This window comes from Homo sapiens, chromosome 4, assembly GCF_000001405.40.
Source record: "Homo sapiens chromosome 4, GRCh38.p14 Primary Assembly".
Lineage (NCBI taxonomy): Eukaryota > Metazoa > Chordata > Mammalia > Primates > Hominidae > Homo > Homo sapiens.
The window spans coordinates 103,100,175-103,244,353 of record NC_000004.12 but is presented as its reverse complement, the minus strand read 5'-3'; the positions used below and the strand labels follow the sequence as shown (position 1 = coordinate 103,244,353).

General features: G+C 36.5%; 1 protein-coding gene across 17 annotated transcripts, besides 1 other annotated feature; it reads left to right on the top strand.

Annotated features, from left to right (window-relative positions):
* Positions 45,595–46,149: an enhancer, noted in NCBI's record as "H3K27ac hESC enhancer chr4:104119362-104119916 (GRCh37/hg19 assembly coordinates)". NCBI's record gives its function as "activates a minimal SCP1, AML or CMV promoter by ChIP-STARR-seq in primed H9 embryonic stem cells {active_cell/tissue: H9 hESC(primed)}" and the evidence as "EXISTENCE:reporter gene assay evidence [ECO:0000049][PMID:30033119]".
* On the top strand, positions 46,011–138,543 carry CENPE (centromere protein E). Of its 17 annotated transcripts, NM_001813.3 has the most exons (49): positions 46,011–46,090; positions 47,504–47,595; positions 48,102–48,191; positions 48,316–48,434; positions 49,121–49,240; positions 49,670–49,751; positions 49,913–49,980; positions 50,060–50,125; positions 58,493–58,544; positions 61,066–61,153; positions 61,463–61,592; positions 62,898–63,017; positions 63,885–64,043; positions 67,308–67,455; positions 68,306–68,394; positions 69,451–69,618; positions 80,801–80,875; positions 81,098–81,217; positions 82,897–83,019; positions 83,103–83,268; positions 83,575–83,729; positions 85,030–85,344; positions 85,468–85,740; positions 85,896–86,054; positions 91,104–91,307; positions 92,977–93,135; positions 94,946–95,236; positions 95,355–95,510; positions 96,708–96,998; positions 98,247–98,525; positions 98,673–98,831; positions 99,020–99,304; positions 99,736–100,023; positions 100,948–101,106; positions 102,446–102,604; positions 103,250–103,540; positions 103,940–104,098; positions 104,275–104,565; positions 105,905–106,003; positions 107,995–108,213; positions 110,462–110,659; positions 111,458–111,661; positions 121,265–121,483; positions 124,021–124,206; positions 127,665–127,777; positions 129,802–129,899; positions 133,343–133,526; positions 135,265–135,551; positions 138,038–138,543. In NM_001813.3, the coding sequence occupies exons 1-49, from the start codon at positions 46,035–46,037 to the stop codon at positions 138,130–138,132; spliced, it is 8,106 nt and encodes a 2,701-aa protein (NP_001804.2). In that variant the 5' UTR covers positions 46,011–46,034; the 3' UTR covers positions 138,133–138,543. The 17 variants fall into 17 exon arrangements, with proteins under 17 accessions (NP_001804.2, XP_011529846.1, XP_011529848.1 ...); XM_011531544.3 differs by lacking the exon at positions 80,801–80,875; XM_011531546.4 differs by lacking the exon at positions 91,104–91,307.

Genomic DNA, 144,179 nt, shown 5'->3' with positions numbered 1-144,179 from the left:
ATGTGTTGAGTGTCAGAAATGATTACTGTATTTTGGTTGTTTCAGGCTATAGAAGCAAATAAAGACAACTAAGACACAGTATTACCTTGAAGTTCTACATAATTGGCAATCTATAAAAATTAAATAAATTGGGGGGTGGTTCCAAGATGGCCAAATAGGAACAGCTCCAGTCTACAGCTCCCAGCGTGAGCGACACAGAAGACGGGTGATTTCTGCATTTCCAACTGAGGTACCAGGTTCATCTCCCTGGGGCTTGTCAGACAGTGGGTGCAGGACAGTGTGTGCAGCCCACCAAGCATGAGCTGAAGCAGGGTGAGGCATCGCCTCACCTGGGAAGCACAGGGGGTCAGGGAATTCCCTTTCCTAGCCAAGGGAAGCTGTGAAAAATGGCACCTGGAAAATCAGGTCACTCCAACCCTAATACTGCGCTTTTCCAATGGTCTTAGCAAAGAGCACAACAGGAGATTATATCCTGCACCTGGCTCAGAGGGTCCCATGCCCACAGAGCCTCGCTCATTGCTAACACAGCAGTCTGAGATCAAACTGCAAGGCAGCAGTGAGGCTGGGGGAGAGGCGCCCACCATTGCTGAGGCTTGAGTAGGTAAACAAAGCTGCCAGGAAGCTCAGACTAGGTGGAGGCCACTGCAGCTCAAGGAGGCCTGCCTGCCTCTGTAGACTCCACCTCTGGGGGCAGGGCATAGCTGAAGAAAAGGCAGCAGAAACCTCTGCAGACTTAAATGTCCCTGTCTGACAGTTGTAAAGACAGTAGTGGTTCTCTCAGCACGGAGTCTAAGATGTGAGAACAGACAGACTGCCTCCTCAAGTGGGTCCCTGACCCCTGAGTAGCCTAACTGGGAGGCACCCCCCAGTAGGGGCAGACTGACACCTCACACAGCCTGGTACCCCTCTGAGATGAAGCCTCCAGAGGAACGATCAGGCAGCAACATATGCTGTTCAGCAATATTTGCTGTTCTGCAGCCTCTGCTGCTGATACCCAGGCAAACAGGGTCTGGAGTGGACCTCCAGCAAATGCCAACAGACCTGCAGCTGAGGGTCCTGAAAGTTAGAAGGAAAATTAACAAACAGAAAGGACATCCACACCAAAACCACATCTGTACATCGCCATCATCAAAGACCAAAGGTAGATAAAACCACAAAGATGGGGAAAAAACAGAGCAGAAAAGCTGAAAATTCTAAAAATTAGAGCGCCTCTCCCCCTCCAAAGGAATGCAGATCCTTGCCAGCAATGGAACAAAGCTGGTCAGAGAATGACTTTGACGAGTTGGGAGAAGGCTTCAGATGATCAAACTTGTCTGAGCTAAAGGAGGTAGTTCGAACCCAACACAAAGAAGCTAAAAACCTTGAGAAAAGATCAGACAAACGGCTAACTAGAATAATCAGTGTAGAGAAGTCCTTAAATGACCTGATGGAGCTGAAAACCATGGCACGAGAACTACATTACAAATGCACAAGTTTCCGTAACTGATTCGAACAATTGGAAGAAAGGGTATCAGTGATTGAAGATCAAAGGAATGAAATGAAGTGAGAAAAGAAGTTTAGAGAAAAAAGAATAAAAAGAAATGAACAAAGCCTCCAAGAAATATGGGACTATGTGAAAAGACCAAATCTATGTCTGATTGGTGTACCTGAAAGTGATGGGGAGAATGGAACCAACTTGGAAAACACTCTGCAGGATATTATCCAGGAGAACTTCCCCAACCTAGCAAGGCAGGCCAACATTCAAACTCAGGAAATACAGAGAACACCACAAAGATACTACTCAAGAAGAGCAACTCCAAGACACATAATTTTCAGATTCACCAAAGTCGAAATGAAGGAAAAAATGTTAAGGGCAGCCAGAGAGAAAGGTTGGGTTACCCACAAAGGAAGCACATCAGGCTAAGAGCAGATCTCTCGGCAGAAACTCTACAAGCCAGAAGAGAGAGGGGGCCAATATTCAACATTCTTAAAGAATTTTCAACCCAGAATTTCATATCCTGCCAAACTAAGCTTCATATGTGAAGGAGAAATAAAATCCTTTACAGACAAGCAAATGCTGAGAGATTTTGTCACCACCAGGCCTGCCCTACAAGAGCTCCTGAAGGACACACTAAACAGGGAAAGGGACAACTGGTACCACCCACTGCAAAAACATGCCAAATTGTAAATATCATCGATGCCAGGAAGAAACTGCATCAACTAATGAGCAAAATATCCAGCTAACATCATAATGACAGGATCATATTCACACATAACAATATTAACCTTAAATGTAAATGGGCTAAATGATCCAATTAAAAGACACAGACTGGCAAATTGGATAAAGAGTCAAGACCCATCAGTGTGCTGTATTCAGGAGACTCATCTCAAGTGCAGAGACACACATAGGCTCAAAATAAAAGGGTGGAGGAAAATCTACCAAGCAAATGGAAAACAAAAATGGCAGGGGTTGCAATCCTAGTCTCTGATAAAACAGACTTTATACCAACAAAGATCAAAAGAGACAAAAAAGGCCATTATATAATGGTAAAGGGATCAATTCAACAAGAAGAGCTAACTACCCTAAATATATATGCACCAAATACAGGAGCACCCAGATTCATAAAGCAAGTCCTTAGAGACCTACAAAGAGACTTAGACTCCCACATAATAATAATGGGAGACTTTAACAACCCACTGTCAACAATAGACAGATCAACGAGACTGAAAGTTAACAAGGATATCCAGGAACTGAACTCGGCTCTGCACCAAGCAGACCTAATAGACATCTATAGAACTCTCCACCACAAATCAACAGAGTATACATTCTTCTCAGCACCACATCACACTTATTCCAAAACTGACCACATAGTTGGAAGTAAAGCACTCCTCAGCAAATGTTAAAGAACAGAAATTGTAACAAACTGTCTCTCAGACCACAGTGCAATCAAACAAGAACTCAGGATTAAGAAACTCACACAAAACCGCTCAACTGCATGGAAACTGAACAACCTGCTCCTGAATGACTACTGGGTACATAACGAAATGAAGGCAGAAATAAAGATGTTCTTTGAAACCAATGAGAAAAAAGACACAACATACCAGAATCTCTGGGACACATTCAAAGCAGTGTGTAGAGGGAAACTTATAGCACTAAATGCCCACAAGAGAAAGCAGGAAAGATCTAAAATTGACACCCTAACATCACAATTAAAAGAACTAGAGAAACAAGAGCAAACATATTCAAAAGCTAGCAGAGGGCAAGAAATAACTAAGATCAGAGCAGAACTGAAGGAGATAGAGGCACAAAAAACCCTTCAAAAAATCAATGAATCCAGGAGCTGGTTTTATGAAAAGATCAACAAAATTGATAGACCGCTAGCAAGACTAATAAAGAAGAAAAGAGAGAAGAATCAAATAGACGCAATAAAAAATGATAAAGGGGATATCATCATTGATCCCACAGAAATACAAACAACCATCAGAGAATACTATAAACACCTCTATGCAAATAAACTAGAAAATCCAGAAGAAATGGATAAATTCCTGGACACATACACCCTCCCAAGACTAAACCAGGAAGAAGTTGAATCTCTGAGTAGACCAATAACAGGCTCTGAAATTGTGGCAATAATCAATAGCTTACCAACCAAAAAAAGCCCAGGACCACATGGATTCACAGCCGAATTCTACCAGAGGTGAAAGGACGAGCTGGTACCATTCCTTCTGAAACTATTCCAATCAATAGAAAAAGAGGGAATCCTCCCTCACTCATTTTATGAGGCCAGCATCATCCTGATACCAAAGCCTGGCAGAGACACAGCAAAAAAAGAGAATTTTAGACCAATATCCCTGATGAACATCAATGCAAAAATCCTGAATAAAATACTGGCAAACCAAATACAGCAGCACATCAAAAATCTTGTCCACCATGATCAAGTGGGCTTCATCCCTTGGATGCAAGGCTGGTTCAACATACACAAATCAATACACATAATCCAGCATATAAACAGAACCAAAGACAAAAACCACATGACTATCTCAATAGATGCAGAAAAGGCCTTTGACAAAATTCAACAACCCTTCATGCTAAAAACTCTCAATACATTAGGTATCGATGGGATGTATCTCAAAATAATGAGAGCTATTTATGACAAACCCACAGCCAATATCATACTGAATGGGCAAAAACTGGAAGCATTCCCTTTGGAAACTGACACAAGACAGGGATGCCCTCCTTCACTACTCCTATTCAACATAGTGTTGGAAGTTCTGGCCAGGGCAATTAAGCAGGAGAAAGAAATAAAGGGTATTCAATTAGGAAAAGAGGAAGTCAAATTGTCCCTGTTTGCAGATGACATGATTGTATATTTAGAAATCCCCATCGTCTCAGTCCAAAATCTCCTTCAGCTGATAAGCAACTTCAGCAAAGTCTCAGGATACAAAATCAATGTGCAAAAATCACAAGCATTCTTATAAACCAAAAACAGACAAACAGACAGCCAAATCATGAGTGAACTCCCATTCACAATTGCTTCAAAGAGAATAAAATACCTAGGAATTCAACTTACAAGGGATGTGACGGACTTCTTCAAGGAGAACGACAAACCACTGCTCAATGAAATAAAAAAGGACACAAACAAATGGAAAAACATTCCATGCTCATGGATAAGAAGAATCAATATCATGAAAATGGCCATACTGCCCAAGGTAATTTATAGATTCAATGCCATCCCCATCAAGCTACCAATAACTTTCTTCACAGAATTGGAAAAAACTACTGTCAACTTCATATGGAACCAAAAAAGAGCCCACATTGCCAAGACAATCCTAAGCCAAAAGAACAAAGCTGGAGGCATCATGCTACCTGACTTCAAACTATACTACAAGGCTACAGTAACCAAAACAGCATGGTACTGCTACCAAAACAGAGATATAGACCAATGGAACAGAACAGAGCCCTCAGAAATAATACCACACATCTACAACCATGTGATCTTTGACAAACCTGACAAAAACAAGAAATGGGGAAAGGATTCCCTATTTAATAAATGATGCTGGGAAAACCGGTTAGCCATATGTAGAAAGCTGAAACTGGATCCTTTCCTTACACCTTATACAGAAATTAATTCAAGATGGATTAAAGCCCTAAATCTTAGACCTAAAACCATAAAAACCCTAGAAGAAAACCTAGGCAATACCATTCAGGACATAGAGGACATAGGCATGGCCAAGGACTTCGTGACTAAAACACCAATAGCAATGGCAACAAAAGCCAAAATTGACAAACGGGATCTAGTTAAACTAAAGAGCTTCTGCACAGCAAAAGAAACTACCATCAGAGTGAACAGGCAACTTACAGAATGGGAGAAAATTTTTGCAATCTACTCATCTGACAAAGGGCTAATATCCAGAATCTACAAAGAACTCAAACAAACTTATAAGAAAAAAACAAACCCCATCAACAAGTGGGTGAAGGATATGAACAGACACTTCTCAAAAGAAGACATTTATGCAGCCAACAGACACACGAAAAAATGCTCATCATCACTGGCCATCAGAGAAATGCAAATCAAAACCACAATGAGATACCATCTCACACCAGTTAGAATGGTGATCATTAAAAAGTCGGGAAACAATAGGTGCTGGAGAGGATGTGGAGAAATGGGAACACTTTTCCACTGTTGGTGGGACTGTAAACTATTTCAACCATTGTGGAAGTCAATGTGGTGATTCCTCAGGGATCTAGAACTAGAAATACCATTTGACCCAGCCATCCCATTACTGGGTATATACCCAAAGGATTATAAATCATGCTGCTATAAAGACACATGCACACATATGTTTATTGTGGCACTATTCACAATAGCAAAGACTTGGAACCAACCCAAATGTCCATCAATGATAGACTGGATTAAGAAAATGTGGCACATATACACCATGGAATACTATGCAGCCATAAAAAAGGATGAGTTCATGTCCTTTGTAGGGACACGGATGAAGCTAGAAACCATCATTCTCAGCAAACTATCACAAGGACAAAAAACCAAACACCACATGTTCTTGCTCATAGGTGGGAATTGAAGAATGAGAACACTTGGACACAGGAAGGAGAACATCACACACCAGGGCCTGTTGTGGGGTGTGGGGAGAGGGAAGGGATAGCATTAGGAGATATACCTAATGTAAATGATGAGTTAATGGGTGCAGCACACCAACATGGCACATGTATACATATGTAAGAAACCAGCACGCTGTGCACATGTACCCTTGAACTTAAAGTATAATAATAAAAAAAAGATATAACTGGAACAACAAAAATAAAATAAAATAAAATAAAATAAATAAATTACTTTTTTCTAAAAACATGTGGGTTTGTCTAAACAAACAAACCAAAAACCTCTTCCTTTGTCAAGAAAAGGAAAAACATTTATAACTATGTTCCCTGGAATGTAAAGAGCCTACCATCCACATTCACAGAAACTTATCTTATTAAATATTGATTCAGGGCTTTCACAATTTTTAACACAAAAATTATGATAATCAACTGTAAAAGACAAATATTGAATAGATCACTTTTTTAACTTTTAGTTTTTAAATAATTGTAGATTCACAGGAAATTCAAAAAAAAAAAAACCATGTACAGGGAGGTGCCTTTTACCCTTCATCCAGTTTCTCCCAATGATAACATTTTTGCATAACTAATGTACAATATCAAAACCAAGAAAATTACATCGGTACAATCCACAGAGTTTATCAGATTTCACTAGTTTTGTAAGTACGTGTGTGTGTGTGTGTGTGTGTGCGTGTGTGTATGTGTGTGATCTGCTGTAGATCTGTGTAACCATCACCCTGAAGATACAGAACTGATTTATCACTGCAAGGCTCCCATAACCACTACCTCTTTATGGCAACACCCACTCAACTCCAACCTCCCATCCCTAACACCTGGCAACTACTAATTTGTGTTCCATCGATCTCTACAATTTTATTTCAAGAACACAATATAAACAGAATCTGATAGTATGTAACTTTTTTTCTTTTTTTAGATAGAGTCTTGGACTGTCACCTGGGCTGGAGTGCAATGGCGTGATCTCGGCTCACTGCAACCTCCGACTCCTGGGTTCAAGTGATTCTCCTGCCTCAGCCTCCCGAGTAGCTGGGATTAAGGCGCTCTCCACCACGCCCAGCTAATTTTTTGTAGTTTTAGTAGAGATAGGGTTTCACTATTTTGGCCAGGCTGGTCTCGAACTCCTGACCTTGTGATCTGCCCACCTCGGCCTCCTAAAGTGCTGGGTTTACAGGCATGAGCCACCATGCCTGGCCAATAGTATGTAACATTTTAAGATTGGCTTTTCTCGTTCGGCCTAATTACCTTAAGATACATCCAAATTGTTGCTTGTATCAATAGTTCATTCCTTCATATTGCTAAGTAGTATTGAATGGTATGGATGGAACACAGTTTGTTTAACCATTCACCCGTTGAAGGACATTTGAGTTGCTTCCAGTTTTTGATATTACGAATAAGCTGCTAAGAATATTCATGAACAGGATTTTGCATGAACATAAGTTCTCATTTCCCTATGATAAATGCCCAATAATGCATATTTACTGCATATTTAGTTTTCTTTTAAAGAGACTGCCAAGCTGTTTTCCAGAATGGCTGTGCCATTTTACATTCCCACCAGCATTGTATAATTGATCCAGTTTCTCTGCCATTCTGATAGTAGTGATATGTTTTCTATAGTGATGCTTTCATGGCAGGTAGGTTTTTAAAAGATTCTTCTCATTACGTCTGATAGGTTATCCATTAACAGTGATGGAATATGCTTCTTAAATTTTTTTTTACATCAACAGATAAAATTGTATGTATTTACCATTGTATAATATGATGTTATGAAGTATATATACACTGTGAAATGACTAAATCTAGCTAATAAGCATATGCATTACCTCACATACAATACTCTTAACCTAAATAACAGAAAATGTTTTGTCACTACTGATATTCTTTGCACTTTGAATGAGAAAGCATGTATATTCAAAATATTGTTCTGGTTTTTAAATGAGAAAATGCATATTAGGCATGTTTCATGTACATTTAAATGCTAAATTAGTGTAGGCTATTAGTAATAAACTAGTAACAGTAATAATAGTGGTAATAATTTTAGTAGGAAGAGTGGTAGTAGCGGTACAGCACTGCTAAACCCTCCATGGTACAGAGTTTCTGTAGGATAAAAATAAGTAATTAATTCTATGTACCTGAAAAATAAACGCATATTTATTTTGCAGGATAAATTTCTATAATAAACCAAGTTTGTTAACACTTGTTAAGACCAAGCTTATTAATCAAGTTGTTTAACACTTGCATAACCTTATTAATATTTTTTATTTGAATGTGCATTTGTCAATTTCTCCCTAAAATTCTATCCATGTTTACTTTCCATATTTCAAAGCTTTATTGCTAGCACATACAAATTCATGATTATTATGTTACTTTTGTACTGTTTCTTTTAGGACAACAGATATCTGGTGCATCTCTTTTCATCACTCTATTGTCAATATTCCTGTGTTATTTTGTTTTAAATCAGTCTCTTGTAAAAGCAACATTAATGTGTTTTTTCTTTGTGTCCAAAGTGATAATCTCTTTTTTATGAGTGACTTTTTAGAGAAATTTTCTATGTATCAGGGCTCATTTCTACTCTGATTTGGTATTTTCTATCTCATACTTTGTCCATCCTTATTCCTGCTTTCTGTTGAATTGATAACATTTTCTATACTTCTTCCCGCAAGCACACCCACACGCATACATGCACATGCACACATACACATGTACATTGTTTTTCTCTTCATGTTTGAGGGTTATAAATTTCCTCTACTAGTTGGAACCTATAGTATAATAATTTGTAAGATCATATTGGAAGAAATGACAGACCAAATATCATTTGGGTAGATCAAACAGGGTTTACTGCTCTAAAGGATAGGGAAGAAAGCCATCAAAAATAGAATTTACAGAAAAAATATTAGTAACATTCTCTAGAAGAGATAGCAGTTCAAACTTTAAGAGCTTCACCTGTATGGATAATAATGTCTACATAATTAAGGGACATATCAGAAATTCAGTCAGCATAAATGTCCTTCTCCTTGTCCATATGCTCATATGCCAGTCAGGATCTGTGGATGCGGGTTGACAAGGTACAGGTGGATGACAATCTGGAGTCATGAACTGTGTAATATGGCAGGGTATAGAATAGCACAGCACACTCAGACACAACCACAGCCCGGACTTGTCACCTTCAACCTCACCAATGAAAGCCTCATCCAAGTATATTTCTGAATTCAGGAAGTGGAATTTACGCACAGATATATAGGTATCATGGTAAAGGAGATTCTAGCTAATCTATAGAACCTAACTGGTGCATAGTTAACCGTAAGTTTTTCTAACAAAATCTGAGGGCGTTATTGGAGACATTTTGTTTCCTCCAAAGCAAACAAAATCTTTAACATGCTTCAACTACACTTTGAATATTACTACTACCCTGTATTCCTTATTGTTTTTTGCTAGGGTTTTGTTATCTCTTACAAACAAACACATTCTAAAAGCTGAGTTATTTTTATAATCTTTTGTTTTAACTTTTATTTTAGGTTCTGGGGTACATATGCAGATTTGTCACATAGGTAAACTGTGTCACAGGGGTTTGTTGTACAGATTATTCCATCACCCAGTTACTAAGCCTTGGACCCAATATATTATTTTTTTCTGATCCTCTCCTGTCTCCTACCCTCCACCCTTAAGTAGAACCTGCTGTCAGTTGCTCCCCTCTTTGTGTCCATGTGTTCCTATCATTTAGCACCCACTTATAAGAAAGAACATGCAGTATTTGGTTTTCTGTTCCTGTGTTAGTTTGCTATGGATGATGGCCTCTAGCTCCATTCATGTTCCTGCAAAGAATATGATCTCATTCTTTTTCAATGGCTGTATCATATTCCATGGTGTATATGTACCATATTTTCTTTATCCAGTATACCACTGATGGTTATTTAGATTGATTTCATGTCTTTGCTACTGTGGATAGTGCTGCAATGAACATTCACATGCATGTGTCTTTATGGTAGAATGCTTTATATTCCTCTGGGTATATACCCAGTGTATTAGTCAGTTTTCATGCTGCTGATAAAGACATACCTGAGACAGGGCAATTTAGAAAAGAAAGAGGTGTAATAGACTTACAGTTCCATGTGGCTGGCAACACCTCACAATAATGGTGGAAGGCAGAAGGCATGTCTCACATGGTGGCGGACAAGAGGAGAGAGAGCTTGTGTGGGGCAACTCCCCTTTTCACAACCATCAGATCTCATGAGACTTATTTGCTATCATGAGAACAGCATGGGAAAGGCCTGCCCCTATGATTCAGTTACTTCCTACCAGGTCCCTCTCACAACATGTGGAAATTCAAGACTAGATTTGGGTGGGGACACAGCCAAACCATATCATTTCACCCCTGGCCCCCTCCCAAATCTCATGTCTTCACATTTCAAAACCAGTCATGCCTTCCCAACAGTCACCCAAAGTCTTAACTCATTTCAGAATTCACTCAAAAGTCCACAGTCCAAAGTCTCATCTGAAACAAGGAAAGTCCCTTCCACCTATGAGCCTGTAAAATCAAAAACAAGTTAGTTACTTCCTAGATACAGTGGGGGGTACAGGAATTGTGTAAATACAGCTATTCCAAATGGGAAAAATTGGCCAAAACAACAGGGCTACAGGCCCCATGTAAGTCCAAAATCCAGCAGGGCCGTCAAATCTTAAAGCTCCAAAATGATCTCTTTTGACTTCATGTCTCTCATCCTGGGTCATGCTGATGCAAGAGATGGGTTCCCATGGTCTTGGGCAGCTCCACCCCTGTGGCTTTGCAGGGTACAGCCTCCCTCCCAGTTGCTTTCACAGGCTGGCATTGAGTGTCTGTAGCTTTTCCAGGTGCGCAGTGCAAGCTGTCAGTAGATCTACCATTCTAAGTTCTGGAGAATGGTAGCCCTCTTCTCACACCTCCACTAGGCACTGCCCCATTAGGGACACTGTATGAGGGCTCTGACATTTCCCTTCCAAATCACCTTCACAGAAGTTTTCCATGAGGGCCCTTCCCCTGCAGCAAACTTCTGCCTGGGCATCCAGGCATTTCCATACATCTTCTGAAATCTAGGAGGAGGTTCCCAAACCTCAATTCTTGACATCTGCACCCTCACAGTCTCAACACTACATGGAAGCTGCCAAAGCTTGGGCCTTACATCCTCTGAAGCCATGGACTGAGCTCTATGTTGGCCCCTTTCAGCCATGGCTGGAGCAGCTGGGACACAGGGCACCAAGTCCCTAGACTGCACACAGCATGTGGACCCTGGGCCCAGCCCATGAAACCACTTTTTCCTCCTAGGTCTCCAGGCTGTGATGGGAGTACTGCTGTGATGACTTCTGACATGCCCTGGAGACGTTTTTCCCATTGTCTTGGGGATTAACATTCAACTTCTCATTGCTTATGCAAATTCCTGCAACCGGCTTGAATTTCTCCTCAGAAAATGGGATTTTTCTTTTCTATCACATTGTCAGACTGCAAATGTTCTGAACTTTATGCTCTGTTTCCATTTTAAAACTGAATACCTTTAACAGCCCCAAGTCACCTCTTGAATGCTTTGCTGCTTAGAAATTACTTCGCCAGATACCCTAAATCATGTCTCTCAAGTTGAAAGTTCAAATCTTTAGGACAGGGGAAAAATGCCACCAGCTCTTTGCTAAAACATAACAAGAGTCACTTTTGCTCCAATTCTCAACATGTTCCTCATCTCCATCTGAGACCACCTCAGCCTGGATTTTATTGTCCATATCATTATCAGCATTTTGGTCAGAGCCATTCAACAAGTCTCTAAGGAGTTTCAAACTTTCCCACATTTTCTTGTCTTCTTCTGAGCCCTCCAAACCGTTCTAACCTCTTCCTATAACAAATTGCTCCCAGCAACTTTCTGGGTATCTTTCCAGCAGTGCCCCACTCTACTGGTACCAATTTACTCTATTAGTCTGCTTTCCCACTGCTGATAAAGACATACCAGAAACTGGGCAATTTACAAAAGAAAGAGGTTTAATGGACTTACAGTTCCATGTGCCTGGGGAGGCTCATAATCATGGTAGAAGGTGGAAGGCATGTCTTACATGGTGGCAGACAAGAGAAGAGGGAGCTTGTGTGGGGAAACTTCCCTTTTTAAAACCATTGGATCTTATGAGACATATTTGCTATCATGAGAACAGCACAGGAAATGCCTGCCCCCATGATTCAATTACCTCCTACTGGGTCCCTCTCACAACACATGGAAATTCAAGATGAGATCTGGGTGAAGAAACAGCCAAACCATATCACCCAGTAATGGGATTGCTGGGTCAAATGGTAGTTCTGCTTTTAGCTCCTTGAAGACTCACCATACTGCTTTCCACAATGATTCGAGTAATTTGCACTCCCACCAACAGTGTATAAGTGTTTCCTTTTCTCCTCAAGCTTGCCAACATCTGTTATTTTTTGACTTTTTAATAATAGCCATTCTGACTGGTATGAGCTGGTACCTCACTGTGGTTTTGATTTGCATTTCTCTAATAATCAGTGATATTGAGATTTATTTCATATGACTCTTGGCCACATGTATGTCTTCTTTTGGAAAGTGTCTGTTCATGTCCTTTGCCCACTTTTTTATGGAGTGTTTTCCTTGTAAATTTGTTTAAGTTCCTTATAGATGTTGGATATTAGACCTTTGTCAGATGGATAGTTTGCGAAAATTTTTTTCCATTCTGTAGGTTGTCTGTTTACTCGGTTGATAGTTTCCTTTGTTGTGCTGAGCTCTTAAGTTTACTTAGATCTCATTTGTCAATTTTTGCTTTTGTTTCTAGCAGGACAAGCTGCAGACAAAACCCCTCAGATACCAAGTTAAAGAAAGAAGGGCTTTATGTGGCTCAGGAGCTTCAGCAAGACTCACATCTCCAAAAACCAAGCTCTCTGAGTGAACAATTCCTGTCCCTTTTAAGGGCTTACAACTCTAAGGAAGTCCACATGAGAGGGTTGTGGTCGATTGAGCAAGCAGGGGGTATGTGACTGGGGGCTGCATGCACCAGTAATCAGAATGGAACAGAACAGGACAGGGATTTTTCACAATGCTTTTCCATACAATGTCTGGAATCTATAGATAACATAACTGGTTAGGTCAGGGGTCGATCTTTAAACAGGCCCAGAGTGTGGCGCCAGGCTGTCTGCCTGTGGATTTCATTTCTGCCTTTTAGTTTTGACTTATTCTTTCTTTGGAGGCAGAAATTGGGTATAAGACAATATGAGGGGTGGTCTCCTCCCTTATTCCCCTGCTTTGAGAATTTCACTTATTAGTGTGAGTTCTCACTACCCATGTCTTCTTGCAAGACACATCAACAGTGATTAATATAGTATACCTGTGCTGAAGGATTTTGGTGAACTAAGGTAGCGATGAAGTTTTTTATCATTTGAAAAAGTACAGGTAGCAAACAAGGGAGCAGTAAGCAGGTTTCTATTACCATTATAACTCCTATTATAAGAGTTTTAAATCCTCCTAGCACTGGGAACCATTTTCCAAACATAGCCCCAGGATCAAATCCATGCCACATTTGCACGGGCACATGTGCCAGTTTTGTCATATCTCTAACTATGTCTTCAACTACTTGCCCTAGACCACCTATGTGTAGACAGCAATTAGTAAGGTTAAATTTCCCACAGACCCCTCCTTCAGCTGCTAGCAAGTAGTCAAGAGCCAATCTATTTTGATAGATAGCATTTCTCATCTGAGTTTCTTGCCGGGCCAGAATAGTCAAGGCTCTGCTATTCTTATTAGTGATTATTTCTAAGACAGCTTGTAACCGTATGATTTGGTTGAGCATGTAAATGGGATCCGGTATCCCCATAAGCCATCTTGTGCCTAAGTAGCAGGCCCATAATATTGTATGATTCTCTTAGGGGGCCATTCATCATCTTTCCAATTTCCTATAGCTATGCTTCTTTTTTCGCAGGAAGCATAGACAGGGAAGCCCAGGAGTTTGCCTGTCTTTATGGGCAGTAGGAAGAAAGATGGTTTAATAGTGCCAATAACACAACTACCTGCCCACTGGTTGGGTAATTTGGCATAAGCTCTATGTCCACATATCCTGTATAATCCAGTGGGGGCTGTCCAGTACTGGTGGGACTCCAGGTGGGTCCACACGGTTTGCAACTTTGGGAATTTACCAAATGAATTTTTCTTAATGTGCTTTGAACTCCACTCGGTGGCTGTTTTTGTAATACTATTATACAATTTTTGCCCAAGGCAGCTGAGTCTTCCCACAGGAAGGGTGAAGTCCTTCCCTAGTCTTGCTATACAGTATTGTCTAATGATTGAGACTTTTAGGACCTAGAAGTTATCAGGGTAATTCTTTTGAGTCAGGAATTCAGCAGAAACTGGGTCTGTAGGTACTAATTCTTGGGCTTCCCATGGCCATTGATCTCCTATACAGTTCCTCCACATATATAACATGAAGTGACATTGAGAGACTAGACTACATGCTTGGCTAATTGCAAAAACAAATTTCTTGTTTTTCCTGGAATTTTTGGTACTGGCACATTCAGTTTATCATACAAGGTTTGAAATATTGGCTCAGGAGAGCGTTTATAAACTTCTCCTTAAACCACAATATTTACTAGAGGATCTAGTCCAGCCCCATTGATTCCTAGGGTTACACACTCCCTTCTTTTCCAGCGAGGATTAAGGGGGTTGGTTATTACTAGTTCTAAGGGGTTACACTGACAACCGGTACAGGAACGGCCACTTTTCCTTTTCTGAAAGTGGATGGGATACTTTTCATTTTTTATCCAAGTAGCCTAAATGACACAAGACCAGTATCCACATTCATTTCCACACAGTCCTAATTCATGACAAATGTACTGATTTTCTGCCATATAGCCTCTTTTCTGATTAAGAGAACCACATCCTATTGCTAACTTATTACTATTAATGATAGCACAGGCATCAAATTTCAAGGTGACTTGTCTGGGCACCCCTTTTTCTTCTGTTTTGGCTAACTCACATCATTTATGAGCCCCCATCAGTTCTCAGTCCTTAATCTTACTTCAAAAAACCAAAAAACTGTGGTCATGGGAGGCTCAGATGGGTCATAACATGCATCGGGTTGGTCATTTCCTGGGCTACATACCTTGTATAGAACAGCATTATACAAACAAGTTATTTTTAGAGTCCTGGTACACTTATAATAACCATAAAATAATAGGACTGTAGCAACTTTTTGTCCTACCTCAGTGACTTGATGTATACACTGGGAACAGTCCTCAGTCTGAGGAAGGTCAGTTGAAGTCCTAACTCTGTAAGTCCAAATTTTAAGGAAAATGAGTCCCACAATGAGTTTTCTCATGCTTCGGCCATGTGTGGGCCAGTCAGCTTCAGGGTGTGAATGGAGCAGGGCTTTGTCGTTTCCTTCAGAGTCACTTTGCAGGGGTTGGCAAAGCTGTTCCTGTCCATGTACAGCTCACAGTCTACTGATGTTCTAGGATGGTCTTGGAGGTTGGGCCCACTAGAATAAACTGAGTCTAATACCTCTACACAGTCATGTTCAACTGAGCTCTCTGATACTGGGAACAAGGTGGCAGGGTTTAGGGTGTTGCCAACTTTGATGGTTATGTGGGGATTTTCACATAGCTAGCTTTGGTACTTGGTTAATCTAGCATTTGTTAGCCAATGATGTCCTTTGGTATTCATCAAAGTTACCACAGCATGGGGGGCCTTTATATTCAGGTTTTGCCCAAGGGTTAGTTTATCTGCTGCTTGTGCTAACAGGGCCATTGCTACCAGGGCCCTTAGATATGAGGGCCAGCCTTTGGAAACCCCATCTAGTTGTTTTAAGAGATAGGCCACTGGCCTTGGCCAGGGCCCCACAGTCTGGGTTAAAACTCCAACTGCCATTTTTTCTCTTTCTGATGCATAGAATGTAAAGGCTTTTGTCAGGTCAGGTAGCCCCAGGGCTGAGGCCAACATGAGTTTTTCTTTTAACTCATGAAAAGCTCGTTGCTGTTGGTTGTAACAGATGTAGTTTATCCAATCTACATTTTTATTAACTGTTACCCACCAAAATGTTGACTTAAAATCCTGCAGCTTTTTTATTTCAGCTTTAAATTGATCTGGTATTCCCTGTGAGACTCCAATTGCATCTAAATAGACGTGAGAGTCGAAAGACCCATAAAGGAGTTCTCTCACTTTACAATGTCTTATTTTTCCTCCCTCCGGTTGATGAAATGCCAGGGTGAAAGGGATAGCCAATTGAACTAAAGTACAAGTGCCACTCCAGTTATTCAGCAGAGTGCCCAGTAAAGGTCCACCACAATACCACCACACACCTGCTCGGGGATGAACAAGGACTGACTGATTGATAAGCTCTTGAAAATTCTTAAGGTTTCTGCATCCCTTCAGGTCTCCAAGGAACGCTAAATTTCCTCCCTGTTGTGAGAGACACAAAGTGACCTTAGTGTTGGGAGACGGAGGCTGGATGGGCCTCAGGGGCTGACCCACAGGGTGCCGGACTTTGGGATGTAGCAGAAAGAGCTTGGCATGACTTATTACTCCAGGCCGTAGAATCCTAGAAAAGAGCTACCATGCAGCCCACGCCTGGTCGACTGGAGTACCACCTTAGTGGAAAGGGGACAATCTGGGCCTCTGGCCTGCCATGTGCACAAGCATAACAATTGCTTTTGTTTAACATGTGGATGGAATAGTTGATCCATTTCAACCAGGCATTTGGACCTTGGTATCCTGTCTTAATTGCCAAAGTTTGTTTTAAGTCTTTAACTTCTATGATCCTCTAGTAAAATGAATGTATAATTTTAGGAAATTACAAAAATCTGTTGGGGCAGACCATCCTTGCTCTTTAGTGGTCCACAGAACGTTAGACCAACTACAGCATAAAAGCTCCACACTGGGGGGCTAGACTCCTGGTTGACACTGGAGTCTTTATCGAAATTTCCCCAGATTAAATGGTCCTAATTTACTAATGCCCAGTCTGAGGAGAGTCAGGAGGGACAGAGGTACTTTTCTGAAGTAGAGAGCTGTCTTTGACTTGGCAAGTCCCCACAGGGTATAACAAGGCAAGCATTAAATGCAACAGTTTGAGGTGAAATTGACTTGGTTATGTTAATAACTAGATGGTCAGCAACAGAACAAGGAAAAAAGAAAGAGTAATAGAATAGATGAAAGGGTTAAATTTTTCTTAGCTTTCGTTTGGTAGGGTTTTCCCCTGGGGCTATGGCCCACCACTCTGGAGGGGGTGGCGCTTTCTTGACTCGGGTGTGATGAGTCCATCCTTTTTTCACTGTACGAACAGCATTCTCGGTGGTTAGCAGCACAAGGTAGGGTCCTTCCTAGGCTGGCTCGAGTTTCCCTTCTTTTCAACTTTTGATGAGAATGTGATCTTCAGGCTGGTGCTGGTTTACTGGAAATTCTAGGGGTGGTACATGTGTTTAAAGACTTTTAGTTTTGAGGGAAAGGAAAGTGGAAGATAAACCAAGTATATAATTTTTAAGAAATTGACCTTTTGTTTTAAATGTGGGGACATCAGCAGTGGACTTTATTTTATAGTCCTTAGTGCCTTTCTACTGAGAAATTTCATTCAGCACCTATTTTTATTAGTTTTTAGATCAAAGAAGCCAAACACCATTTTATATTTGACAATGCTTCCTGTATAATTTTATACCAGATAAGCTAAATTTCACCTTTATATTAGTGTGTTACTAATGTTAAACTTAGTTTTAATAAAACGTTGTAGATATATTTATTTAATTTTTAATGTCAGACCATAAGGTAAGATTTTTATAGACTCTTTTTAACCTTTTATAATCTTTGTTAAAGAGCAGGTTAGTGCTTTAAGAAAAACCCTTTGTGTTTTTCCTTTAATGTCCAGTTCAAAGAAAAACTGGATGATACGCCTTTAACTTTAGCTAATATGTTTACACACAGAATTTTCTTTACAATTGACATTTTAAAACTTGCTTAAACCTTCAAAACAAAAATGTTTTTGATATTTTAGTGTATGTAAAAATTTGCTTTCTCATGCCTCCTTATAATCCTTTTACCAAAGGTATATTTTACTTTCCTTATACACCTTGCACATAAACTGTTTCTTCAATAGTACTCAGGAGGCCTTATTACTTTTAAATTATGCATTTCTGGCATAAATTCTTTTTTATAACATTTTTTCATGATTTTCACAGACAATTCTTTGACATGCCTCAATTTTCTGACTTATTACAAACATTTTTTTCTTTAAACAACCAGTTAAGTTATTTCAGGACAATAATTTACCATATAACATTCTTTTTACATAAATTCTGCCCTCCCCCCTTTATTTCACTTTTTTTTCTGGAAGATGATAACCATTCTTTTCCAAAGTGAACTTCCTTTATGTCTGTGGACTAGACTGTCTAAGGCCACAAGATTAGAAGTTACTATAATACATGTTACACTGTTAACTTTTAGCAAACTTTACTTTTGTTGAAAACCTTGTAAGTTTGGGATTTCAATTATCCTTTGCTATTAATAAGATCTTGTTTAGTCCAAATTAACTTAGAACCGGTATAGATGGCTTTTTTTTTTTTTTCTCCCTTCAATTACCCAGAAGGAAACATCTATCCTCCTTTCCTGAAGGGAGTTCCTCCTAGGTCTGGTCAGACCTTTGTATGGTAATTAAGATTTAGATCCCCTGTTAGGAAACCTTCTGAGTTAAGGGAATTTTCAGTGGTTAATGTTAAATCACCTTTTTTTTTTTTTTTTTTTTTTTTTACTTAGGATACTTCTGACCTGGTGAGATGTGCTCACAATGAGGTTTCCTCTAAAAGTTATTTTTCTACTTTCTTCTGTTAGCAAAGCAGTTGCCGCTACAGATTGAATGCATCTGGGCCATCCACAGGTTACTGGGTTAAGGATTTTTGATAGGGAGGCTACAGGTTGTCAGTGGCCTCAGTGCTTTCGGGCTATGCCCTTGTTTACACTTACAACAAGGTGGTATTGTCGTGTTGTAGTGTCATGGAGAAGACCTTCAATTATAGGTTTTAAATTTACCCTGGCTTTTAAAGGAATAGGGTACACTGTTTTATTTTTTCTTAACTACTTGTATATTACTCTCTTTCTCTGTTTCTTTCTGTCTTTGACTTTGTTTCTTTGACTTCCCTTTTGCCTCTGTCTCTTCCTCTCTCTCTCTGCCTGTCTCTTTCTCTCTCTCTCTCCTTGACTCCCTCTTTGTCTCTCTGTCTCTTCCTCTGTCTTTTCCTCTCTCTTTTTGCCTCTTTCTCTCTCTGTCTCTTTCCTCTCTCTCTCTCTCTCTCTGTCTCTCTCTGCTGGTCTTTCCTTTCCTCTGCCAGCAACTTATGCTGCTATTCTCTCAACCACTGTGGTGGGGGGTGTCTAAAACCAGCTGTAACCAAATCTCTATGTACAGGAACTGGTCTGGGTGCCCTGGCTTATGGGTTACCTTGTGCCATACCTTTGAAACAAGGGACCTGTCCAGGCTTCATTCCGATGGCCAACGCACCTCTAATCTTACACAAAGTTTTAAGTTTTCCTGGTGTCACAGTACTCCATAGTCTCCCTTAAATCCTTTCTTGAAATTTTTCAACATAGTTCCTGGTGGGGCGGGCTTACTTTGTGCCTGACCCATGCTTCCTTGAGACAAAACACCATGCTCAAACCACACGTACACCACAAAACAAAGAACGGGTAAAAAGGCACACACACACACTTTTACAGTTTACACCAAACCAGAATCAAAACCAAAATCAGAGTACCAAGAAATCCAAGCCAGGTCAAAACCAAAACCAAAGTATCAAGCAATCCAAGTCAAGTTAAAAACCAAAGTGCCAGTACAGGCATGTCGTGGGTGATCAGGCCACGCTTCCACTCAAATGGAGTGGGCTAGTTCCAAAGACTGGTCTTACCAAGTTTCAGATATCTGGACCCCAAGTACCAGTTCCTTCCCAGTGTTCAGCCACTGTGTTGATCCTCCACAGAGGCCTGCCATGCACCACTCTGACAAGGCATTCTACCAGGTCAAATGCCTACCCAGGAGTGCTCTCAGGATCCATGTTGCTCAAGCAGGCCAGAGTCCCCTGCAGGGATGCTCCACAGGGCAGGCCTAAGCTGCCTAAGGGGCTGCCTCAACCATCCATCCATTAATTACCTCACTTCCTGGTCAGGGAACCAAGAAATGTAGCAGGACAAGCCACAGACAAAACCCCTCAGACACCGAGTTAAAGAAGGAAGGGCTGTATTCAGCCGGGAGCTTTGGCAAGACTCACATCTCCAAAAACCAAGCACTCCAAGTGAGAAATTCCTGTTCCTTTTAAGGGCTTACAACTCTAAGGGGGTCCATGTGAGAGGGTTGTGATCAGTTGAGCAAGCAGGGGGTACGTGACTGGGGGCTGCATGCACAAGTAATCAGATCAGAACAGAACACGACAGGGATTTTCACAGTGCTTTTCCATACAATGTCTGGAATCTATAGATAACATAACCAGTTAGGTCAGGGGTTGATCTTTAACCAGGCCCAGGGTGGGGCGCTGGGCTGTCTGCCTGTGGATGTCATTTCTGCCTTTTAGTTTTTACTTCTTTCTTTGGAGGCAGAAATTGGGCATAAGACAATATGTGGGGTGGTCTCCTCCCTTATGTTGAGATTGCTTTTGGCATCTTTATCATGAAATATTTGCCAGTTCCTGTGTCCAGAATCGTATTGTCCAGGTTGTCTTCCAAGGTTTCTATATTTCTGGGTTTTACATTTAGGCCTTTGATCCATCTTGAGTTAATTTTTGTATATGGTGTAAGGAAGGGGTCCAGTTTCAATCTTCTGCATGTGGCTAGCCAGTTATCCCAGCACCATTTATTGAACAGAGATTCCTTTCCACACTGCTTGTTTCTGCTGACTTTGTCAAAGATCAGATGGTTGTAGGTGTTTGACCTTATTTTTGGATTCTCTATTCTGTTCTATAGCTCTATGTGTATGTTTTTGTACCAGTACCATGCTGTTTTGATTACTCTAGCCCTGTAGTATAGTTTGAAATCTGGTAGCATGAAGCATTCAGTTTTGCTCTTTTTGCTTAGGATTGTCTTGGCTATTTGGGCTCCTTTTTGGTTCCATATGAATTTTAAAATAATTTTTTCTAGTTCTATGAAGAATGTGTTTAAAAGTTTGGTACAATTAACATTGAATCTGTAAATTGGGTGGTATGGTCATTTTAATTATACTGATTCTTCTGATTTATGAACATGGAATGTTTTTTCATTTGTTTGTGTCATCTCTGATTTCTTTCAGAATTGTTTTGTACTTCTCATTGCAGACATCTTTCACCTTTCGGGATAGCTGTATTCCCAGGTTATTTATTCCTTTTGTGGCTATTGTGAATGGGATTGTGTTCCTGACTTGGCTCTTCACTTGGCTGCTGCTGATGTATAGGACTGTTAGTGATTTTGGTACATTGATTTTGTATCCTGAAACTTTGCTGAAGTTGTTTATTATCTTAATAAGCTTTTGGGCCAAGACTATTGGGTTTTCTAGGTATAAAATCATGTAGTCTGCAAACAATGGTAATTTGACTTCCTCTCTTCCTATATGGATGTCCTTTATTTCTTTCTCTTGCTGATTGTTCTGGCCAGGACTTCCAATACTATGTTAAATAGGAAAAGTAAGAGAGCATCCTTGTCTAGTGCAGGTTTTCAAAGGGAATGCTTCCAGCTTTTGCTCATTCACTATGATTTTGGCTGTGGGTTTGTCATAAATGGCTTTTATTATGTTGAGGTCTGTTCCTCCACTGCCTAATTTATTGAGGGTTTTTAACATGAAGAGATATTGAATTTTATAGAAAGCCTTTTCTGCATCTATTGAGATAATCATTTGATTTTTGTCTTTAGTTCTGTTTATGTGATGAACCACGTTTGGTGATTTGCATATGTTGAACCAACATTGCATCCCAGGGATAGAGCCTACTTGGACATGGTGAATTAGCTTTTTGATGTGCTTCTGCATTTGATTTGCCAGTATTTTTTTGACAAACAATATTTGTCAAGGATATTGGTCTGAAGTTTTATTTTTTGTTGTGTCTTTGACAGGTTTTGGTATCAGGATGATGCTGGCCTCATAGAATGAATTGAGGAGTCCCTCCCCTCAATTTTTTGGAATAATTTCAGTAGGAACGGTACCAGCTCTTCTTTGTACATCTGGTAGAATTTGGCTGTGAATTCATCTGGTCCTGGGTTTTTTATGGTTGGTAGCCTATTTATTACTGATTCAATTTGAATATCATCATTGGTCTGTTCAGGGTTTTAATTTCTTCTAGTTCAGTCTTGAGAGAGTGTATGTGCCCAGGAATTTATCCTTCTCCTCTGGGTTTTCTAGTTTGTGTGCATAAACGTGTTTGTAGCAGTCTCTGATGGTCATTTGTATTTATGTGGAGTCAGTGTTAATATTCCCTTTGTCATTTCCAATTGTGTTTATCTGGATCCTCTCTCTTTTCTTCTTTATTAGTCTTATTACAATAATAAGATAAATAGTGGCCTATTTATCTTTTTTCTTTTTTCCAAAAAACCAACTCCTGGATTTGTTGATCTTTTGAATGGTTTTCTGCTCAGTTTCCAATTTTGGTTATTTCTTGCCTTCAATTGGTTATTTCAGCTCCAATTTTGGTTATTTCTTGCCTTCTGCTAGCTTTGTAGTTGGTTTGCTCTTGCTTTGCTAGTTCTTTTCAATGTGATGTTAGGTTGTTAATTTGCTATCTTTCTTACTTTCTGTTGTGGGCATTTAGTGCAATAAATTTCCCTCTTAACATTACCTTAGCTGTGTCCTAGAGATTCTGGTATGTTGTATTGTGGGTCTTATTAGTTTCAAATAACTTTTTGATTTCTGTTTTAATTTCATGATTAACCCAAAAGTCATTCAGGAGCAGGTTATTCAATTTCCATGTAATTTTGTGGTTTTGAGTAATTTTCTTACTCTGGATTTCTAATCTTAATGTACTGCAGTCCAACTGAGTGGTTGTTATGATTTCAGTCCATTTGTATTTGCTGAGAATTCTTTTATGTCTGTTTATGTAGTTGATTTTAGTGTATGTGCCATGTAGCAATAAGAAGGTATATTCTGTTGTTTTGGGGTGGAGAGTTCTGTAGGTGTCTATCAGGTCCATTGATCCAGTGCTGAGTTTAGTTCTTGAAAATCTTCGTTAAATTTCTGCCTCAATGATTGGTCTAATACTGTCAGTGGAGTGCTGAAGTCTTCCGCTTTTATTGTGTGCAAGACTATGTCTTTTTGGAGGTCTCTAAGAACTTGCTGTATGAATCTTGGTGCTCCTGTGTTGGGAACACAGGATATATTTTTAGGATAGTTAGGTATTCTTGTTGAACTTAACTCTTTACCATTATATTAATATAATGCCCTTCTTTGTCAATGTTTATCTTTAATGGTTTAAAGTCTGTTTTGTCTAAAATCAGGATTGCAGCCCCTGCTTTTTTCAGACTTCCATTTGCTCAGTAGATTTTCCTTCATCCCTTTATTTTGAGCCTATGGGTGTAACTGCATGTGAGATGGATCTCTTGAAGATAGCATACTATCAGGTCTCGCTTTTTTATCCACATTGCTATTTTTTGCCTTTTAAATGGGGCATTTAGCCCATTTACATTCAAGGTTAGTATTAATATGTATAGATTTGATATTGTAATTGTGTTGTTAGCTGGTTATTATGCTGGTTTGTTTGTGTGGTTGCTTTATAGTGTCACTGGTCTGTGTACTTAAGTGTGTTTTTGTATTGGCTAGTAACAATACAAAACTCTATGGTAATGAACTCCCTCAGCACTTGCTCATCTGAAAAGGATCTTATTTCTCCTTCGCCGAGAAAGCTTAGTTTGGCTGAATATGACATTCTTGGTTGAACATTTTTTTCTTTAAGAATGTTGAATATAGGCCCCCAATCTCTTCTGTCTTGTAAGGTTTCCACTGAGAGGTCAACTGTTAGTCTGATGTGGTTTCCTTTGTAGGTGAACTGCCCTTTCTCTGTAGCTGCCTTTAACATTCTTTCACTTCAACTTTGAAAAATCTGATGATTATGTGTCTTGGGGATGACCTTCTGGTGTAGAATCCTGCAGGGGTTCTCTGTGTTTCCTGAATTTTATTTTTGGCCCCTTTAGTGAGGTTGGGGAAGTTTACATGGATGATATCCTGAAATATATTTTCCAAGTTGTTTGCTGTCTCATCATCCCTGTCAAGGATACCAGTGATTTGTAGATTTGGCCTCTTTATATAATCCCACATTTCTGAAAGTTTTTGTTCATTCCTCTTCATTCTTGTTTATTTTCATCTCACTATCTTACTTCAGAGAGCTAGTCTTCAAGTTCCAGGATCCTGTTCTCAGCTTCATCTATTCTGCTGTTAATACTTGTGATTGCATTATGAAATTATTGTAGTGTCTCTTTCAGCTCTATCAGACCAGTTAGATACTTTCTTATACTGGCTATTTCATCTGTCAGCACAGGTATCATTTTATGGTGATTCTTAGTTTCCTTGGATTGGCTTTTGCTGTTCTCCTGAATTTCAATGATCTTCATTCCTATCCATCTATGTCTGCCATTTCAGCCAATGAGTTGGTTAAGAACCCTTCTTTGAGAACTAGTGCAGTCATTTGGAGGACATAAGACACTGGCCTTTTGAGTTACCAGAGTTCTTGTGTTGGTTCCTTCTCATCTCTGCATGTGGGTGTTCCTTTAACTGCAGTGAAGATTGAGTAAAATCAATAGACTTCTTGACTTCTTTTCTGGATGTTTTCACAGGACCAAGGCTTTGTGCAGGGTAATTATTTGTAGCTTCTTGTCTTTGGTTTCACAAAGTTGGTGAGATACTTTAGGTGTTGAAGTTTTGGGATGTGATCCAGTGGGTGGCACTTAGGCATAATGGTCAGTAAGAGTCTCTTGCTCAGTCTTGTGGCTCTCCTATATTTCCTCACAGCTGTAGCCATGCTGCCTCTCTATGCTCTGAAAGTGTGAGCTCCTCTCCCACTTCAGTGCTGGCTGTAGATCACAGCTTGGCATTCCCAGGCTGCCCAACACAGTTCTGGGGTAATCTCAAGGTTAATGTTTCCTCCCCAACTTGGAGGCAGCAGAGGACAGGACCTTCACAGTGGTTGTGATGAGGGTCTTTTACTTGTCTCCTGGGGGCTTTGCTCTAGAGAGATACAGGTCAGCTATCTCTCAGTGTAATCAGCCCAAGTTAGGGGTCTGTGCTGTGGACCCAAGCTGGGGGTTCCCTGCTTAGTGATGAGCAGTGGGGTGGGTGGGACTCATGCAAGATGAACTGGCCTCCTCTCCTTGGGTCAACTGCTGCTTGTTGAAGTATGGATAAGGTACTTAGGGCTTTTGCTCCTTTGTTAGTCCAAGGGTAGAAGGGGTAGTACCACTGCAGAGGCCATGGCAGGGGGACTTTGGGTTGCCTCTGAGGGCCCCACCTCCAAGAAATGCAGAGCTGCTGTTACTGGGAGTGTTCAGCCAGTGGGGTGGGACAGCAGCACTAGTGGTATGAGCTTAGAACTCTGTTGTTGGGGAGTAGGGGGTCAAGGGCTCACTGGGAGGAGATACTGGTCTCCCCATATGGTGGATGTGGTGTTCTGTAACCTGAGGTATAGTCCTCAGGCTCTTTGTCTCTTCCCCAGACCAAGGGCAGCAGGGATAGAACTGCTGCTTTGGCAGTGGCAGAATGGCTGTGGGATGCCTCTGGAAGCCTCTTCACAAGAAAACTCCAAGCCACTACTAGTGGGTATACTCCACCATGGGTGGGATGTTTCTGCAGTTATGAGGTGGAGGCCCTGACTGGTGAAGAGTGTAGGGGGAAGATTCCTAGGGCAGAGGGGCTGGACTCCTCTCCATATGGTGGCTGTGGTGTGCTGGAGGTACCAGGGAGTGAGTGACTAGGCCTTTATTCTTTCCCCAGCCTGTAGGCTATTAGGGCAGTACCACTGCAACTGCAGTGGCAGAGGGGCTGTGGGTTGACTTTAGGATTTTCTCCTTACAGAAATGCTGGGCTGCCTCTGATTGAAGTGGTCAGGCAATGGCAGGGTGGCTGTGGTGGTGTCTCAGGTCAAGCAGCTCTGCCCAGTGAAGAGAAGTAAGCACCAGGACATGTACGGAAAACAGTCTGGCCATTTTCCCATATGGCTGCTGCAGTATGCTGGGGTTCCGCTCCAGTCCCTAGTCACCTTGGATTTTCTATTATTACCTGAAGGTATCAACAGTGAAGTCTGCAAAGCAGCAAAGATGTCAGCCTGCCCCTTTCTCTGGAAGCTCCATCCCAGGGAGGTATGGATGGGTTTCCAGCCCAAACACACTGGCAGAGATGGCAGGAGACCCTGGTCAGGAGGTCCCACCCAGTGAGGAAGAACAGGATCAGGGACCTACTGCATAAAAGCAGCCTGGCCACTTTTTCATAGGGCAGCTGTGCTGTACTAGGGGTCTGCTTCAGCCCCCAGTCACTTTGAGCTCTCCAAAGCCTGAAGGCAACAATGGCTAAGGCTGCAAAACAGCAAAGATTGTGGCCTGCCCCTCCCTCTGGAAGCTCCATTCCAGGGAGGTTTGGAACTGATGTCTCCTGGAAAACACTGGTGGGGGTGGTTGCAGACCTCAGTCAATAGATTCTGGCCAGTGAAGAGAAATAGGATCCAAGCCAGTGGGTCTTGTCCTGCCAAGTGCTGTAGAAGCAGGGCCTGCAAACTGTCACTTCTCAGGCCCCTGGATTCATCCCTTTTCTTATGGGTATGTATAGGGGTCTAACCTTCTGATTTGCTGGACTTGCAACCACTTTTGCTTGGATGCCCAGGTATCTAAGTCTCCCCAGGTTCCATATGTACCTGAGCAGCTGCTCTGCCAAGACTTCACGTAGCTCTGTGTGTCAGACTGAAGTCCCTGGTGGAGAGGTTCACAAGGAGCTCTCTTGACCCAAGGGTTGCAAAGATCCATGGGAGAAGCATGGGTCCCTGGGGTCACTCACTCACTCACCACTTCCCTGAAAGAGGGAGGCTGCCCTGGCTCCCTGTCACTCTCAGGTGGGCAGTAATCCTGCCTTGCTTCTCTCTGTTCCCAATGGGTTTAGCTGTTTTCCTGATGAGTCCCAATGTGTGTACCTGGATGTTTCAATTGAAGGTGCTGTATTTACTTGCCCCTTCTATTTCTCTTTCTGAGAGCAGAGCACACTAGCTGCTTCTAGTTGGCAATCCTGGCCAGCCTCCCTCAATCTTCTTTTTAAGTTAGTAAAATTCATCAACATATTTTGCCACTTCCTGTGTTTATCATTTTTTTTAATTTCGTTCCTCCTCTCTTTACGGAATATGCTTTAGTTAAGTTCTCTTATTTCTATGTCTGTGAACGTCTATATTTTACCCTCACTCTTGTGATAGGTTAGCTAGATATAAAATTCTAGTCGACAGTAATTTTACCGCAGCAATTTGAAGATAATTAACAAATATCTTCTGGCACATACTATTAGTAGTGAGAAGTCTGCTCACATTCTCATTGTCAGGCCTTTTAGGTAATCTTTTCTCTTTTTCTTTCTGGAAGATTTTAAGACTTTTCTCTTTATTCTTCATGTTCTCTAGTTTCACAAATTTGTGACTAGGTATGGAGTTACCTTTAACGGTCCTACATGCTTTTTGGGGTACACTTTCAATCTAAGAAGTCACATCTTTCTCAAACTTTGAAAATTCCTCAGAAATGATCTCTTTGAATATTGCTTCTTTATTTCCTTTATTTGCATCTCCTGGAACTTGTAGGGTTTCATAGAGTGTCTATAAGTATGTATGTTGCAGTCTTTGCAGCTATCCTTCATTTCTTTTAATGAATCCTTCATATTTTTAAATCACTTTTTGTTTATCTCAGCTACATTCTGAGCCCATTTCTAAATATTATCTTCCAATTTACTAATTTTCTATTTGATTTTGACCTGTCTAGAGTTTATTCTATGTGCTAATAATATCTTTTTTTCTTTCTTTCTACTGATTTTTCATATTCCCGTATAATTTTCCATACATGACATTACTGCAGGACAGTTCCATGGGTGGTGTTGAACCAACCCAGTTCTCCCCCATTTCTTACTTGTAGTTCTGCAGAATTAACTAGAATGTGCTGGACATGCAACATCCTGAGATAAGGAGGAGGTGGCCAGAAGAGCACAGACTCTGTCCCTGTTGCCCCTAGAAACAGTATATCCTTCATCGCTTCAGCCAGCGTGTCTTATTGTTCCCACGGTGAAAAATTGAGGGTGGGCTGGTTTCCAGGGTCCCTCAGCTGTGGTACAAGGGACCCTGGAAAGCAGCCCACCCTGGGTTTTTTACCCTGGGAGCAATAAGGCACTCTCAGAGGAGACTCCATCTGCTCTGAGCAGATTTCCTGAGCCCCCGGGGACTGGCTCATCATAACTCGTAGGCTTCTGTTGTCCCTTTCTGCCCATCTATAAGTAACAAAACTATGCAATTTGTGTGTGAGAGAGTTTTTTTATCTCACAAGACTCAGGTACATAGTAAAAGTGCAGCCCAGGATTCTGAAGTGGTAAGCAGTGCACAGTGAACCTGCTTCACAAGCACCAGTTCCTCATTCTACATCACCATCACCATTTTCACTACATTTCCAGTATGTAGGACATCCATCAGTAGACATTATAGTTTGTTTTCCCAATCTAAAGATTTTTTACATTTTTAATTATTGTAGTTACATAGTAGGTGTATATATTTATGGGATAAGTGAGATGTTCTGATACAGGCATGCAATGTAAAATAAGTACATCAAGGAGAATGGGGTATCCATCCCCTCAAGCATTTATTCTTTGAGTTACAAACAATCTAATTATACTGTTTAAGTAATTTTAAAATGTACAATTAAGTAATTATTGACTATAGTCACCCTGTTATACTATCAAATAGAGGTATTATTCATTCTATCATTTTTTGTACCTGTTAACCATCCCTACCTCTTCCCCAGCCCCCTACTACTTTTTCCAGCCTTTGGTAACCAGCCTTCTACTCTCTATGTCCATGAGTTCAATTGTTTTGATTTTTAGATCCCACAAATAAGTAAGAACTTGTGATGTTTGTCTTTCTCTGCCTGACTTGTTTCACATAACTTAATGATTTCTAGTTCCATTCATGTTGTTGCAAATGACTGGATTTCGTTCTATTTTATGGCTGACTAGTACTCCATTGTGTATATGTACCACATTTTCTTTACCCAGTCATCTGTTGATGGACTGTTAGGTTGCCTCCAAATCTTACCTATTATAAACAGTGCTGCAACAAACATAGGAGTACAGATACCTCTTTGATTTCTTTTGGGTATATGTCCAGAGTGGGATTGCTGGATTATATGGTAGCTCCATTTTTAGATTTTTGAGGAACCTCCAAACTATTCTCCATGGCAGTTGTACTAATTTACATTTACAGTGTACAAGGGTTCCCTTTTCTCCACATTTTCACTAGCATTTGTTATTGCCTGTCTTTAGGATATAAGCCATTTTAACAGGGGTGAGATAATATGTCAGTATAGTTTTCATTTGCATTTCTCTGATGACTCATGATGTTTAAGCATCTTTTCACATGCCTGTTTGCCATTTGTGTGTCCTCCTTTGAGAAATGACTATTCAAATCTTTTGCCCATTTTTTTCATCGGATTATTTTAGATTTTTTCCTATAGAGTTGTTTGAGCTCCTTATATACTCTGGTTATTAACCCTTGGTCAGATGGGTAGTTTACAAATATTTTCTCTCATTCTATGGGTTGTCTCTTCACTTTGTTGTTTGTTTCCTTTGCTGTGAAGAAGCTTTTTAACTTGATGTGATCCTTCTTGTCCATTTTGCTTTGATTGGCTGTGCTTGTGGGGTGTTGCTCAAAAAATTTTTCTCAGACCAATGTCCTGGAGATTTTCCCCAAGGTTTTCTTGTAATTCTTCCATAGTTTGCGGTCTTAGACTTCAGTCTTTAGTCCTTTTTGATTTGATGATTTACATGGAGAGAGATAGGGGATCTAGTTTCATTCTTCTGCATATGGATATCCAGTTTTTCCAGCACCATTTATTGAAGGGACTCCCTTTTCCCCAGTGTATGTTCTTGGCACCTTTGTTGAAAATGAGTTCATTGTAGGTGTGTAGGCTTGTTTCTGGGTTCTCAGTTCTCTTCCATTGGTCTATGTGTCTGTTTTTGTGCCAGTTACATGCTGTTGTGATTACTATAGCTCTGTAGTACAATTCGAAGTCAGATAACATTAAAGTTTTTTAATTCAATTATTATGCTTTCCATTTCCAAGATTTCATTTTTTATATGCATATGTTCTTCATTTTTGTTTTTGTTTTTTTTTCTTGTTGTGAATTATCCCTTCATTTGTATGTTTGAGGGGCCTCAACATGTTTTAAAAGACCCTTCAGATCATGCTTTTATTTTCATTCATCTAGGATACATTGACCTTTCACTTATTGATTTTATTGGATGTGTTTCCTAAATTTAATTTTCCACGTATTTTGAAATTTGGATTTTTTTTCTCTAGTTGAAGGTTCTTGCTGATGTTCTCTTGTCTCCGCTCACCTCTCTTTTTCCCAGTAGTTTTACAGTCCAGAACCAAATATCATATTGGTTGGTCTGAGCTCCTGCCTCTCAGTACTATTGAACATAAAATAAATTAATTTGCTGCACCAGAAGGAAGCTTGGCTCAACATCTGTTCAAAACACTATATCCAGAAACCTTCATAGACTCAGGCTTTATTAAACCACAGCTCTAGGCAGATACTGATAGTAAATTTTATCAGTCTCCTCTGCTGAATAGAAAAGTTCTATTGTAGTTCCTGAATTCAAACTCAAATCTGGCTTGGTTTTCTTGCCCGACCCTTTAATTCATAGGGACTAGACTCCCAGCAGATCCTGGGCTTTAGCCTTTTCACCACTTTATACTGCTATGTCATTTCTAGTTCATAAAAATTCTAACTTAATTTTAATTTTCTCTCCTATATATTATCTATCATTGATAATAGTTTGAATACAGGAAGTGGAGTAAGGAAACCATCTTTATTACTATATAAGACAAACTCTAACTTTATGAATTTAATTGTTACTTAAAGAAATAAAACAGTATACATAATGCTTCAAAAGCAAAAACATGTTTGAGAGAGATAAAATTAAAAACTTGTACATGATTATTTGACTCTTGCTATCCAGTGGTTAAAAATATCTTAGCAAAAAAAGAAGCAAATATAACTAAGATTCGGAAAGAATGTACTTTATGGCCATTAGCAGAAAAAAATAAGAGTGGTAGAAAACAATAAAGTTAAAAGCACATTTGTACTTCAACATTTACCATTAAACACCTCAAATGTTAAGATGTCTCTGTGTGTGTGTGTGTGTGTGTGTGTGTGTGTGTGTGTGTGTGTGTGTGTAGAGCACAAAGGTCTACAAGGAATGGAGATGTACTTGAAATTTTTAATCTCTTGGTCTAAGCTATCACTAAATGTGATTAAAACAAAAAATGCATAATTAGAGCAAAATATTGTTATCTGTTTTGTTCAAAGATGCATCCCAAGTGCCTAGTTCCTGACATAAAGAGATACTCAATAATCAATCAGCATTATGTAGTTGACATAATGTATCTTGCCTTCATTAATTCAGTTGAGAAGGCTCCTGTTTTGGGGGCAACAGTTAAAGAAATAAGACTGGTTAAGTGATACAATTAGGTAGGCTAATTGTTAGTTCATGATCTTTCTTATTGTGTGATTATTAGTGGACTGAAGTGATCCTGGAGGGAAATGAAAATAAAATAATAGCTTTAGACATCCTGATTCTGGGAGAGACAGAAAGAATGTCATTTGTAGCCATCTGCCTGGAAAAGCTGATATTATCTCTCTAGAGGCACTTGCTCTAACAGGGGATGTTTAGCTCCACTACTTGCCCTCTATCTTACCGACTCCTCCCTACAATCCAGGAGAGTCCACCAAAGCCCTACATTCCTTTTTCCTTTTACTCTACATGGAGACCTCCTCTGGTTTATCTGGATAACCAGATAAATACCACTGATGACAAACCAGAGCTCAATGCCTCCAAAGGGAATGGACCATAGCAAGTCATACCTATATAGTGGGCAGCAATCCTTGTCCCATCTTTCCTAGCTCCCATTATAAGCCATTAAGTCATTCTGGCCAACTTTGTTCCCAATATAGAACACTCTAATTCAAATGACAAAGTTTGGTCAAGGTACAAAGATTGGTAAGAATGACATTGTAGTCCAGTTTGAGATACTTTCATTTTATTTTACTATTTTTTCAATTGACAAGCAAAGAAGACCCAGAACATTTGATGATGCAAGTGGATTCTGCTCTCATCTTTCTCACAGAGATGATACCAGGATTTGGTGAAGAAGCCACATGTCAAAGAATCCCAAAACTGCTGGCTTTTTAGTCAGATTCCCTTTTAAACAGGGAACATCAGACTTTGGAAAGCAGGGTGGAGTAGACTGCATTGGGAAGCAACTGTATTGACTTTTTTTATTTGGGGATGTTGGAAGATTCTCTCATCTGTGGTTCTCTTGGTATAAGTAATCCTTTATCACCTTCACTGTTTGCTCATGGCCAACTCATGCCTCAACCACCTAACTCCTGTGTTTCACTCTCCTCTGGGGACCCTTCACTCCAGGAGGGTCTTTGGGGAAACCTCCACTAAAGGAGGGTCAATCCAGCCTCCTTTTTGTGGGTCTATTTCCAGCCTATAAGAAATAATACAAGAACTAAGCCCAGTTTGGGGGTTGATCATTTCTTTTTATGTTTTCTTTTTATAACTTGTTCTATTTTTATTGAAATACTATGTGCACATAAATTTCAAATAAGTTAGTGCTAGAAGGCTGAAAACAAAAACCATACTTTACACTCCCTACTCCGCATCTACTGCCCACACCCCCTCCTCAGAGGCAAACTCTTTCAAATCTCTTAGCTATATATTATGGGCATTTAACTCTATGTTTCCAAATAGTAGATGCATAAATTCCTACAAGGTTGAGTTAGGTTGCTTCATACAGCAGCAAAAGTTGGTGGTAGGATAAAGTGATGAGTTATGATATTTCTTTGGGGGTTCCTTGGAACTTGCTTTCACTTTCAGTTAACTCTCTAAAAGTTTCTTTTAAGATGACAGATTTTCTCAGAAATAGAAAAGTCAAATTACAAACCTGTTTAGAAGAAACTAAAAAATTAACAACAGAAAGTACACTCCAGCAAAGAGCTCCATGTTACGCTATGGCAAGCTCTACTATTAGGTTCCCAGATAAACCCATAGCATTATTATTCTGTGCACCAAGAAAACTCATGATGTTCTTGCACGTTCATTTGCCAAAATATTCAGAAAATAACTTTCAAAAACCAAACCAAATAGTTATGCTTAAAATACTTACAAAAATATAAGCAATAATAAAGTTAAACCAGGATGTTTTACTGGTGAGCAGATCTCATACTTCACCAAATTTAATAAATGTTTTATTATAAAAATTCAATGTGTCTTCTTGTACTAGGATGAAGACATTGAAGGCTGTGAAAGTCAAAGGAGGCTCGGCGCAGTGGCTCATGCCTATAATCCCAGCACTTTGGGAGGCCTAGGTGGGCAGATGACCTGAGGTTGGGAGTTCAAGACCAGCCTGACCAACATGAAGAAACCCCGTCTCTAGTAAAATACAAAATTAGTTGGGCGTGGTGACATTTGCCTGTAGTCCCAGCTACTCAGGACGCTGAGGCAGGAGAACCACTTGAACCTGGGAGGCAGAGGTTGTGGTGAGCCAACATCATGCCATTGCACTCCAGCCTGGGCAACAGGAGTGAAACTCTGTCCCCCCACCAAAAAAAAGTAAACAAAACACATGAAATTGTAATCAAAATAGTCATTCTTACCTACCATGGAAATGTAAACTATGTGCCCTGCTTGTCAATTTGTTCTGCTAATTATGCAATGCCCTTCTTGGATCCTGGAATAAAATGGCATTGTTCTCAATATTACTGGCATGCACGTATTTTAGAGACTTCGTATTACCCACAGCTATAAGCCTTTTAAAAATTATATGTTAAGGCCCCTTCTACTTATACTATAACAAGTACTATTTTCAGGAAAGCAGTTACTTCATAGGTATTTTCAGCTACTTCCTTCAGAACAGAAATAACTTCTTTGGGAAACGATCATCAAGAAAAATAGGGCCTTTTATTACAAGTATTCCATTTGTTCCATTTCTTGTGAAATCATCAAGATAGTGAAGGCATGGTAACTGTATCAACAGATGCTTCAAAAGGAAGTACATCAAATGTTTTAATAGTTTGACAAATTAGAGTATAAGGAAAATGAGTTAGAGCCTACTCTCGAAGAGCTCACTGCCTAATAAGGAAGATAAAATACTCAGTCATAATACTACATATGATGCTACAGGAACTCAGAAGATAAAATAACCAGAGGCTGCTTGGAAGATAATGTCTGACCTCATTCTGGAAAAAAAATCAGCCACAGAAAGAAGGGGAGGCTGAAATACATCAGTGGAACTACTATGTCACTTACCACTTATACTAATAGTGGTATTACTGTATCTCTTGTGCATCAGTGATTAAATTATACCTGTGTGTATAGGTGTTACCTGGCCCTCTTTGCATCACCTTATGGGAATTGGGGTTTAGAAAACCAACACAAAAATGCAAATACTTTGGCTATGGCTATTGGTTTGATTAGTAAATTTTTCTTCATCCTTGTCCCAGAAGTCTTGAGTCTTCCACCAGGATTCATGAAACTGTGGCAGACTAACTTGTTAGCTTTCAAGAGGAGTAAAATTTCAGCCCTTTCAAAGTTCTTCACAGTGACTGTGTCACATATTGTTACATTTTGCTGTATAACAAACAAATACAAAATTTAATGGCTTAAAACAGTAACAACTAAAGATAGACACATTCATCAATGAAATGGAATACAGAGTCCAGGAATATAACCAGATAAGTAAGATCAAATGACTTTTTTTACAATGGTACACAAGTGATTCAATGGAGTAAAGACAATTTTTTCAACAAATGAGCTGGAACAAATGACTATCCATATGCCCCAAAGTAAATATCAACCTATATCTCACACCTTATATAAAAATTAACACAAAATAGACCATAGATCTACTTTAAAATGTAAACCTATAAAACTTTAAAAGTAAGCGTAGAAGAAAATTTTTGTAACTCTGGGTCATGCCAAGAGTTCTTAGATATTATACCAAAAGTACAATTCATGAAAGAAAAAAATTACAATCTGGGCTTCAAAAAATTATAAACATTTGATGTGTGTAAGCCACTGTTAAGAGAAAAGCACTGTTAAGAAAAACCACAAACTGAGAGAATATGTTTGCAAACTCTATATTTAGTAAAGGACTTGAATCCAGAATATATTGAGAACTCTCAAGACTCAAAAGTAAGAAAACAATCAAATTTTTTGAAGTGAGCAAACTATCTAAACAGGTACTTCACCAAGAAGATATATATATATATATGGCAAGTAAGCACATGCAAATATGCTCAACATCGTTAATTACTAAGGAAATGCAAATTAATACCACAATGATATACTACTATATACCTATTAGAATGTCTAGGGGTTTTCTTTAATGACCATACCAAACTCAAATGAGGATGTGTGAAGCAATTGGAACTCATTCACTACTGGTGGGAATGTAAGGTATAGCCACTTTGGAAAACAGTTTGGCAATTTCTTATAAAATTAAATTTTAGATATTTTATCCAAGAGAAATAAAAAGTGATGTTCACACAAAATCCAGTGTATAAACGTTTCTAGCAGCTATATTCAAAATTTCTAAGCACTGAAAACAAATGTCCCAAATGTCCTTCAGCTGGTGATTGAATAAAACAAACTGTGATAAATCCAAAAAACAGAATCCTACTCACCAATTAAAAGGAACAAAGTACTGATACAATAACACAATGAATCTGAAATCCATTAACGTAAGTGAAAGAAATCAGGCTCAAAAAGCTATAAACTGTAAAATTCCATTTATGTCATTCTGGAGAAGGCAAAAGTAGCACACAAAACAGATCAGTGGTTTCCAAATCTTGGATGTAAGGGAGGGTTGACTACAAACAAGCAGCACAAAAGAATTTTGGAGGATGATGGAACTGTTCTGGTGAGTATCACACAATTCCGTGTATTTGTCAAACTTCATTAGAACTATTCACCAAAGAGACTGAATTTTATTATTTCTCACAATTTAGGGGATCAACTGGAGTTAGTTGGATGCTTCTTTGGCTCTATGCAGCATTAGCCAGGGAAATTTACAAAGCAGCATTGATCAGAAACTGGTCTAACCTGGAAGGTCAAAGAGGCTTCACTCGTGTCTGGCATGTTAGAGCTCCTCCATGTGGCCTCGTCACGTGGCTAGCTTGGGCTTGTGAAGTTAGCCCAAGAGATTACGGTGGGAATGACTCTGCCAGCTCTGGGCCTAAACTTTCAGAGGCCTAGCAGCTTCCATCTTATTCTGCAAAGCCAGCCATCATGTAAGAAATTTAGCTATCCTGAGACTACTGTGCTAGGAAGAAAGAGGACCAGATTAAAGACGAGGGTAAATCGAATCCATCTTTTGATGGTTAGAGTGGTGAATGCACAACAGCGAGGGGAGAAAATCAAAGCAGCCATCTTTGGAGACTACCTAATGCCCAAAGGCACTAAAAATGCCCCAAAGCACTGAAAAATGTCCATTTGGTTCAGAAATTTACTTACTGTGGTGCACATAGATTAATTGTATTAACATGACAGTAGGATTGTAAGCCAAATTATAAGTATATGAAGATTAAATGGAAAACAAAGAAGTGAGACAGTAAATATAATTACTTCATAGACTAAAAGAAAGAAATGAGAAAGGCTTTCAGATACATGCAGGGTAACACAAAGAAAAGCTTTCAAATTATATATATTAAAAAAAAGACCTAAAATATTTATACACTGAGTGGACAGACCCATCAAGAGAGTTAAAAACAAAAGCCACAAGAAAGAATTAAATTTGTAAATGAAAGAAATAAAATAACAAAAGTTAAAAGAAAAAGTAATAAAACATGTTTATAACCTCAAAGTAGGGAAGAATTTCCCAAATGGACAAAAACAAGGACGCTATAAAGAAACCTTACACAAAGACAATTTAGAAGATGATGACTGACCAAATGGAAATATTTGCTAGATAGGTAATCTGTAATACTTAAAGACTTATAACACGTCAATTAGAAGGACAATCCATATGAAAAAAAACTGGGCAAAGGAGCAAAGGACTACACAGTACAAATGTACAATGCAAAAAATAAGATATAAATATTACCAATAAACAGTGATGAGATGCTCAATCCTACTAGTAATCAGGGAATTGCACATGAAAATAAAATATCTTTTTCCTATAAAATTGACAAAAATTAGAAATATTGATTTGTACCCAGTGATGATGAAGAAATGGGGAAGTGGACACTCACAGACTCTTGGTTGTAATATAATTGGTACAAATTATTTGAGAAGTAATTTGGTAGTACTTGTTATAATTCAAAACAAGCACATCATTTGAGTCGGCATTTTAGCTTCTAGCAATCTAGTTTATGAAAATAAAAGCGTAAGTATGGAAAGACATATGCAGATGGATTTTTGTATTATAAGCAATATTGAAAATTAGAAACAATCTAAATATACATAAAGAAATGATTGAGGCCGGGTGCGGTAGCCTACACATGTAATCCCAGCACTTTGGGAGGCCGAGGCAGGTGGATTGCCTGAGGTCAAGGGTTCAAGACCAGCCTGGCCAACATGGCGAAATCCTGTTTCTATTAAAAATACAAAAATTAGCTGGGCATGGTGGCGGGTGCCTGTAATCCCCACTACTGGGGAGGCTGAGGCAGGAGAATCACTTGAACCCGGGAGGCAGAGGTTGCAGTGAGCCGATATCGCACCACTGCACTCCAGCCTGGGTGACAGAGGAAGGCTCCATCTCCAAAAAAAAACAAAACAAAACAAAAAACAGAAAAGAAAAGAAAGAAATGGTTGAATAAACTATAATGCTGCCATATAATTGAATATTATGCAGCCAATATAAAAGGCAGATCTATATATTGATTTGTTAGTGTAAAAAGCAAATTTTAGATCAATTACAGAATAATCTTATTCTTGAAAATATGAAAACATCTGGTTATCCACATAGATTTATTGCATATATTCAAGAAATATAAATTTAATTAACATAGATTACCTTAGGGAAGATGAAATTTGATGACTGGGTAATAGAAGGAACATTCACTAGGCAATTTAGATAATTTTTAAGGTGAAATTACAGATGATTCTTTTTGTTATTTTCTAGCATTTTTCTGAAATAAGAGAGAAAATAACTGCCTGAGCAAGGATGTAGAGGACACTGGAGAGAAAGGAGCCAAGGACATAAATGGAAGGGCTCATCTCAGACACCACAGACACTTCACTCTGGACGTGCATGAAAAGAGGGAAGAGTTGGTGAGGATATAAATCAGTAGAAGTGCAGGAGGTAGGGTGGGAAACCTGGAAGTTGAGACATCTTGCCTGATGGTCCTGATTTCTCAATAAAGATGAAGATGAAACCTGGGCTTGAAGAAAGTGGTCAGGATTTGGAAGAATCAATGAAGAAAAGGAGAAAGGATGCTCACCAAGGATGAGGCAGGAAAAGTGCACCCCTGGAATTCTATATAGGCCTAGAAGTGGCCCTTAACTGCAAGGCAGGCTGGGAATGTAATCTTGCTTTCTGGCCAGAAAGAAGAGAATAGATTTTGGTGGGCTGCCATCATCCTCTGCCACATTGTGACTATCTTAGATTTTCTTGGTAACACAGATCACTTTTCCTACTCCCTCACAAATCTGTATTCAATTTTACACTCATCCATACTCAATTTGAACAAGTTTCCTTTAAAAATTTTTTTATTTTTTTTAACTGACAAAAAGTACTTATATTTATGGGGTACAATATGAGTTTAATAGTATGTATATATTGTGGAATGGCTAAATCAAGCTAATTAATATATGCATTACCTCACATATTTTTGTGTGAGTAACTTAAAATCTATTCTCTTAGCGATTCAATTTTCTTTCCTTAATGAAGACATTATAGAATTATTGAAGCTGAAAAAAACCCTTAGAAATTTTCTCATCCAATTATCTCATTGTATGGATGAGAAAATGGTGACACACAGAGATAAATGATTTTCCAATGCAGCATAGCTTAGAAATAGTCTTTGGACTGACCCAGGCCAGAGCAGTTCCCATGATGCCATACAAATCCCCTGTTACTGTGATTAAAAGGTGAGAAATACTATGTCTGTGATCATTACAAATAGATGTCTCCAAATAGATGTCTTTCAAATAGATGCTTTGAAAATTAGGCATTCTCTCTGTTAAACAAAAATTACTCCTATTTAGGCCATAATCCTAAGCAACTTAATGCAGGAACAGAAAATAAAATACTGCATGTTCTTACTTATAAGCAGAGCTAAACATTTACCACACATGGACATAAATATGGGAACAATAGACACTGTGGTCTACTAGAAGGGAGAGAGAGGGAGGGAGGAGGGAGTTGAAAAACTACCTATCAGGCACTATGCTCACTATGGATGATATCCATACCCCAAACTTCAGCATCACACAATATTCCCATGTGACAAATCTGCACATGTACTTCCTGTACCTAAAATAAAATTTGAAATAAAAATTACCCCATTGAAGGTGATTATATGTAATAAGTATATTACTATTAATTTTCTATGAAATGCATTAAAATGAGAGAGAACAGGTGAGTAATTTGAATTGATGTATATTTTTAATATCAGTAGCTTCTCCGAATCCTACAGTTTGCACCATATTCACACTCTTCAAAATACCATTCAAGGCTATGCCATGTTTTGGGAAAGATTACAGTGCCCTCTGCAGCTTCAGCATAAATAACACAGTTGGGGAAAAAAACAGTAATTGAAACATCAACATAAAAGTGTGTGCAATTAATATGCCTCAGAAATTCACTTTTCTTCCTAAACTGAATGAAAACACTTACATAAAGATCATATTTAAGCACAGTTCACTACAGCATGTATGACAGGTACCTTTTTGTGTAAAAGATATGCAATATAGAAAAAGATGTATATGTGTGCCTATCTGTAAATTATTTTGATGAGAACACTTTAGGAAATGGCACAGTTGCCTCTGGGGAGGTGAAATGACACCTTAGGAGTCAATGTAGGAAGATTTGTTTTTCACTGTGAATCTTCTGTTCATTTGAATCTTTTGACCATATGCAGGTATTAATCTTTCAGGTAAAAAAAAAAATTAACAAAAAATTTCGATTGCCTATCAGAGAAATGGTAGGCATCCAAATGTTAAGCCTCTCTTGCCAGAAGTTCCATAACTTTAGATAGGTTATTTAATCTTTATGCTTTCCCTTACCACTCAATTTCTTTTTATTTTTATATTTTTTAACTTTTTTTTAGTCAGATTTACTTGATCCATCTCTTTTTTATTAGAACATGTTTATTTCTTTTTTCTCTTTTTGAAATATTTTCTAGATTTAGGGGGTACATCTGTGCATGTCATGCAGTTGTGTTACATGGATATATTGCGTAGTGATGAAATTTGGGTTTTTAGTGTTCCCATAACCCAAATAGTGAACATTGTACCAAATGGTTAGTATTGCATCCCTCAGTCCCCTCACACTCTCCCACCTTTTGGAGTTGCCAGTGTCTATTATTCACTCTATATGTCTGATATGGTTTGGCTGTGTCCCCACCACATCTCATCTTGAATTTTAATCCCCATAATCCCCATGTGTCATGGTAAGGACCTGAAGTGACTGGATCATGGGGATGGTTTCTCTCATGCTGTTCTCTGTTACTGAGTGAGTTCTCAAGAGATCTGATGGTTTTATAAGTGTCTGGCATTTCCCCTGCTCCCACTCACTCTCCTGCCTCCTTGTGGAAAAGGTGCCTGCTTCTGCTTCGCCTTCCACCATGATTGTGTTTTCTGAAGGCTCCCTAGCCATGCAGAACTGTGAATCAATTAAACCTCTCTATAAATCACCCAGTCTCGGGTATTTCTTTATAGCACCATGAGAACAGACTATTACAATGTTCATGTGTACTCATTGATTAACTCTCACTTATAAGTGACAACATGCAGTTTTTGACTTCCTGTTTCTGAGTCATTTCACTTGGGACAATGGCCTCCAGTTCCATGCATGTTGGTTATTATCCTTTTATTTTATTTATTGATTTTTAATTTATTTATTTCATGAATAAGTTCTTTAGTGGTTATTTCTGAGATTTTGGTGCAGCCATCAACCAAGCAGTGTACACTGTACCCAATGTGTAGACTTTCATCTCTCACCCCCTCCCACCCTTTCCCCCAAGTCCCCAAAGTTCATTGTATCATTCTTATGCCTTTGAGTCCTCATAGCTTAGCTCTCACTTATAAGTGAGAACATATGACGTTTGGTTTTCCATTTCTGAGTTACTTCACTTAGAATAATGGTCTCCAATTCCATCCAGGTTGCTGTGAATCCCATTATTTCATTCCTTTTCATGGCTGAGTAGTATTCCATAGTATGTATACACCACAATACTCTGGATTATCTTATTAGAAGCAGCCCTGCCTCTTCACAATTTAGTCATGAAAAAGGATAATCTCTATGAGCTCAGAGCTAGATAACCAAAACAAATCTGAATGAGTAGACTCCATTTTACACACTGATTTATGTCAACTAATTTCTTTAACTTGAGAGAAACTAATATTCATGTGGTTAAAATATTGTTATGAAATAATATAAAATGAAAGGTGAATCTGTTTTCCAACTCAGTCCTTTCCCTCCAAAGAAAGCTAGGTGTATTCTGTGTATCTTTCCAGAAATTATGCCAATAAGTATTTGAGTAATACTTAAGTAATAAGTAATTTTTAATTGAACGTTTACTCTATGCCAAGCATCTTTGTACACACAGGGGACAAGGAGTAAACAAAAACTATGTCACTCTAGTGGGAGGAGACATATATACATAAATTAATACTCATACACATATTATGTCTAAAAGTTACAAATAATCTTGTAACTAATTTAAGAAGAAGATTTAAGAAATAGAAGTAACATACAATGGAGTTGGTGTTTTATAGAGAGAGAGCTATGAGAGGGTGACATTTGAGTAAACACTGGAATCAATGGGAAGGAGGGAAACATGTATATCTGGAGTGAAAGCCTTCCATCCAGACACAGCAGCCAGTGCAAAGGTCTCAAGAGGGGGTTTGTCTGGGATTCAGGAAACTGCCCATGGCCCGTGTGGCTGGAGTGGGGAGAGCAAAGGGGAGGGACAGTGGTAGGAGGTAAGGCCAGAGCACAAACAAAGGGCAAGATCATGTGAGGCTTGGGAGACAACTGAAAGACGTTGGGTTTTGTTCTGAGAGAAATCAGAGGGTGGGGGTGAAGGTGTGGCACTGGGGGTCTTGAGAGAGGAGTGACATGATCTGACACATTTTCACAGAATCATTCAAATTGCTGTGTTGAGAACAGACTGGCAGTGGGGGTGGGCAAGGGTGGAAACACTGAGATTAGCTCAGTGCCAGATGATGATATTTCGGACCAGGTAGCTGAAGCGTAAGTTGTGACAAACTTTTCATAGTCTGAAATTTTCTCAAGGTGGCCCTGACAGAATTTTCAGGTGAGAAGCTGAGCAGCATGGCTCCAGAGTCTGCACCTGGATAACTGGAAGGATGGACTTGCCAACAACTGAGAAGCAGAAAACTGCTGATTGAGCAGATTTTGAGGGGAAGAGCATGAATTTGGTATTAGACATTTTAAGTTTGCCATATATATTAGACACTCAATATGGGAGGAATTAAGGCATATGTTTGCTGTTAAGACTGGTTTTCTAGAGCAGGAGAAAATGACAAGCAGGACAGAGAGTGAGAAGGAGAGGACTGTATCCAGTGCACACATGGAGAGTTTCCAGAGTGGAAAACACACAGATGTTTATAAAGTTACAGTCTGGAAGGCGAGTATGCAAGCACAAATGCACATAGTGAGTAGCCAGATTGACAGGAATTAGGGCAAAGTCTTTTCTGGAAGCTTCTATTTTCATAGTGAAATAAAGAGTGTCTTGTTTGAAGGAATTAATGAATCCCTTTTTACCCCCTTGCTTAAAACCCTCCATAGGCTTCCCCTCACCCTTGAGAATAAGATCCAAACATTTTATCACAGCCCACAAGGCCCCATGGGTCCTGGACCTGGACCTGCCTACCTCTCTCCATTGCCACAAATGCTTCAGTCACAGGGCCCTCCCCTTTGTGTCTCAGACAGATGACAAACTCGATCAAGCCTTGGCTTCTTTGACTTACTTGTTCCTCTGTCTGGTACGCCCTTTCTCTTGTCCTCCCAAGTCTGGCTCACTCTTCTCACATAGGTTTCACTTCAAAGGTCACCTCCTCAGGTCTTTCTTGAACATCTCATCTAAAATAAACCTTCCTCCCAACACATTATTTTACTATATATTTGTTATGTATTGTCTGCTGCTTCCCACAAGAATGTGTTTCATAAGAAACTAGCACTCTTAACCCACCTTATCACTCTCTCTCTGTCTCCTGATCCTATTAATCATTACATTATGTGTGTGTGTGTGTGTGTGTGTGTGTGTGTGTGTGTGTGTGTGTAGAGAGAGAGAGAGAGAGACTGAGATTTTTCTGTATTACCCATCTCCTCTAAGAGAATAGCAACTCTACAACAACAGGTACTGTGTCTATTCTATTTACTGTTGTGCTTCCTGACCTTAGAACCGTATCTGGCACATAACAGTTGTTCAATGAATATTTCTTGATGAACAATTTGGAAAGTCAGATGAAAAAATTGGATAGAGAGCATATAATAGAGAGCCTGGCATATAGTAAATCTTCAATAAATGTCACCTGCTGTGATGATAAAAAAAGACAGTCATAGCAACGATCATAAGCACAACTATGAAAGGCTGATGACTTCTCTTTACTCGTGAACCAATCTCCTCTTGTCTCATTAGAAATTTTGATTAATCACATCTCCCTTCTTCTTCATAGGTTCCTTGCCTTCAGCTGTCTCATATTTGCCCACAATTAAAACAAAAACAACAGTTAAAATATACCTTCCTTAACTCTGTATTTTCTTACTAGATACAACCAAGTATCTTTACAGTCTAGCAATAAAAAAGAGTTGTTTATACTACCTCACAGCTAGTTAACCAAAACAAATCTTGAATGAATAGACTCATTTTTCTTTACTGTTCTTATCTATAAACTAGTTTCTTTAAATTGAAAGAAACTACTTTCATCTAACTCAGTCTACCATCTAACTCAGTCCTCACTCTGCAAGGAAATTAGGCATATTCTGTGTATCTTTCCAAAAATTATGTATGTATATCCAGACATATTCTGTGTACATAACCGTGCACCTTGAATTTCTCTTAATAAATGAAACATCTTGGATAGCTTTCTAAAGTACACATAAAAAGCTAGGCCAGGCACGATGGCTCATGCTTGTAATCCCAGCACTTTGGGAGGCCAAGGCAAGGAGGATTGCTTGAGCCTAGGAGTTCAAGACCTGCCTAGGCAACACTGTGAGACCCCACTCCCTACCCTAATCCCCCCACCACCCCGTCTCTACAAAAAAATTTAAAAATTATCTGGGCTTGTGATGTGCCTGTAATCCAAGCTACTCAGGAGGTTAAGGTGGGAACCCCACTTGGGCTGAGGCCAGGAGTTGAGCCTGCAGTGAGCTGTGTTCAGCCTACTGCACTCTAGCCTAGGTGACAAAGCAAGAACTCATGTTTATTTAAAAAAAAAAAAAAAAAAAAAAGAGAGAGAGAGAAGAAAGGGAAAATAAGCATTATTTTTGGGAAAAAATCACTGTATTTAGAATAGCTTTCCCTCTTAGTTAATAAAAGTAACAAACCAGGCCAGGAGCGGTGGCTCACGCCTTTAATCCCAGCACTTTTGGAGACCGAGGCAAGTGGATCACCTGAGGTCAGGACTTTGAGACCAGCCTTGCCAACATGGCGAAGCCCCGTCTCTACTAAAAATACAAAAATTACCTGGGCGTGGTGGCGGGCACCTTGTAATCCCAGCTACTGGGGAGGCTGAGGCAGGAGAATCACTTGAATGCAGGAGGTGGAGGCTGCAATGAGCAGAGATAAGCACCACTGCACTCCAGCCTGGGGTGACAGAGCGAGACTCCGTTTCCAAAAAAAAGAAGAAAAAAAAAGTATCAACCCATTACTCAATGAGTTTTTCAGTCCTCGGTATTTATTTTCCCTAATTCAACCTCTGAGGAAGCCACAGCTAATGGAAACGAGTTACAGAGAGAGAGAAACAGGAGAAAAGCCTAAACTCAGATTTTCTAAGGCGCACAACAGGCTTGTCACGTTTCTGGACTGGACAGCGAATTTCAACTCTTGCTGTTGAAAGTTTATTTTAAACTGTTGGTGCAGTTTCTTTAAAAGACGGCAATTCTGTTTGGGTAGTGAAAAATACATGTATCTCTACCTAGTTTCGTCTACAGGTTCCAAACTTTTTAAGGATGGGGTGGAGGATGACGTTCGCTAGCTTTTGGCAGATAATAGTATTCTGGTATTCCAGGACCACCACTCTCTGCCCACTCCTGGGAGCCCCTCCCTTCGGCCCTCTCCTCCGACTCTCTGCTGGGCCCTTTAAATCCCCTCTCCTGTTTAGCAGTGGTCACGCCGCCCGCCTTGCGTCCCCCGCGCTGCTCCGCACGTGGAATGGCCCATGACGTCACGAGGCCACGGCTCAATCAGATGCGGCGTTTGGGAAATTTTAAATTTAAAGGCGGGGCGGCCTGTGAGCCCTGAAGTGCCGGCCGCGGAGGGTCCTGGCCATTTTCCTGGGACCAGTTCAGCCTGATAGGATGGCGGAGGAAGGAGCCGTGGCCGTCTGCGTGCGAGTGCGGCCGCTGAACAGCAGGTAGGGGGGCCACACCACGGCCCGGTGCCCGCTGGGCCTGCGGCGCCGCCCTGAGCCGGAGGGGCGAGGCCTACGATGTTTCCAGGAGCCGCTGCTTCCCGGCTCTGCTGTCTAGTGACTCGGCTGCTGGCCATCGTTTCAGGGTCTGTAAAGTGACAGGGGAGGATCGGAGATCTAGAAGATACTTTCCAGCTGCGAGATTCACTTAAATTTAACTCAGTCTCGCTGACATACAGACCTTCCCTTCTGTGCTGCTCTGCCTTGCGGCATCTGCTCCTCCCTGCCCCATTCCCCGCCTAGAGAAGTCGTATGGGACCGTGCCTTCCTGGCCCTCATCACAGTTAGTCATTTTACACCTAACTGCTGTCTCCAGACCCTCTGAAGACAAGGGCTAGTCTGTCTTGTCACATTACATTCAATCGTCACTCAAGATCATTCTACAAATATTTATCAATTTTTTTTTAGTGACTTTGTACAACACAGACACTCCCGTCATTGCCCAGTGGCTCTTCCATTCTAATGGGACGAGACAGAAAGTAAAGTTGAAAATGTAGGATGTTAAGTGGTGATATGTAGGTAATAAGTGCTAGGGAGAAAAAGCAGGAAGAGGAATAAATGAAATCGGTTTGCTTCACTAGCTTCTGGCCCTCGACCCGAAATGCTAACACTTTGTGTGTGTGAGAAATTTTTATTGAACACGGGGTTTAATAAATGCAAATACCAAGATCAGGAATTTCCTATTTTTGAGGAGCTCATTATCTAATGCCTTAAACGGCTACATAAAGAAACCATTAGGATACCTTTTGACAAGTGTTATGATGGGCAGGTAGAGAATGTTTGCTAGAGGAGTTATTAGCCCATCAGAGACGAAAGCTTCCCGTGGGGTGAACTGGTGTCAGAAAAGTCTTGACGCTTTTCATGAGTGAAATAATCCCTATGTTACTTAATGGAAAGGGAAGTCAGAGTATTCCAGGCACAGAGAGGTTACATCTGTCATTTGGGGAAGACCTTCAGGTAGAGCTTAGGATGTATCTAGGAATTCAGAGGAAAATGGAAGAGAGAAATGACATGATCTAGGACTCGTGCCCTGCTGAGGATTTCATAAGTTTCCAAAAGGTTTTAAGAATTTTAAGCAAGACAGACATAATCAGAGTTGCATTTTGAATCCATCCCTTTGTTTACCAGTACTGGGGGAGAGGGTGAGAATGAAAGCCTTCACAAGAAAACACTTTTGAGGCGGCAGAAGGTCACTGAAGCTCCATTTAAGAGTTGAATCCTCAAAGATGGACTTTCTGTCATTCTCTTATGTTACTATCTTTCAAAATATTCTTTAGCAGGTGAAATCTTTTCAATTATTCCTCCTATGACATGACTTTTATGACTGGTTAAAATGCGGTGTTTTTATTCTTTTAGAGAAGAATCACTTGGAGAAACTGCCCAAGTTTACTGGAAAACTGACAATAATGTCATTTATCAAGTTGATGGAAGTAAATCCTTCAATTTTGGTAAGCTTATAATAGCATCAAAAGTTACCTTGTTATCCTTTTGCTATTAAAAGTACAAAAGGCTTATCAATAATATTAGATTTGTCACTAAAGATTAGACTAAGCCTTCTATAAACTGCTTCACTGGAAACAAAATTGTTTATCCATCATGTATTTAAGTAAGGTAACCAATTGGCATTTAAAACAGTTATAATCACAGTTATCTAATTTGCATCTAGGTAGATTCCAGACCCCCATGTGCAAACACTATACCTTATTGCCTCTTGAAAGAACATAGAAAAGTTGACTTGTAGTGTATTTTTTGTGTGTGAAAATGAACTCATTTTACCTTAGGGAAGGGTATTTTCAGAGAACCAAAAAGTTGAAAAAAATACTGTGTCTTAAATAGTTGATCATCCTACATTCTGACAGTTTTACTTTTGGGAATAATTACTAATTTGGAATGAAAACACAGTGGACTCATTTGATTTAACTTCTGTGTTGTTGTTGTTGTTGTTGTTGTTTAGATCGTGTCTTTCATGGTAATGAAACTACCAAAAATGTGTATGAAGAAATAGCAGCACCAATCATCGATTCTGCCATACAAGGCTACAATGGTTTGTATTCACTCAATGCTGCAGAAACATTTTAGTCTTGGGCGTCTGTGCAACAAGCATGCATAGTTTTACCCATTATAGGTTTGTTTTTAATCTTTGCGTATGTGTGTTTTGTTTTTTGCAGGTACTATATTTGCCTATGGACAGACTGCTTCAGGAAAAACATATACCATGATGGGTTCAGAAGATCATTTGGGAGTTATACCCAGGGCAATTCATGACATTTTCCAAAAAATTAAGAAGGTAAGTAACTTAACTGGATTTCTAGTACGTACAGGTAAAACTAGTAAAAACTGGGTACCAGTCTTAGTGTATTTCTCTTGTAAAGATGAAAGGAAGTAGATTTACAGTTATTGTTTGATTATCCATGGGGAAAGAAGAAAGGCATAGCATAGATTCACTTTTATCTCCACAACTTACTTTATAAAGCTTAAAGTTCTTTTATTCTTTCTCTTGAATTCTGCAACAATAATACTCTCAACAAAAAGTAGGCATTAAGGAACAAGAAAATGTTATCAGAATGGTTAGCTCCACCTAACCATTTAACTATCAGTGATTATAAAGGAACAGTAGAAAGTGGATGTAGGTAAAAAAAGAAGGGAAGCAGAAAGCCAGAATAGGCAACCGAGTTAGTTGGTTTCAAATTAGCATTTTTATTAAAATAAGAACATCTTTTGAGAGGGTTTTATTTTGAGCCTAGAGTTTGAGCCTAGAGTTGGTGTTCTCCCAGCTTTATGGTACTTCACTTTTCATTATTTCTGTAACGATGCTTTTATATTTTTGTGTTCATTATTTTGTCAACAGTAGAACCAAGGGGTTTCTTAGTTTGTTTTACATACATTTTACCTCTTTAAGCACATGAGCATTTAGCATTAGGTTTTCACAATTGGATGCTTCCTGGTGTTTTTATATAATTTTTTTTCTTCTAGTTTCCTGATAGGGAATTTCTCTTACGTGTATCTTACATGGAAATATACAATGAAACCATTACAGATTTACTCTGTGGCACTCAAAAAATGAAACCTTTAATTATTCGAGAAGATGTCAATGTGAGTAGCAGACTTAAGGGAGCTTTAAAATTGACTGACTTATTGAGATTATTGTTCTTGAATGTTTACCTTTAATTTCTATAGTTTTTAAAGTGTCTCCTATTTCTATAGTATGTGAGGGTTTTTTTGAAGTATTTATATTCATCTTTTAAACAATATGAATAGTTTTAAAATACTGACAGCTCTAATATTTTGGTTTAAGTGTAAAAATAGCAAGTTGGAAGTATCAGGTTAGAATTTGTTGTGCTTTGGTATGTGAAATAAATTGTGGGTATTCATAGAATTATTTGTTACATTCCTACAGAATTATGGTTCCATTTGCCACTTTTAACTTTCACAAATGAATTCTATAATAGTTTGCACCTTCTTTTGAAAAGCAAACTTGTGACTTCTATTTCTCTAATCTTTCCATAATTAAACTTGTTTCAGAGGAATGTGTATGTTGCTGATCTCACAGAAGAAGTTGTATATACATCAGAAATGGCTTTGAAATGGATTACAAAGGGAGAAAGTAAGACTTTATGCTGTATTTCTTTAGAACACTTGTAAAAACTATCTTTTCAATCAAGCACGTTTGGACCTCAAATCATACTTTTTTAAGTTAAAATAAAAATTATTGTGTTTCTATGGATTTTATTATATATGCAGCTGAAATATAACTCATTTTTACAGAGAGCAGGCATTATGGAGAAACAAAAATGAATCAAAGAAGCAGTCGTTCTCATACCATCTTTAGGATGGTAGGTAATTCTATCTATCTGTTAGATCTTTCCAAGTAAGAATGCACTAATTTTTCTACAGCTTGCCTTTTCTATCTAGATTTTGGAAAGCAGAGAGAAGGGTGAACCTTCTAATTGTGAAGGATCTGTTAAGGTATCCCATTTGGTGAGTATTAATGAACCATAATAATGTACTGTATGGGCCAAAACAAAATTTAATTTAGTTGCTGGATGTTTGGTTTAATAAGAACTGTTAACTAAACTAAATGTGGGAGGAAATCTACAAATTGTCTGCTTAGTCTTGTCAGTATCATCAAATTCCTAGCTAAAATGTCGTAGGAAAAATTCAGAGGATCTTTCTTCCTGTTATGTCATGGTTGCCATCTCCTAAAATTTAAATGTCAGGGCTATAGGGTTATAGGAATTGATGTTTTTTCTAACCACTAATGCAGTAGAATTTTTTTCTATACACATTTAACACTTTAGATCATCTTAGAATTTGAGGGTCTTTTTGTAAAATCTCAGCCAATGTAATTTAGACTTATGTGATCAACAAAAATCTAGGTTGGATGGTTAAAAAGTAATCACATTACTTTAGGTTTTACTTAAGTACAACAATAAAATATATTTTGTATTGTAAACGTAGTACTTTAGACTGTAAATCCATTGAGGAGTGATACTGCATTCATCCTGGTAGCCCCAACACATTATACCTATTTTATGTCTAATATAGATTTGCTGAATAAGCGAATATATGCATTATGCAAACATTCCTATATTCCACATTAGTAAACCTTCACTTCCTTCTTTCCACACTAAATTATTGCTGTTTCTTTCTTGCTCCTTTTCTATCTTTTACCATATTGCTTTATTCTGCATTTTTAGGGCCTAAATTCTTTAGCTTGATGTGGGATATGATTTAAGATTATTTGATTAGAAAACTTCAGGGAAAAAAGCAATCTATAATATGTTTATTCATTTTCAGATTTTATAAAATTAGATTATTAATTACTTAATATTCAATCCTAATTTCACCTTAGCTATTTTGCTATAAAATTGTATAACTTATTTTAGTAGACTTTAATCTTGTTTTAATTTAACAATAAAAAACCAAACCCTAACCTCTTTAGTTTTCTCATCCAAGACTGTGATATTTCATATAATTTTAACTTTTAATAATTTAGCTTTAATACTCTTGGCATATTCAGTGATCTACTTGATGATTTTCCTCATGTTACGTGATGCTCTGTCATTTGTGTTCCATCTGTTCCAACCCTCCAGCCTACCCACTTACTCTAAGAATCTTCTTGGAAAGAAGTCTCTAAAGAGTCATCTCTGTCTCTTTAGAGGTGGCTCTTTTCTGATTATCTCCTGGCCTTGGTGGGATGATAATATCCAGTTTCTCTTAGCTGTACTCCTCTGTTTTCTACCCTGGCTTCTTTTTCCCTACCCTCCTAAAAAAATAATTAAAAAAAAAAAAACTTGGAGGTATTCTGTGACGTTTCTTACTCAAGTTCTTGCTCTCAAATGTTCTGTCATCATTTCCATGTTGATGACTGCCAAATATTTTACCTATAGTCTCTGAATTCTAATTCATGTCTTCCTAAAGATGGTTATAATTGTGTCCCATCATTATCTCAAACTTTAATATGTCTAAAACGAAACTATTTTCTTCCTACCATAGTGAATATTCCTTATTTCCAGTAAAACCAGCATTATCCTAGCTGCCTAAGCTGGAAACCTAAGTCAATTTTGACTCATCTTTTTCTGCCTTTCTCTTTGTCCACTTGTCCCATTTCTTACTGATCCTACCTTTAAACATTTCCATGGGTGCTACACTCATTTACTTTCTCATCTCTCTTGAATTACTATGTCAGTCTCCTGGAACCTTGTCTCCATGACCCTTGTCTTTGTTTCTTGAAGTCATCATAAGGATTTCGAATATACTAACCATTGCTTTTGTATATCACTTCCTGGGGCAAGATTTGGCCACTCTTAACCAATCTAACTTTATTTCCTTCTGCTCTACATGAACTCCTCCCTCATAGATTGGGCCTCTGAGTATCTTTGAATATGAATGCTTGTTCTCATCTTTAACCTTCACTCATGCTGCCTTCATTACCACTTTGCCCTTTTATTATGTATCTGTGTCATCTGTAGTGGACACTGTGCAAGAAAAATTAGCCTCCTTAACTGGTAATACATATTTACCTGCCTAGTCTCAAAAATCTCCACAGAGAGAAATAACGTAAAGCTTTGACTTTCTTTCAAATCACTCACAATATTTACTAAGTTGTTATTGTCTTCTGAGCATGGTGTTGGGCTCTGAGATTAAAAAAACAATAAACAAGACACCCCTTCACTGCTTCTCTTACAAGCAGTCTCCTCTGCCACCTCCCTAACCCAAGCTGGTATTATCTCTCACCGAGATTCCTGCCCCAGCTGCCTGATGGGGCTGCCTGCAGCTGCTCTTGCCCCTTCCCAATCCATCCTCCACCCAGTAGTCATAGTGGATCCATTGTGAGAGTCATTGCTGAGCTTTATGCAAGGTTCTCTTTTTTTTTCCAGTTTTACGTTTTTTTATTTTTATTTATTTTTTTATTATACTTTAAGTTTTAGGGTACATGTGCACAACATGCACGTTTGTTACATATGTATACATGTGCCATGTTGGTATACTGCACCCATTAACTCGTCATTTACATTAGGTATATCTCCTAATGCTATCCCCCCCTCCCCCCACCCCACAACAGGCCCCGGTGTGTGATGTTCCCCTTCCTGTGTCCACGTGTTCTCATTGTTCAGTTCCAACCTATGAGTGAGAACATGCGGTGTTTGGTTTTTTGTCCTTGCGATAGTTTGCTGAGAATGATGGTTTCCAGCTTCATCCATGTCCCTACAAAGGACATGAACTCATCATTTTTTATGGCTGCATAGAATTTCATGGTGTATATGTGCCACATTTTCTTAATCCAGTCTACCATTGTTGGACATTTGGGTTGGTTCCAAGTCTTTGCTATTGTGAATAGTGCTACAATAAATATACGTGTGCATGTGTCTTTATAGCAGCATGATTTTATAATCCTTTGGGTATATACCCAGTAATGGGATGGCTGGGTCAAATGGTATTTCTAGTTCTAGATCCCTGAGGAATCACCACACTGTCTTCCACAATGGCTGAAGTAGTTTACAGTCCCACCAACAGTGTAAAAGTGTTCCTATTTCTCCACATCCTCTCCAGCACCTGTTGTTCCCTGACTTTTTAACGATTGCCATTCTAACTGGTGTGAGATGGTATCTCATTGTGGTTTTGATTTGCATTTCTCTGATGGCCAGTGATGATGAGCATTTTTTCGTGTGTCTTTTGGCTGCATAAATGTCTTCTTTTGAGAAGTGTCTGTTCATATCCTTCGCCCACTTGTCGATGTGGTTGTTTGTTTTTTTTTTTTCTAAATTTGTTTGAGTTCTTTATATATTCTGGATATTAGCCCTTTGTCAGATGAGTAGATTGCAAAAATTTTCTCCCTTTCTATAGGTTGCCTGTTCACTCTGATGGTAGTTTCTTTTGCTGTACAGAAGCTCTTTAGTTTACTTAGATCCCATTTTGTCAATTTTGGCTTTTGTTGTCATTGCTTTTGGTGTTTTAGACATGAAGTCCTTGCCCATGCCTATGTCCTGAATGGTATTGCCTAGGTTTTCTTCTAGGGTTTTTATGGTTTTAGGTCTCACATTTAAGTCTTTAATCCATCTTGAATTAATTTTTGTATAAGGTGTAAGGAAGGGATCTGGTTTCAGCTTTCTACATATGGCTAGCCAGTTTTCCCAGCACCATTTATTAAATAGGCAATCCTTTCTCCATTTCTTGTTTTTATCAGGTTTGTCAAAGATCAGATAGTTGTAGATATGTGGCATTATTTCTGAGGGCTCTGTTCCTTTCCATTGGTCTATATCTCTGTTTTGGTACTAGTACCATGCTGTTTTGGTTACTGTAGCCTTGTAGTATAGTTTGAAGTCAGGTAGCATGATGCCTCCAGCTTTGCTCTTTTGGCTTAGGATTGACTTGGCAATGCGGGCTCTTTTTTGGTTCCATATGAACCTTAAAGTAGTTTTTTCCAGTTCTGTGAAGAAAAGTCATTGGTAGCTGATGGGGATGGCAATGAATCTATAAATTACCTTGGGCAGTATGGCCATTTTCACGATATTGATTCTTCCTACCCATGAGCATGGAATGTTCTTCCATTTGTTTGTATCCTCTTTTATTTCCTTGAGCAGTGGTTTGTAGTTCTCCTTGAAGAGGTCCTTCACATCCCTTATAAGTTGGATTCCTAGGTATTTTATTCTCTTTGAAGCAATTGTGAATGGGAATTCACTCATGATTTGTCTCTCTGTTTGTCTGTTATTGGTGTATAAGAATGCTTGTGATTTTTGCACATTGATTTTGTATCCTGAGACTTTGCTGAAGTTGCTTATCAGCCTAAGGAGATTTTGGGCTGAGACGATGGGGTTTTCTAGATACACAATCATGTCATCTGCAAACAGGGACAATTTGACTTCCTCTTTTCCTAATTGAATACCCTTTATTTCCTCCTCCTGCCTGATTGCTCTGGCCAGAACTTCCAACACTATGTTGAATAGGAGTGGTGAGAGAGGGCATCCTTGTCTTGTGCCAGTTTTTAAAGGGAATGCTTCGAGTTTTTGCCCATTCAGTATGATATTGCCTGTGGGTTTGTCATAGATAGCTGTTATTATTTTGAGATACGTCCCATCAATACCTAACTTATTGAGAGTTTTTAGCATGAAGTGTTGTTGAATTTTGTTAAAGGCCTTTTCTGCATCTATTGAGATAATCATGTGGTTTTTGTCTTTGGTTCTGTTTATAGGCTGGATTACGTTTATTGATTTTTGTATGTTAAACCAGCCTTGCATCCCAGAGATGAAGCCCACTTGATCATGGTGGATAAGCTTTTTGATGTGCTGCTGGATTCTGTTTGCCAGTATTTTATTGAGGATTTTTGTATCGATGTTCATCAGGGGTATTGGTCTGAAATTCTCTTTTGTTGTTGTGTCTCTGCCAGGCTTTGGTTTCAGGATGATGCTGGCCTCATAAAATGAGTTAGGGAGGATTCCCTTGTTTTGTATTGATTAGAATAGTTTCAGAAGGAATGGTACCAGCTCCTCCTAGTACCTCTGGTAGAATTCGGCTGTGAATCCATCTGGTCCTGGGCTTCTTTTGGTTGGTAGGCTGTTAATTATTGCCTCAATTTCAGAGCCTGTTTTGGTCTATTCAGAGATTCACTTCTTCCTGATTTAGTCTTGGGAGGGTGTATGTGTCCAGCAATTTATCCATTTCTTCTAGATTTTCTAGTTTATTTGCATAGAGGTGTTTATAGTATTCTCTGATGGTAGTTTGTATTTCTGTGGGATCGGTGATGATATCCCCTTTATCATTTTTTATTGGGTCTATTTGATTCTTCTCTCTTTTCTTCTTTATTAGTCTTGCTAGCGGTCTATCAATTTTGTTGGTCTTTTCAAAAAACCAGCTCCTGGATTCATTGATTTTTTGAAGGGTTTTTTGTGTCTCTGTCTCCTTCAGTTCTGCTCTGATCTTAGTTATTGCTTGCCGTCTGCTAGCTTTTGAATGTGTTTGATCTTGCTTTTCTAGTTCTTTTAATTGTGATGTTAGGGTGTCAATTTTAGATCTTTCCTGCTTTCTCTTGTGGGCGTTTAGTGCTATAAGTTTCCCTCTACACACTGCTTTAAATGTGTCCCAGAGATTCTGGTATGTTGTGTCTTTGTTCTCATTGGTTTCAAAGAACATCTTTATTTCTGCCTTCATTTTGTTATGTACCCAGTAGTCATTCAGGAGCAGGTTGTTCAGTTTCCATGCAGTTGAGCGGTTTTGAGTGAGTTTCTTAATCCTGAGTTCTAGTTTGATTGCACTGTGGTCTGAGAGACAGTTTGTTATCATTTCTGTTCTTTTACATTTGCTGAGGAGTGCTTTACTTCCAACTATGTGGTCAATTTTGGAATAAGTGTGATGTGCTGAGAAGAATGTATATTCTGTTGATTTGGGGTGGAGAGTTCTATAGATGTCTATTAGGTCTGCTTGGTGCAGAGCTGAGTTCAATTCCTGGATATCTTTGTTAACTTTCTGTCTCGTTGATCTGTCTAACGTTGACAGTGGGGTGTTAAAGTCTCCCATTATTATTGTGTGGGAGTCTAAGTCTCTTTGTAGGTCTCTGAGGACTTGCTTTATGAATCTGGGTGCTCCTGTATTGGGTGCATATATATTTAGGATAGTTAGCTCTTCTTGTTGAATTGATCCCTTTACCATTATGTAATGGCCTTCTTTGTCTCTTTTGATCTTTGTTGGTTTAAAGTCTGTTTTATCAGAGACTAGGATTGCAACCCCTGCCTTTTTTTGTTTTCCATTTGCTTGGTAGATCTTCCTCCATCCCTTTATTTTGAGCCTATGTGTGTCTCTGCACATGAGATGGGTTTCCTGAATACAGCACACTGATGGGTCTTGACTATCCAATTTGCCAGTCTGTGTCTTTTCATTGGAGCATTTAGCCTATTTACATTTAAAGTTAATATTGTTATGTGTGAATTTGATCCTGTCATTATGATGTTAGCTGATTATTTTGCTTGTTAGTTGATGCAGTTTCTTCCTAGCCTCAATGGTCTTTACAATTTGGCATGTTTTTGCAGTGGCTATTACCGGTTGTTCCTTTCCATGTTTAGTGCTTCCTTCAGGAGCTCTTGTAAGGCAGGCCTGGTGGTGACAAAATCTCTCAGCATTTGCTTGTCTGTAAAGTATTTTATTTCTCCTTCACTTATGAAGCTTAGTTTGGCTGGATATGAAATTCTGGGTTGAATATTCTTTTCTTTAAGAATGTTGAATATTGGCCCCCACTCTCTTCTGGCTTGTAGAGTTTCTGCTGAGAGATCAGCTGTTAGTCTGATGGGCTTCCCTTTGTGGGTAGCCTGACCTTTCTCTCTGGCTGCCCTTAACATTTTTTCCTTCATTTCAACTTTGGTGAATCTGACAATTATGTGTCTTGGAGTTGCTCTTCTTGAGGAGTATCTTTGTGGCATTCTCTGTATTTCCTGAATTTGATAAAACGTAATGAACAAACCTCCAAGAAATATGGGACTATGTGAAAAGACCAAATCTACGTCTGATTGGTGTGCCTGAAAGTGACAGGGAGAATGGAACAAAGTAGGAAAACACTCTGCAGGATATTATCCAGGAGAACTTCCCCAATCTAGCAAGGCAGGGTTCTATTACTCCCTTGCATAAAGCCCTGCAATGGCTTCTCATTGAATATAAACATTTCAGAGTTTTAGATCTCACTTAAAAAGTCCTGCATAATCTGGCCCCTGTCTACTTCTCTTATTCTGTCTTTTCCTGTCTTCACTTCACCAACTGTGCCACACTGCCTTTTCTATTTTTTTGAACACACTGAGCACATTCTGCTTTGTGACTAAGTGTTTTGGCTATTCTTTTTGTCTAGACTACTGTTTCCCTTGATCTTTTTGGGACCAGCTTCCTCTTCTCAGGTCATTCAGATCGCAGCTTAATGACAAGCCTTCCACTGCTATCCAGTCCTATGAACCTAAAGCTACTGGCCCCTTTTCCAGCTCTATTTAAATAATCTCTGTTACACTTATCACAACATGTTTCTTATTTGTCTTTTTATCTCTTCTTACCAGCCTCCTCCTCTATGTAGAATGTAAGCTCCATGAGAGCAGAGACCTTATTTATTTGTAGCCCTAGCACCTGATGTACTTCCTGGAGCATAATAAGCAGCCACTTCTTTTCAGTAATATTTGTGAAATGAAAGAGAGGTCCAGCTCTTAAAGATGCCACAGTAAAGTCATGGTATTGCTACAGCATAGTACAGCTAGCATGCATGACTAGCCCAACAAAATAAGTGCTATAAATGTAAGTCGTATCTATAAGTCATGTTTATAAAGATTTCTGGTTATGCAGTTCAAGGAGCAGTTCATCTGAAATCTGGCGGGGAGGAAGGATAAAGTAGGCAAAGCTATGCTGAGGAGATAATCTTTGTGCCTGGTTCTTGAATAAAGAATAAGGACAGAATAGAACATTAGAACTAACTGAATAAAGGAAATAGCAAAAAGCTGGTGCTTGGAGGTGTAGAAGTACATGGGGTGTTTGGGGAATAGTGAGTAGTTCAGCTAGAGGTAAGAATAAGGGATGGATAAATACAAAGTTGGAGCAGTGCAAGTGCCAGCTTATAAAGAATTATATTTGCCATAGTAAGTTTTTGGACCTTGTATAGGAAACAGAACCTATACTGGTGGCATTATGGAAGATATAAAGAAAGGAACAGATAGAGAACAGTTTGACTCAGAGAAAAAAGGGAATGCCTAAACAGTAGCATGGGAGACATGGATACAGATCGAATATTCAGATATACCATGTATTAAAAATGTTCTTTCAGTAGTTTGAATTTTATTATTTCAAATTATCTGCCCTAAGGATTTATTTTTATCTATCTTACAGAATTTGGTTGATCTTGCAGGCAGTGAAAGAGCTGCTCAAACAGGCGCTGCAGGTAATTAAAACTCATGAAATATGTTAGTCTTAATGTCTTCCTATTTTACAGGTTTAAAAAGTACTACCAGGCATTTTTAGAAATTGATAAAGTAATTATATTCATTATTAATAATAATGAATCATTAATTGTGATTTTCTGATAAAAGTTTAACATAGAAATCAGCATCTGTATCTGCTTAATTTTTATTTTAGTCTACAATAGCATCAATTAAAAAATGAAAATTATACAATTGATGGGATTGTACAGCAGGAAAGCCCATGAGAATTCCATAAAAACCATTTAAACTTTCAAAATAAGGAAATTAAGAAAGATAATGTGGTACAAAATTAATATGCAGATATTAATTTTTAAAAGTTAAAATATTAATAAAAACAAGTTAAAATATTTAGTAGACAAAAAGACTCCATTTATAATAACCTAAAAGATGTGATATCTAGGAAGAAACTCAACAAAGATTTGTACAAGACTGATATAAAGAAAACTTTTTTTTTTTTTTTTTTCTAAGGCAGACTCTCACTCTGTCTCCCAGGCTGGAGTGCAGTGGCACGATCTCAGCTCAATGCAACCTCCACCTCCTGGGCTCAAGCAATTCTCATGCCTCAGCCTCCCAAGTAGCTGGGATTACAGACATGCACCATCACGCCCAGCTAATTTTTGTATTTTTAGTAGAGACAGAGTTTCGCCATGTTGGTCAGGCTGGTCTCCAACTCTTGGCCTCAAGTGACCCGCCCACCTCGGCCTCCCAAAGTTCTGGGATTACAAGTGTGAGCCACCACACCCGGCCTAAGAAAACTTGTAAATCAGACTTGAAGGACACAAACAAATACTTGAAAAAATGGAGAAGCATACTTAAATGGAAAAGATTCAAAATCACAAGGATATCAGGCCTCTGTGTTAATTTCTAGATTTAACACAATCCTAATAAGACTATCAAGAGTACATTTTCATGTTTAAATTAGGTAAGATGATTTTAAAATTTGTATGGAAACATAAAAACAGACAAGAGTAGCCAGGAAAATTCCAAAAAGCAGAAAGTGGAATTTAAGATTTTACTATCTTACTATAAGATAGTAAAACATATTATAATGCCATAGTAATTAAAACTGTGTGAATTGTCAGCCCAGTGAAATAGAATAGAAAATCCATCAAGAGTCCCAAATACATACAGAAGTTAGAATACAATAAAGATGGTCCTTCAAATTTGTAAAGAAAAGATAGATTATTCATTAATTGATAGCCATTTGGGAAAAAAAATTAAGTCGGATCCATATATCATACACCAAGGAATGCATTATAAGTAGCTCAAAAATTTCAATATAAAAAAACTAAAAATTGTTGGAAGTCAACTTACAGTGGGAAAACCCTTTTGTAACTGATACAAAGTCCAGATGCCTTAAAAGCTTAAAAGAAACCAACAAAAAACTGGGCAAAGGATATAAATGAATAGTTCATAATGCTTAAATGGTTTAGCTTGCACCTGCACTCTTGCCATTAGAAGAGCTGCTGATCCAAGGAAGATTAGAAGTTTGTTCAACAGACTTGAGCTCATTCTGCAACCTATTGTAGAGCCACTCAACTGAGCCTAGCCTACATCCACCAAACCAGTCCATCCTCAGACCTGTGAACAAAAAATAAATGCTTGTTTTAGCCGGTTGGTTAGGTAGTAATGTTAAAGCAATAGCTAATTAATGCACCTGTGAAATAACATCTGTTCAAAATTATTTTTACAATTTTTTTTGTATAGGCAGTAGACTGAAAACCTACATGTCCTTCAACAGGGGATGGGGTGGGTGAATGAAGTCTGATGCAGCCGTAAAATGGAATTTTATACTTTAAAAAAGAATGAAAAAGATCAGTGTTTACCGATATGGAAATTTTTCCAAGATATGTTGCCAAGTGAGAAAAAGCAAAGTGCAAAATAGTATGTATGGACTGTTACTATTGATATCAGTGAAGAAGGAAGGAAATAAATACATACGAACTTGTATTTTTAAAAATCTCTAAAGAAAAAAACTAATAACAGTGGTTTCCTGGTAGAGGTATAGGAACTGGTTGAATGGGGATAAAAGTGGAAGGGAGCTTTTTCAAAGTGTACTTTTTTTTTAAACTTTTTGAACCGTGTGAGCATATTAACAATTTAAAAATAAGAAATTAGAGGCTAATTTGGTTGTAAGTTCATAGTTGCCTATATTTAGATGTTGGAAAAAAATTGATTTGAACTGAAGAGCTAGAGAAGCTCTTTCAGGAAACAGGTTTTTTTTCCCTGCATTCTTCCCTCCCTCTTCATTTTTTTCTTTTTACTATTTTTCTCAGGTAATAACCTTTCTGATTCACTTGAAGTGGGACCAATAGGGAGAGAGCTCTTTCTACCACTGATATTAAAGATGGGCTCATGTCTAAACCAGAGCATAGACTTTAGCATCTGCCCTCTAATTTCTCTCATTAACTTAGTGATAAATAAGTTTATCATCTAGAAAAGGAGTCAAGTTTAGTTTTCATATTTGTTTAATAAATTCAGGTGTGCGGCTCAAGGAAGGCTGTAATATAAATCGAAGCTTATTTATTTTGGGACAAGTGATCAAGAAACTTAGTGATGGACAAGTTGGGTAAGTTTATCCCGTTGTGCACTTACCTACTGATTCTTATATTTTTCATTAGGTTGAACATTGCAACATTTCGATGACACTCAAATGTACTGATTTCTTCCATATATTCAAAAACTTATACATATGATTATAATCTACTGAATTTACTTTCTGTTTTAAATATTTTTTAGTAGTTTTAATCTGCCTCATATAACTTGTAAACTAATTTTTGAAACTCTGGCTGATTTAAGAGTTCTGCATTAAAAACCAACTACTTTATTATATAAACGTTCTCAATCTTTTTCTCCTGTAAACTTATTCCTTGCTAAGTGGTTTCATAAATTATCGAGATAGCAAGTTAACACGAATTCTCCAGAATTCCTTGGGAGGAAATGCAAAGACACGTATTATCTGCACAATTACTCCAGTATCTTTTGATGAAACACTTACTGCTCTCCAGGTGAGTTTGATTTTTATCTCAGCTTAATATAGGGGAAGATCAGCTTGAAGAAGAAAACATTACCTACTAAAATTAAGCATAGTTTTTTTTAATTAACTCGCCTGTTATAATCGATATGTTGTCTACTAAATAGCATTTCTTAATTTAATTTTGCCAGACTTCGATTATTTGTATCTTACCTTCATAATTTTTGCCACACCCAACACTATTTTACTGAAATTGACTTGATATTTTTAAAATAACTCACTTTTTGTACTTAATTTATTGTAAAAGGAAACTTTAATATTAGTCCTATCAATGGGAAACTATTATTACTTGCCACAAATAGAAGGTAACAAAAAAAATTGTGTGTCTGTCTGTATAACAAAATAATTCTGAAATTCCTGGTAGTTAACTGTTGCCTTCATTTTCTCTGAGCCTAAGGCCTACATTTTCTATTTTAAAAAGGAAAGGAACCAGCCTGACCAACATGGAGAAACCCTGTCTTTACTAAAAATACAAAATTAGCCAGATGTGGTAGCACATGCCTGTAATCCCAGCTACTGGGGAGGCTGAGGCAGGAGAATCACTTGAACCCAGGAGGCAGAGGTTGCGGTGAGCCGAGATCGCGCCATTGCACTCCAGCCTAGGCAACAAGAGCGAAACTATGTCTCAAAACAAAAAACAAAAAAAAAAAAAAGGAAAGGAAAAATGAGAAATATCAGTAGGGTAGCTTTCTCAATGAAGGATTCAATGTTATCTAATGGTCACCTTGGTGTACCCACCTAAAGTTACTTATGGTACTTATACTCTGAGAAACATTGCTTTAAATAGCTGTTGAGCACCAGATCAAGGTACTGTCAGAGGTGCAAAGAGAAACTAGAGTCCCTGGCTTAACAGAATTAATGAATTCTGTGACAAGGCACATAACACTTGTCTTGCAACATAATTGCCTTTGATTAGTAGTTAAGTGGTTAATAACTAGTATAGAGTTTAAAGGAAGGAGAGATATTTTTGGCTAGAAGCAAAACTTCAGAGTAGAGGAGGCGTTAGCACTGGACCTTGAGGGGTAAATGAGATTCCAATAAGCTGATGTTTTTAAGTTCTCTCAATATATCTTTTTTATTCTCCCGAAGACTATCACCCAGGATAAGTTACAGAGCATTGTTATAAGGACATAGAATGTTCCCTTTGTTCAAAAGTATTAAGCCAACTAGAAAGAGTATTGATTTTTTTAATCTTGAATATAAGAAAGCTAAATATTATTAATTAAATTCGAATTTTTTTAAGTGTTGAACACTTAGCACTTTCGTATTTTTTTTCCAGTTTGCCAGTACTGCTAAATATATGAAGAATACTCCTTATGTTAATGAGGTATCAACTGATGAAGCTCTCCTGAAAAGGTATAGAAAAGAAATAATGGATCTTAAAAAACAATTAGAGGAGGTATGTATGAATCATTTATTTCATTAAATTGAAAGAACCAATTTAGAATGGAGACCTGCCCAAATGCTCAGAGACTCTTCATTCCTGAATATCTGAGTTGCTACAACTTAGGTTTTTAATCACTTTTAAAGAAGAAGAAATCCACTCATAAAAATTTTAGTTTAATTTACTATAAATTGTAAGATTTGGTTCTTGAAATTATTTTAGATTTTGTTTTTTATTTTCAACGGGCAAAATCTGAGATTATCAAATGGGCCAAGTAGAGACATTTCTTAAAATTTTTCACAAATACATATGAATTCGATTAAAAAGAGAAACTACAGAGTTACTTAGAACCACCTTCTGTGTTTTCATGTTATCCTGAATTCCTCTTCTAACCCTTAGATAGCAATCTAATAATATAGCATAATTACTTATCATTTTAGTTTGTTTTAACCATCATGGTCCCATATTTTGTAAAAAATCACGCATTAAGGATCTTTTTTAAAATGAGCTAAAATATCAAATGGTAATCTTATGAGAACATCTCTATCTTTACTATCAGAATTCAAGTCTTTGTTTTATGACTTCTGACTATTCATATCTTCTTAGGCAATTAATAGAGTTATATTAACAGCATTGGTGTCTTATACATGGTATATAGAATAGTTACATGAGAAGAAATGTGTATTTTATTGTAAGTCTGAGAAATTATTGATTATGGTAACTGCATTTTGGTGTTCTACAGTTAGAGTATATTTTATTTCAGTGAAATTAAAATTCTTATAGTTCATATACAAATTTAATATTTTATTCTTTTATGCTACTTTAAGGTTTTAAAACTTAGCCACATTTATTATTAACATAATCCAATATTGCATTCTATAGGTTTCTTTAGAGACGCGGGCTCAGGCAATGGAAAAAGACCAATTGGCCCAACTTTTGGAAGAAAAAGATTTGCTTCAGAAAGTACAGAATGAGAAAATTGAAAACTTAACACGGATGCTGGTGACCTCTTCTTCCCTCACGTTGCAACAGGAATTAAAGGTAAAATTAAAAGATGACAGCTTAAACTTGATGTACAGAGAATAGAATTGGTATTTCTATATGTTTATTATATAGTATGCACTTTCTATCCTTTGATACAGTATATTCAAGAAACCCAGAAGATTTTGTGTTTCATAGTACCTAAGAGATTCATTAAAAATGCCAATTTCTGATTCCTATTTGTAGAGATTCTAATTCAACAAGTTTGGAATGTATTTAAATAATTTATTTGCAATATTCTGCTTAATAAATTCTAGAGAAACTGGGTGATTGGAAGCCATAGGTTTCTAGAATATGTGGAAATATTATTTTCTACTTAAACAGAAATATTAATCTCAGGAAAATTGGTGTAGAATATAAAACAACATAATTGTGTCAATGTAGACTCTGGTGAAAGAAAAACAACATAGTGAACAAAATTCTTACTTTGTTGGTGTGATTTTTTGTTTGTTTTTAATTGAGTAGGAATTTATTTATTCAGTAGACTTTTTGGGGTGTGAGGGTGTCATGGATAAGAGAATGACCTCTGGAGCTAGACTTCCTGGATTTGAATCTGTCATTTCCTGACTCTTGGCCTTGGACAATTTCTTGAATTCACTTTGCTGCTTTTTCCTGTGGAAGTAGCAGTGTGGAATAGCTTGATACTCACCTCATAAGTGTTGTGTGAGAATTAAATGAGATAATAGGTAGAATTAGCTCAACACAGCACTTTCCACACAGCATATTCTCAACTAATGTACATTGTTAATGTGAATAAGCATTATGTACAGAGGTATATAGAAGACAATCAAGAACTATTGGTTGAGTGGTGAGCAGGAAGTAGCCCAATGAAAGACCTAGAGAAGAATGTTTCAAAAGAGACCTACATGTACAAAAGCTTGGAGTTGTGAAGAAACATTATGCATTCCTTGCACTTAAGATGTTCTAGTAGCAGGGGCGTTTTAAACCTCCTTGAGGGATTTGAATGTGATGTTTTGCTAACAACAAAGAACAGCCTTGTGTGTGACATCAGAATTATAGTTGAGAAAGATGTAGCTACTGTGCACATCAGATTGCTTGGGCCTGCAAAGATTGTGGCTCTGGAGTTGGAGTGAATTGGATAAATTGGAGAAATGTTTGGAAGGTAAACTTAGCAGGACTTTGTGATTGTTTGGATGTTGAGGGCAGAGAAAGGGAGAAGGAGGTGTCCGGAATGACTTGCAAGCAATTCCTTGGCTTCATGGGTAGCTGGTAACAATATTGGTTGAGTTAAGGCACACTGAATAAAGAGCAGTGGAAATGGTGGGTGTTTTATTTGGGATTTCTTTTGTTTGAGATGTCAGGCTGTTGAAAATGCAAATGTGTGAATATGAGGTAGAAGATTTGAGATATAAATATCAATTTGGGCATTAACTACTACAGATCCAAATTAAAGTTTGTTCTGGTTGCATGTTGAGAGAAGGCAACAGGAGGCAAAGTGACAGAAGGCAAAACTCCAATTGGGTAAGGCAGAGAAAGAAGAATCCATAAAGCAGCCCAGGTTTAGCTGTACAGTTAAGAATAAAACCTAGTGAATATGGTAGCTAAGGGGAGAGAATATTTCAGGGAGGTAGTGGTCAGCAGTGTCATATTCTGCTGAGAAGTTAAATAAGATAAAGATGGACAAAAATTATTTGCATTTAGAAACACAGAGCTCATTTGCAAAAGTAATTTAAGTGATGGGGATGAAAGCCACCTTATAGTGTGTTGAGGTGGCCTAGATGGATGGAATCTTGAATATAGTAGAAAGAATTGGACTAACATAGGAGAAATACCTCTTGAATTGGAGCAAACATGGAGGAAAGGATAGGCTTCTGTGCAGGTAGTACTCTTAGGAGTTTAGGTTTATACTTTCTTTGTGAAATAGGTTTAATTCTTCTGCTGAGATGGCAGGTGATGGTAGAGTCATAAGTTTGCAGAGATACTAAGGGTTTGAAATAGGCTAGCCTTTGTAGGTAATGAAAAAGAAAGCTGACAAGGGGGAAGGGAATATTGCCATGCAACATTAAAGGTCCAGTTTATCTTGTCAGCCGGTCTTCTGGCTGTGTGGCTCTGGCAGTGCTCAGGAGGCTGATAAAGGTCTTGAACACAGTGCCATTTGAGTGTGCCGTGTAGGGTACATGTAAGGGACAGAGAGTGGGTCAAATAATTTGAGAACATTGACCTCAAATTTCAAACATGATTACAGTGATCTATGGAATCTAAGATGATAGGGTGAGAACCAAGAGGGAGATGGCAAAAAAAAAAAAAAAAGTCATGCAACAAGGGAACAGAGCTAAATAGCCCCTGATGAGCTAAATAGCTATAGTGGGATTAACTAAATTAATGATTTGGAAGGACAGCAACGGCAATGAGAGCAAGAGGTCTAGTTTATGACTTTCAGATAATGACAAGGTCCAGGTGTGGCTTTGGTAGCAACTGGCATTAAACTGAAGGTTATTGGAGTCGAGGATTTGAATATGATGGGGCTTTTGCAGAGCAGGGTGTGGAAAGGGCTGGCCATTTCAAGCAGAAGGACAGCACTCAGAGAGGCATGACAGTATGCAGTATATTCTGTGGACAACAAGTAATCTTAAGAGGCAATGTGACGGAATGGTTGCATGGATAGGCTCTGAAGTAATAGACAATGGGCTCAGCCACCAATTGGCTATACAACCTTATGCAACTTCTCCAAACTTGTTGGGCACCCAACTCATCTGTTAAAAAGATGTAGTAAGGTTGATACTCGATACAAGTATCATCTCATCTTATTTGATTCTCTCAACAACCTTAGGGTTGTGTATTTCAGATGTGATTACAACCCTAGGGTTGCCGAGAGAGTCAAATAAGATGAGATGATACTTGCACCCAGTAAAGAGTCAAGAGAAGAATGGTGGCTATGAAACCTGGAGAAACACACTTAAGAGGCAGGCACAGGAAGAGAAACTAGCAAAGCAGAGTGAGTGGTAAGGACAGCAGCTGGGTAAGGTAAGAACCAGGAGATGGGTCCCTGAAGTGTTGAGGAAGGAGTGGATAAATGATGAGGAGGACAAAGTAGGAAAAAAAGAAAATGGTAGTTAGAGTGAAGTAAAGAGTCAAGAGTTTGATTTTTTTTTTAAGCAATATCCTTAGACTAATAAAATTTTAAACTAGGCTTAATAAGAATTCTACCAAGTCAATGGTTTTCAAAAATAGAAACTAGTTCCCTTGTTTTATTATGTTTGAATACAGATCTATATGACATAATTTTGATTTCTTCTTCTTTAGGCTAAAAGAAAACGAAGAGTTACTTGGTGCCTTGGCAAAATTAACAAAATGAAGAACTCAAACTATGCAGATCAATTTAATATACCAACAAATATAACAACAAAAACACATAAGCTTTCTATAAATTTATTACGAGAAATTGATGAATGTGAGTGCTTTTTTCAAGTGGAACTATGTTTAATTATAAAAGCATCCTTATAAAGAGAAACTATGTTTATAGCTCAGTTAATGTGATAAACATGTTTAAATACTGTGTATTTCATATGTGATTACAATGGAGACTATGATTTAAAATAAGTAATTCTAAAAATACAAAAAAACTAGCTGTGCGTGGTTGCAGGCGCCTGTAATCCCGGCTACTTGGGAGGCTGAGGCAGGAGAATCGCTTGAACCTGGGAGGCGGAGCTTGCAGTGAGCCAAGACCCGTTGCACTCCAGCCTGGGTGACAAGAGTGAAACTCTGTCTCAAACAAATATAAATAAATAAATAAATAGAAAGTAATCATAAGTTCTTTATTCTGAATCTCCTAAGAATGATGCACTAGTTGAAACACACATGAGACAGGTGTTTTTATTTTCTAATTATTATTCAATTAAATTGTTAGTTATATGGCATCTGCCTTTGCTAATCTTAAAAGAGTGGCATTGACATAGGAATCTGTTTCAAAATTATTTCTTCAATAGTACAGTCTGTTGGGGGGGAATTTTAAATCTACTTATAATGATCAAATCTCAAATTCAGAATTTGTCCTTTTAACCTATATTTCATTAAGGATCCTGTATTGTGTCACTAATTCCAACCAGTGATCATCTTAATTCATACAATAACATAAATGACCATATCTATTAATGTACTTTTGGTATTCATACTCTGAGCACATAGTAGTTAATTTGAAGTTCTTAGTATCTCTGATAAGAATTTTTTTAGTAATCTTTAATTTGACTTAGGAAATTTGGTAAACATGTTCATGGACAAATTTTTTTTTTCTCTAATTATAGCTGTCTGTTCAGAGTCTGATGTTTTCAGTAACACTCTTGATACATTAAGTGAGATAGAATGGAATCCAGCAACAAAGCTACTAAATCAGGTAACTTAATGTATTTTACAGCATATAATGCTTTTACTCTTTTTAAAATTCTTTTGTTATTAGGTTTTGTTACTTGTTCTCATTTAATTTCAGTAATGATTTTGGCTCTAATGAAGGCTTTTCTCTTTACATTTCTACTCTATAACCATCAGGCACCTAGAGGAAGGCTAAAAATTTCATAAGGCAGACATGTGCTAGTAGGTAAACCTTTGCCTCTAGCTCTTTACTAGCAGATCTTAGTATTCACAATGTTTGTAAAGTTTCTGTTTTGCCTTGGTAAACTTCATTAGGGTAACAAGACTGATTTTAAAAGTGTCAATTCTCAGGCATTTATAATGTATAGAATAATATATCAGGGAGAGGTAATTTTGGTGAATACATCAGTAAGTTTAGATTCCGTGTTTACTTTGTAGATTGCTCGTGTTTAAAGATGTATAGTTGTATAAAGTAATAGACATTTTCATTTGAATTTTAGAATATAATTGCATTACTACTTATTATTGTTAGTTAATTCCTATAAAGTATTATTGATAAAGTGTTTTTTTGTTCCTAATACATACATTAGAAGTTTCTTGGGTTTTTTTTACAATCTCTGGTGTAAAAAAGTATTTTTTTAACTCATGGTTTATCTCTTCTCTTATAATAATATAGAAAATAGAAATAGGCCTCTTTATAGTAAAACACAGTTGTCATTAGCTTTAGAAGTCAATAAATAATATCTCTGTTTCCATTCTTGAATTCAGAACCATCTGAGACATAAAATAAGAGTTAGTTAGATTGGGGAATTCAATTATCAGTTTTATTACTGAGGAGCTTGAGGACTTATGGTCAAAATTCCCTGTCAGGCACAGGCAAACATACACTTTATTGATATATTTTTAAAATTCTCCTTCTTTCAAAATAATCTATTCTAAGTTAGCTAGTTTGCCAAAATGTAGAACTTTAGAAAGATATCAAATCAAAGTTAAAGTAGTTATTTAAATAATTCAAATTTTATTAAGGAAACAAAAAATATTTGAATTTTCTGATTGGAAAATCTGTTCTTGTTTATAATAGGAGAATATAGAAAGTGAGTTGAACTCACTTCGTGCTGACTATGATAATCTGGTATTAGACTATGAACAACTACGAACAGAAAAAGAAGAAATGGAATTGAAATTAAAAGAAAAGAATGATTTGGATGAATTTGAGGCTCTAGAAAGAAAAACTAAAAAAGATCAAGAGGTAAGAGAGACAGAAATGTAAAACTAAACTAAAAGCATACTTTTAAAAGAAGTATTCTCTTTTTTCTATAATGTAAGCTTTTTTAATTTTTTTTAAATGTACAGATAACATTTTATGTGTTTATTGTATACAACATGATGTATGATGTTTTGAAGTATATATACATTGTGGAATGGTTAAATCTAGCTAACAAATGTACTACCTCACATAGTTATTGTTTTTGTGGTGATAGCACATAGTATCCACAAATTTTATGTTTTTTAAGAATACAATAAATTGTCATTAACTATAGTCACCTTGCTGTACAATAGAGCTGTTGAAATTTATTCCTGCTATCTAACTGTCATTATGTCATCTGACCAAGATTTCCCCATTTTCTTCTCCCTGAAAAACACCCCAGCCTCCAATAACCACCATTATACTTTGTACTTCTAAGAGATCAGCTTTTTAAGATTCTGCATGTGAGTGAGATCATGCAGTATTTGTCTTTCTGTTCCTGGTTTATAATGTCCTTTGGGTTCATCCATATTGTTGCAAATGGTAGGATTTCTTTTTTTTTTTTTAAATAGCTGAAGAATATTCCATTGTGACTTTATACCAAATTTTCTTTATCCATTCTTCTGTTGGTAGACTCTTAGGTTGGTTCCATATCTTGGCTGTTGTGGAAAGTGCTGCAGTAAATATGGGAATGCAGATATTTCTTGAACATACTCATTTAAGTTCCTTTGGGTACATGCCCAGTAGTAGGACTGCTGGATCTTATGGTAGTTCTATTTTTGCTTTGTTGAGGAACCGTCATACTGTTTTCTATATATTCCTACCAACAGTATAAAAGGATTCTCTTTTGTCCACATCCTTGCCAACAAGTTCTCTTCTGCCTTCTTGATAAGCCATTCTAATTGGGATGAGGCAATACCTCACTGTGGTTTTGATTTGCATTTCCTTGATTATTAGTAATATTGAACATATTATGTGTATGTCTTCTTTTGAGAAACGTCTGTTCAGGTCTTCTGCCTATATTTTAATTGGGTTGTTTGGGGGTTTTTTTGCTATTGAGTTGTTTTAGTTTCTTATATATTTTGGATATTAACCATGTGTCAGATGTATATTTTGCAAATATTTCTGCAAATATTGCAAATATTTTGCAAATATTTCTGCAAATATTGCAAATATTTTGCAAATATTGTCTCTTTATTGATGATTTCCTTTGCCTTTAGTTGTAATTCCGTTTATTTGTTTTTGGTCTTTTTGGTTGTGCTTTTAAGGTCTTATTCAAAAATTCCTTGTCCTGACCAATGTTATGAAGCATTTCCACTATCTTGTTTTCTAGTAGTTTCATAGTTTCAAGTCTTAGAATTTAAGTCCTTAACTCATTCTGAATTGATTCTTGTATATGATGAGAGACAGGAGATCTAGTTTTTCTTCAACATATAGATATTCATTCAGTTTTCCCAGCACCACTATTGAAGAAAGACTATCCTTTCCCCAACATATGTTCTTGGCACTTTTGTCAAAAATCAGTTGACTGTATATGCATGGATTTATTTCCGCGTTCTCTGTTCTATTGGCCTGTTGTCTGTTTCTATGCCAGTAGCATGTTATTTTGGTTACTATAGTTTTGTAATATATTTTGGAGGCAGATGGTATGATGCCTCCAGATTTGCTCTTTTTGCTCAAGATTGCTTTGGCTATACAGGGTCTTTTGGGGTTCCATACGAATGTGAGGATTGTTTTTAATCTACTTTTGTGAAGAATGTCTTTGGTGTTTTGATAGATATCGCATTACATCTGTGGATCACTTTGGGCAATATGGACATTATAACAATATTCTTCCAATCCATGAACATGCATATCTTCCCATTTGTGTCTTCTTCAAATTCTTTCATTAACGTTTTATAGTTTTCATTTGAGAGATCTGACACCTCCTTGGATAGTTTGCCATTAACATATAGAGATACTACTTTTTTTTATGTTGATTTTGTATCCTGCAACTTTACTGAGTTTTTTATTAGTTGTAACAGTTTTGGATGGAGTCCTTAGGGTTTTCTGTATATAGGATCATATCATCTACAAATAGAGACAATTTAACTTCCTCCTTTCCTATTATGTTTTATTTTTCTCTTTTGCCTAATAGCTCTAGCTAGAACTTCCTGTACTATGTTGAATAAAAGTGGCAAAAGGGAACATCCTTATCCTGTTCTAGATCTTAGAGTAAAAGGCTTTCAGCTTTTCCCCATTTGGTATTACATTAGCAGTGGGTTTGTTGTATGTGGCCTTTATTGTGTTGAGGCATATCACTTCTATACCTAATTAAGAGTTTTTATCATGAAGAGGTATTGAACTCTGTCATGATTTTTCTGCATCTGTTGAAGTGATTGTATGACTTTTTTTCATTGTTTTGTTAATGCGGTATGTCATGTTTATTGATTTGTTTATGATGAACCATTCTTATATTCCTGGGATAAATCCCACTTGTTCATGGTGAATTATCTTTTAAATGTGCTGTTAAATTCAGTTTTATAGTATTTTGTTCAGGGTTTTTCTGTCTGTTCTTCAGGGATATTGGCCTATAGTTTTCCTTTTTTGTCTATTTTTGGTATCAGTGTAATGCTGGCCTTGTAGAATAAGTTAGGAAAAATTCCTTCCTCTTCAATTTTTTGGAATACTTTGAGAAGAATTGCTATTAGTTCTTCTGTAACTGTTGGTAGAATTCAGCAGTGATGCCATCAGGTCCTGGGCCTTTCTTTGATAGGAGACTTTTTATTACTGATTCAAGTCTCCTTTCTCATTACTGGCCTGTTCAGGTTTTCTATTTATTCATAATTCAGTCCTGGTAGGTAATGTGGTAGAGGAATTCATTTCTTCTAGGTTTTTCAATTTATTGGCATATAATTGTTCTTTGTATTTCTGTGGTATCAATTGTAATGTCTCCTTTTTTATTTCTGATTTTATTTATTTGAGTCGACTGTCTTTTTTACCTAGTCTAGCTAAAGGTTTGTTGATTTTGTTTCTTTCAAAAAAAAAAAACTCTTTATTTTGTGGATTTTTTTAAAGTCCCTATTTTGTTTATTTCTGCTCTGATCTTTATTCTTTCCATTTGCTAATTTGGGGTTTAGTTTGTTCTTGTTTTTCTAATTCTTCGAGGTAATAGTTTAGGTAGTTTGATTTCTTTCCTCTTTTTTGATGTAGATGTTTATTACTATAAACTTCTCTTTTAGAACTGCTTTTGCTGCATCCTATACATTTTGGTATATTGTGTTTCCATTTTCATTTGTCTTAGCTTTTTAAAATTACTCTTTTAATTCATTAACCCAGTGGTTGTTCAGGAGCGTGTTTAATTTTTATGTATTTGTAATATTTCCAGAATTTCTGCTATTATTAATTTCTAGTTTTATGTCATTGTGGTCAGAAAAGATACTTGATATAATTTTGATTTTAAATTTTTTAAGACTGTTTTTGTGGCCTAATATGATCTGTCTTAGAGAATGTTCCATGTGCAGTTGATAAGAATGTGTTTTCTGCAGCTGTTGAATGGAATGTTCTGTAAACATCTGTTAGGTCTCTTTGGTCTAGACTGCAGTTTAAATCTGCTATTTCTTTGTTGATTTTCTGTCTGAATAATCTGTCCATTGCTGAAAGTGTAGTTTCAAAATCCTCTATTATTATTGTGTTGCAGTCTCTCTTCCTTCAGATTAATATTTGCTTTATATATATTCTGCCATGTTCAGTGTGCATATATATTTACAATTGTTACAACCTCTTGCTGAGTTGACCCCTTTATCATTATGTAATGACCTTGTCTCTTTTCACAGTTTTTGATGTAAAGTCTATTTTAGCTGATATAAGTATAGCTTCTCCTGCTCTCTTACAATTTCAGTTTGCATGGAATATCTTTTTCCACCCCTTCCTTTCCATCTATTTGTATCCTTACAGGTGAAGTTAATCTCTTTCAGGCAGCATATATTTGGATTTTTTAATCCATTCAACCACTCTATCTTATAATTGGAGAATCAGTCCATTTACATTGATAGGTAGGAACTACTGATAGGTAGGAAATTACTACTTCCATTTTGCTAATTATTTTCTTATTTGTTTTTTAGGTCCTTTTATCTTATCTCACTGTCTTCCTTATTGGATAAATTATTTTCTCTGATAGTATGTTTTGATACCTTTCTATTTTTAGTGTATTTATTATAGGTTTTTTTCCTTCGTGGTTACCATCAGGCTTACAAGAAAAAGTCTTACAGTTATGCAGGTTATTTTAAACTGATAACAGATTATCATTGATTACTAAACAAACAAACAAACTCCACACTTTATCTCCTCCCACTTTCTGAATATTTGATTTTCTAACTTTTGATGTTACAACTGTTTTCCTTCAGTACTTTTACTATATCATTGCACTCCCTCCTGGCCTGTGAGATTCCTCTTTGTTGTTGTTGTTGTTGTTTAATTATACTTTAAGTTCTGGGGTACATGTGCATAACATACAGATTTGTTACATAGGTATACATGTGCCATGTTGGTGTGCTGCACCCATTAACTCGTCATTTAACATTAGGTATTTCTCCTAATGCCATCCCTCCCCTAGGCCCCCAATCCCCAACAGGCCCCAGTGTGTGATGTTCCCCTCCCTGTGTCCATGAGTTCTCATTGTTCAACTCCCACTTATAAGTGAGAACATGTGGTGTTTGGTTTTCTGTTCTTGTGTTAGTTTGCTGAGAATGATGGTTTCTAGCTTCATCCATGTCCCTGCAAAGGACATGAACTCATCCTTTTTTATGGCTGCGTAGTATTCCATGGTGTATATGTGCCACATTTCCTTTATCCAGTCTATCATTGAGGGGCATTTGGGTTGGTTCCAAGTCTTTGCTGTTGTAAACAATGCTGCAATAAGTATACGTGTGCATGTGTCTTTATAGTAGAATGATTTATAATCCTTTGGGTATATACTCAGTAATGGGCTTGCTGAGTCAAATGTTATTTCTAGTTCTAGATCCTTGAGGAATTGCCACACTGTCTTCCACAATGTTGAACTAATTTACACTCCTACCAACAGTGTAAAAGCATTCCTATTTCTCCACATCCTCTCCAGCATCTGTTTCCTGACTTTTTAATGATCCTGGCCTGTGAGATTTCTGCTTAGAAGTCTACTGCTAACCATAATGGAACTCCCTTCTATGTTATTTGCCTCTTTACTCTTGCTGCTTTGCTGCTTTTAGGATTTTCTCCTTGTCTTTGACTTTTGAGTTTGAATATAATATATCTTAGGGCAGGGTCATTTAGATTGAATTTGATTGGTAACCTTTGACCTTCCTATATGTGGATATGTATTGCTTTCTTCAGGTTTGGGAATTTTCTGCTATTATTTCTTTAAATAAGCTTTCTGTCCCTTTATTTTTCTCTACTTGAACTGCAGTGACCCAAATATTTGCTTTTTTGATGTTGTCCCATAAACTTCATTCCTTTTCATCCTTTTTTTTTTTTGCCTCCTGACTCTATATTTTAAAATAGCCTGTCTCAAGCTCACAAATTCTTCTGCATGATCCATTCTTCTATTGATGTTCTTTGTTGCATTTTTCATTTTGTTCATTGTATTTTCTTGCTCTAGGATTTCTGTTTGGTTTTTTTATTATTTCAGTCTCCTTGATAAATTTCTGGATTGTTTCTCTATGTTTTCTTGAGGTTTGCTGAGCTCGCTTAAAATAGCTATTTTGAATTCTTTGGCAGATAATACATCTCCATCTTTTAGGATCAGTCACCAGTATCTTACTTTGTGCTTTTGGTGACATCATGTTTCCCTGATCATGATGCTTGTGGTCATGCAGCAGTGTCTGCACATTGAAGATGAATGTAGCTATTTGTTTTAGTCTTCACCATCTTTATAAGGTCTTTTCAAGATCTATAGTATGACTGAGGTCACCATGTTATCCTGCAGAGGCACTACTGGACACCTTTCTCTTTAGGTCCCCAGGTGGGCAGAGCTGTTCTTATTCCACAGATGAGAGGGGTCAGTATCAAGATCCAGGGCCATTTGAGAATCTGCTGATGGACAAGGGTTGCAAAACCTGCCACAGGGACTTGGATACGCCTGTCTCCCGGTAGGACCCCGGCTGGGTAAAACCATTCTCAGACTATCGCTAGGAGAAACTGAAACCAAGCTTCAGAGTTAATTCAGAATGTGCTATGGAACCAATGTTGGTAAGCTTAACCTGGTGGCACCAGCAGTCAAGACTCCCAGCAGTTCCTTATGCAGGGAGGATTGCTTGCATTCTGTAGCTGTGACATTCAAGGTTCTTTCCAGAACTGCTATGTGATGGAAGCCAGCAGGCCTGTCCTACACAGGCAGGATAACTGCCAGGCTGCAGTAGAGAGGGGCTGCAGTCAAGACAAGACTGCTTTAGGATCTATTATGGGAAAGATGCATGAAACCTGTCCTGGTGGCTGGGGCAGGTGCTTCACCCAGCAGTTCCCAATACAGTCGAGATAGCTTCCTGACTGCAGCAAAGAGGCATTGAAGCTGAGACAGGGCCCCTTCAGTCTATTGTGGGATGGAGGACTGCAAGCCTGACCCAGTGGCTCAGACAGGTTCATCTCTTGGCAGTTCTCTGTGTGGGTGAGAGCAGGGAGGCTGCAGCAGGGGAGGGCTGGAGCCAGTACATGTCCCCGTCGGAATCTGCTATGAGACAGAGGCCGGCAAGCCTGTCCTGGTGGCTCAGATGGGCATGTTCCCTTCTGGGTCCTTGTGCAAGCAGTACTAAGCTAGGACTACAGCTTGAGGAGGGCAGGAGCCAAGTTATAGGCTAACTTTTGGGTCCACTGCCAAGACCAATGTCGACAGGCAGAAGAGCCCATCTGCCGAGACCCTAGAGTGTGTGATTTCTCCTGGACCCCTTGACAGATAGTTTTGGTTGCAGACTCTAGGCCAAACAGGGCTGTAGCTAAGTCCTTCAAGGAATGGGACCATTTCTGCATATGAACCTGGGAGCACAATTGGCAGGACTCCCACCTGGGTGTTGGTATGCACTCTCAAAAACAACACTTCCAGGTCTTGAGTTCTACTGGGGTTTTACAACCTCCTACCTGAATCCAAAGGCTCCCACAAAAAGACTTGTCTGTAATAGGTACAGAATTCTTGTTGTTTTGGGGGGATGTGAGCAGGTGACCTCCTATTCTGTCATCTTCTTGACATCACTCAGAAGTATTGTCTTAAAGATTTTTTTTTCTAAGATTGAGATGTTGAAGATCTAACCATTTTTCATATGTATATACAATTTAGAAAATTTAAGAAATATTTTCTTCATTTATATTTTAAAAATAGTTAAATCATGTTTCTTTCCCTGGTGCTTATGCAAGAGAAAAAGGAATTAAAAGCATCTATGGGAAGGGTTGGTGTATCTACCTCTTGATGGATTTGTCTTGAAATTGTTTCCTTATAGTTTGTATATTACATTTTATTGAGCATATATAAATGCTACCTAGAGCACAGCAGTTTCCTACTGAGATCAGTATGAATTTTAATATCTAGATGACTATTTTATATATGGATGCTACATATTAATGGATTTCTTTTTCTTTAGAAAGTATGTTTCTAAATAATTAAAACATTAGAATAGCTGGAGAAGCTAATTTTGTACGTTTTGTTTTTCCTTCTCCATCTAAGAGAGTTATGTGAAAATTAGTATAACTAATACTAAATAGTTATAATGGAATTTATAGAAACAGATCACTCATTTTCTAAGTATAAAATATTAGGCTACACGTTAAGAGAACTTAATCCAGAAACCATCAGACTTTAGGGACTCAGAAATTGTCCAAAAGATTAAAGGGAGTTATTAGTGTAAAGTGTCCTTAACCTAGAGGCCACAGATGCTGTGAAATTATTTTGCAGAATTTTTCAATGCATATTCATTTTTCTGGAACAAGAATCTGTAGTTGTTATCAGACTTGCAAAGTGATTCGTGAACATCCCCCCTTCAAAAAAAAATAAGACCCAGTGTTTTATGTAGTTAAAAGATGAATTAATTTGCAGCTACTCTTCAGACTTCTATGTGGCTAGCCCAAAAGGCCATGACCCTTTTTCCTCGATATCATTGTTCAGTTTCTCAACCTCTTTTCATTTTTAAAGGAAAAAAGAATTCTATGCCAAAGCTATTATTTCCATTCTACCTACAAATTAAAATTATTGCTTTATTTCATAGGTACTATATTCAAAGAGGTAAAAGTCTATAAGTTCTCCACAGGGTTTCATTTAGCTTGTTTTAAAATGCATGTTAATGAAGTGCAAAATGTCATGCATGACAAAACCATTGGACTTTAATCAATAAAACTAGGTTTTATGGAAGGGACTGGCCTAGTGTCATGATTAAGAACATGGTCTCTAGAGTGAAATTGCCTGGATTTAAGCCGCAGTTTTGCCACTTATAAACTTACCGCAGATCCAATCCTATTATGAATTGTTGCCAAGGCCTTGGGCAAGTCACTGAATCTCAGGGCTTCCTGTATTTCTCCACCCTTGAAGTAGAGACCAGATGCTCACCAAGGTCCCTTCTGACTTTAAAATTTCATCTAATTTTTGTATGTTTTTTATATGTGATAATAACATGACATAAAACTAACGTTTGGGATAAGTGGTAATAATTTCTCTAATATTTTTCTCACATCATTAATATATTAATAAGAAAAATTGAAGCTTATTGAATTGAGTCAACACAGAGAAAGATTACAAAAATACCACAGAATATATGACATGTATCACACTGCAGTTTTTCTCCCATTTTAACCACAGTTGAGGAGGAAGAATCCTACTCCGTTCTTTTTAAATTTCTTTTTCTTTTTTTTCTTTTTTTTTTTTTTAAAACACAAAGCTCAGCTTTCTAATCTAAAAGACATATAATTAAAAAACTTTTTCTTTATAGAGACGGGGGTCTTGCCATGTTGGCCAGGCTAGTCTCACATTCCTGGGCTCAAGTGATCTGCTCGCCTCGGCCTCCCAAAGTGCTAGGATTACAGGTGTGAGCCACTGCTCTAGGCCCTTTACTTTTAATTCGACACAAAATTTAAGGTTACTTAAAAGATTATGTAATAAAAACATCCTGTTCAAAACCAGTTTTGCAGTATCTAGTCCATGTTAAACTAAAAATATAAGTCTATGTGTATGTAGCAAAATATGTTCCAAAACCTACATTTTGGGGAAAGGTTTAGCTAAAAGGGAATAAAAGTCAAATTGGCCTTAGGACATGGAGCCATTTCCCTGGTTTTCCTAAAGCTTTTGTCAAAAATCACCCAAGTTGTAGATAATTTTCTAGTGGGAATATAGTAACATGAGATGCTTAAATAGTATGTTTTAGAGGGAGAATGGAAAATGTCAAGTATCACCATACTCGAGGAATGAGAAAAATCTTTACCGTCTACCTATTTTAACTTGGTGTATTTAATTTTATAATTTTTACTACTTGGAGATGTAAGTTAAATATTTCATTTCACCTAATGACAATTACCATTTAAATCTGCAATTTAAATGGTAGCAATGGATTAACTGTAGATCAGATCATATGTTTAAATCATTTTTCCTTTTCACACACTTTCACTTCATGCTCTGCATCTTAAACATGTCATTGGGAGATTACACTTTTATTTTTATAAAAGCTAATTATTTTCTATGCATAAGAACCAGTACTAAGATAAAGTGCTATTTCAAATAAGAAGTAGGAAAATTTTCTTTTCTAAATTAGTATTCTTTAAATGTTTTCATTATCTATGGCCATACTACCCTGAATGCACCCGATCTCTTCTAAGTATTTTTAAAAGTTAAGATTGATTTTTGATTCTTTCTTATTGGTAAATGTGATTTTCTTTCACAGAAGTTAAAAATAAGGAAGAAAAGGTGAAAGAAGGAGCCAATTTAAATTAAAAGCAGTACAAATGTCTAAGACTGTGTTCTACAGTGGGGTAGCCACTAACCATATGTGGCAATTAAGCACTTGAAATGGGACCAGACTGAATTGACATAGTATATAAAAAAGAATGTAAAATTGTTCATTTTTTTTATATTGATTACCTAAAGAAACATGTTGGATAGATTACCTGAAGAAACATTTTGGAAGAAATATTTTTGATATATTAGGTTGAATAAAATATGTTCTCAAAGTTAATTCTGCCTTTTTCTTTTTAGGTTTAATGTGCCTACTAGGAAATTTTAAATTACATATGTGTCTGACATTATGTTTCTCTTGGATAGCACTGACCTAAAATAGTAATGTCAACACTTGCACTAGTCTGAAATTTAAAACTAGTCAGGACTCAGTTAAACATCCAGAAAATATTTAAATAAGATACTATTTTCAAGCCCCTTACATACTATTAGAATTTGCTTTTACTCTGTAAGTGCTCATCTGATTATGAAGATTAAATAATTCTAAGGGAAAATGTTTATCTTGGTTATGTGTGGTTTACTTGTTTTCAACAAACTTTTTGGTACTCAGATATTTAATGCTACAGATATTTTGGTAGAAAGGACACCTCAATAGAAATACTTCTACCTTTATACTTTTACATGGTTGAACAATATAATGGAGTGCAATATTTCCTCTGGAATAAATCAAGGTCATAGTTGATCATTCCATACCTGTGTAGCACTGGTGAAAAGTAATAATATTGTAAAGGCACTGCATGAAACAACCCTAATCCAAACCTAGATTCCAAATCAGAACTTATTAAAAAGTACACTAATGTAGAGCTGATGGATACTTTATGGGAAGAAAAAACTTTATAAGAATTAATACATTTCTGTACTTAACTGACTGAAAACAAAAATCTACTAAACGTGTATTTTTCAAGGTTTGATTACCACTTTTTAAATCTCTCCTCCAAGTAGTGCATACTAATTTGCTATTGACATTATTGTAGCTTTATTAACAGATGATATAGCTACTTGGTGGGGTCATGCTGAGGGGTTTTTTTTTATTTGTTTGATATGTTTTGGGTGATATTTCTAGTATTTTTAAATAATGAGGTGCTTTGTTGCGATAGCTTGAACAATTGATCTCAGTCCTTTCTAACTGTTGGGTGATTCTGAAGCAGTGAACCAGTGCCCTTTTTTTTCTTTTTCTTTTTTTTTTTTTTTTTGCTTTGCTTTATTAACTATTGGTTTGCTCTGTTACCTGTTCACATGCTCTTACAGATGCAACTAATTCATGAAATTTCGAACTTAAAGAATTTAGTTAAGCATGCAGAAGTATATAATCAAGATCTTGAGGTGAGCATTCATGTTGGTATTTCTATTGATAAGCAATTAGAACTATAAAACATGCAACATATGTAACTGAACATGATGTCAGAAATAAGGGAATTATGTTTTTAAAATATTAGTGACTTTGAATTTTACTATGAATTTAAACTAATATATATAAGTTCTGTTTTAATCCCTTAGACTTCAAATCAGATTCTAAATTGTTACTCTCTCCTTTGATTCTTTTAGAATGAACTCAGTTCAAAAGTAGAGCTGCTTAGAGAAAAGGAAGACCAGATTAAGAAGCTACAGGAATACATAGACTCTCAAAAGCTAGAAAATATAAAAATGGACTTGTCATACTCATTGGTAAAAATCAGGCGTATTTTGTTGTGTAATCACATAAATATATATAGCATACCATCATCTTAGCAAATGCTTATACTGGACCTACTTTGTGCTGTGTATTGTTGTAATAAATTTATATATATTTCATTAAATCTGTCAATAACCCTATGAGATAGGGACTGTTAGTATATTTGCCATTTTAGAGATAAAGTCACATTTGTGGAAAGTTGATCATGTCATCCTTTGAGTAAATATAAGGAAGTTAAGGACAGGCTCCCATTAAAAATCAGTAAGTTTTAGGCCAGGGCACAGTGGCTCATCCCTGTGATGCCAGTACTTTGGGAGGCCGAAGTGGGAGATCACTTGAGCCCAGGAGTTCAAGACCAGCCTGGGCAACATAGTGAGACCTGGTCTGTACAAAATATACAAAAATAAGCCTGGCAGGTACTGCCAGCTACTTGGGTAACTGAGGTGGCAGGATTGCTTGAGCCTGGGAGGTTGAGGCTGCCATGAGCCGAGATCATGCCATTGCACTCCAGCCTGGGCAACAGAGCAAGACTCTGTCTCCAAAAAAAAAAAAAAATCAGTAAAATTTTAAAATTCCGAATTTTTTTCAGTAGTTTTATACAAATGCATGCAGTAGTATATAGTCAAGATCTTAAATATTAAACTGGGATATTTTTTCACAATTTTATAGCTCTAGATGATTTTAGTTGATATAAGATCTTGGCATTAACTAACATTGAATCTGATGATGATGTCATTTAATCGCTTCAGTTTGCTTTCAGTATACCTGATTACTTATATATGTTTGGTTCCAGTTTTTAATACTTTTTTTTTTATGATAACAGTTTCTAGCTGGAACTTTTAAAAGACTAGTTTCTGTTCTTCTGTTTTCAGTTGAGTTTTTTAGTTTTTGTTACCTTCTATTCTTTTGTTGCCTTTTATTTGTGACAAATGATTCTTTTCAAAGGGGTTCATACCATTTCATATCATCCTATTCTGAGGCCCTGGATAGGAAGGCACTTTTATGTATTCTGGAGTGTCTGTTCATAGCGTGGCAAGCAGAACTGCCCACTTTTTAAAAATTACTATTTCTTTTTCCTTATTCATTCATGTATTAATTTATTAATTTTTTTCCAAGGACATATCATTGATTTCATATAAGCTAAAGTCATATTAAAATGCCACTTCTCTTTAGAAATGAGGTTGTAGATTTTTTTCATGTATTTTTCATTTGCATTTTCTCATCTGTAAGTTTCTTGTTCATATCATTTCTCTATTTTTCTATTAGATCATTTGTCTTTTTCCTTTTCAATTTGTGGGTTAATATCTTTAATTTAACTGTTAGCCACTTACCTATCATGTGCTGAAGAGAATAACTCAAAATAAAAATACATAGAAAACTTCATCAGCCTTGCCGAACAACAGTTGTTTTAACCTTTAAACAAAACAGATCTAAATTATGATACATTGCTTATATAATTTGATATATTGCTTATATAATTTGAAAAATATGACCAGAATTTTTAAAAATTATTTTTATTAGGAAAACATTATTTCTTTTTATATATTTGGTAACTAGCATATTTGTACGCTTTTTGATTAGCTAGAGTTAACATTTATATACATGTTCTCTTAAGAATTTTCCAACTCTGTGAAAATTAGATTTCAGTGAACCCCTTTTGTCATCTGTCTAGGAAAGCATTGAAGACCCAAAACAAATGAAGCAGACTCTGTTTGATGCTGAAACTGTAGCCCTTGATGCCAAGAGAGAATCAGCCTTTCTTAGAAGTGAAAATCTGGAGCTGAAGGAGAAAATGGTAAGTATTTTTTGTAATATTTATAATAAAGTAGTTGTAATGATCAGTGTATTTTTGTGCATTTGCAATGTTTTTCTCAATAGAAAGAACTTGCAACTACATACAAGCAAATGGAAAATGATATTCAGTTATATCAAAGCCAGTTGGAGGCAAAAAAGAAAATGCAAGTTGATCTGGAGAAAGAATTACAATCTGCTTTTAATGAGATAACAAAACTCACCTCCCTTATAGATGGCAAAGTTCCAAAAGGTATTTTGTAATTTTAAACATCTTTTTTCAAATCTGACTTCTTCTAGAAATGTACCTAAACAATTTGACAAGCATATTTCAATGATTAAAAATTCATTATACTCTGACTTTTTAAAAACTCAATATTACGTTTTAGTTTCATTTGGTATTAATATTTATAAAGATTTCCATGGGTTTCAAATCATAAGGGATTATTTTTCAAATAAACTTTACCTGATCCTGAAAAAGGTGATTCAAGGACAATTAAAAATTAAATTACCTGTTTGGCAACATTGGATCTTTATACAATTTACCAAAACTTTCTAGATTTGCTCTGTAATTTGGAATTGGAAGGAAAGATTACTGATCTTCAGAAAGAACTAAATAAAGAAGTTGAAGAAAATGAAGCTTTGCGGGAAGAAGTCATTTTGCTTTCAGAATTGAAATCTTTACCTTCTGAAGTAGAAAGGCTGAGGAAAGAGGTAAACACATTTATAAGCACTTATCCCTTATTTTGAAATAAAAACCTTTGCGATAATAGTGCCTTAAATATTTTGGTATAGTTTATTTTAAACTAGCAGACAAGAGAGATACTGTAAACGTTTTGACTAGTTAGAAATAGAAATGAATATAGTTCATCTTCTAATTTGTTCTTATGCTACTAGATTAAAAAATATATTTTTTCAAGGTGTATTTAACAGAATACTTAGTAATATAATCCATGTAGCAGCCATTTCTGTAGTCCTCAAATGTTGCATTTATACAGTATTACGGCCCACCCTTAGTCTTTACCATTTTTTTTGGTAGTAGTAGTATCATTATGTTGAATAAAAGACAGTAATGAGGGAAAAGAGGTTGCACTGATAAAGTTTTAGAGGTTAATGCAAACCTTGCAGGCTGGTGAATGTTTCTGTAAATCCATGGCCTGCCAGTTTTTCTTTCTACTTGTCTAAAAGAAAAATGGCAAAAATTTGAGTACTTACTGTATGGCAAACATCATGCTAAAGAACTTCAAAAACATTATTTCATTTACTCGTCTTATAAACTCTTCAAAAATAGGTAGTTTTTTAGTCCCAATAACCCATTATCAAACTCATAATTGAGCCACATAAATCTGCCTCCTAAACCCGTGATTGTAGCTACACGCTGTATTGCCCGTCTTTACTTTGTCCCTCCTTTATCTCTTCTTTTTTTCTCATCTCTCTCTGCCCTTATCTTTCACAGTGATTAAACTGTTAATATACAAGATATGGGTTATTTAAATTATGTAATTATTTAAATATTACTTAAGTGGTACTTCTATTTTTATTTTTTTCATGGACCATACCACTTAAGATACTTCTTAAATAACAATTTTAAATGATTAAACATTACTTAAATTATTCATTGATTAAGTTTTTGGAAACCTGAGAGGCATTCAAAGCCTTTAGGGAAAAAAATGTCAAATTCTGAGAAATGCCTGCCACATGATAAAGTTAGAAAACACTTTAAAATGATAGGTAAGGAAATAAAGACAATCTGATTATGTGCCTTTACTATTTTCCATGCAGACCTTACTTTCTAGAATACAAAGAGATTAGAAAATAAAACATCAAAGGTAGAGTTAAACAAGCTGAGTTAGGGAAAAGTGACAATAAGAGTACTACTATATTGCCTTTCCACAGTCAAATTTTTGCTGAATGTAAATAACTTCTCTTTTTGCAGAGAAAGCTTTTTTTCCTAAAAATTGCTTCAGTGAATCATATGTTGCTAACATCCCTAAATTTTATTTCTTTTCCATAGATACAAGACAAATCTGAAGAGCTCCATATAATAACATCAGAAAAAGATAAATTGTTTTCTGAAGTAGTTCATAAGGAGAGTAGAGTTCAAGGTTTACTTGAAGAAATTGGGAAAACAAAAGATGACCTAGCAACTACACAGTCGAATTATAAAAGCACTGATCAAGAATTCCAAAATTTCAAAACCCTTCATATGGACTTTGAGCAAAAGTATAAGATGGTCCTTGAGGAGAATGAGAGAATGAATCAGGAAATAGTTAATCTCTCTAAAGAAGCCCAAAAATTTGATTCGAGTTTGGGTGCTTTGAAGACCGAGGTTGGTACAAGATGCTATTTTGAGAAATGCTCCTTAGTCTTCTGGGGTTTTGGTTTCTGTATATATGTATGCCTCAGACTGCTCTGCTTTTACTGTGTGACATTTACTTTTTCTTTTTTAAAGCTTTCTTACAAGACCCAAGAACTTCAGGAGAAAACACGTGAGGTTCAAGAAAGACTAAATGAGATGGAACAGCTGAAGGAACAATTAGAAAATAGAGATTCTACGCTGCAAACTGTAGAAAGGGAGAAAACACTGATTACTGAGAAACTGCAGCAAACTTTAGAAGAAGTAAAAACTTTAACTCAAGAAAAAGATGATCTAAAACAACTCCAAGAAAGCTTGCAAATTGAGAGGGACCAACTCAAAAGTGATATTCACGATACTGTTAACATGGTAAGGTTTTGATTGATTAAACTTTGAAAAATTGGAGACTCTTAAAAACATTGCAGAGGCCATCATTTATTATTTATGATTATGTTATGTAGTAGCTACAAAATAATTTTGTTTCATATTCTAATGGAAATTGTTTTTATATTTTTCTAACAAAGAATATAGATACTCAAGAACAATTACGAAATGCTCTTGAGTCTCTGAAACAACATCAAGAAACAATTAATACACTAAAATCGAAAATTTCTGAGGAAGTTTCCAGGAATTTGCATATGGAGGAAAATACAGGAGAAACTAAAGATGAATTTCAGCAAAAGGTAAAGGGTGTTTATTTTCAGAGTTTTCATATGCTTGTATATATACTCTTTAACCTCAAATACTTAAATGCATAATATTCTCAATTTCATTTGTTACTCACAATGGTAATAACTAACAATAATTTTACAAGCTTATCCCTAATGCCTTTGAAATAACTTATGATAGAATATGTTTATAATCAATTAGAAAGGGAAAGGGCCCAAAAATGTATTAGTCCAAATTTTGCATAGCTGATACTTATTTTATGTCAAATTTACTATACTAAACTTGCTTAGAGTTTAAAATTCAGTCCATTGCAGAGGGGATTGCCTTATAACGTTATACCAGGGTTTCATTTATTAACAGTATTCTTTTCTACTTTCCCACAACACCTCTAAGATATATTGGTAACAGTAATTTTGTAATAACATGTCTCATTTTTATTATAGTTCATATTATTTTATCCAGAGTATTTACTGCTAGAATTTTAAAATATTCAATAGGAGACTGGTGAAATAATCTTTTGTAAATATATAGCTTGGAATAGTATATAGTAGTATATATTTTTTAAATTGGTAGTAAAATACACATAACATAAAATTTACCACCTTAACCATTTTAAGTATATACTTCACTAGTGTAAAATTCATTCACATTGTGATACAACCAATTTCCAGAATTCTTTTCATCTTGCAAAACCAAAACTATACCCATTGAGCAACAGCTCCCCAGTTTTCCTTCCCACAGACCCTGGCTACCACCATTTATTTTTCTGTCTTTATGAATTTGACTACTCTGAGTACCTCATATAAGTGGAATCATGCAGTATTTATCTTTTGTGACTGACCTGTCTCATTTTGCATAATGTCTTCATCCATGTTGTAGCATGTGTTAGAATTTCCTTCCTTTTTATGAGTAAATTTCCATTATATGTATATGCCACAGTTTGCTTATCTATGCATCCATCATGGACACTTGCGTTGCTTCTACCCATTATTGGCTGTTGTGAATAAAGCTCCTATGAATGTGAGTGAACAAATATCTCTTCAAAACCCTGCTTTCAGTTATTTTGGATATATATATCCAGAAGTGGAATTGCTAGGTTATATGGTAATTCTATTTTTAATTTTTTGAGAAAGCACCATAATGTTTTCCATAACAGCTGCACCATTTTACTTCCCACCAACAGGACAGAAGTGTTCTGGTTTATATGCACCTTTGCCAACACACTATTTTCTGTTTTTTTTTTTTTTTTTTTTTGATAGTAGCCATCCTAATGGATGTGAGGCAGTATCTCATCGTGGTTTTGAGTTGCATTTTCCTAATGATTAGTGATGTTGAATCTTCGTGTGCTTTTTGGCCATTTGTTTATCTTCCTTGCAGAAATGTCTATTTAAGTCTTTTCCCATTTTTATACTGGGTTGTTTGATTTTTGTCATTGAGTTGTAGGAGTTCTTTATACTTCTGAATATTACCCCTTTATCAGTTATATGCAATATTGCAAAAATTTCCTCCCATTCCATCGGCTGTCTTTTTACTCTGTTGATTGTATCCTTTGATACACAGAAGTTTTTAATTTCAATGTAGTCAAGTTTATTTATTTTTACTCTTGTTGCCTGTGTTTTGGTGTCATATCCAAGAAATCATTGCCAAGACCCTTATCATGAATCTGTTCCCCTATGTTTTCTTCTAAGAGTTTTGTAATTTTCACTCTTACGTTTAGGCCTGTAATCCATTTTGCATTTATTTGTATATATAGTGTAAGGTCAGGGTACAACTTCGTTCTTTTGTGTGTGGCTATTGTTTTCCCAACACCATTTTTTGAAAAGATCATCCTGTCCCCATTGAGTAGTCTTGGCATCCTTGTTGAAGATACTGTGACCATATACACAAGCATTAATTTCTGGTCTTTCTATTCTGTTCCAATGGTTTATATGTCTGTCTTTATGCTAGCACCACATTGTTTTGATTACTGTAGCTTTATAAGTTTTGAAATCAGGAAGTACAAGACCTCCAACTTCGTTCTTCTTTTTCAAGATTCGTTTCCCTATTTGGGGCCCTTTAAGGTTCTATATTAATCTTAGGATAGATTTTTCTAATTCTGCAAAAGACACCATTGGGATTTTGATAGGGATTACATTAAATGGTAGATTGTTCGGTAGTATTGATGTCTTAAAAATATTGTCTTCTAATCCATGAACATGGGATGTCTTACCATTTGTGTCTTCTTTAATTTCTTCTCAGCAACATTTACAGTTTTCAGCAGATGTCTTTCACCTCCTTGGTTAAGTTTATTCTTAGTATTTTGTTCTTTTTTGATGCTATTATACATAAAATTGTCTTAATTTCTTCTTTGGATCGTTCATTGTTAGTGTACAGAAATGCTACTGATGTTTGTACAGTCATGCATTTTTAACAGAATACATTATTAAATAAAAGCAAATACACATTTCAAAGTAATTCAGTAAGATCCAATTGATATAAATAAATATCTGTACATTTATATATTACTTCTATAAAATGAGCTGCATTTTCCCCCATTTACTCCGGGGCAAAATACTGCCTTGGAAAATGGAACTTTTTTTTTATTTCCATCTCCTTATGCTTTAGTTCTTCTCTCTCACTTTTTCTGTATCTTATGTTCTCAGCTTATTTATAATTTGGAATAACCATAGGCCAAAGGCATTTGACCTCAATTTGAAATTTACCCTCAACACAATGGCTTATGCCTGTAATCCTAGTACTTTCAGAGGCCAAGGTGGGCAGATTGCTTGAGTCCAGGAGTTCAAGACCGGCCTGGGCAACATGGTGAAACCCCGTCTCTACAAAAAAATACAAAAATTAGCCAGGCATGGTAGCAATGCACCTGTAGTCTCAGCCACTCAGGAGGCTGAGGTAGGAGGATCACCTGAGCCCAGGAAGGTTGAGGCTGCAGTGAGCCCAGATCATGCTGCAGCACTCCAGCTTGGGCGACAGAGTGAGACCCTGTCTAAAAAAAAAGAAAGAAATAATAACTTCCACTTTTATGATGGGAAAGTTTTTTTAGTAGACTTTTGACAATAATATATGGCAATCAATAACTGTTTTAAACAAATCCAAAATGCAGTTATAGAGACAATAGAAGATGAAGGGAAGAGTAGAGTTATACTCACTGGGAACAGCTAAGATCCTATGTTACCAAGTATATGCTGGAGTCATTTATCCATGTTGATAAAAGGATGTAGCTGGGGCTTTTCTGAGGCCATTCTGTTCACCAGGGATCCTAAAGTCTGGGATGGAAGGCTGAGATCAATTTGGTCTTGTATCATGCTCATGCTGGAATCTGCCATGGGAATAAAAGAGTGGAAATGGGGATTTCCAGGTGCTCCCCTGTTCATCTAGGCACCAGAGAGCTGCACTAGCAGGTCTATCATGAATCTCCTTGGAATGCTCATTTTTAGTCCTACTTGATGTGTCTGTTTCTGGAAATGCAGTATTTTTAATGTATCTCAACAAAAATATTTTATGATTAGTAAGCTTATTCTTATATAAAGGACAATTTTTTTCCTTTTTCACAGGTTCTAATAATTTTTTATTTAATAATTAGATCTATTAGATTTTATTCATAACTGTGGTAGTTGAAGTACCTTCTAGGCTGAGTTCAGATTTGAAATAAACCTTGGCTATCATTACAGAAAATTTTGTCTCAATCTGCTTTGTATTTGAAAGATATGAGATTCTGAATTATAATATCTAACAGACTAGTCCCAAAAGACTACGTGTTCCCTACCTTAATTTCTCATGTAGTTAGCTCTGTGATCACTGTTATCTTCTAGAAGCTCATGCATATTGCCAACAATAAGGGGGTTGCTAAATAAAGTACAGTTTATATCTACTCTAGAGAATCAAGCAGCTACTAAAAATTATTTGTAGGTTACATAACAACATGTGAAAATACATATGATCTAAGTGGAAAAGATAAAAACTAAAAAGAATCACACATATAAATTCATTATAATAGCTATGTTTAAAAAACAAAAAAACAAAAAAAAAACCTTTAATGGAAAAAACTCCAGAAGTAAATTTACCAGAATTCTAATAGTTTGTTGTGTGAAGTTGGTGACAGTGGATGATTTTTATCCTTTATTTTTCTATTGTTTTCTAATGTGATTATAGATTATTATAAAAACTTTTAAATACCTGTGTAGGCAATATGGAGCTGTTTGCTGAACTAGTGTAATGTCATACAATAATACCCTAAATTTGTACCAGCAATAGTAATTTCAGTCTCTGTCTCCCTTTACCAATAAGTTCACGTATTAGGTTACATTTGGTCGTGACTTATTTATGAATAAATGAATTTATATAACATTTTTCTTAAGCAGTATATAAAATATACATATATTAAGAAAAGATGAATTTCACCCTTATGAAATAGATCTTTATCAAAATTATTTATCCCCCTACATATAATAAAACTCCAGCCTTTTGTAAGTAGGACTGCCTCTGAAAATAAAGATTTGCAGGGAGTGGGAGACAGGGAATGATTCCCAGCTTTTAGGAGGAAATAGATAAAGTGATAGAGTTCAAGATTGCTTACTCGTTTAGTAGTAAATAAACAAACTACTACTAGAATGAAACTTGGAAAATATTTATGGAAGATGTGTACAAACTAAAGGCAGATATCCTTTAATTAATGTATTAATGTCATTGAAATAAGTAAACATGCAGAATCATGTTAACCTATCATACGTGAAGACAATTATTAATATTTGTAGTTGTCCATATTGTTCTGATTAGTGAACAGACGTAAGAGCACAAACTTTGGAGCCAGATCACTTGGATTCAAAACCTAGCTAAACCTCTGAGTGACCTTGGGCAAGTGACTTTACCTCTCTCCAGTTCAGTTTCCTCATCTGTCAAATGAAGATTATGGTAATACCTACCTCATAAAGTTACTGTCAAGATTAAATGTGTTAAGATATGAGAATAGTACCTGGCACATAATAGATGTGTTGGCTATTTTTATTATTTTTTAAAGTTGTTGTTAACTACTTAAGAAATTCTTCTGTAATGTGTTTATGTTTTAGATGGTTGGCATAGATAAAAAACAGGATTTGGAAGCTAAAAATACCCAAACACTAACTGCAGATGTTAAGGATAATGAGATAATTGAGCAACAAAGGAAGATATTTTCTTTAATACAGGAGAAAAATGAACTCCAACAAATGTTAGAGAGTGTTATAGCAGAAAAGGAACAATTGAAGACTGACCTAAAGGAAAATATTGAAATGGTAGGATTTAGCACTGTATACTTGGCATTACCTTTTTGTCTTCATTTGTTTCAGATTTTTATCAACTTTATTGAGGTATAATTTATATACAATAAATGTATCTGGTGGAAGTGTATGGTCTGACGACTTTTAACAAATGTCTCTACCCATTTCCTCTTCACCCCAGTCAAGATAGAAGATGTTTCCATCACCCCCAGAAAGTTTCCTCACACCTCTATCACAGACCCTCATCACCTCCTCCCCGCCAGATTATCAGTCCTGATATGTTCACCTTAAATCATTTGTCTCTTCTAGAGCTTTATACAAATAGAATCATACAGTATGTAGTCTCTTATGTTTGACTTTCTACACTCCCTTTTACTGCCAAGGAATAGTTCATTGTATTAATACGCCATAATTTTTTTATTCTTTTTCCTATTGATGGAAATTTGGGTTCCGTTCAGTATTTGGCTATTTTGAATAAAACTGCTGTAAACATTCTCGTACAACTCTTTTTATTTACATAGCTTTATTTACTTAAGGTAAATATCTAAATGGAATTGCTGTGTCACAGGGAAGAATATGTTTAACTTGATGAGAATTTGCTAGACTGATTTCCAAAGTAATTATATCATTTTACATTCCCATTAGCAAATTAAGAGAATTCTGGTGGCTCAAACATCCTTCTTCACCAACACTTCATATTTATTGGTGCTTTTAATTTTAGCCATTCTAATGGGTGTGCAGACTGTTGTTTTAATTTGCCTTTCCCTAATGACTAAGATGTTGAACATTTTTTCTTATGCTTCTAGACCATTGTATATCTTCTTCTGTAATTTGTCTGTTCTCAAAGAGGTATGTTGTAGATTTTCAGTGTATAGGTCTTTTAATATTTTATTAAATTTGTTCCTAAATGTTTCTCTTTTTTTTTGCTGTCATAATTTTTAAATTTTATTTTTAATTGTTTGTTGTTGATGTCTGCCAATATTTTCACACTTAGGTTTTCTATGTTTAGGGGTGATACAATGTGTATAAGTTTAAATAAATATTTGGAGAAGTTCACTGTGGATCATAGTAGAATGCGACCATTTGTATTGTTTTAATTTTATAAGTTTTGGGGATTGTCTCCTTCATCAAAAGAGCAGAATGTAAATAAGCACACAAACAAACAATGGTATTTTCTTCTCAGTCTCTGGCTTGTTATGTTTTTGTGGTCTTGATACGTGAGAATGTCACTGTGTGAGCCTAATAACCAGGATCAGCCCAAGTCATGCTAGCAGAGGGTGGCTGCCATTTTGAGCTCGCTGGCAGTGATCTGTGCTAAAACCAAAGCCATCCCAGTGTTTGAAAAAACTATAGCTGTAGTCTCATTATTACTCAGTGATAGCTCAGAAAAAGTCTCTTTTGACTTAAAGGTAGAAATAAGCTAAGCTCTCATGATAGAATGTTAAATGCAATTCTAATTCTCATGGTAGGAATGTAAATTGAGCAGTAAAGAAACAGTATAAAAAGCAGATTCTTGGCATCTTATATTATTAAAATAAGGACTTTCTTTTTTGAAATTTGTCTTTTCCTATATAGTTTTCCCTGATTTCTTCATTTGCAGACTGAGAGAAATGCTGATGTTTTACCTGATTTCATAAATGTTAGCTAATATTTACTTTAATCTCAACTTTTTTTTTCTTTCTAGACCATTGAAAACCAGGAAGAATTAAGACTTCTTGGGGATGAACTTAAAAAGCAACAAGAGATAGTTGCACAAGAAAAGAACCATGCCATAAAGAAAGAAGGAGAGCTTTCTAGGACCTGTGACAGACTGGCAGAAGTTGAAGAAAAACTAAAGGAAAAGGTGAATTTTTAAAGTTATTTCCCTGGCCATTTTTTCTAACTAAACTTTTTTTTTGGTAATTTTTATTTCTGTAGACCTAAATCCAGAAATAGCACATACCTCCCAAATGAACATATTTCAATGCTAGTATTTTGGACAATTTTAACTTACACTGAGATCTAAACTAACATACCTTATGAGGATTATATTATTCCAGAGTCTTTAGGTGAGAGAGGGCTTTGTATCATTTAAACAAATCATATGATGTATTCATTCATCAAATATTTATTGAGCACTGTCATGGGCCACGCACTGTTTTGGGCACTTGAGATATATTAGTCAACAAAACAAAGATTCTTTCCTTGCAGAGATGCATTAGTCATTTTGAAATGTAAGATTTATCACTATTACCATCTCTTAGATGTTTGCAGTTTCCTGAATCATTTCTTATATAGAAGTTAGGTGTTATTGGGATATTTGTGTAAGAGCTAAGACCCCTGTAACAGCTGTAGTTCCCAAGAGATTCTAAAATGCACCCATAGAGATCTTTCTATATAAGCTAAGGGCAGTGCCACTTGCATAATAGATAATATAGTACGGTTCTGTTATTATTCTGTGGAATATTTTTTCTTTTTTCTTTCCTCCTTTTTTTTTTGAGACAGGGTCTCACTCTGTCACCCAGGCTGGAGTGCAGTGGCATGATCACAGCTCACTGTAGCCTCAACCCCCCCTGGGTTCAGGCTGTCCTCCCACTTCAGCCTCCCGAGTAGCTGAGACTAAATTAGCTGTGCCACAACACCCAGCTAATTGTTGTATTTTTGGTAGAAACGAGGTCTCACTGTGTTGCCCAGGCTGGTCTCAAACTCCTGGGCTCAAGCAGTCTTCCTGCCTCAGCCTTCCAAAGTGCTAGGATTACAGGTGTGAGCCATCATGCCCAGCCTGTTTTTTTCTTAATATGTGTTTTCTTTTAATTCTGATCCCTTTCACTATCTCACCTAATTGAGTTTACTAAAACCTTATGTCTATTTCATACTCCTATAAAAAAGGTAAAATCAATAGCCTGTGAAGGTTAATGTCTCAGTATTTGGGGGAGCCACCCATAAGCATCTTATTGGAAGTGAAAATAAATTCTCCAAAAGTTTTTTAAGAGGATGAGGAATTATAGTTATTTGGTAGCTGTATTTGTATATTTAATTAGTCTCTTTGCTTTTTTACTTTATCTCATCTTCCCCTTATCTCCTTAATCAGTTTATCTCCTTAATCAGCCTGTATCAGTTTCCTAGGGCTGCCATAGCAAATTGCTGTAAACTTGATGGCTTACAATAGAGACATATTCTGTCACAGTTCTGAGTCCTAGAAGTCCAAATTTAAGTGTCAGCAATACCATATTCCCTCTGAAGGCTCTAAGGAAGAATCATTCCTTACTTCTTCCTAGCTTCCAGTGTCTCCCAGCTACCCTTCGCATTCCTTGGCTTGTAACTGCTTCACATGACCTCCTTCTCTGTGCCTCTCTATGTGCTTTTATGTCTCTTATAAATACACTCATTGGAATGAAGACCTACTCCAGTAGGATCACGTCTCAATCCTAATCCAATTACATCTGCAAAGACTCTATTTCCAAATAAGTTCACATTCTGAGGTTCCTGGGAGACATGAATTTTGGGTGGGACAATATTCAAACCACTGCAGACATTTATGCCTGTGAGTTTCATTTACTTTTAATGCTACTTACCTATTTATATGCTGATAGGAGGCAAGGCTGTTAATGATTTTGTGTAAGAATTTTGAGAATATAAGTAAAATGGTAATTATAAAAATTGTGCATTTTAAGAGCCAGCAACTCCAAGAAAAACAGCAACAACTTCTTAATGTACAAGAAGAGATGAGTGAGATGCAGAAAAAGATTAATGAAATAGAGAATTTAAAGAATGAATTAAAGAACAAAGAATTGACATTGGAACATATGGAAACAGAGAGGCTTGAGTTGGCTCAGAAACTTAATGAAAATTATGAGGAAGTGAAATCTATAACCAAAGAAAGAAAAGTTCTAAAGGAATTACAGAAGTCATTTGAAACAGAGAGAGACCACCTTAGAGGATATATAAGAGAAATTGAAGCTACAGTAAGTTATACCCTTTTCCTTCATCTATTAAGTGTTTCTTTTAAAATCTGAGCCACTTGGAAAGAGGGGAGCAATGTTGGAAGAATATTACAATATTCTTTAAATTTCACTCGCCAAGGGCCTACAAACCAAAGAAGAACTAAAAATTGCTCATATTCACCTAAAAGAACACCAAGAAACTATTGATGAACTAAGAAGAAGCGTATCTGAGAAGACAGCTCAAATAATAAATACTCAGGACTTAGAAAAATCCCATACCAAATTACAAGAAGAGGTATGTCTTTTATTCCTTTCATCCTTTGTCACTTCTTCCTTCCTTTCTCCTTTGAAGGAAAGATAAGCAGTAAGAAGTAGCTAGGATGTGGTTCATTAATTGACTGGGTAAGTATTTGTCGAGTGTTTAATGTGGCAGGCACACTCCTAGGTTATAGAAATGCAATGAGAACAAGGTGGACAAAACCCCTAAAATCCCTCTGATCCATTTGTAGTGAAAGAAAGTAGCTGATAAATAAGCAATCAAATGAACAAGAAAACATTAAATAGTGGTAAATGCTATGGAGAAAGTGAAACATTGGGATTACTGGGCCAACCTGTATTAAAAGCCTACTCCATGCCAGACATTGAGACTGTAGATATAAATAAGACATTGTTCTTTCCCCCCATTATAAACTAGAAAGAAAATCCCTTAATTCCAATATGGTAAATGCAGAAATACGCAAAATTACATGGTACCACTAATTTATCATGGAAAGAGAAATCAATCTATACACATAGAAAAATTGAGACATAGCATTGGAGCCCATCTGAAAATGGAGATCATACATTTATTGGGATATAGTTTGCTCAGCTATGGTTTTTCTCTTATAGCTTGGAAACTAGTGGAGAAATAAGTATGAAACAGACTGCTAGCAAAGTATAATTGGTTCACTTTGGGTCTAAGCTACAAAGAAAGAAAAGTATGACAGAATGTGACCCAGAAAAGTCATGAATAGCTTTAGCAGGAATTGAGGGAAAATGAATAATGAGCAGTTTGTGATCCAAGGTAGGCCTGAGGGTTCAAGATGACTTTCCTTGCTGTGAAAAGTATCCTGATCTTTTCCCTTTAAAAATTTATGATAATGGCCAGTGGGATGCGGTGGCTCACACCTGTAATCCCAGCACTTTGGGAGGCCAAGGCAGGCAGATCACCTGAGGTCAGGAGTTTGAGACCAGCCTGGCCAACATGGTGAAACCCCGTCTCTACTAAAAATACAAAAATTAGCCAGGCATGGTAGCACACACCTGTAATCCCAGCTACTCAGGAGACTGAGACAGGAGAATCTCTTGAACCCAGGAGGCAGAAGTTGCAGTGAACTGAGATTGCGCCACTGCACTCCCACCTGGGCAACAGAGTGAGATGCCGTCTCAAAAAAAAAAAAATTATGATCATAATCTCCTGATAGTAACCTTGGTATTTTATGAATGTCCTAAGATCCCAGTGCTTCATGAGGAACAAGAGTTACTGCCTAATGTGAAAGAAGTCAGTGAGACTCAGGAAACAATGAATGAACTGGAGTTATTAACAGAACAGTCCACAACCAAGGACTCAACAACACTGGCAAGAATAGAAATGGAAAGGCTCAGGTTGAATGAAAAATTTCAAGAAAGTCAGGAAGAGATAAAATCTCTAACCAAGGAAAGAGACAACCTTAAAACGATAAAAGAAGCCCTTGAAGTTAAACATGACCAGCTGAAAGAACATATTAGAGAAACTTTGGCTAAAGTAAGTTTCGTATTTTCCTCCCATTTTAACAAGTGTCTTATAAGAATCAAGGCTTGTGTTTGTGTTATAGTTATAATGTTTGTATTATAATTATGTTACCAGTTTTTTTAATGTCTCTTAATCATGAAATGACTAGAAACAGAACAATTAAAAATTGCTCTTGAATACCAAGAAGGTATTGAAACAGAGAGAAGATGTTTCAGAGAAAAGAACTGTTTTCTTAAATATTCAAAAAATAATTTAGAAAAAATAATTCTAAATTACAAGAAAGGGTGAAACCAAATATGAGATTGTTTTATTTTCTTTTTTAAACCTGTTCCTTTAATGTTTCATAAAGCACTACTGTGCTTTCTCATTGTTTTAGTCAGAAATCTGGGAGCTATCCCTACTAATATGCCTCCTTCTCTGCTTATTCTGTAATCCAGTCACCAAATCTTATTGATTTGAGTGTGTATTTTAAAAGTCATCCTGCTTTTCTCTCCACACTGCCACCACCCTAATCCAAGTCAACATCATTTCTTTCCCTGGCTATCTGCAGTAGTCTCCTAACTGGTCTTCCCACACTCATTCTTAGACTTCTCTAATCCAGTTTCTATACTAAGCCTAAGTTATCCTTTCTTACATTCTTTTAATATCTTATTGCTACTTTTTAAATAAAGACCAGGATCCTTTATGTGGCCTATGAGGCCCTAGGTGCAGATCTTGCCGGTCTTATTTCAATTCATTCTTCTTCCTATTCTTTGTTCTCCAGCAACTCTCTTCCGCAGCTCATGGCTTTCAGATTCTCAGGTCTCTCTACCTGCAGTACCTCCATACTCCTTTTTGCCTAACTAATGCTCTTATCCTTCAGATCTCAGTTAAAGCTTTCTCCTCTAGGAATCCCTTCCTATCATTCACAATAGATTATATTTGACACTTGGGCCGTAGGAGAAGCCAGCATCTCTATTTGGTAAGATTCAACATCATATCTATCTTTGTCCTTGAAGTATAAGTCTCAAAAAGAGAGAGATCCTGTAAGTCTCATCATTTTGTCTCCAGCCTCGAATAAGATGCTGACAACACAGTGAGACCTCAATTTTTAAAAAGCATTAAATGCCTGAATAATGGAAGAGTGGGAGAATGGAGAGATTGCTCTGTAAATGAGGCACTGAATCCTGCCTTAATTGTTTTAGAAAGCATCCTGATTTATTTTCCCCTAAAACACAATATCTCTGGATATCAACTGTACTGTTTTATGATTCTCTTAAGATCCAGGAGTCTCAAAGCAAACAAGAACAGTCCTTAAATATGAAAGAAAAAGACAATGAAACTACCAAAATCGTGAGTGAGATGGAGCAATTCAAACCCAAAGATTCAGCACTACTAAGGATAGAAATAGAAATGCTCGGATTGTCCAAAAGACTTCAAGAAAGTCATGATGAAATGAAATCTGTAGCTAAGGAGAAAGATGACCTACAGAGGCTGCAAGAAGTTCTTCAATCTGAAAGTGACCAGCTCAAAGAAAACATAAAAGAAATTGTAGCTAAAGTAGGTTTCATCTTTCACCATGTTTTTAAAAAATATTTTGTAACCAAATATTATTATAAACCCTAAATATTTGGAAAGGGGAGTTAATTACAACAAAATAGTTATAATGTTTCTATAAATTTATTGGAATTTCCTCTAATAATAAAGCACCTGGAAACTGAAGAGGAACTTAAAGTTGCTCATTGTTGCCTGAAAGAACAAGAGGAAACTATTAATGAGTTAAGAGTGAATCTTTCAGAGAAGGAAACTGAAATATCAACCATTCAAAAGCAGTTAGAAGCAATCAATGATAAATTACAGAACAAGGTAAATTGGGGATGAAGAAACAGTGGGAGGAAATGGGTGGGTTTGGAGTAGCTAACTGAATTATGAAGACTACTATTTGGCATGCTTAATTGTTTTGGGAAGCAACCTTTTCCTCTTAAGTTGTGTATGTGTGTGTGTGTGTTTACATATTTTTATGACTATTAACTTATTTTATAATTATGTTTAAGATCCAAGAGATTTATGAGAAAGAGGAACAATTTAATATAAAACAAATTAGTGAGGTTCAGGAAAAAGTGAATGAACTGAAACAATTCAAGGAGCATCGCAAAGCCAAGGATTCAGCACTACAAAGTATAGAAAGTAAGATGCTCGAGTTGACCAACAGACTTCAAGAAAGTCAAGAAGAAATACAAATTATGATTAAGGAAAAAGAGGAAATGAAAAGAGTACAGGAGGCCCTTCAGATAGAGAGAGACCAACTGAAAGAAAACACTAAAGAAATTGTAGCTAAAGTAAGTTCCCATCTTATTTTTTTTTTTTTTGGATACAGAAATAGTGTTAAGGTGATAATGACGGTGTTCATGTTAAGTTTTATTAATTTTCCTCTAATCATAAAGGGACCGGAAATAAAAGAGGAATCAAAAACTGCTTATATTCAACTGAGTACCAGTAAACTGTTAGTAGACAGAATATTTCAGAGAAGACAGCTCAAGTAGCAAATATTCATTGGGATTTAGGAAATTCTGATGGTGAATTACAGGAAAAAGTGGGACTTGTTAAATTGGAAAATGACATCTAATTATTGTTACTCATATCCCTTATGAAAGAAAGTACTACATACATTAGATTACAATGTAAAAATGATTGCCTTATTTTAGGAACAGTTCTTCCTTTTCCTAAAAAAATTCTGCCTATGTTGTAACTTACTTTATAATTTTCTCAGATGAAAGAATCTCAAGAAAAAGAATATCAGTTTCTTAAGATGACAGCTGTCAATGAGACTCAGGAGAAAATGTGTGAAATAGAACACTTGAAGGAGCAATTTGAGACCCAGAAGTTAAACCTGGAAAACATAGAAACGGAGAATATAAGGTTGACTCAGATACTACATGAAAACCTTGAAGAAATGAGATCTGTAACAAAAGAAAGAGATGACCTTAGGAGTGTGGAGGAGACTCTCAAAGTAGAGAGAGACCAGCTCAAGGAAAACCTTAGAGAAACTATAACTAGAGTGAGTTACCATCTCTCTACACCTCTAGTAACTATGACATTGAGTCCTAAGAGAAAAATCTGCCATAGGGTTGGTGGGAGTATAAAATTGGTCCAGGCCGGGCGCGGTGGCTCGAGCCGGTAATCCCAGCACTTTGGGAGGCCAGGGCGGGCAGATCACGAGGTCAGGAGATCAAGACCATCCTGGCTAACATGGTGAAACGCCATCTCTACTAAAAACATAAAAAATTAGGCAGGCGTGGTGGTGGGCGCCTGTAGTCCCAGCTACTTGGGAGGCTGAGACAGGAGAATGGCGTGAACCCAGGAGGCGGAGGTTGCAGTGAGCCAAGATCGCACCACTGCACTCCAGCCTGGGCGACAGAGCAAGACTCCATCTCAAAAAGTAAAATAAAATAAAAAATAATAAAATAAGATAAAATTGGTCCAATATTGAGGAAAGTTGGTGAGGGTATATTTGGAAATACCTTCCAAATTTTTCCAAAGGTTTATTCGTTGATCCACAAGTCCAGTTGTAACTATCCTCCACACATTTGCACAACTGTATAAAGATATTTGTAGGATATTCTTTGCAACAAGTTGCAATAATGAAATAACACAAACAAAAACAGGGAAAATTCTAACCATCCATTGGTAAGGGACTGGTTAAATAAGTGCAGCACATTCACGTCATGGAATTCTATGCCACAAATAAAAAATGTGGTAGAGCTATAGTGCTGATTTGAAGGGTGAAGTGTCCTGTTAGGGAACAGGGTAAGTTCAGGAATAGTGTATCTAGAATGTATTGACATCTAAAAGTAGCTTAGAGGGTGAGAACTAGGAGGCCTCAGAAGAGGGTGGAAGATTTTTACCTCCTGCCCTATACCTTTCTATAGCATGTGGATGGTACTACTCTCAATGTATTATTTTTATTTTTCTATTGATAAAGGACCTAGAAAAACAAGAGGAGCTAAAAATTGTTCACATGCATCTGAAGGAGCACCAAGAAACTATTGATAAACTAAGAGGGATTGTTTCAGAGAAAACAAATGAAATATCAAATATGCAAAAGGACTTAGAACACTCAAATGATGCCTTAAAAGCACAGGTATTTTATTTTTAAGTTATCTCAGTTACTGAGAGTTTGAATCAAACTTTTTGTGTAATGAAACAAGATATGAATTACCCTAAAATTGAAGGCAAGTGAAGACTTACTTGCCTACTCAATTTAGAAACTATCATTGATCTTTTTATATCTACTGATAATCCTAACTTATTGTATGATTATCTCAAGATCCAAGAACTTCAGGAGAAAGAACATCAACTTCTTTTTTTTTTTTTTTTTTTTTTTTGAGACAGAGTCTCGCTCTGTCGCCTGGAGTGCAACGGCATGATCTCGGCTCACTGCAATGTCTGCCTCCCGGGTTCAAGCGATTCTCCTGCCTCAAGTCTCCCAAGTAACTAGGATTACAGATGCATGTCATCACACCCAGCTAATTTTTGTATTTTTAGTAGAGAGGAGGTTTCACCGTGTTGACCAGGGTGGTCTCGATCTCCTGACCTCATGATCCACCCGCCTCGGCCTCCCAAAGTGCTGGGATTACAGGCATGAGCCGCCAGGCCCAGCCTCAACTTCTTAAAGTAAAAAATGATCTTAGGGAAACTATGTATCAAACAGGTCAGTTAAAGAAGCAGTTAGAGGCCTGGAATGTAACTCTGGAAAGTGTAGAAACGCAGAAATTAAGATTGACTCAGAAGCTTCATGAAAACCTTCAGGATGTAAGATTTGTTACTAAGGAAAATGATGGCCTAAGAGGAGTAGAGGAAATCTTTAAAATGGAGCAAGACCAACTTAGGGAAGGCCTTAGAGAAATAGAAGCTAAAGTAAGCTCATTCCTCTCCCTGGCAATTCAATGTATTGTGTTCTTACAGCAATGAACCCTTCTTTGAACCAAGTACTACTGTTGGCAAGAATGAAATGATACAGCCTTTTAAGCAGATAATTTGGTACTGTTCTTGAAAAGTTCAAGTCTGCAATTATCATTTTCCTTACGGACTTTAGCCTACATATATACTGTTAAAGGAGTGTGTGTGTATATACAAACACAACGTATACATATGCCACAGGTTATTTATTGTAGTGATTTTAATTAAAAATCTGAAACAATCTAAATGTTCCTCAGAAGGAAACAGTAAATATGAACAATATATCGAAATACTATGCAACACTTAAAAAAAGTAATATATGTGTAATGTGTTTGCCTCTGGAAAGCAGAAGTAGAGTGTGAAGAGAGGAGGACAGGGAAGAGAAAGCCTGTACCTTAAAAACAACAGCAAAGATATAGAGTAACAGTGTTATTATTTTTACTAAGAAAATATATCACTTTATTTTTTAAAAACTAATATTAAGATATGTCACTGTTTTTAAAATTTCTCTAATGGTAAAGGATCTGAAAATACAAGAGGAACTAAGAATTGCTCACATGCATCTGAAAGAGCAGCAGGAAACTATTGACAAACTCAGAGGAATTGTTTCTGAGAAGACAGATAAACTATCAAATATGCAAAAAGATTTAGAAAATTCAAATGCTAAATTACAAGAAAAGGTATTTTTATGGGGGGATTGTTTGATTGGATATCTAATTTGTTTGTGCCTAAAATTGTTGGGGATATAAAATGGTTCAACCACACTGGAAAACACCTTGGCAGTATTTACTAATGCTGGATGTAGCCTGCCTGAGGCCCAACATTTCCACTTCTTGGGTATGTACATAAGAGAAAAGAGTACGTACATACTTCTATAAAAAGACACAAGAATGTTTATAGCAGCCTTATTCAAAATAACAAAAAACTGAAAACTCAAATGTCTATCAGCAGGAAAATGGATACATACATTGTGATATATAGGTTCAAAAGCAGGCAAAACTGAACCAGGATGATAAAGGTCAGAATAGTGGCTGTCTCTAGGAAGGAGCACACAGAAACTTTATGAAGTGCTAGAAATATTCTCTGTTTTAATCTGGGTTGTAGTTTCATAGATTTACACCTGTGTCAAGAATAATTAAGTTATACATTGAAGATGAGCATGCTTTATATATATTATACCTCAAAAGAAAGTAAAATTCTGTGTGGAATTGTGCAGGATATCAGTGAGAGTAACATGGGTAGACAGTTGTCTTAATCAATTTAGAAACTATTATTTATCTGTCCCTAAAAAGCCACCTAACATATTATTTTATGATTATCTTAAGATTCAAGAACTTAAGGCAAATGAACATCAACTTATTACGTTAAAAAAAGATGTCAATGAGACACAGAAAAAAGTGTCTGAAATGGAGCAACTAAAGAAACAAATAAAAGACCAAAGCTTAACTCTGAGTAAATTAGAAATAGAGAATTTAAATTTGGCTCAGAAACTTCATGAAAACCTTGAAGAAATGAAATCTGTAATGAAAGAAAGAGATAATCTAAGAAGAGTAGAGGAGACACTCAAACTGGAGAGAGACCAACTCAAGGAAAGCCTGCAAGAAACCAAAGCTAGAGTGAGTTGTGTTCTCTCTTTACCCTACCATTATATTCACATATTTGGGCAAAAATACAGTGTTCACTGCAGCGTTGTGTCTGGTGACTAAAACCTAGAAATAATCTAAGTGTCCACCAATAATAAGGCACTATCTGTATAATGGAAAACTAAGCATAAGAATGGGGTATTCTTTTTGTGATATTGATTTAGAAAGATGTCCAAGTGGTATGAAAGGAGAAGGCTATGGGTGAGGCTACCAGCAGAAAATTTTACTTTACTCTTCTAATTTAGGAGGTTGTATAATGGTTGTTTTTAACTGTGAGTGTATAATTTTTAAGATTTTGTTTAAACTCAATCATTAAGTAAAGGTAACGTGCCTTTATATCATTACATTTCTTGATTTCTTCTAACCATAAAGGATCTGGAAATACAACAGGAACTAAAAACTGCTCGTATGCTATCAAAAGAACACAAAGAAACTGTTGATAAACTTAGAGAAAAAATTTCAGAAAAGACAATTCAAATTTCAGACATTCAAAAGGATTTAGATAAATCAAAAGATGAATTACAGAAAAAGGTATGTGTTGTTTTGTTCTTCTTTTGGAAGTAACTGTGCCCAAAATTATTTGTGGAATTAAAAAGATATAGATACAGATATGTAGATAGATATGTGCATATAGAACACAAGTAGACACTATTTGCCTTCCTTGAAGAAACTGCTTACATTCTAACTTGTTTTACAATTATCTCAAGATCCAAGAACTTCAGAAAAAAGAACTTCAACTGCTTAGAGTGAAAGAAGATGTCAATATGAGTCATAAAAAAATTAATGAAATGGAACAGTTGAAGAAGCAATTTGAGGCCCAAAACTTATCTATGCAAAGTGTGAGAATGGATAACTTCCAGTTGACTAAGAAACTTCATGAAAGCCTTGAAGAAATAAGAATTGTAGCTAAAGAAAGAGATGAGCTAAGGAGGATAAAAGAATCTCTCAAAATGGAAAGGGACCAATTCATAGCAACCTTAAGGGAAATGATAGCTAGAGTGAGTTCAGAGTCTTCCTTTGTGTAGTAACTATTAATAAGAATTAAGCTTTTTTGAAAAGAATTACAATGTTTTTATTTCTTTCTCTGGAAATTCCTATGAACAGTAAAGGACAGTGGGAAATGGTTACTCTAATTTTTACACAATAGAAAACAGTTTTAAAAGAAGCAAAAATATTTTCAGAAAATAACATTTAATTCTTTATTTTTATAAACTGTGTTAAAGCAGTCTATTTCCCTTAATATAACATTTTAAAGTTTTTTTTAATCAAGAGATAGCATTATTCTAAATGGAGAAATATTTGAAGGATTAGATTTGTAAGAGAGCAAATATTCCCATTTCTCTACCTATACATGCTGGAGTTCTAGAGTTGGGCTCTTATTGGTGAAGTTAAAAGGAAAAAAGGGAAGATAAATATAAAAATTAAGTTCCTCTGGTATGACTATTTATAGATATTCAGAATCATATATCTTAAAATATCTAATTAAATCCTCTTTTTGAAAGTAACAGAGTTCAGACAAGTTTATTAAAATCTGTAAAAATCTTTTTTATTCTCATATTTCTTTATGTGGGCCTGAACTAAATTTATAGAGAGATTTAATTCATTCATCAAATATTCTTCTAGGTACTGTAGTGAACAAGATAAGTGGGAGAAAATGTTTTTGTTTCACTTTATACTTTTTAATCAGAAATGCAAAATGTACACAGGATATGAACTTTTCCAAGGTGCTGGGAAGAATATATGACTAGGGTTTGAAACACCATAGACAGTACAGGTGGTTTTGCCAGTATATTTGGTTGGCGCCAATAAAGTGCATTAGGATAAAAGCAAGTGCCACTGTTAAAACTACAAGTGAATAATGCAGAGATTTGGAAGAGTAGGAATCAGAAATTAAAATCTAATTTATTTGTTTTCCTGGTTGTTTATTTATTTATTTATTTATTTTTATAGAGACAGGGTCTCACTATGTTGCTGAGGCTGGTTTTGAGCTCCTGAGCTCAAGTGATCCTCCTGCCTCGATCTCCTAAAGTGCTAGGATTACAGGCGTGAGCTACCATGCCTGGCCCTAAAACCTAATTTGTAGCTATGAAAAACAAATCCTGTCTCCAAAAATTAGATGATTTTTCTACTTTTTTACCAATGAGTTAAGGTCACTCCCTATAAAACTTACTGATACTATTATTCATTTTCTGATCATTTTAACATTGCTTTTGAGTGACAAGTATAATATTTAATTCCATTATTGAAATGTCATGTAATTTAGAAGTGTGCGATTAGACATTATATGTGAATATAGTCATGACAAAAGCCCTGTTTATTTTCTTTTTACCAAAGCAGGACCGACAGAACCACCAAGTAAAACCTGAAAAAAGGTTACTAAGTGATGGACAACAGCACCTTACGGAAAGCCTGAGAGAAAAGTGCTCTAGAATAAAAGTAAGTACCCCCTGTTAAAACTACAAATGATTATTGGTTGTCTTCCAAAGGCTTACCGAAACCTGAAGTGGGATTGAAGGAACCTCTGGAATAAATAGATAGTGCTCAGTATTTTTCTAAACATTGTAATCTAGTACAGGTGTGTGGGTATAATGCATATATACACACATACACAAACAACAATGGGAGCTTGTGAATTTAAGTCCTCACCAGAAAAGTGATACTTGAGCAAATACCTGAACGAGGTAAAGGGTCAGGCCATACAGATGTCTGAAAAGACCATTATAGGCAAAGGGAACAGCGAGTACAAAGTTCCTGAGGCAGAAGACTCTGTGGTGGTTCAAGGAATATCGAAAAGAGGGCAAGCTGCTAATGAATGAGATCAGAGAGTTAGCAGGGAAGAGGCAAGCTGTGGGACATGAAAAAAGACTGAGTTTTATTAAGTGAGGTGGAGATCCATTGGGGAATTTTTACCGCAAGAGAAACATAATCTGACTTAACATTTTAAAGGGATGACTCTTAATTGTTATATTGAAAATAGAGTGGAAGCAGGAAGACCATTATAAAGACTGATTTCAATCACCCAGGCAGAGATCATCCTGGCCTGGCCCAGAGAGGGAGCAATAGAGGTAGTGAGAAGTGTTGAGATTCTGAATATACATTGAAGGGAAAGCCAACAGGATTTACAGTCACACCTGTTGGAATGCAAGATCTCTAAGGACATTTTTGTTTTGTTTATGACTACATCATTTAGCACATTCCTGACATAAGTCAGTGTTCAATATGCTGCTGTATACCGTAGTTGATTCATCCTAAAACCAAAAACAGGAATCCCCTCTCCAACATTCCAGATTGATTAACATCTAGCTTTTCTTAAATTATTAAAAATAAAGGGCTCATTCTTGTGAGAACGCCCTTGTTTTATTGTTTAGCAGCCTGAACTAAACATGTTACCTACTACATGATTACAGTAACTTGAATTTTACATGTTTCTCTACCTGTGCTCTGACCAGTGTGTCACCTGCATAGCCTCAAGTCACTTGAGTCTATGGGTCCAGATTTATTGCATGTCTACTGTATGCCAGGTACCATACTGGGTGCTTTACCTCATGATATAGGCTTTATTGCTCCATTCATAAACAAGGAAACTGCCTTCCTCAGAAAGGAAGTTTAGCAGTTGCCCAAGGTTACACAGCTAGTAAATTGTTAGAATCAGAATTTTAAACTAAGTCAGACTTGTATCTGACTTAGTTCAAAACTTGGGTATAGAAACATGTTTATAAACATAATTTTGTCTCCTTCAAGTTAAATGACTGTGTCTGTTTTATAGATTACATAGGTATATAGGTATAGATCATATATTTTACTTGACCCCAGAAAACTTTGTGGTAATTATTGTAGTCTTCCTGTTGTTGTGAAAATGGCTCAGTGACTTCCCCAGTCAAGAAGTGGCAGAGCTGGAACCTGAACTCTACCTCTGATAAAGGGTTAGAAAACAGATTGTAGGCAGATAGTAGGATTGTGTGAAGTATCTGTACCAAGCTGACAAATAGGTGGTTTGATTCTTAATCACTTGTTTTATCTGCTAACTCAGACTGCCTACTATAAACATAAACCAGCACTCAACCATGAACTACAATACATACTTAATTGAATTTACTCAAATTTCTCATCAGACTTTGTCAATGTTGATTCATATCATGGATATTCAAAAAACTAAAAGAAAATGCATCAAAATGTTAAGAATGGTTGGTCCTGGCTTTCTTTGTTATATTTGCTTAAATTTTTTAAATTGCCATAATAATTATCTATTATTTCTGTTATCCAAAATGACAACAAGAGTTTCCTTTTGTTTTTAGACACAAAGGTCTTTATTTCTCTCCTACAGAAAATGTTAAAGCATAAGTTTTGTTACAATTCTAGAGTTGTAACTACTTATTGTGATATTAGAATGAATTGTTATAAATTGAGTGAATTCTCATTTCCTTTAGGAGCTTTTGAAGAGATACTCAGAGATGGATGATCATTATGAGTGCTTGAATAGATTGTCTCTTGACTTGGAGAAGGAAATTGAATTCCAAAAAGAGCTTTCAATGAGAGTTAAAGCAAACCTCTCACTTCCCTATTTACAAACCAAACACATTGAAAAACTTTTTACTGCAAACCAGAGATGCTCCATGGAATTCCACAGAATCATGAAGAAACTGAAGGTACCATCTTTTTTAGTAATATCCTTTTAAATATTTCAGTTATAAACATCAATGTATTTAAGTCCTGCTTCAGGTGCCGGCATATTTGCTATTTAGTATTCTTACTACCAAATTAAAGATTATGTGGGTCTGAGCATAGTAATATGTAGGATATCAGCAACACCTGAACTCTGCCTGTGGGCCTAGACATTATGTCAGGATGTTCAGGAGGCAGATGTGAGTTAACATCTCAAAGATCTCATAGTCTGGGGTGAGACAGACATATAAACAAGTATTAAGTGCAATGATAGAAGTGTATGCAAGTTATATGACGTACTAAATAAAATTACAGAAGATGAAACTGTAGTAGAAGCCAGACTCAATAACAAAGCTTGGAGTTCTTTTTGTAGATGGGGAATCATTAGACTATTGTTTTAAGTGGTGGTGGTAACAGGATCTGATTACCACTTAGGTACTAAACTAAAGAATACAGAAGAAATGAGTTTGAGGGAGATAAGCCTAGTAGCAGAAAGCAATAAGAGGCAGTTACAGTGGTCCAGATGAGATATTATATGTGACTGTACTACTAGGGAGGGTTTCACAGGGCTGGAGAGGACAAACGAGATTAAAGAAATATTTAGCAGCTTAAAATAGTAGGTCGAAATAATTGATAGTGGACATAAGGGAGAGAAGTTTAGATGGAGTTCTTGGATTTGGGCTTAGTCAGGTTTGTCGATAGTGGTACCATTAACTGAGATTCAAAAATAAAAAAGAAAGAGAAACAAGGTAGATGAGGCAGGAGATTGTTTAATTTGAGATGTTTGGGGGCTGAAATACCTATGATGGAACATCCAAGAAGAGAAACCAAGTAGACATTTAGATTTGAGTTTGAGGTTTGGCAGGAGAAAAATAAGAACTAACATTTGAGACTGATCAGCATATAGGTGATAGATAATACATTTGTAAGATCATCCAGAAAGCATAATGAAGACTAAGAGCCTTGGGATAAAAACAGAACTCTGGAAAAGATAAATGTCTAAGAGGCAGTAGCAGAAAAGGGAGCAACACATGGGTTCAAGGTTGGAAAAGTCAAAGATACAGGAGAGAAACTAGCAAAAGTACTGCTACCCAAATCAGTGGAGAAGAGTATGTCAAAGATGAAGTTATGAGTGGCAAATACTTCAGAGAGTCAGAATATGGACTGAAGATATTCTCTCAATGTGGTGATAATAGAACTCATTAGTGATCATTGTCAGAGAACAGTTTCAACTGGGTAGTTAAGGAAGAGACCAGATTATAAGAGGTTAAGGAATGGTGGAAGTTGAGGAATAAGTAAGCTGGTATCTGCCCTACCTGGGTAGATTGCCCTTCGGGCCCTGGTAATTCTTCCACAAATCCTGGTAATCAGACATCTAGAATTATTCATGAAGTCCATGAGACATTTGGCATTGAAATTATTGTCTCTTGAAGCCAAATATCTAAATATGCTTGACAAGGAAGTCTTTTTTTTTTTTTTTTTTTTTTTTGAGACGGAGTCTTGCTCTGTTGCCCAGGCTGGAGTGCAGTGGTGTGATGATCTCGGCTCACTGCAAGCTCCGCCTCCCGGGTTCACGCCATTCTCCTGCCACAGCCTCCAAGTAGCTGGGACTACAGGCGCCTGCCACCACGCCCAGCTAATTTTTTGTATTTTTAGTAGAGACAGGGTTTCACTGTGTTAGCCAGGATGGTCTCGAACTCCTGACCTTGTGATCTGCCCACGTCAGCCTCCCAAAGTGCTGGGATTACAGGCATGAGCCACCATGTCCGGCCGACAAGGAAGTCTTGAGGCATGTAACTTCATCTTTTTGGTTACCCAATCAGCGTTGGCAGGAGAGGATGTTGAAAATGAGTCTCATGAGTTTAACTGGGAAACCTGGGTGATTGGTAATGTAATTAGCCAAAAACTGGGCAATAGAAAAAGGAGGACTTGTAGAGAAAGGGATCATGTTACGTTTTAAACATGTTGAATTTGAAGTACTTGTAAGACATCCAAGAAGTATATCTGGTAAGAAGTCAGAAATAAGGAATTATAGGTCTGGGAGTTAGTTATTCTCCTAAGATACTAAGAGGAAAAACTGGGGATAGAGAGAAGCTCTTTCCCTTTTCCTCACTTGTGAGAGGATATAGGTAAATAAGAGATGTCATCCTACCTCATAGTCTCAAGGATGAAAACTTTCTCTACATGTGACAAAATTTTCATTTACCAATTTGTTTAATTTTTTTCTGCAAGTATGTGTTAAGCTATGTTACAAAAATAAAAGAAGAACAACATGAATCCATCAATAAATTTGAAATGGATTTTATTGATGAAGTGGAAAAGCAAAAGGAATTGCTAATTAAAATACAGCACCTTCAACAAGATTGTGATGTACCATCCAGAGAATTAAGGGATCTCAAATTGAACCAGAATATGGATCTACATATTGAGGTATAATTTATTTTAAATGGATTTAGTTAGATTTTAAGCCTTTTTATCAAGTAGAAAGGTACTTTTTCATGTGCTTAGAGCTATTTTCATTTACCAGAAATTAAAAATACGTTGCAGAGTGATACCTGGCCAGACATAAAGACTGGCAAATAATGGACTAGCCTCTCTTCAGACCTCAATAGATACAGGAAAACTTATGTCTATGCTGGGAGTCAGAAACCGCTTTATTACAACAACTCCACATGGAATGTGTTACTTGCATTCATCTATGTGAGGCTGGCATCCAATTCCCAACATGTATGTAAGGTCTGCTATATGTACTGAAAAGCTACATTTAGAAGCACTTCATGAAGCCAGCCCCAGTGGCATGCCTGTAATTCCAGCTACTTAAGAGGCTCAGGCAGGAGGATCACTTGACTCCAGGGGTTCAAGATCAGCCTGGGCAACATAGTGAGACCATCTCAAAAAATAAAAATTAAGATGCACTTCAGGTATTGTAGCAATTAGTCACAAATTTGTCATTTTGACAAGCTTTAATTCTAATAGGTACAATCTGTTACATCATGTATACTGCCAAAATTATATTATGCAAATAACTAGAATAAAGTTTTAACTTACAATTATATTTCTTAGTTTACTTTAAAATATTAAGAAATGATATTAAAAGGAAGAAAAGCAAGAGTCCACTAGGTATTGCCCTCTTTTTATTTTATATATATATATATATATATATAAATAAAATATTTGGATCAAAACTTTCCTAATGTTTAAACAATTTGACGCTTATTTTTCACACAGGAAATTCTCAAAGATTTCTCAGAAAGTGAGTTCCCTAGCATAAAGACTGAATTTCAACAAGTACTAAGTAATAGGAAAGAAATGACACAGTTTTTGGAAGAGTGGTTAAATACTCGTTTTGATATAGAAAAGCTTAAAAATGGCATCCAGAAAGAAAATGATAGGATTTGTCAAGTGAATAACTTCTTTAATAACAGAATAATTGTAAGTATTACTTTTTGCTGTACTACTTTTTTGTTGCTGTTTGCTTTAATTGTCCTACCTCATTCTTAAAAGGGCAACTTATGTATATTTTCTTTATTTGTATATGCTTTAAAAAAATTGATTTGATAAAACGTGTTCTTCCTCTAATGTATTATTCTTCCTTATCAATTCATACTGATCAAGGTAACGAAATCTTGTTGTATAATATTTAGTTTCCACTTGTGAAATCTTGAATCCTCTTACTATTGTCCTCTTTTTCTTCTCCTTCTCACTGCTTCTGTAAGAACTGAGCCTTTTCCACGAGTAGCCTTAGAGATCGTAAGACATGAGTCTGTTTCAAGCTATGGGCAGCAACTGTGGTAAAGTCATAGACAAGCCTGGCCAGCTACTTTAGATGGGCCTCATGTGCTTTAATAAACTTTTTTTTTTAAGAGCAGTTTTAGGTTCACAGCAAAATTGAGCAGAAAGTACAGAGAGTTCTCTTATACCCCATCTCCACAAACACAATCTCCCCTATCAACAGCCCACATCAGGGTGGCACATTTGGCACAATCGATGAACCTACATTGATACATCATTATCACCCAAGAGAGTCCGTAGCTTACATTAGGGTTCACACTTGGCATAGTACATTCTATGAGTTACAATTGTAAAATGACATGTATCCATCATTACAGTATCATACAGAGTAATTTTACTATCCTGCCATAAAAATTCCCTGGGTTCCACCTGTATTCATCACTTCACCTTCCTAAACCCTGGCAACTGTTAATCTTTTTACTGTCTCCATAGTAGCCCCTTTTCCAGAATGTCATATGTTGGAATCATACAGTATATAGCCTTTTCAGGTTGACAACTTTCACTTAGTAATATTTATTTACGTTTTGTCCATGTCTTTTCATGGTTTCATAGCTTATTTCTTTTTAATGCTGAATAATATTCCATTGTGTGTATGTACCTGTTTATCTACTTACCTACCAAAGGATATTTTGGTGGCTTGTATGTTTTGGCAATTATGAATTCAGCTGCTATAAACATACATATGTATCTTTTTGTGTGGACATACATTTTCAACTCTCTTGAGTAAATATCAAGGAATGCAATTTCTGGATCATACAGTAAAAGTTTGTTTAGTTTTGTAATAAACTGCCAGACAGTCTTCCAAAGGGGCGGTACCATTTTGCACTCCCACCAGCAATGAATAAAATTCCTGTTGCTCCACATTCTCATCAGCATTTGGTGTTGTCAGTTTGGGATTTTGACCATTCTAGTAAGTGTAGTAAGTGTAGTATTTGACCATTCTAGTGGTATCTCATTCAGTTTGCAATTCTCTAATAACATATGATGTTGAACATTTTTTATAGTTATTTGTCATCTGTGTATCTTTTCTGGTGAAGTGTCTGTTCAGGTCTGTTGCCCTTATTTTAGTCAGGTTATTTGTTTTCTCATTGTTAAGGTTTAAGAATTGTTTGTATACTTTGAATATTGGTCTTTTATCAGATGTGTCTTGGAAATATATTCTACCAATCTGTGGCTTGTCTTCTCACTCCCTTGGCATTGTGTTTCAGAGTGCAGATTTTTAATGTTAAAAAAAAGTCTAGCTTATCAATTATTTCTTTCATAGATTATGCCTTTGAGTTTGTATCTAAAATATCACCAAACCCAAGATCATCTAGATTTTCTCCTATGCTGTCTTCCATAGTTTTTGTTTTACATTTAAACCAATGATCCATCTTGAGTTAATTTTTCTGAAGTTCTTAAGGTCTTTTTTTTTTTTTTTTCGCTTGTAGAAGTCCAGATTCAGCACAATTATATTGTCTTTGCTCCTTTGTCAATGATCATTTGACTATGTGGGATCTATTTCTGAGCTCTCTATTCTATTCCATTGATCTATTTGTTCTTTCATTTATAGCAAATCTGGAAACTGCTGATTTTTATAGTAAATCTGGAAGTCAAGTAACATCAGTTCTCTGACGTCGTTCTTCAGCATTGTGTTGGTTATTCTGGGTCCTTTGCCTCTCCATATAAACTTTGGAATTAGTTTGTCCCTATTCACAGAATAACTTCCTATGGTTTTGTTGGGATTGCTTCTAATTTATAGATGGAAAGAACTGACATCTTGACAATATCGTGTCTTTTTATCCATGAATATGGAATATTTCTCCATTTATTTGATTCTTTTATTTTTTTATAAGAGTTTGGTAGTTTTTCTCATATAGATCTTGTACATATTTGTTAGATTTGCCTATGTATTTTATTTTGGGGGGTGCTAGTATAAATGGTAATGTATTTTTAATTTCAAATTACACTTGTAAATTGCTGGTATACAGGAAAGCTATTAACTTTCGTATATTGACTTTTTATCCTGCAACTTTGCGATAGTTGCTTATTTAGTTCCAGGAGTATTTTTGTTGATGCCTTCAGATTTTCTATGTAGATGATCATGTCATGTGTAAACAAAGAGAGTTTTGTTTTATTTCTTCTTTACAAATTTGTGTACCTTGTATTTTCTTTACTTGTCTTATGGCGTTAATTTGGACTTCCAGTACAGTGTTGAAAACTAGAGGTGAGAGGGGACATCCTTGCCTTGTTTCTGATCACAGCAGGAAGACTTCTAGTTCCTCATGATTAACTATGATGTTAGCTGTAGTTTTTTGTAGACATTCTTTATCAAGTTGTAGAGGTTCATCTCTATTGCTGAGAGTTTTAAATTATGAATGGGTATTGGATTTTGACAAATTTTTTCTGCATCCATTGATATGATCATGTGATTTTTCTTCTTTAGCCTATGTGATGGAACATTAATTGATTTTTGAATGTTAAACCAGCCTTGCATACCTGGGATAAATCCCATTTGGTCATGTATAATCATTTTTACACGTGATTGGATTTGACTTCCTAATATTTTGTTGAGATTTTCACATCTTTTTTTACATCTTTGTTTTTTATTTTATTTTATTTTATTTTTTGAGATGGAGTCTCACTCTGTCTCCCAGGCTGGAGTGTAATGGCACAATCTCGGCACACGGCAACCTCTGCCTCCCAGGTTCAAGCACTTCTCCTGCCTCAGCTGGGATTACACACACGCACCACCACGCCTGGCTAATTTTTGTATTTTTAGTAGAGACGGGTTTCACCATGTTGGTCAGGCTGGTCTCGAACTCCTGACCTCGTGATCCACCCACCTCGGCCTCCCAAAGTACTGGGATTACAGGCGTGAACCACCGCACCCAGCTTTTACATCTCTTTTTATGGGAGATACTGGTCTGTAGTTTTCTTGTATAATGTCATCATCTGGTTTTAGTATTAGAATAATGCTGACATCATAGAATGAGTTTCCGTTTCTATCTTCTAGAAGAGATTGTAGGTTGTAGAGAATGGGTATAGTTTTTTCCTTAAATTTCTTAAATATTTGGTAGAGTTCACCATTGAACTCATCTGGACCTGGTGCTTTCTGTTTTGGAAAGTTTTTAATTACTGACTCCATTTCTTTGATAGATATAGGCCTAATCGAACTGCCTTTCTTGTGTATTGGTAGATTGTGTCTTTCAAAGAATTGGTCCATTTCATTTAAATTATCAAATTTGTGGGTTGTTCATAATTGTGGGTTGTAATAATTGAGTTGTTCCTAATATTTTTTAATGTCCATGGGCTCTATAGTGATGTCCTGTCATCCATTTCTGATATTAGTAATTTGTATTCTTTTTCTTTTTCTTAGTTTGCCTAGCTAGAGGTTTATTAACTTTATTGATCTTTTCAAAGAACCAGTTTTTAGGATATTTATTTTCTCTATTGATTTTGTTTCAATTTCATTGATTTCTACTTTTATTATTTCTTCTGCTTACTTTGGATTTAATTTGCTCTTCACTTTTAGTTTCCTAAGGTTAAAGCCTCATTTATTGGTTTTTAGGTCTTTCCTCTTTTCTAATACTGGTATTCAATGCTATAAATTTTCCTCTAAACACTGCTTTTACTGCATCCCACAGATACTGATAAGTCATATTTTCATTTTCATTGAGTTCAAAATACATTTTAATTTCTCTTTATTTCTCCTGTGACCCGTATGTTATTTAGAAATGTATTTTTTAAATCTCTAATTATCCAGGGATTTTTCAGCTGTTTTTGATTTCTAGTTTAATTCCATTGTGGTCTGAGAGCAGAATGGTATGATTGGTCCAGAATGTGGTCTGTCTTCACAAATATTCAATGTGAGTTTGAGAAGAATATATAATATGCTGTTGTTGGATGAAGTAGTCAATAGATGTCAATTGCATCCAGTTGATAGATGGTACTGTTAAATTCAACCATGTCCTTCCTGATTTTTCTGCCTGGTGGATCTGTTCACTTCTGATAGAGAGGCGTTGAAGTCTCCAACTATAATAAATTGATCTATTTCTCCTTGTAGTTTTATCAGTTTTTGCCTCAAGTATTTTAATGCGTTTTTGTTAGGTGCATGCAAAATAAAAATTGTTATGTCTTCTTGGGGTATTGATGTCTTTATCACTACGTAATGTCCCTTTATCCCTGATAGTTTTCCTTGCTCTGAACTCTGCTATGTGTGAAATTAATATCACTACTTCATCTCTTTTGACTAGTTTTAACATGGTGTATCTTTCTCCATCCCTTTACTTTCTAATCTATGTGTCCTTATATTGAAGATGGGTTTCTTGTAGACAACATACAGTCAGCTCTTATTTTTTGATCTGCTTTGACAGTCGGTCTTTTAATTGGTGTATTTAGACCATTGACGTTTAAGGTGATTATTGATATAATTGGATTAATATCTACCATATTGTTTCTGTTTTCTATTTTTTGCCCTTATTCTTTGTACCTATTTTTGTCTTCCACATTTTTTCTGCCTTTTATGATTTAAATTATTTTATGATTCCATTTTCTCTGCTTAGCATACAACTACACTTCTATCTTGTTTTAGTGGTTGCTCTAGAGTTTGCAATATATCCATTTACAACTAATCTGAGCCCAATTTCAAATAACACTTTCCACTTCACAGATAATATAAGTACCTTATAATAACAAAATATTTATAATTTCTCCCTCCCATCCATTGTATCATTGCCGTTATTCATTTCACTTATTCATAAGCATACATAAGTTAGCTCAGTTAAGAATAAGAAAATAAGTTTTTGTTTTACCTTCACTTATTCCTTCTCTTGTGCTCTTCCTTTCTTTATGTAGATCTGAGTTTCTGGCTATATCATTTTCCTTTCCTCTGAAGAACTTCTTTTTAATATTTCTTGCAAGACCAGTCTACTGACAGCAAATTCCCTCCATTTTTGTTTGTCTCAGAAAGTCTTTATTTCTACTTTACTTTTGAAGAATAATTTTACATGGAATAGAATTATAGGTTAGTATGTTTTTTCACTCCACTGTCTTCTAGCTTGAATAGCTTCAGAGAAGTCAGATGTAATTCTTATCTTCACTCCCCTATAGGTATGGTGTTTTTTCCCTTCTAGCTTCTTCAAAGATTTTTTTTTACCTTTGATTTTTCTGAAGTTTGAATATGATATGCTTAGATGTTGTTTTTTGTTTTTGGGGGTTTTTTTTCGGGGGTTTTTTTGGTTTTTTTTTTTTTTTATATTTGTCCCGTTTAGCATTATGAGTTTTCTGGATTCCTGGTTTGGTGTACGTTGTTAATCTGTGGAAATTCTTAGTCGTTATTACTTCAAATATTCCTGCTCTTTCTTTTTCTGTTCACCTTCTGGTATTCCCATTATGTATACATTACACCTTTTATAATTACTGCACACTTCTAGGATGTTGTTTAGGGATTTTTTCAGTCTTTTTACTCTTTGCTTTTCAGTTTTGGAAGTTTCCATTGTCATATTTCCAAGTTGAGTTTCTTTCTTCAGCCAGTCTGCTAATGAACTCTTCAAGGGCATTCTTCGTTTCTCTTAAGAGCATTTTTGATCTCTAGCATTTCTTTATTTTTTTGCTCAAAATTTCTATGTTTCTTCTTACATTGTTTATTTGTTCTTGCAAGTCGTCTGCTTTTTCCACTAAGGCCCCTAGCATATTAATCCATTTTTTTTAAATTTCTGGTCTGATAACTCTCATGTTCCTGGCATTTCTGCCTGTGGTTCTGATGCTTATTCAGTCTCTTCAAACTGTGTTTTTTGCCCTCTAGTATGTCTTGTAATTTTTTTTGCTGAAAAGCAGGCATGATTTACTGGGTAAAAGTAACTGTAGCAAATAGGCCTTTAGTAATGTAGTGGCAAGGTGTGTGTGGTGGGTGGCAGGCGGAGTATATTTCCCTGCCTTCACATGGAAGGCAAGAGCCAGCTGAAACTTAGTATTTCCCCCTCCTCCAGATATATTAGGCCCTGACAAAACCCCAGCATGTTAGGCTCTGGTGAAATAGTTTCTGCTGAGGTCAGGCCTTAAGAAAAAAAAAATGCTGTGTTTTGTTTTAAAATGGTTCCTTTTCTCCTCTCCTGCCAGACTCACAAAGGGATTTCTCCAATATTAACTGTGATGACTTGGTAGAGCTCCTGAAGGTAAAATACAAAAGTGTGGCGGCCACTGTATGACTAGGTCTCCGAAGTTTTTAACTCTCAGAGTTGCCACACTGAGCTCCAATAATTCATCATTGCAGTTCAGGTTTTCCTACCCCATAACTGGTTCCTGCAAAGGGTTTCTGCTCTAAGTTGTAATTCTCTGTATCTGCCTCTCTGCCTCTCCAGTTTGGGGAGCATCCCTTTGCCCTGCGACCTCACTTCTCTGATGGATCTAAGCAGAGTTGTGGATTTTTTTCATTTGTTTTGCTTTTTCCTTGTTAGGTAACTCCTTTTTTTTTTTTTTTTTTTTTGAGATGGAGTCTCACTCTGTCACCCAGGCTGGAGTGTGCAGTGGCTCAATCTCGGCTCACTGCAACCTCCGCCTCCTGGGTTCAAGCGATTCTCTTGCCTCAGCCTCCCGAGTAACTGGGACTACAGGCACGTGCCACCACTCCCAGCTAATTTTTGTATTTTTTTTAGTAGAGACGGGGTTTCACCTGTTGGCCAGGATGATCTCAATCTCTTGACCTCATGATCTGCCCGCCTCGGACTGCCAGAGTGCTGGGATTACAGGTGTGAGCCACTGCACCCGTCCTGGACTGGCAACTTCTAAACACCTAAAATGCTAAACTAGAAATTCCAAAATTTTGATTTTTTTTTTAATCATTGTTCCCAAGGTGATCAGCCCAAATGTACTGAGTCATAAGGACCAACATTGCTTAAGACCAGTTTGTTAACTTGTTTTACATTTCAGTGATTGGTATTTGGTGGGTACAAAAGTAATTGCAGTATTCATTCTGCTTTCAGAAGTAATCCCTTCTCTGTTTCATTGGTAAAACATGTAATATTCAAAAGATTGCTTATTTATATTAAATTGGAGCAATGGTAGCTAGATTAATATTATAGTTTCCAAAATACATTTTATAGTTCATATGTTTGGATAGTTCTTTTCTGACAATTTAATTTCATCTGCAAATCATATTGGAATCTTGTTGAAATAAGGAACAATGCCTTTTTTAAAAAGTTTTCGCTTGGAAAGTTCATCCTGTTTATTGATTAGTCAGAGCTAGCCAAATAGCAGTTGGCTATTTCAAGAAAAAACAAAGAAGTCCACAATCAGTAGAGAAAGGCACAAAACCAATGTTTGGATAAGGTCATGTCTATTTGTAATTTGTTGTTTTTCTTGTAATACTGGAGACCCAGTTGTGATTAGAAAGCAGGGATTTCTACTATGTGGATCAGCATGTATATGTGGCTTCTTCCAGCACATAAGAGTAGGCATTAATAACTTGGTATGGTGTGAGGTGCATAGTCCAGAGCCAAGGAGTGTCCAGGGTGTCAGGAACACGACGAATTTAAGATCTGGTAGAATGACCACAAAGCCTGGTAGAATGACCACAAAGCCACAAAGAAGTTAGGGATGAGACTAATGGGGCATTCATGATGAGAGCAGAAAGTACAATCTGCAGGAATTAGGAAGTAAAAAAGATATCAATAATTTCAGAGTTAGTTAGCCTTCAATATAAAAGAGTATTGTTATTCCCTGTACAGAAATACAAGATATTCAGATTAATTACCAACAATCAGTGAGTTATTTTCCCTATTAACATTGAGGTTTGTAATGAAGCAGGACAATAGATAATTGTTAAGTTTCTAGCTGTGCTCTGCTATTAGATATCAGTTAATGTTTCATTATCAGCCATAGCATATATAATGATTTTAACCTGGATAATTCTTCAGGTTCTCTTCATATGTTAGTACAAATCTAATAAAGTGAGATTATCATCTTGCAGATCAATATGAATCCTCTCTAGTCATTATTCATTTTATTGTCATCATCCACATCCAACATCTGAAATTTCAGAAACTGATGCAAACTACAAAGAATGTTCACATTCTTTTAAAGTACTGTTTTAGAATGTTCTAAATAATGAACTTCAGCATATACACTGTCCTAGAATTCTAGGGTTTTTTGAAGTTTTTTTAAAATATGTATATCAAGACCCCCCACCCCCGAGGGGATGCCATGGATGGTACCAAACCCTATGTATTCTGTTTTTTCTATACATCCATACCTATGATAAAGTTTAATTTATAAATTAGACACAGTAAGAGATTAGTAACAACAGCTAATAAAATAGAACAATTTTAACAATATACTATAGTAAAAGTTATATGAATGTGGACTCTCTCAAAATATCTTATTTTACTGCACTCTCCTTTCTTATGATGTGAGATGATACAGTGCCTACCTGATAAGATGAAGGAATATGAATGACCTAGACATTTTGATATAGTCTTAGACTACTATTGACCTTCTGTATTCCTGAATCCATGAATAAATCTTACTTGCAGTAAAGGGCTTGGTGTCACTTTTTTCAGGGGATCCCTTGCTGAAGTCTTCCTAGATGCTCAATGCTTGCTGGTACAACACATTGTCATCAACTGGAACACATTTCTGTTCTTGTCTTCTACCACAAATTTAATGCCTTTTCTAGCTTAACTAAGCACTTATCACACACTATTGTAGGCTGAAGTGCTACAGCAAAAACAGCACAAATTTCTCTTCCCTTCTTCACAATTCCACGGATAAAAGATTCATTCTAACCATAGATCTTAGCAACCTCAATATATGATTTTTTTTCTTATTAAGTTGAGAACTTTTACCTTCTCACTTACAAGAAGCACTTGACAGCTTCACGGTGGCATATCTAAATTGCCAGCATTACTACTCTTGTGCTTTGGGGCCATTATTAATTAAAATAAGGGTTACTTGGACACAAGTACTGCAATACAGCAGCAATCGGATAATCAGGGTGGCTATCAAGTGAACAAGTAGTGTATGCTGGACAAGAGGATGATTTACATCCCAGGCAGGACTGAGCAGGATGACTCAAAATTTCACTGTGCTACTCAGAATGATGTGCAATTCAAAACCTGTGAATTGTTTATTTCTGGAATTTCCCATTTAATATTTTCAGACCACTTTTGACTGAGGGTAACTGAAACCATGGAAAATAAAATTGCAGGTAAGTGGGGACTACTATAAATCGTTTTAGAGCTATAATGGTATTTTACTGTTCAATAGGCCATAATGAATGAATCAACAGAGTTTGAGGAAAGAAGTGCTACCATATCCAAAGAGTGGGAACAGGACCTGAAATCACTGAAAGAGAAAAATGAAAAACTATTTAAAAACTACCAAACATTGAAGACTTCCTTGGCATCTGGTGCCCAGGTTAATCCTACCACACAAGACAATAAGAATCCTCATGTTACATCAAGAGCTACACAGTTAACCACAGAGGTATATAATTTCTTATAAAATGTTCTTCAGTTTGCAGCTTCATCACAGAGTTTAGAGCAAAATTATAGTATTTACTTATTACTGAACATGAACACATTTATTTTTGTAAGTGATGGGCTTGATTTTTACTAGTAGTTCTACTATGGCTATCGTTCAACTAAACTAATTATAAAGCTAGACATTATGTAAGATATTATTATAAAACATAAATTGTAGCTTCATTTGATTATTACATTCATAAACTATAGTTTAAGTTACTACCAGTTAACGTACAATTACCACAAAAGTTTTCCAAATTATGTGACTTTCTGTTGAACTGTGATCTATGTCCGTATGCAGAACAAATATTAGCTTGGAGAGAAATAGCAATTCAGCTTTTCTCATTATCATCAGCGTATTTAATATTGCTTAATGTTATAATCACAATAAAAATATAAGAGGTTAAAAAATATAACAAGATTGTTACGCAGGTTAACTTGTATCTAAGAACCAGTACATTATTTGATAACCAAATTACCTTATTAACTACCCTTACTCGGGAATCTAACAACATGCGTAAAATGTTGTATTTTGTTAGCACACAAAACGACTTGTAGGGAACCCAATAGTAAATTACAATTTATCATTTTTACCAAAATAAATACTTATAATAAAACATCAACCACCAGCTTAATGAGAACTAGATCACTAGTATACAGTGTTTTGATTTGTAGGGCATTACAGACCTCAGTCAGCTGCTACAGATAAAATAGAGGAAAGATGAAATCCATCTACCAATATAGTAATTTAAAGAAGCAAAAGGAAAGTTGGTCAATCTTCAATGACCAAAGAAAATAGTCTAGCAGATAATAAAATACATGCTACTATCATTAGACAAGTTTGATGCAAAAATGGACAAGTAGAGCAGTGGAACAGAATAGAGGGTTCAGAAATATACCCAATTAAGTATGAGAATTTAGTACAGGTGTATGATAACAGTAACATTCAATTCAGTGGGAAAAAAAAATGGTTTACTTGGCCAGGTGTGTGAGTCTGTAATCCCAGTACTTTGGGAGGCCAAGGTTGGAGGATTACTTGAGCCTAGGAGTTTAAGATAAGCTTGGACAACATAGTGAGACCCTGTCTCTACAAAAAAAAAAGTGTTTTTTTAATATATTATCCAGGTGCAGTGACATCCACCTGTGGTCTCAGCTATGTGGGAGGCTTAGCTGGGAGGATTACTTGAGCCTGGGAGATCGATACTGCAGTGAGCCATGATCATGCCACTGCACACCAGCCTAGGCAACAGAGTGAGGCACTGCCTCAAAAAAAAAAAAAAAAAGAAAGAAAGAAAAGATGGTTTGCTTAGTGCATTATTTTGATACAACAGGATAGCCATCTGGAAAAAAGTAAGGCTGGATTCCTATCTCATTCATTAAACAAAAATGAATTCTAAATGGGCCCCCAAAAATCCAGACATTTTGCCAAAAACAAAAAAGAGTGTGTACATGTGAATTATATGATACCTTTATGAAATGAGATTCTATATGTCCATGAAAACAAAAAATAGGAGAGATCTATGTGTTGATAATGGAAAGATCTGGAAAAAATATGTTCTCAAGTTTTAAAATAAAGCAGAACTATATTTAGTATATTGTGTGTATACTATTTTTAGAAACTATATATTCATGTATATTTGGTTATAGATAGAAAATTTCTGGAAGGATACACCTGAAAAAGTTTAGTAGTCATCGCTTCAGGGTCAACTGGGGGTCTGAGATGGGGAGACTTACTCTTCATTATATGTCTTTGAATTTTTTTCCACATATTTGTGTTTTTCTATTTAAGATTAATAAGGGTGGGCATGGTGGTTCATGCCTTTAATCCCAGCACTTTGGGAGGCCAAGGCAGGCAGATCACCTGAGGTCAGGAATTCAATACCAGCCTGGCCAACGTGGTGAAACCCCGTCTCTACTAAAAGTACAAAAATTAGCTAGGCGTGGTGGCACACACCTGTAGTCCCAGCTACTCGGGAGGCTGAGGCAGGACAATCGCTTGAATCCAGGAGGTGGAGGTTGCAGTGAGTCGAGATTGCGCCACTGCATTCCAGCCTGGGCAACAGAGCAAGACTCCATCTCAAAAAAAAAAAATTAATAAAATTAAAGGGAAAGATAAATATATATTACTTTAGAGAGTCAATTAACCAATGTCCTTTGTTTAAGTGGTGTTCATGTAAAATATGAGTGCCTATTTAATATGCTTAGCACTATGCTAACTAATAAATCGCATAACCACTGTGCTGTTTTTAACTGCATGTTTTAAGAATTTGCAGACAGATTATAATATAAACCTTTGACATTTTCAATCCAAAAATCATCATCTAAATGAGGGAAATAACATGTCTGTAGATTGAATGATGTTTGGCCTCTCTTCTATCCATTGTTAATACAATCTGTGAAAAATTAACAATATCTAAATATGATCATCTCTGTCTCAAATTTCTATACTGTGATTCTGTCTTGATGATAGAGCTTATGAATGTGTGCTTTTTCTAATAGAAAATTCGAGAGCTGGAAAATTCACTGCATGAAGCTAAAGAAAGTGCTATGCATAAGGAAAGCAAGATTATAAAGATGCAGAAAGAACTTGAGGTGACTAATGACATAATAGCAAAACTTCAAGCCAAAGTTCATGAATCAAATAAATGCCTTGAAAAAACAAAAGAGACAATTCAAGTACTTCAGGTAACTTAAACATAAAAATAAAAGTTGTTTGTTTGTTTGTTTGTTTAACCTATTGAATTCAGCAAATCTCCTTGTGCTCTATTCTTCCCTCTCACAACAACTTACTGTTACCTATGTGTTTCTGAAGTTCAGTACTCAAGCAGAAGCAGCTTAACTTAGAAGTGAAATGTAGGAGCATATTGTCATATAAAATATTATTTTTATTATGTTGGAAGAATAATTTTTAAGATATACATGTTGTTTATAGTTTAGTGTATATTTTTTCATTTTTCAAAAATTGCTTATCAAAATATATAATACTATTAGATAAGTAAATTTTTAAATTCTTTTTTTCCTACTTACTGCCTCTGTTACTGAGTCCCACCTGATATCCCATGGGCTGAATCTGACCTGTTTTGGGGGGAAGAACCGTAACTGAAATGTTTTTCAACTTGAATGTCATTAGACAAATCACACACTCATTAATCACTACTTACAGCTCCCTCTTGTTTTAGTTCCAGCCACTTCCCACATTTCTTCTACTCGAGTCTGATCCAAATTGGCATATTTAAATTTGCTGTTCTGCTCCAGTGTCTTTTCTCTCCAGTTAAAATTAGGAACACGTCAAGAATGCCTGCTTTATTCATTATTTAACATTGTTCTAAAAATTCTGGTCTATTCAGTGAGACATGAGCAGAGAGGCAAAAGAAAAAATTAAATTTGTTTTTTCAACAATTGTTATAGCTAGAAACTAAAAAAATTCAACTGTAAAGTTTTAGAATGTTGTAATTTTTTAATATTACAAATAATTGATCACAGTTTTTATTCATTCAACAAATATTTGCTGAGCACCAGCTATGTGTCACTCACTGTTCTAGAGGCCAATGAAAAAACAAAGACCATGCCATCAAGGAACTTACATTCTAGTTGAAGGAGACAGAATATTAATTAAAAATGTAAAACATAGAAGGTATATTTTTATATATGTTATATATATTAAGAGGTATATTATATCTCAAGTGGTGAAAAGTGAAATGGAAAAAATTAAGCCAGACAAGGGGGTACATGGTTCTGGGTGAAAGTGGACATGTGTGGGAAGAGAGATGATTGTATATACAGGAGTTGAGGAATGTCACACCAGTAAGATGATCTGAAGGATGTGATAGGGTGAACTGTGTAGCCAGGGAGAAATATTCCAGGCAAAGGAAATAGCAAACTGAAAACAACAAGAAAGTTTGTGCATCCAGAGCAGAATAAGCAAGAGGATAGAGGTAGAAAATAAGGTGAGAAGTAGCAGAGGACCAGATCATAAAGGCCCTGTAAGCTATTTTAAGAACTCTCATTTCTATTCTGGGAGAGATGGAAACAAAGGCTTCTCAATGGGAAAAGGATAGTCTGATCAACTAATGATGCCAGACAACTGAACATCCACAAGCAAAAAAAGACAAAGAACTTATACTTTTCACAAAAATTAACTCAAAATAGATCATAGGCATACATGTAAAATGCAAAACTAGAAAACTCCAAGAAGATGACATAGGAGAAGTTCTAAGTGACCTTGGGTTTGGCGATTTTTTAAGATATAATACAAGAAGTGCAATCCATAAAGAAAAAAACTGGTAAGTTGGATTTTATTGAGACTTAAACTTCTGCTTTACAAAAGACACTGTCAGGAGAATCAAGAGAAGCCACAGACTGGCAGAAACTGTATATAAAAGATAAATCTGGTGAAGGAATGTTATACAAAATATACAAAGAACTCTTAAAACCAACAATAGGAAACAACCAATCAATCTTAAAATTGGCAAAAGACCCAGATGACAAATAACCATATGAACAGATGCTTCATATCATATGTCATCAGAGAATCACAAATTAAAATAATCGACCATTACAAACCTACCAGAATAGCCAAAATCCAAAACATTGACACCACCAAATGCTGGTGTGTGGAGCAACAAGAATTCTCATTAATTGCTAGTGGAAATGCAAAATGGTACAGCCATTTTGGAAGATGGTTTCGCAGTTTCTTACAAAACTAAGCATACTTGTATGATTGAGCAGTTGTATTCCTTGGTATTTACTCAGATGAGCTGAGAATATATGTGCACACAAAGGGCTGCATGTGTATGTTAATAGCAGCTGTGTTCATAATTGCTAAGACTGTCTTTCAGTGGGTAAATGGATAAACTGGTACATTCATACAGTGGAATAGTATTCAGCAATTAAAAGAAATGAGAGGGCTGGGCGCAGTGGCTCATGCCTGTAATCCCAACACTTTGGGAGGCTGAGGCGGGCGGATCACCTGAGATCAGGATTTCAAGACCAGCCTCCCCAACATGGCAAACACTGTCTTTACTAAAAATACAAAAAAGTAGCCAGGCATGGTGGTAAGCACCTGTAATCCCAGCTACTCAGGGGACTGAGGCAGGAGAATCGCTTGAACCCGGGAGGCGAAGGTTGCAGTGAGCCGAGATCGCACCACTGCACCCCAGCCTAGGTGACAGAGCAAAACTCTGTCTTAAAAAAAAAAAAAAAAAAAAAAAGGAAAGAAAATGAGTGGACTTTTAATACACATTGGTTAGTGAAAGAAGCCAATCTGGAAAGGCTACATACTGTATGATTTCAAGTATATGACATTTTTAGAAAGACAAAACTACAGAGACAGTAAAAAAATAAACAGTTGCCAGGGATAATGGAGAAGAGAGGGATGAATAGGCAAAGCACGGGGTTTTTTAGGACAGTGAAACTATTCTGTATGATACTGTAATGATGGACATGTGCCATTTTACATTTGTCAAAACCCACAGAATGTACAATACAAATAAACTGTCATGGAAATTATAGATTTTAATAATAATGTATCAATATTCATCACTTATAACAAATGCAGCATACTAATGCATGATGTTAATATGGGGAAAAAGGAATAGGGGACACTGGGTATGTAGGAACTCCCAGTATTTTCCATTCCATTTTTCTGGAAACCTGCTGCTGTAAAATATAGTGTTTTGAATCACTGGATGGAACTGTTTCAGTACAAAATATACTTAGTAATGCTTTGTTTTGTGGCTTAAATTTAGTTCTAGTTTGATGTTTACATCACTGCTCCAACATCTTTTTGTTTCATTTTCTGATTTACCTTTTTCCACCCTTTTCATTATTTCCAACTTTTTTCATTTTGTAGGTATTTTCAATTAGAAAAAAAATATTTATTTTAAGAAATAAAAATCATGTTTCTAATTGCATATTATGATAGCTCCAAATAAAAAATCATGTTTCTAATTGCATATTAGCTTCAAATAGACTTCATATCAATATCTAGTTATTCAGTTAAAATTGATGCTTTTTCATATATTTGGAATTGTTTGCTATTTTAAAATGTCCTTATTAGAGCAAAGACAGCTAACCATTCTTTACAACTGGAGAAACTGAAGCGCCTCTAATAATTATTTTTATTTTCTCTAAAAAAAATTTAGGACAAAGTTGCTTTAGGAGCTAAGCCATATAAAGAAGAAATTGAAGATCTCAAAATGAAGCTTGTGAAAATAGACCTAGAGAAAATGAAAAATGCCAAAGAATTTGAAAAGGAGTACGTATTTGTCTTAATTTAATGTGATTTTAATAGCTTAAATTTTCTTCCTAAACTACATATACTTTTCATTAGTTAACTTTTTAAAATATAATTTATGAAAATATTGTTACAGCTCTTTTTTTAAAAATGTACACATCCATAGATTTTAAATATACTGGTCTCATTACATATGCAAAGTTTTTAAAACTAAACACAATTCTGATCAATTAACACGCTGTGTCTTTGAACACTTCTTAGTCATACAGAATATAAACAATTTTAAGTGGCTTTTGTATGCCTGAAAGTGAACATTAAGAGTGTGTGTGTGTGTGTGTGTGTGTGTATTTAGCAGTTTTACTAAGGCTTCTGTTGGTTCTCTTAATTTCATTTGTTGGCCTTACTGTGTTTCTGTGTGAAGATTATATTTCCTTTTAGTTTATAGTTCCCTAGGGCCCAAGAGCAAATCCTCTTTTTATTGATTTATTTATAGGTAGCATTATACATAACAGCATGCCTAAATTCTTTGTGGTATAGCATAATGAAAAGAACATTAAAGAGAGTCAAGGAAACTGAAGTAGAAATACGTTCTCAATCCCAGCACTTTGGGAGGGCTACACGGGCAAATCACGAGGTCAGGAGATAGAGACCATCCTGGCTAACACGGTGAAACCCCGCCTCTACTAAAAATACCAAAAAAATTAGCCGGCATGGTGGCAGGCGCCTGTAGTCCCAGCTACTTGGGAGGCTGAGGCAGGAGAATGGTGTGAACCCGGGAGGCGGAGCTTGCAGTGAGCCGAGATCGCACCACTGCACTCCAGCCTGGGCGACAGAGTGAGACTCCATCTCAAAAAAAAAAAAAAAAAGAAATATGTTCTCACTTACTAATGCATCACCTTACACTGTTTATTCTCTCTGGTCCTCGCATTCATAATCAATAAGGAAAGGTTTATTTAGAGGATTTGTTAGGATGCTTCCTGGCTTTTAACACTTTTCATTCTTCCTATATAAATCTTGAATAAATATTTAATGATCTCTTATTTTGCCCAGGAAGTAGCATTGGAATTTTCATGCTCTCTAAGCAGTCTATTGGTTTCAGTGAAACATAGATCTATTAGATTCTTAATTATAAAAACAATTTTACTTGTAGAATAGGGTCAGCAGGGCCGGGCACGGTGGCTCACGCCTGTGATCCCAGCACTTTGGGAGGCTGAGGCAGGCAGATCACCTGAGGTCAGGAATTTGAGACCAGTCTGGCCAACATGGTGAAACCCCGTCTCTACTAAAAGTACAAAAATTAGCCAGGCGTGGTGGCAGGTGCCTGTAATCCCAGCTACTCAGGAGGCTGAGGCAGGAGAATCGCTTGAGCTCAGGAGGCAGAGGTTGCAGTGAGCTGAGATAGCGCCATTGCACTCCAGCCTGGGGGACAAGACCAAGACTTCGTCTCAAAAAAAAAAAGAAAAGAAAAGTAAAGAATAGGGTCAGCAGATACAGATAATTCATAGTCATTAAGAAAGGCAGAAAGTCTTATAATTTATCGTTACTGATTAATGCGTAAACTAACAACTCATAAAATGTCTCTTTCTACTGGAGAACAGTGATCAGAATTTGACCTTTGTAGCACCTTAGACCAGAGCTGCAGTCAGGGTTTGCTTTCCTGACCATACAGAAATAAAGCTGCACTTTCTCTTTCATGCTCCTTATACCTTCAAATATTTCTAGGACCCCATGGTAAAAAATAATTAGGTAATTATAATTTTGTTCAATATACAATGAATTAGGCCTCCAGAAGCTTTAAAAGAACTGGGGTTTCTCAATATAAGAAAATCGGACTGTCCCTGCACCCAAGCAGAATGCTTCTAGTTTGATGGCATTAATGCCATAAGGCACATGGCACCAGAGAGGTATCACGAGGGCTTATCTACTGCCACTTACAGGCATTATGTCAATGTGATGTGTTAGAAAATCCTTCACAGCAGTTCTGTTTATTCTCCTGTAAAAAATCAGTTGCTGAGCTTTTTACATATTTTTATTGTTTTTGTTAGAATCAGTGCTACAAAAGCCACTGTAGAATATCAAAAGGAAGTTATAAGGCTATTGAGAGAAAATCTCAGAAGAAGTCAACAGGCCCAAGATACCTCAGGTAAGTAGAAAATGCAGATATTTTCAGATGAAATTTTACTTCTCAACACACAACAGACTTTGAAGACTAATATTATGTAGTATGTGACAGTCGAGAGTAAACAGAAGTTGGCCACTAATCTATTTTTAAATGAATTTATTGGAACCATATTTCCAGATATCTTGTGACATCGTTTGTTGTAATCTTAGATGCTTATCCATTATAGATTCTTGAAAAATACGAACTCTGCTTTTGTATTGTCAAATCTTTACCTATTAGTGAAGATACCTTCAGGCAATAAAGGAATGACTTATACTATATCAACATGGAATTATGCTTCCCAATAAAACGAAACACATGTCTTCGTAGATTTTAATTGTATGCATCTAATAAGTTATAATTGGTGTACAGTAAAAATAAATACTATTCTGTTTGTTCTTGAAACTAAAAATACCAAGTTAATATTTACTTGCAAAGGTCTTTGAAATTTATCTGAGATACTTTTTAGATCTGTTGGTCAAATTTCTCAATATACATGCATTCCTCAAACTACCTTTATTCATATTCTGTCTGTCATGTTCCATTTGAAAAGAAAGAATGCTTGAACAGTACTTGAGATAGCTTTACGCAGTAGAACAAGTACTGAACTAAGATGCAGATCTCAATGGCTATATGAAATCGTGGGGTTAGCACCTGACCTTCTAACTTATAAGCATATATGTATGCTTATATATATACTTATTATAAGTATATATACACTTATAAGTATATATACACTTATTATACATATATAAGTATACATAATAAATATATAAGTATATATAGTATAAGTGTATAATATATAAGTAATATATCTATTACTTCTTTATTACTTACATGAGTAATATATAAGTAATATAAAATATATATTACTTATATATTATATATTATATATAAGTTATATATTATATATAATATATATTATAATATATATAAGTATAACATATATAAGTAATATATAAGTTATATATTATATATAAGTAATATGTAAGTAATATATATAAGTAATATATAAGTATATATAGTAAATACTTATATAATTAGAAGTATTATACTTATAAGTCTATAGAAGTATATATACGAGTATATGTACTTATATACTCATACATACTTTTTTACAGGAGAATAAACAGAACTGCTGTGAAGGATTTTCTAATATATACATATATATGTATACACTTATATATACTTATAAGTATATATACACATATACTTAAAAGTATATATATACACTTATATACTTATAAGTATATATACACTTATATACTTATAAGTATATATACACTTATATACTTATAAGTATATATACACATATACTTATAAGTATATATATACACTTATATATACACTTATATACTTATAAGTATATATATACACTTATATACTTATAAGTATATATATACACTTATATACTTATAAGTATATATATACACTTATATACTTATAAGTATATATATACACTTATATACTTATAAGTATATATATACACTTATATACTTATAAGTATATATGTACACTTATATACTTATAAGTATATATGTACACTTATATACTTATAAGTATATATGTACACTTATATACTTATAAGTATATATATACACTTATATACTTATAAGTATATATATACACTTATATACTTATAAGTATATATATACACTTATATACTTATAAGTATATATATACACTTATATACTTATAAGTATATATATACACTTATATACTTATAAGTATATATATACACTTATATATACTTACAAGTATATATGCAGACTTATATATACTTATAAGTATATATCCACTTATATATACTTACAAGTATATATACAGACTTATATATACTTATAAGTATGTATACATTTATAAGTATATATACATACATACACATATATACTTATAAGTGTATATATGTATATGTATATGTGTATATATACATGTATACATAAGTATACTTAGTATATATAAGTATATATGTATAGATATGTATATATAAGTATATGTATGTATAAGTATATAAGTATATACATATATATGTAAGTGTATATTTGTGCGTGCACATGTATATATGTGTATATACTTACATATATATACTTATATATAAGTGTATATATATATACACTTATAAGTATATAGTACAAGCAAATATCTTATGTTTTGCTTAGTATTTGGAATTTTCAATATGCAATATATATTATATATAATACTTATATATTTACAGAATATATAGAATTCTGTATATTATATGTTACAGGATACATATAAGTGTATACACATATATATGCATGTGCACACATATATATAGTTATGCTCACACATATATATGGACATGGTATATGCACATATTTTTTGCAGGTAGTAACACTTCAGTCATGGGGAAAGTAATTTTTAGAGCTCATGTAATAAGTGTCTTTTTTAAAAAAGTGTATATACATATACACTTATTTATATACATGCACACGCACACACACGTACATAAAGATCAAACCGAAAGTTGTGGGTAAAAACACATTGAAAATTCCAAATACTAAGCAAAACATAAGATGATATTTGCTTGTATTATAGTCCACTTGTTTCCAAAAATAGATGGTGCTAAAGGTGTTAAGGTGTTACCTAGTACCTGTTGTAGCTTAAACTTCCCTAGTGTCTGTTACAGGATAACCACAGCACCTACCGAGAAAACTTAAAGGGGTAAAAATAGAAGTGAGGATTCTTTGTTTCAGAAGGTTGAGGATATTTATTCTTGATTTGTAGATGACTTTCAGGTACATAGTGTAGATGAATTCAAAATAAAATAGACATCAAGAATCACCCCCAACACACACACTATCCCTCTTTTGTGAATTCCCAGTGACCTAATGGATTAATCCACTTCATAACTATCTCACATTTTGTGCAACTTTGCCTACAATTTACAAAACACAGTCTCTTTACACACATAGTGTAGAATATTTAATATGTGCTTTAATATTATTGTAACATATATTTAGTTAATAATATGTATTGAATACATATAATGCACTGAATGACGGGGTGGCCCTCCCACCCTACCTCACCTCCCCGCCACACACGCAGTGTGTTGTAACAAGCCCTTCAGGGGAAAACTGATGTAGAAAATATAGATCAATAAAGGACAGCAGTAAGTGGAGAGGATTGCTATTGCTGCAGTCAGGGTGAAAGAGCTTGGTGATCAGGATCAGGATATGTTAGTGGAATTGGTTGAGGGGGATTCTAGAGGCATAGAATTAATGGTTGGTCAAATAAGCAGAGGGAGTAAGGTAGAAGGCAGAAGTCAAGGGTGACTTCCAGGGAAATAAGACTTGAGCTGTTTGGGTCTCTATAATGGCTTATTGTACTTGGTAGTATTTCCTTTATTTTGAACTTTGGAGACAATTAAAATTATCACCTATTTGTATATTTTCCTCCCACAGTGATATCAGAACATACTGATCCTCAGCCTTCAAATAAACCCTTAACTTGTGGAGGTGGCAGCGGCATTGTACAAAACACAAAAGCTCTTATTTTGAAAAGTGAACATATAAGGCTAGAAAAAGAAATTTCTAAGTTAAAGCAGCAAAATGAACAGCTAATAAAACAAAAGAATGAATTGTTAAGGTAAGATCTGCTTACATGATACGGATATTATGCTTACGGCTATTACATATATGTAGGGACATGGTATATGCACGTATTTTTTGCAGGTGGTAACACTTCAGTCATTATGGGGAAAGTAATTTTTAGAGCTCAGGTAATAAGTATCTTTTTTAAAAAATGAGAATATGGTAGCACTATTCCAATGTTTGCTGTCTATCAACTGACCAATTCTTAACCAAGGCAAGAAATAGGAAAGAAACAAAGACCTTTGAGGGGGCAGCTGAAATACACCACAAGTCCATATACCCAAGCCAGTGAGGCTTTACTTAGAGAGGAACTCCTTACGTCCATTATTGTAGGCTTTTTACTTTATAAACAGATCTAACAAATTATTCGGCTTCTACCACGTGGAAGAGTAGAATCTTTTCCCCAAGCACTCTACTATGATACAGTAGAAAAAAAAGCGTTAAATAATTTTACAAATAACTAACTCTGCCATGAGTGCTATTAAAAAAGAAACAAAAACAAAAAGGACATTATAAAAGGGTTATATTATGAAAGAGAGAGATCCAACGTTATCTAGGTGTTAGGGGTGGAGGGTTGGTTGATCAGGAAGCCAACAAACAGGCATACCTCGTTTTATTGCACTTATCTTTCTACTATACACACTGGGAACCCAAAAGATTTCCGCGATTCACTTTATTTCAGTGATCTGGAAACAAACCTGCAATATCTCCAAGGTATGCCTATATCAGAATAGATATGAAAAATGAGTAGGAATTAGGCTAGATGAGGGAAGAAGGATAAGTTTTCCAGGCCAGGGGAACATGTTCACGGGCTTTGAGTTAAGAAGAATAACTAATTGGTGGGACTGAAAGACATCCAGTGTGGCCAGAATGTAGAGAATGAGACAGAGTAAAGTGCAAGACAAGGTGCCAGAGGTAACTAGATTCAGATTACATGGGCCCTTATAGTTCATTTTGAAGAATATGGAGTGGTATCCTAAATGTAATGGCAGGATTACCTGCACTGGAGGGTTTTAAGCTAGTGGCCTGATGAGATCATATAGCATCTTTGGCTGCTAGAGCATTATAGAGGGATCAAATTTTAGAATGTGTTTATGGTAGTTCAGACAAAAAGTAATTTTAGCATGGACTAGCTTGGCCCCAATAGGGATAAAAACAAGGAAGTGAATTTGATAGATAGGATGAGAGTGTATCAAGAGACTTGGATGACTTAAAATAAAAGAGAGTGAGGTCTCTAGGATTGCTTCCCAGGTTTCTCTCCGGAGGAACTGGATAAATGCTGGTGGCATCTCCTGTAAGAAGCAGCATTGTAACTAGAAAAGCACAGTGTAATATTTATTTTACAGTAAGAAAGGTACATCAAAGATTCATCTATCCAGGAGACTAATTTGTCAAATTATTGTGGCAAAGCATCAATAGATAAGCCACTCTGGATTATATCATTGATTCATTTGAAAACCTAATGTTGTACTTAGAGCTTTCTTTTCAAGACTCCATGATCATGGAAACTTACTATATTATTCAATTTATATAGATCCATTTTGTTTTCTGAACTTTGAAAATAGTCAAAACAGGAAGCATGAGGTTGAAATTAAAATGTAAATGTGATAAAATGTACATTTTATGTTATATATATTTCATCACAATTTATTTTTAATTTTTAAATATAAATGTGAATACATCTTAAGAATCAAGAAGTCTTACAGTCTCTCTTTTCTTCCCCCACATTTAAGCAATAATCAGCATCTTTCCAATGAGGTCAAAACTTGGAAGGAAAGAACCCTTAAAAGAGAGGCTCACAAACAAGTAACTTGTGAGAATTCTCCAAAGTCTCCTAAAGTGACTGGAACAGCTTCTAAAAAGAAACAAATTACACCCTCTCAATGCAAGGAACGGAATTTACAAGATCCTGTGCCAAAGGAATCACCAAAATCTTGTTTTTTTGATAGCCGATCAAAGTCTTTACCATCACCTCATCCAGTTCGCTATTTTGATAACTCAAGTTTAGGCCTTTGTCCAGGTAAGTAAATATACTGGTTACTTGGAAATCAGAGGGTAACAGTTGGAACTTATCATTAATATGTGATCCCAAAGGGCAAGTTTAGATAAGAGATGATTTAGTTGAGTAAGCTACAATGACAGGCTTCATTTGCTGACTCTGTAAGAAAGTTGATTTCTCCAAGGCACCCCACACAGTGAAGTGCAATTCACTTTTACCCCAAGTGAAGTCTTTAGTCTACCCTTTAAGCCTTTAGTTTCGTCCAAAGAGAGACAAGCAACTTTCTCAAGGACATGAAGATACTACCCTAAAAAGCAACTTTTACTGAAAAGTCTTATCAATTCAATGGACCAAAATATCCAATAGCATTATATTTACTTTACCCAAGCCAGATAATAGATGAATCATTTACTTATTCATTTATTCAGTCAATAAAATTGTTTTGAGCCCCTACTATGTGTTAAGGATTAGATCCTGGTGGCACATTGATAAGCAAAACCAGACATGATCCCTGCCTTCATAGAGCTTAATTCTCATGGAAGATACAGACAGTAATCAAGTGATTAAAAAAAAAAAAAAGTGAAATTATAGCAGTGCAAGTACAAAAGACTATGAGAAATATAATAAGTATTTGAGGAGTATTGAGGAAGGAAACAGATCAGATCTAAAAGGTTAACATGAGTTATCTTAATAAAGAGCAGAGGGAAAAACATCTCAGGCAGATGGAACAGCAACAGCGTTAGGGTAGGTGGGAACATGACCAGGGGAAGAGTTGAAAGAAATATGGTGTGGTCAGAGCACAGTGAGTACAAGCTTGTGTGGGTGAAGTCAGTGAGGCCAAAGAGAGAAATAAGAGCCAGAAATGCTGGACTTTTATAAATTATATAAAGGAATTGTTTCATTTATTGTGTAGAGGAAGCCTTTGAAAGATCTTAAGCAATGGCAGGAGAACATGAGTTATACATTTTGAAAACATCACCTCGTCTCTAAGGTGACCAGCAAATAATAGGAGCAGGAGTTAGACTGTTGTCTAAACAAGACATGATGGTAGTGTGGACTTGGAGTAGAGAAGGAGAGAAGTAGACCGACGGGAGAGATTTTGGAGTAAAATCAGCAACACCAGGCACCTGATTGAACAAAGGAGTGGGGAGGTATCAAGGATCACCCCCAGCTCTGCATGGAGGTTGTCCACAGAAGTGGGGGGACTTGCAGGAGAAACGGTAACACGGCATTTCTTGTAGTCTTTCTCACCACATAGCATCTACTGTGCACAGCCCTTTGTGACAGTGTGTCTGCCTACCCTACCAGAGGTACCCTGTTATGCAACTGTAGAAATCTAAAGCAACAAAATTGTACAGTAAGAAAGGCAGTTGCCAAATCATTTAAAACCTTGAGCACTATTTGCCAGAGTTTATAAACCTCTACTTTGTGATTAAGAAAAAATCTATCCATTCTCATCAACTACATCAAAATTAGATCAAGTTGACAGTCTAAAAGTGTTCTTAGGGAGATAGGTAGGCACAGAAACATTTGGAATAAAAACATGTTTGAAATATTCTCTTCATTAAATAGTATTTAACAAACATTTAAGGACCTTCTATTGGCTAGCTAACACTTGCATGGAACTCTCTCACTATGTTGCCCAAACTGGCCTTGAACTCCTAGGCTCAAGCAATCCTCCTAAGCATCAAGGACTACAGGTGCATGCTAGCTACCACACCCAGCTGTAATCACCTTTTGATTTTGTCTGCTAGTGCCAGAGGCATATGCATAATGTGAATTCATCAAACTGCAAATAAAAATGTTTGAGTCCTTTTTTAATATGTGGATCTCTCTGGTACTGTTTTTAGATAAATAAAAGAGTAGCCTAGAAGAATACATAAATCAAAAACTGACCAATTCAGAATTAAATGAGATAGTCCCAGCTTGAATTAATACCAGTCTTTAAAAAAATAAATGTGAGTTTTTACTTTTAATTATAAAAGGTAATCTAAATTACCTTAAACTAAGGTAATTGCCAAGACCAGTTATGGTAGATTTACTTTTATAAATATAATAATTGTAAAATAAATATTGTTTATAAGCAAATAGATGCAGCTAAAGTCCTTTTTAAAGGCTCACAGAAAGCTTTCCAAAGATGATTAAATATTCTCTAAAATACTATTTGTTTAGCACACCATTTATTTTGAAAAACAGGACAAAAGAAAACTCAATCAGCCCGTGTTTGATTCACTTTGAATTTCAAATTGAAGAATTCCAAATAAAACTTTATTACCTCTCAGTTTAACTATGGTTTGTCTAATAGTTCATTTTAGGACAAAATGGGGAGTAAACTTCTCCAACTCTGAGGTGAAATACACCATCTTCATGACCAAACACGGTGAATCACGTTGCCATTTTTCATTCTTCACATCTCTCCTGTCTTAACCTCCTTTCCACTTCCAGCTGTGCTTGGTTTTTGTGTATTTTTGTAATAGGATGAATGTTGTTTTCATTTTCTTTCTCAGAGGTGCAAAATGCAGGAGCAGAGAGTGTGGATTCTCAGCCAGGTCCTTGGCACGCCTCCTCAGGCAAGGATGTGCCTGAGTGCAAAACTCAGTAGACTCCTCTTTGTCACTTCTCTGGAGATCCAGCATTCCTTATTTGGAAATGACTTTGTTTATGTGTCTATCCCTGGTAATGATGTTGTAGTGCAGCTTAATTTCAATTCAGTCTTTACTTTGCCACTAGAGTTGAAAGATAAGGGAACAGGAAATGAATGCATTGTGGTAATTTAGAATGGTGATAGCAATACCTTCTTCTTGCATATGGTAATACTTTTAAAAGTTGAATTGTTTTATTTATTTGTATATTTTGTAAAGAATAAAGTTATTGAAAGAAATGTAAAGTTATCTACATGACTTAGCATATTCCAAAGCATAATACATACATTAATATAAAACATCATTTTATTAACAAAATTGTAAATGTTTTTAATACCTTACACATTCAATAAATGTTTAGTAGTTCTGAATCACCGCTCTTCTATATAATGTTAATGGTTTCTTGGTGAGGTAGTCTCTCTTGTTGACTCAGTATTTTGCTATGAAAATATACACAAGTTTTCTGGATCTGGATTTAAATTCTTAAAGGATAGCAGAGGCTATGTCCTCTTAACTTTCCAGTTCTAATATTCCTTTTACTGTAATAACCACAGAAGTTCTTTCTCACATTTCTGGTAACCTACCTATCCCAATCCCTATACAAACTCTCTAAATTGGTTGGTTTATTATAGACTTTGTTTTTCATTGCCCCTCACTCCCAGCCTGGAGGAACCTATAGATCATTTATTCTACCTCTTCATTGTAGACATAAGGAAACAGTACCAGAGTTTTTATCAAAGTAAAGTTTTCTAAACCTGGAGTCCCCACAGATAGATAAAGCATATATGGATGGACTTCTTGTAATCTGTAAAATTTTTGAAATTTTTTATGAACTTTTTTGTGTGGATTTATTTGGGGGGAGGGGATACTGGGGTTTATACTTTGTTTTATCATATTCTTAGAGGGGCCCGTGATCCTGTAAAAATCTAAGAACTATGGTTTTAGAGGATATTTGATATTACTTTTATACCATATGACTTTGAAAAACCACTTAAAACAAGTTGCATTAGGTTATAGAACAGAGGTAAAGTGATTTCAAGTCATTCTCGGCTCTTTGGTAAGATTCATTCAAAGGGAGAGATTATTGATTGCATCATATCTAGTATTTCAAAGTCTGTGGATTGGATATTTCTCCGTATCTTAACATACCACCAAAGGAATTAACAAAGACTAAGGGGAAACTATCCCTTCCTAAAATCTTTTCCCCCAGACCTGTACCTTGAGAGTCTGTCTTCTGCTTTCCACCCTTATCCAAACAAAACACTAACATGCCTGCAGGTTTGATTCTTTATGTCTGCTTCTCCACTGAACAAAAGTAACCCAAAGTAGTGGTTGTTTACCTGATTGATAAAACTACATTAAAGCCATTAAAAATCTAGTTGTCAGGTAGCCAGCCTAGTAGAATATTGCTTAACTTTTGAATTTGGGTGTCCATTTTATTCCTCAAATTTGGGAAGTTTGTGGCCATTATTTCTTCAAATAAGCTCTGTCCCTTTTGCTGCCACCATTATCCCACACCCTTAATATCCCCACACATTTTTCTCAGATTTCTGCTTATATAAGTTAGAAAACTCAAGTGGTTCTTTTGATTGTGATGCAGCTCCTCATGGGCCACACTTTGTACCTCACATTAGGGATCTGCTGGGACTTGAGTCTAGTTATAGGTCTAGGAGCATAGAGGGGTGGTGGGGGTAGGTCCTGAGGAGAATCAGCATTGTCTTGCTTGGCAGCTGCCTCAGGGGAGGCCATTATTATTTCCTCAGGCAATGCAGGGTTAACCCTTCAGACAAAGGTGGAAAGGCCATTACCAACCCCAATGAGGTTGGAGAGGCCACTACAGCTGGTAAAAAAAAAAACTCATCAGAATGTAGGAACTGGCCAGGCATGGTGGCTCACACCTGTAATCCCAGCACTTTGGGAGGCTGAGGTGTGGGACTCTTGAGCCTAGCAGTTCGTGACCAGCCTGGGCAACATAGTGAAACCCCGTCTCTACAAAAAATACAAAAATTAGCCTGGCATGGTGGCTTATGGCCATAGTCTCAGCTACTCGGGGGTGCTGAGGTGGGAGGATCACTTGAGCCCTGGAAGTCAACGTTGTAGTGAGCCGAGATCATGCCATTGCACTCCAACCTGGCCAACAGGGTGAAACTGAAAAAAAAAAAAAAAAAAAAAAACTCAATGTTCCTGGCTTCAGGGTCTTCCCACACGTCCCCATCCCAACTTATAGAATCTCACTCTCCCAGTCACTGTGGCTTATTTTACCAGTAGACACACTGAGGCCTTTTGTAATTGCACCAATCAAATGATGAAGACTGGTGTTTGATTTTCAGCAATTTTAGCCTCATGTCTACAGGAGAGAAGATCCTCTTTCAGGGCACGCCTATAAGCTCTTAGGTTACTTATGTGGAGCTTGAGCCATGAATTTGAATCCCTGAAGTCATCCTTTTTTTTTTTAAATAATTTTGCCCAACAATATTAGAAGCAACCAACCAACATTGGTATATTTCTTAGTTTTCCATAAATATTTGAAAGTATTATAGGGCCGGGCACAGTGGCTCACACCTGTAATCCCAGCACTTAGGGAGGCTGAGGCAGGCGGATCACAAGGTCAAGAGTTTGAGACCAGCGTGGCCAACATGGTGAAACCCCGTCTCTACTAGAATACAAAAATTAGCCAGGCATGGTGGTGTGTGCCTGTAATCCCAGCTATTCGAGAGGCTGAGGCAGAAGAATCGCTTGAACCCAGGAGGCAGAGGTTGCAGTGAGCCGAGATCATGCCACTGCACTCCAGCCTGGGCGACAGAGCAAGACTCTGTCTCGGAAAAAAAAAAAAAAGTATTATATATAGAGTCACTTAAGTTCCTCACCTCTAAGAAGTGGTTGATTAGGAGTATCCAATGCAGACATTTTGCATACCTCTATGAACAGTTCATTTCTTGGACAATCAGTGCTCTCTGTACTATTAAAAGGAGAGCCAGGCTGGGCGCAGTGACTCATCCCTGTAATCTCAACACTTTGGGAAACTGAGGCAGGAGGAGCACTTGAGACCAGGAGTTTGAGACCAGCCTAGGCTACATACTGAGACCTCATCTCTACCAAAAAAAAACAATTTGGAGGGCTGAGGCAGGAGGATGGCCTGAGCCCAGGTATTCAAGGCTACAGTCAGCTATGATGGTGCCACTGCACTCCAACCTGTTCAAGAGTGTGACCCCATCTCAAAGAGTAGAGCCTTTAGCATTTTCAAATCTAATCAGACTAAGAGCCAATTCCAGGAACCCCAAAACCAACTCAGGAAACTCATCCTTAAAATTTTGTTCCTCTAGAACCTCTCCTGTTACCAAAATCTGTCTTAGGATTTTCCAGAGAGACAGAACCAATAGAATATACACAGATGGTCACCAACTTGTCATGGTTCAACTTGAGATTTTTCAACTTTAGGGATGGTGTGAGAGCGATACGCATTCAGTGAAAACTTTACTTTGAATTCTGATCTCTTCATAAGATAGCAATACTCTACTGTGATCATGGGCAGTGGCGGCAAGACACAGCTCTCAGTCAGCCACGGGATCACGAGTAAACAACTGACACTGTTCAGTGTACTCTGTTCAATAAATCCCATGAGTCAGTCAACACCTTGTTATAAAACAGGCTTTGTATTAAATGATTTTATCCAACTGTAGGCTAACAAGTGTTCTGAGCACATTTAAGTAGGCTCGGCTAAGCTCTATGTTCAGTGAATTAGGTATATTAAATACATTTTCAACTGACAATGTTTTCAATTTACAATGGGCTTATTGGGATGTAACCCCACTGAAGCTTGAGGAAAAAAAAAAAAATATATATATATATATATGCAGAGAGAGAGAGAGAGGATGTTTATTAGGGGAATTGGTTTACACAATTAGGGAGGCTGAGAAGTCCCACCATAGGCTGTCTGCAAGCTGGAGAGCCAGGGAAACTAGGAGCGTGGCTCAGTCCAAGTCTGAAGGCCTGAGAATCTGGTCGGAGTTCAGGTATCCAAGGGCAGGAGAAGATGGATGTCCCAGTTCCGGAAGAGAGAGAATTCACCTTTTCTCTGCCTTTTTGTTTTATCTGGGCCCTCAGCCAATTGGATAGTGCCTGCCCACATTGGGTGAAGTAGATCCTTACCCAGTTCACTGATTCCAATGCCGATCTCTTCCAGAAACACTCAGAGATGTCCCAGAAATAATGCTTACCAGCTCTCTGGGGATCCGTAAATCCAGTCAAGTTGACACCTAAAATTAATTATCACAAACATTGTCTTGAGAGCCTGGCAGAATTATATTCAGGAAACTTATTAAGAAACTGCCATTCACTCAGCAAATATTTAATGAGCATCTACTATCTGCCAATTACTGTTTTAGGCACTGAAAGGCACTACCAATGTGGAACTCATATTGTAGATAAGAAAACAAGTAACTAATACTCTTTTAATACGAGCTAATCACAATGTAAAGGTGTAAAACATAGTCCCCACCCTTGAAGAAATTTAGTCTGCTGAGAATACTAATGGGTAAGCAAGTATTTGCAATACCATGTGACTTAGGCTGTTATCAAGTAAGCATTGTTGCTGAAGATTACAGAGGGATGCTGAAGAAAGCTACATCAAGAAGCATTGGAGTTGGCTTTGATTAGAGAACTCTCATAAAGTCTGTTCCAAAAGCCTCAAAAGTCAAAGGGCATTATTAGTAAAGCAGGAACAAAGCTAGATGTGATTACAGATTGTTAGAGCCAGCATTAGAAGTTGCTGAAACAATGAACAAGGAGGGACAATTTTACCATAGACCTCATATAGACACATGCAGAAACTAAGTCCAGTTTTTAAAAGAACATTAAAAAGCGCAACTTTTACCATCCATTATAATTAAATTTCTCCAACAATGTCTTCATCATAAGAATCACTAACATGTATTAAGCACCTGTGTGGCAAACATTGTGCTGATGGATTCACAGGCTTAGTCGTTCCTCCTCACCACATCCCTGAGGTAGGTGCTATTTTACCTTCATTTTACAGATGAGAAACATAAGAGGTTCAGAGATTTAAGTGATTTACTCACTTAGCTAGTGAGAGAGAGATATGGGACTTGCTCTAGTCTTACTGACGCCACAGTCTTTGTTCTTATCCCCTGTGACTGTTAGAAATCACTTAGCTCCATGTAACAAAAAACGTGAAAAACACTAAAGTTTATTGTCCTCACATAAGAAGTCCAGAGGAGTTGTTGCCTTGAGGCTGTCATCAGGGCCGCAGGCTCCTTCTCTTGCTGGTCCCTGTCGTTAATGTGTGCCTCTGGCCTCAGATGAACTCACTAAATGGCTGCTCTGTCCCACGGCATCCTATCTTCATTCCAGGCAAAAAGAAAGGGAGGAGCAAAAGCTAAAAGCCTTTCAGAAGGGCTTACTTTTCTATTTAAGAAGGAGGCCCTCCTCAGAAATTCCCACCTGCATTTCATTGGCAACATCTATGCTGCTTGGCCACCCCTAGCAGCAAACAAGGCTATGAAGTAGAGACTTTTGTTTTCCAGCTTTGACAAGTGAAAAAAGGGGAAAGTGAGTTGGATGGGTGCTGAGGAAACCAATTTATACAGTACATGTACAAGTAGCCTACACAATCACTCTGCTCACTGGCACTACAGATAAAGCACATGTTGCTATCCTAACCTAGAGGGCTCATGAGATCTAGTCCTTTCTTTTTGACCTTATATCTCTGTTCTCTTCAGCCAAACTGGGGTTTTTCGCTGTTAACATGTTCCCTTTTAAGCCTCCACCCTGTCATCCAAGTTTCACGTTCTCCCCAACCCCATTCCCAGTGTAGTAAAAGGCTCCTGGCATTCTGCCACTAAATGTGCATTAGTGTTAGAATATTCTGAGCATGAAAAAATAAAAATCACAACTGTATCTCAAACAAAAAGGATTTTTTTTTTTATTTCTCTCCCTTAAAACAATCCAGGCCAAGTGACAGGAAGGCTCCAGAATTTTCAGTGACCTG

Bases quoted from the DNA above. Each gene is read 5' to 3' on its own strand.
- CENPE (NM_001813.3), top strand. From the start codon at position 46,035: ATGGCGGAGGAAGGAGCCGTGGCCGTCTGCGTGCGAGTGCGGCCGCTG. The intron at 95,237-95,354 runs GTAAGTTATACC...TCACTCGCCAAG, and splicing joins TAAGAGAAATTGAAGCTACA to GGCCTACAAACCAAAGAAGA. The intron at 95,511-96,707 runs GTATGTCTTTTA...GAATGTCCTAAG, and splicing joins ATACCAAATTACAAGAAGAG to ATCCCAGTGCTTCATGAGGA.